The 144179-nt window shown below is 31.5% G+C and overlaps 1 protein-coding gene and 2 long non-coding RNA genes across 4 annotated transcripts; 2 read left to right on the top strand and 1 right to left on the bottom strand.

Annotated features, from left to right (window-relative positions):
* The first annotated feature begins 639 nt into the window (after positions 1-639).
* LOC123662203 (protein doublesex) lies at positions 640-71548 on the top strand. The gene is made up of 4 exons (XM_045597083.1): positions 640-1222; positions 62162-62305; positions 66563-66644; positions 71402-71548. Exons 1-4 carry the CDS (start codon positions 715-717, stop codon positions 71469-71471), a joined length of 804 nt encoding a protein of 267 aa, XP_045453039.1. The 5' UTR covers positions 640-714; the 3' UTR covers positions 71472-71548.
* LOC123662208 lies at positions 65345-80039 on the bottom strand. The gene is made up of 3 exons (XR_006744453.1): positions 79973-80039; positions 78836-78838; positions 65345-65356 (listed from the first exon to the last, which is right to left on the bottom strand). It is a non-coding gene; the product is annotated as an uncharacterized LOC123662208 (long non-coding RNA).
* A 35732-nt stretch (positions 80040-115771) lies between these two features.
* On the top strand, positions 115772-118417 carry LOC123662206. Of its 2 annotated transcripts, XR_006744451.1 has the most exons (4): positions 115772-116226; positions 116384-116485; positions 117276-117405; positions 117522-118417. It is a non-coding gene; the product is annotated as an uncharacterized LOC123662206 (long non-coding RNA). The 2 variants fall into 2 exon arrangements; XR_006744450.1 differs by having other exon boundaries at positions 117276-117533.
* Positions 118418-144179: the final 25762 nt, after the last annotated feature.

A 144179-nucleotide genomic window follows, 5' to 3' on the forward strand; every position in this document is an offset into this window, starting at 1 on the left:
GATTGACTAAATTAAATGATTGACTAAAAGTTTAGTTTTAAAACAACAGAGTAACTGTTATTTGCTGAGTAATTAAAAAAGTAATGTATAAATTATATTAATTTTATCAATATTTAACCGTTTTAACAAGTGATTTGTTTTTTATTGATTGAATTATAATTTTTTATTCTTTTATGATTTTTAAAACTTGTCGATATTATAAGTATGATAATATCATCCACTTATTTTTTTGTATAGAAACTGAAAAACTAACTCTCATTCTAACAAAGATATAGAGTGTTTAAATGTGACAAAAGAGAATAATGAATACGTAACAAGTTAATTTATGGACATATTTTACAATATACAAGAAGACGGACTACGTAATTAATTTTAAATGCTCGCTGTCCCACGACCTTGCCAACGCATGCATCGGTAAAACGCAATCCATTGACACCAAATCAAGGTCGAAGCGAATCTTTTATACACGCGATAAGATAGCGAAAGATATACAGTAAGTAAGTAAGAAGCTAGATTGAGTTCAACCTAAATGCGATGTCACATCCAGAATTTCCTAGATCGAGAACACTCGCATCCTGCACACCAATAAATGCATCGCGAGGTGAGCGGGGCGGGGCGGTGCAGTCGGCAGTCAGTCGCATCGTGACCGCGCGCCGCGCTGCGTGTGCGTCTGGCTGCACCGCACACTCCGCGAACACGGACGACACCGGCGATATGGTCTCCGTGGGCGCATGGAGGCGCCGCACGCCCGACGAGTGCGAGGAGCGCTCCGAACCCGGCGCGTCCAGCTCCGGAGTCCCGCGCGCCCCTCCCAACTGTGCCCGCTGCCGCAACCACCGGCTCAAGATCGAGCTGAAGGGCCACAAGCGCTATTGCAAGTACCGATATTGTACCTGCGAAAAATGTCGCCTGACGGCTGACAGGCAGAGGGTGATGGCATTACAGACGGCGCTGAGGCGTGCCCAGGCGCAGGATGAGGCGAGGGCACGCGCTTTGGAATCAGGAATACAGCCTCCGGGGGTAGAGCTTGACCGACCGGAGCCACCCTCCGTGAAGGCGCCGAGGAGCCCTGTTGTGCCTCCACCCGCGCCGCGCTCTCTCGGCTCGGCTAGCTGTGACTCCGTGCCTGGCTCTCCAGGAGTGTCACCGTACGCACCGCCGCCACCTTCCTCTGTGCCCCCGCAACCGACTATACCACCGCTACTGCCGCCGCAACAGCCCGGTTAGTGCAACACATCAAAACGATAAGATAATGATAACGTTATTTAATATAGGATCGCTACAATGTCACACATATCGGCGGCTATTATGCGTTTGCGTTCTTACGTCAAAGTTTATCACACATTCGGCCAAACGTCTGTGGAAATAAAAAAAAATATTGAGGTAGGTAGGGGCCGTGATAACTCTAGTGTTGCGAAATTATCAGTAGTGTAGTTATCTTGTGTGAAATACAAAATTAAATGTGATACAAAAAGTTTAAAATTAGCGTATATCGTATGAAGTTTTAAATACAAACGGTAAAATTGAAAATAATTTGTATCAGAGTCGTGAGACACGCGTTGCAAAGAAAGTTAAATTAATCATTCTGACATGGACATCATAATCATTGATAACAAAGTTGTGATTATAATGCATCGTTTGTAACGAAAATACATTAACATTGCTTATCATTTAATCACTAAATTCTTCTACAGAAAAAAAACACCCCTTCTTATGTATATATAAAATATTATATTTATAAAAGTGAATGTAAGTTTGTTTGTTACGCTTTCACGCTAAAATTACTTAACCGATCGTCATGAAACTTTGTATACATATTCTTGGAAGTATTAGAAGTAACATAGGATACTTTTTTTAGAAGCAGCGGGTAAAAGCTAGTTTAAAATAAAACAACATCGTCTTATGACACAAAGTGCTCAATTAACAAGTTTTTATATCTAAATAGGTAAAAAAACCTTGTAAGTGCATCTGTCTCTATTAACATAGCATTTGCAACTTCCATTAATAATCGTATCTAATAAAAAAAAAAAAAAAACGAAGTACAAGAACTACATACATATCAAATTAAATCAATAGCGAAGCAGTATCTTTAATAGTCTGTATATATTCGTAACTTAAAGAAATGATAAATATAAATTAAATATTATAAAATGTCACTACATAAGTAATTAAATTATATTTATTTATTCATAAGTCTATAACGGAGGGCTTAATCAGTATTTAAACAGGAATATTTACAAGTCACTGCAATTTGTTTGAAAATTTAATACAAACAATAAACCTAGATATAACTGTTTTTTATAAAAAGAAGTAGTAATAAATTATTGTATAAATGAGTAGGGTAATATTGCTAATGCTCGACTTCTTTTGATTATGATAATACAGTATTCCATTTCGATAGATTTAAAAAACAAAAAGGTAAATTTAGTAGTTAGTAAGAATAGTTATTAGAGATAACACGTACAACCAAACTGCCAAAACAAATTAATATAAAACAGTCCAACCGTGTGGTTTGATATATATGTGGATGATGATAGTGACTTCACGAGTATTTATTCACCAATGCTGAATGTTATCTAGTCTAAGCTGACCAAGGTATAATTACGCTAAACTAGCTGATCCAAAAAATTTCGTACAGCAACATTAACGTTAAAATAACGTTTTTTTTCTAGTTATTTTTTTACAAAACTCATTCTATAATAAAGAAAAAAACAAAAAAAAAAACAAAATTGGCGTAGGCGTTCGGAAGTTATGCGCATTCATTTTGGCATTAAATTTTTATCTATATAGACTTCTTTAAAATATATAGTAGGTAATCTATAAATCATTCCAAATCTATAAAAATACTAATATACATTTTTTTTTAAATCGATATTAAAAAAATCTAATGTCTAGATGTCGAGGTCATCGTTGCTTATACTGCATCAGAGTTATGACTTAGTCAAATAGACCTTGCTACGATTCTATTATATGTACATACATTTTCATCTTGATACATAAACGGTATTATAATCTAAAATTCATACATTATTCCGCATTAGATAAGTTATGGTTGGAAATATTCAATTCCCAAGGTCTAAGTGGTCTATCTAAAAAACACTTTTTGCTGGATTTGAAAATAGAAAAATATTTCAAACGTCTAAATATCTTTTTCTTCTTAAAGTGCTTCTCACGAAGTTCGGCGATCATTTTGGCAACTTGTAGCTTTTATACCGCGACCCTGAATAACGAAAGGGTGATTTTCCCAAACCAATGGCGGAGATTTTTTAGCCAAGATGTTCTTCTACGACCCACACAGCGCTTGCCTTGGATCTTGCCCTGGATAATAAGTCGAAGCATTTCGTATATAGTATAGAAATATAATTATATTTTGAGAAAGTTTTAATCTATCACTGTGTTAGTTTTCAAAGAAAAATAAAACCGAATTCAATTTTCATCTACAAGTAATATTATTGTGTTTGCGGGCAAACGAAGGAAAACCGACTTCAATTATATCGACAAGTAATACAACGTAGGTAGACGAAACATTAGTCAAGTAAATTATCAAATATCAAAGATTACTACAAAAGCTGTGATCAGATCTCGATGAAATTTAAATGTGACCACATGATAAACATCGGCTTTCGATTAAATTAAAAATCATTAAAATCGGTACACCCAGTAAAAAGCTATGCAGATTTTCGAGAGTTTCCCTCGATTTCTCTGGGATCCCATCATCAGATCCTGGTTTCCTTATCATGGTACCAAACTAGGGATATCTCTTTTCCAGAAAAAAAGAATTATCAAAATCGAATCATAAATGACGGAGTAATCCCCAAACATACATAAAAATATAAATATAATTATATTCGACATTATATATACGGTCGAATTGAATAACTTCGAAGTCAAATAAATACGCAATATTAGAGATAACTCAAAAATTACTTTTCAGACCTCGCTCAAATTTATACAGCATTATACTATAAGTTGGTACTTATATACTACTTACTTTCGAATATAAAAATAATTATCAAAATCGGTGCATCCAATAAAAAGCATTGAGGTAATACATGAATGAAAAAAGATTCAGTAGAATTGAGGACTCCCTTTTTTGAAGTCGAAAAAAGTAATTTTAACGGGGTATTTGTAAAGACTAGGTAATAAAATTGTGTTACTATACTCCAAGTTAATACGTAAAAATTTAATCTATGTCTATGTTGCAATCATTTCATTATAATTATTTATCACAATGATACAAAGATTGTGGAAAACAAATTTAAAGCTGTCAAGTACTTCTGGTTGTATAAAACATTTATTATTTTATGTTTGCAAGGAAAAGAAAAAACTTTTTGCACATAAATATAGCTCTATAGATATTTCAATTATTTTTTTTTTTGTAGAAACTTTCTTTAATGTCCAGCTGAATTTATCATAAAGATAAAGAATTTATAGTTCCTTTCCCTTACAAATAAAAAGAAAAAATTTGAAGGTAATTATTAATTGCAGGTACTATTTTATAATACAAATGACTCGTTGATATTAATTAGCTTTCAAGATGATGAAAATAATTATAGCGTTTTCCTTTACTTATCTATTCAGTTGCACCTTGCTTTTAACATTTATAGCCCAATAAATTTTTACACAAAGGTTAAGATTTAAAATTAAAAATACTACCAGTTTTCCTTGACTACGTTCACGTGATAGTCTAGAAGATGATAACATTTTGGCTATTTAAGAATATACAATATCTATGCGCCAAATTTCATCCAGATAGTTTGGCGATGGGAAATAATTTTGGCTATTATATATTAGTATAGACATATATACTATAGAACTATAGTCTAGACATTTTTGCTAAAGTTCCTTTCTGGAATATTTCATTAACAAACATAAGTCCAAACTTTCTTATTACTATAATATTAGTAACTTAATATGGTTAAAAAGTAAATGTTACGTTAAAAACATTGCCCATTTTCATAGAAATAGGTTATTCGCCGACCTGACAATGTAGACCCTAGATGGATCTCGTCGCGTTACCCCACTTTTTAATATGTATAGGGTGAATGATTGATGTGTTATGCGTGGCAGACGTCACGTTATAACGTTTTTATATCTGTTTTATTACATTTTAATATGTGATTTGTTATTTAGGGATTATTTCTATGGCTTATCTAAAACTAGTGTATAGTTTTTTTTATTAGTAAATACGTTAAAATAGAGTTTCTTAGTCTAGCCTTATTATTTAAGCTTTTGTGACATTTAAATATCTTCAACGATCTAAATATAATTCAATAATAAAAATTAATCGCAAGTTAATATACTAAAGATATTTAATTGAAAAAATAACCTTCAAAAAATTTCAATCACTGCCACTGTTGCTATGAGCTGTTATTTTAATATATTTACGATATTTGTACGTGAGATAACAACATTTTACCCAATCCGCTTTCAAATTGTTTTAAAAGTACTCTGAAATGAGCCGTAACGTTTTGTACGAGTGTAAACATTCGTTTTGTTTTATATTAATTATCTTTTTTATTATTACAAAATATATTGACCTTATTTTAATGTATATAAGAAATATATCTTTGAATAATAATAATAATTGAAGTAAAGATGATCTCCTACATGGAAAAAGAGGTTTATGCCCAGCATGTCATGCCTCCTACATGGGAAAAAAGACCTATGCCCAGCAGTGGGATATTACAGGCTGAAGCGTAAAGATGATCTTCTTTTATGTTTCACCACCTTTTCACCTTTAGCGTTGAATAAATTTGTGTAAAGATCTTCTCAACCTTTTGAAAGTAAAATAACACTGGTCTTAATATACAAATGTAGCCAGAGCTTTTAGAGAGGGTCGGGAATATGTTGGCAACGTACTAGCAACGCTTGTAGTGTTGCAGGCGTCCATAGGACGCGGTATCTGGTCGACATCAGGAGGACAAAATAGGCCTCAATCGATGGATGGTCTAATTTTGCTTTCAATTACGACGAATTCATTTTTAACGATTTTATTACCAACTTTTAGTGTTGTAAAAGAAAATCAGGATATCTATTTATAATGATTTTAAAAAATTACATGGCTAAATATAATTTCACAAAAGAAATCGAACCTTTGCTGATTTTGATATCTAGCAAATATCTAGGAAATTAATGTTGCATTTTTCCTACAAATTAATTAAATAAAAAATCTAGACTAAAGGTCTTGTATCATATCTTTTTACACATTGGTGGAACTGTATCATGTAGCGTCTGAAATGTGGGTCACTGGTGTTATCATTATGCGCCGTTTTTAAAAAAAGATTGCATTCATTTAAATAAGATTTTAGATTTTAATTACAATATTCACATAAAGAAGGATTATAAAGTAGCAGAATCAATTTCTCAGAATCAAATTATCAGAAACACAACACAGTTTAAGGTTTTTTACAAAACGTAATCTAGTAAAATCTTTTATTTAATCACAAATGAGTATAAATAAATAAATATCTACACAATACACACACGGTCGTCTGTTCCTAAAGTAAGCAACTTAATGCTTGTGTTATAAGTAACAGCCGACTGGTATAGCTACATATTTTTTTTATAAACATACTTATAAATAATACATATATAAATATAAATAAATATGACTTGAGGACGACTATTTAAATGTTGTTATCGTTATAGATATATCGGTAATTTATATAATTATAGATTATTTAATCCAGGAATAAAACATCAAATTCATAGATAGGTGCTTACTTTTAAAATGTAGTCAATCCTTGTCGATATGTTAAAGAACTTGATTGCTAAAACACAAGAGAATATTTGAACAGCAATGACCTCCAGAGAAATCGGACTGACTCAAAAATCTTTTGATCTTAGTTAGTTTCTTGTTACGAGTTCCAACTCAAAGCACGAGAATAAAAATCATAAATGTCAGTGAATCTAATGAATTAATACAAAGCGGACAACGACATCTAAGCAATGTATAGGAAATAATTTTTAAAATGGTTTTGAAGAAGTAAAGCTATTTATATTTATAAATAGCTATGCATAGGACTGAAACTAGCGTCCCTAGGTTATCGTGGCTCGGTGATCTGTCAATTAAACTGGTAAGGAGTACCCTCAGTGGCGAAATTGATCATTTATACTATCTGAAGCTAGCGTGCCTGCTATCTATTGAAAAAATCTCTGTATTGCTGTATCTTTTAAACCATTTTACCATTAAAATTTTTTACTACACATATATTTTTAATTTTGTTTCCTATAGAATTTGAATTGAATGAAAAACACATTATTACACATAATAATTATATCTTCATTACATAGTTATCCACAAAATATAAAAAGGAATTTAAGATACATATATGGTGCTAGAGCGGCCTTATCATTAAGTGATCTCTTCCAGACAACCTTGATAAACGGATCGAATGAAAATTAAACCGATAGAATTCTTAATATGTATCTACTTGAATAGACTTTAAAAATCAAATTAAAAATAACCAAAAATGATGATGATAAAAAATAATAATTAGACGTCAAAGTATAGGTACTATGGGATTTTTTTAATACTCAATACAGTGTAAGAAGTGCTTTTTATAATAAGTAATACGCGCTTAGCTAATTGTAAGAGAAGAAAAAAAGTTTTCATTATACCCAATATACAGTAACAATTTTTATGGAAGTCTAAACGAAAACGGAAGAAAAAACTTAGTTTCATGAAATATACTACTTTATGGTTTTAAATATTTTTTAAAATGAGTCGTTGTAAGTATATAAAGTAAAAATATAACACAAATAAAAGAATTTTTTACAGACAATAAGCGTCAAAGAAGATAACGTTAATAATAATTGTTTAAAATGATTCGATTCACTTCTTTGTCTTATCTCTAAATTACTCTGAACGAAATTGACAGAAGGTAAATTAAATTTAAAACAAAATTGTTGTTTAGTAAATTGCGAGACATTTTTTGAAATTTTGTGAATTTAAAAATGGTCCCACTTTAAGTTGTTGTAGTATATTGCATATGGTATACATTTTTTATGTCAACTTCAAGTATCTTGTGAGAGGTACTTCAATTTTAACCATTTTAAATTATCAATTTAAAGGAGATTATATATGTTTTGAAATATTTTATTTATTTATATAAATTTGTACATCCACTGCTTTTTAAGTAGCTTTTTAAGTACATACTTAATATAAAATATAAAACTATTTGTATTAACTACGAAACTAAGATACTTTCATCATCTTTAAATTATACATATTCTTAAAAACTCCCAAAATAATTAAAAATTATAATATTAAATCTATGTAAACTTAAAAGTAATCACTAAACATTAAAGAAGGAAACTTTTTATATCTAAAAAAAGAATGAAAAAAAACTGGTCTGTACTGTATCGGTGATCCTTTTTTTGTACCTATAATGTCGTCTTGCTCCCTCCTTAAGAGCGTTTTGACGCCATTCCAAGGGGTGGATCGCTATAGATCGGCCAGGGGTGGAGAGGGGTGGACAATAAAGGTTAAGCCTATAGGGGCGGCCGCAAGTTATGTAAACATAATGGGGTAGTAACATTATTAACCAAATGTCCAATTGTGTTCAACCTTTTTAGTGGTTAAAGTATTTTTTTGTGTGTTTGGGTTTAGTTTTTGTTATGTTTGTCCCGCCGGATATAGTACCGCCATATATAAGTTTAAATTTAGATGGTTTTTTATGATTTTATTTATTTCTTTCTTTTAAACTAAATCAAGATTTATGTTTGTGATTGTTCTAAAATTAGTCGACTGTTTTTGTACGAAGGTATATCGATTTTATTTTATTTTATACAAAGCGTGTTCTGAAAGTAACAAAAACAAAAAAAAGAATTCTCCTATTTGAAGTTATGGGCGTACTTTTTGGTGATTCGTTTTTATTTATATAAAAACACAACTATAACATTTTTTTTATTCAAAAAAATTAAATTGTGTAAAATAAGTTTAATATTGTGGTGATAAAGTTTCATTATCTTCAATAATCGCGAATCTGTTTCCAACCAGACTAGATAATTTAAAATTGTTTAATTTGTTTTCGGTTTGATCGTTTGTCCTTATGGATTTACCAACCACGCCTCGTTGAGCACGTCAAGCCGTCGGTCCCGGTTATTGTCATAAACGATTGATAACGATCTCTGCTCTTGATAGGGAAAGTATCCGTAAAGCAGATATGAAACAGACTATACTATAGGCTATGAATAAAAAGGCTTTTGCCCAGTACTGGGATATAATCTACTGGGATAAAACAAGTCAATCTATACTAATATTATAAAGCTGAAGAGTTTGTTTGTTTGTTTGAACGCGCTAATCTCAGGAACTACTGGTTCGATTTGAAAATTTTGTTCAGTGTTAGATAGGCCATTTATCGAGGAAGGCTAGGCTATATATCATCCGCTAAGATCAATAGGAGTGGAGTTCACGCGGATGAAGTCGCGTGCAGAAGCTAGTATTACATATATTTTTTAAATTATTTCAATATTAAAATGAAATTATTAAATAAATAAAATAAAAGACTTAAGTTAATCAAATGTGAAGTAAAAATAATGTAACGTAAGCCGTCGTTTTATTTTTTTAGTTATATTAATAGGCTTGATCAAGATAAAAGATAACGCAGTGCACATTATGATGTCGCTACACACAAAGATACATTTGTTTGTACAAGTAGTTGACGCGTGTGTAACAATTGTTTCGTATTAAGGTATTTGTAGTTACAAGGATGTTTAAATCAAGTTGTATGTATGTGAAGTAGAGATATTATGGATTTATTAATATATCCAAATTAAAAATCTATCGGTAATCGTAATCGAATCTTGTATATATGTTTCAAATAATTTGTTTTTTTTTTCGGTCAATTTGACAGTAAAAGCTCTTTCTACACTGTCACTGTCATTGCTTATACTGTTTATTGTATCTATTACCCACATGCCAGTTTCTGAATACTAATATCGGTAACTGAAACTATTGGAAACTATGGTATTATTTCTGATATAGCCGTCCATATCCGACAGTTCATGTCTATAAAATCTGTCATTTAAACAATACAATTACCTACTTTAGTATTTCATTAATTAATAGCGTTTTGAGTTTTAAAACTTGTGAAACTGATTTAGCTTTGTAAAAGAAAAAAAAGTACGATAAAAAAGTGGAATGAGAATTCCTTTCCTTAAGCATACGGGTACCCAAACTTAAGAATACTATAATTCTATATAATTTAAAGAAAAATACCATCTATTAGAACATACCCACTGAAAATTTCTTTTTGTTATTATTTATACTAAGAACTAGCGTTAAACCCGCGTTAATTTGAGGTAAAGTGGCTTATAGTCTATATCGTGCTTCACAGCCTCCTTTTTCTTCTGTGAAAATCCCATAAAAATCAGTTCAGGCGTTTCTAAAATTAGCCTGGACAAACAGAAAGACAAATAGACATACAGACAAAAAAAAAATTCTAAAATCGTTTGTGTTTTAGTATCGTGTAAATAACCGCACTTGAGAAAACAAAGTTATTTTGAAATCGTAGAAACACACTTAAATTATATTTACATGTATATAAGTATCATATCATCAGTTAGGTACAGATAATTTCGGTTCTATCAGTGCAATATTTACCCAATAGTATTGAAACTTGGCCTTTCATGCGGTTTCGATCTCTCGTTTATGTGAGACTAAAGTGTTAGAAATGTGTTTTGATTGTAAATTAAATTGAATGTATTGATGACGGTTTGATGCCGTGGTTACTGTGACTGGCTTTTGTGTGAGCGGTAGCGGTTACGATCTCCACTTATGGCAAATATTTGAATAAGTCATACAGAGCTTTTCTTAGCCGAGGTTTTTTATGTGTAATTTTGAGGCCTAGACATTCTATAGATTCTAGGATTGTGAGATGAAATTAAAGAATGTAATGATAAGTATATAAAAAAAAGTCGTTTAAAACCTTGCACTTAGCAACAAGTCATGCACATATAATCCGAAAAAAAAAAGATAAGACTGGCAATTTTATTAGACGTGATTGTCATGTGTAAGTAATCATGACAAAAAACTTTTATTTTATAACGAAAACACTATTAAAAATCAAAATATTTTAGTTTAGATCCTTAGAATCAGCTTTGAGATCAATACAGCATCTAGGCCTAAGGGTAGTTACAGATTATCCTCTGATTATAATCTGACAAAGTATAAAATTTCATCATGGGTTTGGAAACATACCTACCAGTACCAATATCCGGACTATTACAAATATCATTCATTTAGATCAGTGGCTTCTAACAGTCTCAAATTAGAACAGACGATTTCGCCAATGTCACGTAGAATGGAGAAGACTATTACAAATATCTGCATGGCCACTACAATCAATCAAATTCGAAGTTGAGACAATTATTGACACTAATGATATTAGGTCAAATTCATGAGGACATGCCATTGAAAATTAATCATTGAAGTAAAACTTCTTTACGCACGCTTGACTTGGGGAGTAAGCTGGTGAGTGCGTGACGAGAGTGTTACAAAAATTGTGATCGGGCAAGACGAACGGAGCAATAGAGAGAGGTGCGAGCACACATTTTCTTTCAATCTTTCTCTCATAGCCAGCTACGTTTCGTATATCTAAGATACAGTGCAGGCTTATTGTACAGGCATATTTTTAAAGAAGTTTTATTTTAGTTGTGAGATCTACAGCATACATTTTTATGATTTTTATTATATCTTAAGTTCGTTTACTATGGTATGGTAGAGCAGGAAATAGCTTGTTGAACCAGAAGCAGCTTATCGGGCTCACAACGAAGAGTTAACCTTACATAAAGATCACGCATTCTAATAATTTTGCATTTAAGTAGCATTGTTCTCACAAGATGTGTTCTGCGATGAGTGAGGTGCAGGGCTCCTAGTCGGGGGTAGAGTCGCTTATGTTACAGAGTCTTGCGGTTGTCTGTAGGCTACGTTAACCTCTTACCACCAAACGGTTAACCTCCAGTCAGAAAAATCGTATCATGTATAAAACTCAACACAATATAAAATTCAAATAATATCAAATATTATCGCCAGACCTAAATGATAAAGCAAATAACGCGTGAATACATGTGTACAGTCTAGATTTCCTAGTCAGTAACATAGTATTACGTATAGTTTGAACAGCGATCGCTTTGATAAGTTGATATAATCTCTATAAACACCGATTGTATGTATTTGTATGTCGTAAATAATGGGTACGTTTCCACGTTGAACATGTCATTTGAAAATTTATTTATATCATCAGGTAAATACGAGTCACAAGAATGCCAATTAAATTAAACGTTATTCGAACGATTCGCCATCTAGATTAAATTTAATTTCATATTTTCACCATCTAATAACATGAAAACTTTCTGACTTTCATTTTACCTTAAAATATATTATGCCGATTTTTTTATTATTCTATTAGATGTTTAGAGAGAGCCGAGCCAGTACACGGCTGGAAATAAAAATTTTAGCTCGATTTGGGAAGTTCCTCAACTGATTAGAAGATTATAAGAAGATACAGCCTAATAATATTGCATTCAACTGGTATTATGTTCTTGTGAGTGAGGCAGTAAGAGGTGCTAAGAATGATTAAAAGAAGAGTTGCTAAGGGGCCTGTAATGCCCCAGGCGTTGCAGACCTTTTTAGACAATCCGCTTACTATCAGGTGGAATGTACGCTATTAGAGACCATAGTGCTATAAAAATATATATATGTATATATATTTGAATTCAAGCATGTTAATTTAGTTGCTGAACTAAATAAGGATTTTTACTGTTGCTTAAATATAAATTAAATTTGGGTACGAAACATAAAGGCTAATTCATTTTAACTTCCATAAGATCAAACGAAAATTCACCTTGGTTTTATTTCGATTTTGTTTAGTTTAGAAAACTTTCGAAACCTTTGTCCGTAAGAGTTGAAGTATTGACGTAAAGTAGATAGAATGATGCAAGTTTTTGATTGGAAAGTAATGCGGGGATAATAAAATCGCTGTTTCTCATTCTGTTTCCCCGGAAACCTAGATAACAGTGTTTTGAGAGCTACACGGTCAAGGTTGCCAAACAATATAGTAATAAAATAAATATTAAATGTAATTATATACAACGTGTTATTAAAGTGACGTTCTCCCATTTAACTGCGATATCAGAATCGATATTATTACCTAAATGTGTAACTTACTTGCCCTAACGCTTTAAAACACATTCTAAAATATAAATAAATAATTATTATTCATAAAATTATACCCATATATTCTTTTTTTTTCAAATGAGCAGATTTTAAAGTAACGTAGTAATGAGCTGTACTCACTATCCCTTCCTTTATATCACATATAATTTCGGCTATGATCTGCCTCCATGTATCTCTACATGGATATAAACGGAAGGATGAAAGATTAATAACACATCGTATACGAAACTAAAGTTAATAATTGCTTATTAAGATCATCCAATTTTAAAAGGAAAAGTCTTTCGCTTACATGTAAATAAGTGATAATACTAATAATAATGAACATCTCACACTCGACGAGATCCTCAATACCTTTTATAAACAAAATCCTTTTGATGACGATAGATACAAGTTGAAAATGTGTTTTTTTGTATTTAATCAAATATCTATTTCAACTAAAATCTTACTTTTATATTTAGAATTACTAAAATATAAATTTCGGAGTAATTATCCTTTCTGTTTATGTATAATTTAATTTAAAAAAAATACTGCAAGATTGTGTTTATAAAATATCTTCTTAAATATTTAAGAAATATTTGGAGAAGTGTCAGCCCTAACAGAGATTTGATGTTTTACGATCGCGCCACTTGTCATTAAACCTTCCAAGTTCGACGAATTCTTAGGGTTGTCATGTATAAATTTATTTAATTTAATTTGTATTATACTTTTATTTTATAATAATCACTTGATTTCGGGGTTTCGCCTCCTACCCCGAGGTTGGGTGTAATATATACGTTTATAAGTAAGTAAGTTTATCAAAAAAATATGTTGCTATTATCTTTCAGTTTTTATCTAGGTATAATATAAGTATTGAGTTGCTTATACCTTAGAAACAGACGACCGTGTATGTATAAAAAAATATCATTACTAATTACCTGCGAGTATTTCAAAATACGCGCACATAACTGGTATAGGTAGGTACTTTGATGTATTTCTTTTTAAAGAAATTTGTTAATCATTTGCAGCTTAAAGTCAGGTTTTTATATTTAAAAAACTATTTGTTTTCCTTACGAACAGCTTATTGGGCGAACTGTCAGCTGTGAGTTGAACGAAACGTTTTTGTATATAGGAACATGGATTTATTGGATAATTAACCACCATATTTCATAAAGAGAAAGCTATGGGAAAATTTACAACGAGGAAATTATTCTTAATCAAGAGATCATTATGAAAGGACATAAAAGTGAAACGAGTTCGAGGAACTTATTTAAAAAATTCGATTAAGTAAACTTTCGTAATTTGGCGTCGTTAAATGTTATGTATGTCTTTTATGAGTGATGTCGCCATGCTGTCTGGATCAACGGTCAAACATGACAATCAAATGCCGTATTTAAATTTATTTTTACAAGTTAAAATAGTCTCATATTTACTACAGAATCTACTATTTAAAACCCTTCAAAAACTATACTACACTATACTACTTCAGATACTAATGGAGTTTAAGAGTTTATTTATTTCAATAAAGATTGTATGTTACAGAACTTTAATTTAATTATTAGGGATGTTGAGTTAATTTCAAGGTATATGTGGTTGCATTTATAGGAATAGCAATGAAATAAAAAATATAAACGAAATTCCATCCAGTGTCAAACCAAGCTGGTAGCTTTTACGTAAATTAGAGCAGCGCCAGTGTGTGACTCTGAATATATTCAGTGACAAACCTAATAAATCGTCATACATGCATCATTATCATACATAAATCGTGATATTCTTAATGCAAATTAGTGTTTATCAGTATTTTTTTATATAGGTAATTTGATGTAAAATAAAGTCACATGATGTCAACCCTAGCGGGAGGGAGCGTTTTACAGGCGACTGTATTTCGGGCACTAGTTTTAGCGGACAAGGTCGCTAGAACCAGTCGGTGCGAGACGAAACGATTTCTGTGAAAAGTACTTGTATTTAGCACTAGCTACCCGGATAGACTTCGTTCTGTCAAAAGTTAATAGTAAAAATTTTTTTTAATTTTTTTTTTAGTATTAAAACCTTCCGTGGGCTTTAGAGAACACAAAAAAATAAATTAGCCGAAGTAGTCGAGCCTCTCTCGAGTTATGCGCTTAGCAACATTCATTTTTATTTATATACATAGATGTATGTTTAAAGTGTGATAAAAAAATTACTGTTTGGCGCATCAATTACAATACAAAATATTTGTTCCCATTACGTATTCTGTTGCCCATTACATACCCCATACGTGTCCCATTACGTATTGTGTGAAAGCATAGACTAAAAAAAAATAAATTACACAGTTTTTCTGAACATAACGAATACATAATAAAAGAATTGTTCTATTTGTTACAGACGTTCGACAGATTACTAAATAGTTACTACGTAATGTCTTAACCGTGACATAACCGTTAAGATACAGGTTTTTTAAACTATTAAATATACATACACCGTGTAGTTAAAAATAATATTAACAAATAAATTGACGAATAAAGTTTTTGGTACTATGTACAATTAAATATATATATTATATGTATTTATATATTTTCTTTTATAATTTAAATTGATATTATAATTATGATACAACACAAAGCATGCCTACATGATTTATATTTTATTAATTTTGAGGAACTTTAACTAATTACATATATGTAATATAGGTTATAAAGCATTTTTGTTAGAAATTCTTTTAATGTAGAAAATATCTTTCTACGGAGGAATGTTGTAGGCTATGAAACATAACACTGCGTTTCATTAGAGCGGAACAATAACCATAAACAATAACTGCAAGTATGACATAAGTTACCTCAGTTCTGTGTCTGTAATTACATTAACTCACCGTAATGAAACAACGTAATAAAAATTACTGCTATTTGTTTAATTAGTTCATGAACAAATTATTCATGTTCCTAACAACCGCTCTGGTGTAGTGGTGTGTGTTGTCACTTAAAACACCGATGGTATGCGGGGTCAATTCCCACTCGGGATGGATATTTGTATTTGTACAAATATTTAATTCCGGTATGGATGTCTCTCCTTGCGGGTCTCCCCACCGTGTCCCGGAGAGCAGTTAAGCTGTTGGTCCCGGTTCTTATGATTAGTACCTGACAGTGATCTTACTCATAGTAGCGAATATAACCATCAAGCCACAGTGGAGCAATGTGGTGGATTAAGTTCCGATCCTCTTCTACATGGAGAAAGAGACATTTGCCCAGCATTGACTACTTGCTAGCATAGACTGGAAAGTAACTGTAGGTCCAGCAGTTACGCATAAAGCCTTATATATGGCGTACCCAGTTTAAATTTATATAATGCTTTATTTCTAGATTTACAGCGTTATAGTTTATTTTAATAGATTATTGTTTTAATATGGATTCAAACTGAAAAATGATTTGTGTTTAACTTTTAATTGTACACATAATAATAATTAGATAAATACGTATATACAATGAAAATATTGTTCCATTAGTGAATAACAAAAATAAATAAATAATTTATACATAATTATACTGCGGTCACCAACCCGCCTGCCCAGCGTGGTGACTATGGGCAAAACACATGAGTTCACGTTATTTTTGGCGTAAACTTGTGGAGGCCTATGTCCAGCAGTGGACTGTATAGGCTGTAATGATGATGATGATGACATAATTATACAAGACATTATTTATGTTTATTTTTATTACTAATATTTAAATCTTTCATGTAATATAAAGTATATGTAATGTAATTGTTTTGTACAAGGTATTCAGTTTATTCCTTCAATTTATTATGATTGATTTAAAAGACATAATATGGTTTACTTTAGTTTAAAAATTATTTTGATCCTTGAGAAAACAAGACATTTCTCGAAATTGGACATTAGCCAAACGAAACAGCGTTTTACTAAAAGGGTATAAATTTGTGTTATTTTTTTCTTTATTCATATATTAATCTGAAGAGAAGGAATAATCCAAAAATTTTAATAGTTGAGTTGACTTGTATAAATATTATTTTAAATCATAAAATTACTAATTCTTGAAAATTGAAATAAAAAATAAATAAATAAATATTTTAATTAAATGCATATGCATTTTATTTAAATTTGAATGCAGCCATTGAGATTTATTTAACAAATGTTTGTATGTTTGTACTGTATGCGTGCTGAAAGTACCTATTGATAAAACTTTAATGTCTCAACTCAAGAATCGGGGATTAAAAATTATTTCCAATCGATGACAACAGTAATATGATTGTGACAAATACTTAAGATGACATTTGTCTCGGGTAAAATGTTATTAATAATGTGATAATATTATCTGTAACACGCCTTACAAGGAGTGTTGTACATTTTCACGAAACGCGTTTGAGTCGCTGTTAATCCAATCAGGAAGTCTACATCCAGCTGCCGATGTTTAGCGGCTGCAGACAAAGAAACGAGTAATATACAGGTACTTGAATCCAAAGGTACTAAAATTTTTGAATGGTAGAAATCATTAAATTAACTACGCAGCTATATTAAAATCAACACACACCTTGCGCTTTTTATTACCTAAAATAACAGTTATAATATTTTTATAATCACTATTAAATACTGTAAGAAATTGCAATTTTTTTTAAATATTAATATCAGATAACCTTTGATAGCTTATCTGCACGTTTAAGTTTGACCGTTCTTAATTTTGAAAGGTTATTTGACAAACGATAGGCAAATGACAAGTGACAAGGAGCAATGCCTGTGCAAAAATGCGTTTATTGTAGCATTTTTTTGATATGAAAATACCTCAGATTAATAAACAAAAGGAAAATACAATTTAGTACGCTGAACTAAACTTTAAACTTTTTTAGCGTTTGTTTCAAACAATTTAACAATAATATTTTATTAAATAACACGTCTTAAACACAAACCCATATACAAATAAACATTTACAACTTTAAATTTAGAACTTATTAATAAATAACCAAACAAATTAGTTATAAAAAAATTGTAGAAGTAGAGATTGAAAGTTAAATGTCTATTCATTATAATAACTGTAAAATATGTAGCATTGGATGAACCTCAAGTACAACTCTGTAATTCCATACACTATTCTACTGTTCGGTACATATCTCACGCACAGTCTTATCTCCATCTGTCGCTACCTATATAATAACTAAAATGATAATGATAATACCCGTTTCATATAACGTTGTCGACCGATTAGCGTAGAGGTCACTGAATTAGAAAAAATTTCGTGCTTTTTAGATTTTTTTTTTTTTTGACTAAAACTGGCTGACACGCCGAACTTCGTTCCATACTTTTATAGTAAATATTTCGATTTTTTTTTTAATTTTATTTTATACAAATCTTATCAATCAAAAACCACAACAACAAAAAAAAAAAACAATAATTATCCAATTAGGTGCAATCATAGCCAGTTAGTATTAATGCATAAAATATGGTATGGTATATATAGATATAAAAAATCTAAGGGCACCAAATTGTCTTTGTTTTTAGTGAAACGTCATGCATCTATCATGATTTGTTATGATTATATACAGGTTCACATTACTGACTTTAGGTCGGCAGTCCTGTATAACAACTGCCAAGGAGTTTTTTTTTAGGTTCATAATGTAGGTGAACCTTTCTATAATACAAAACGATTTATACAGTTAAACTGTTACAATTGACAGTTATAGCCATTCTTTCGCTGGCGTTATGTTTCAGCTTACTTGCGTTTTTTACTTCTGAGTTTATATTAGCTTTGTAATTTTAAATATTTAAATCGATTCTGTATTTTTGGAATTTATCGTTCCCATTTCTACAAATTCTAGCTATTTATTATGATACTACATCAAATAGGTTAAGTTTTGTGTTATCGAATGGGAAATTCTTTTTAATTGTACGAATGGTCAAGTGCGTTTGCTAGTGTTCAAAAAATATAATATATAGAAAAAATATTGAAGTAGATGTTTACTAAACATTGACACGAAATTATAAATATAAAAGATTAAAGCTTCATGGTTCATAATGCGGGATTTAGAAGTTTTATTTTAAAACCTATAGATGATGATGATGAACTGAAATAAATATGTTTTTGGGGATTATTATTATTATCTTTAATTATTTCAACATCATCAGATGTCTATAATGTATGTAATTGAAATAAAAATAGTTAAAGGCTCAGTTTGATTCTTACGTAGATAGGTAGGATAAGTCTAGATATAAGAACGAGTGTTTATTTAATCTAGGTTAATATATTAACAAACTAATAGTTAAAAAAAACAGGCACTCGTGAACCAATGGACCTAACATTTAAAAAGTGCATGTGTATTTAAGTTCCTATATGAATAAGTTACTCGTTTCGCTCTTATATAGTTCAGTAAGTATAAATAGTGCAGAGACGTAAATGTGTCTAGTTTGACCAAACAAAGCAAATATTCGTTCCATTTCGCGTCGTCCAGGAGTTACAAATCAAAGAAAATTTATTAGTTATAAAAACGCAACAAGTACGAATAAAACATATATCGAATGCTAAAATTTCGCTCTTATAAAACACGCCTTAAGGATTATAATCCGGCAAAATTTAATATAATGGACAGTGGATCGCCGTACACTGGGTGGATGTGTATCTCCACTTGGTTTTATAGGCTATAAAGGGTTTTTACGACTACCAGGATAATACTCATCCGGCTAAAAGGTTATGGGCTCTATCGATGCGTAAGTATAGAGCGGCAATAATTAAAAATGTCAAAACAATAGAGTTCTGAGTAAAACGAAATACAATTATATTTGCGAAACTTATTTGTCTTGATAACTACAAACTTTAAAATTATTTCGACCATTTTATTTTTCTAGCTTGTGTTCTCAAATTAGTAGCTTATTAACGAATTTTATTTGTTTGTTGGTAATAAAGATTTAAATAATACGATGCTGTCCTAGCGGTCGTGAGTTAGATCTTCACTCATGGCATAGATTTGTATAATTATACTATACATATGTAATGGTGTAGGTGTTTCTGTGTGTGTTTTGTATTTCCAAACATTAGATTTCATTGTTCTAGCAACAGATGAATATGAGGCGTATGTATAATATTATCCATGTATTTAATGTGTGTAATATGATTTATTGTCATATTTGTTACAAAATGCGACAAAATTAATGCGACGAAATGGACTGATCCATGGGATGTTATTGAAGAGTAATAAAACAGTTTGTGTGTTTCCATTTGTTTATTATCGGAATTACGAAAACGAACTAAAATAAAGTTTTAACATATTATAATAGCTCGTTTGCTTAGGTTATACACTAAAAAGCTAGCAGCACATGGGACAAAAATAGTTAAAATAAATAAAAACCCACATGTTTTTTACTCACTTTTATTACCTAACTAGTAAGAATATTTAAATTGAATTAAATTCACAGAAATATCCATTATTATAGAGAAAATCTTGAAGAGTATGTATGTACAGATAAATATGGTATAAATCTAGATCGCATGGAATGGTAGCAAGAATGCTGGACGCACTGTTGAATCTTAATTCAGATTCTCTGTGGAAAAAATTAACCAGCTTTCTTGTAACCGGTAACTACTCCACTCCAGTTACCTATTTGATATTTTTTGATATACGTGTGAAACAGGGTGGGTTCTGTATGGTAATATAAAAGCCTGTAATACTATATAATAACGTACGTCTGTATATCCTTCTGTGTCTGACAGCGTGACACGATTCGTGTGTCATTCCTTTGTCTCTCAGTATTTTCCCCTCTACTATAAATCAATCAATAATTCGGCGATATTTATACTGAACGTACAAATCTTTTATGGTAAACGTCATTCATCATATTGAAATGTATTGCGGAATTTACACAAAAAAAGTTTGGAGAAAAAAGTAATAATTACATTAGTTTAATTCAAAATGCTGAAAAATAAAAAAATGAATTTAAAAAAAAAAGTTAATTTTAAGTTTTGTTAAAATAATTTGGTTTGTTTATTTTTATAATTGTCTAATTTGAACTGTTACCGGTAAGTTTAGAGTAGAGAAGAGTACAGAGACTAAGCATTTGTAGCTTAGCTAAACGCTATTATTATATGCGTATTTCTTAACGTAAATGAGAGTTAATAAAAACTGATACAGAGGGAAATTACGAATGTTTTTAAAAGTACTGATTTACTTAGTTTTTTAACCGACTTCACAAAAAGGAGGAGGTTTTCAATTCGACTGTTTTATTATTATTTTTTAATGTATGTTACTTCAGAACTTTTGACTACCGATTTTTTTTAATCGGAAGGTGGTGTGTGTTATTTCATCCCACTTAAATTTAGTTGAGATCTGACAACTACTTTTCGAGTTATAACTAATAATATATTTTTACTTGACTATTTTTTCGTCGTCCTACGTTGTATTACACCGCATAACTTTTTATTGGGTGTATCGATTTTGATGATTTTTAATTTAATCGAAAACTGATGTTATCGAGATCTGATAGCAGCTTTTTGAGTAATCTTTGATAACGCGTATTTAATTGACTATTTTTTCGTCTACTTACGTTGTATTACTTGTCGATGTAAGTGAAGTTGGATTTTCTTTCGTTTGCAAACGTCGAGCAAATACAATAATTTTTTTCATTATTTTTAAACATATCAAAATTGTAATAGATCTAAAGTATCAGTTTGCATCGTTGAACATTTTTTCCTTGTTATCGTGTATTTTGTCGCACTGCAATGTCAGTGTCACACTAAGGCATTTTGTAAACAAGTATAAAGTAAGGATACCGCTGATACAATTTCCTCATATCTACAATAAAGTTTTATTAACCGCGGGCCGAGTTTGCCTTTGTGCAACAGTTCAAAACATTAAGTTCATCGCCGCCACTCTCTGGCACAATAATCAGCACTACGAAGTTTGTATAGGAGTTATTCTTAGCTAGCTTATATGGTATGATCTCAGAACCTCTGCGACTAACGTCCTTTAAACGCTCGTAAACGTAAGGCATGACAAAAAACCCTTTACCTATATATTAAATACGTATAGGACATAAAACAAACATTTATGGCCAGGTTTATACGTTTTATGACCTCCCAGGGTCGCCCCGGATAGAAGTCAGTCGGACACCTAGACATCGTAAATATGTATGAAATATGATAATTGCAAAATTCTTCAATATATTACGATTTAAACATTGATGATTCGTCTGATGTTTTGTGAGGCTATAACTCGAGGCTTTCGCGGAATCTTCTGTCTCGCTCGCACGGTCCGCGTCTGCACGCAGGTTGTTTTACGCATTATTGTTGTTAGCGGAGCTTTTTAAGTGATTATTATGATTTAAAAATATAGTAGGGTTAATTTCTAGGCTTTTGACGTGTAATATTTTTTCTTTTTCTTTAAATTAAAATATATGTTGGTAAGTTTATTTAATATGGTTCCATAATAAAAGGGTTTCAATAGCAGGATACTAGGATATAGATTTTCTGTTCGTCTATCCCTGTCTAAAATAAAAACATTCTATTATAGTATGTAATAGTATGTCTTTATAGAATATAGGTACTAATACGCACTAAACTATGGATGCCATAAAGTAAAACGAAAAAAATAATATAAAAAATATTATTTAAGGCGTTTTAGCCCTTTCTCAAAAAAAAAAGAATTCAATTTTGTTAGACAGTGACATTCCTTGACACATTTCGTGCGTGATTTTGACTCAAAAACTGGTCCAAGTATTTTTTAGTTTTTTTTTTTTTGAGTTTCGCATGAAAATAACACGCTTCAATGAAGCAGAGCCAAATTTCCAATAAGGCGAAGTACTTGACGTGCCTTTTGCGTAATTGTATATTTTAGTAGAGAATAAGGTTCAAAATTACAAAAGCATCTTAATTGCAAGAGTAACATATGTTCATAATTTTCAAACAATTTGTTAAGAGTTAACATGTGAACGTAATTTCAAACAATTTGCAAACCTGATACCGCGCGAGTGAAACGTCATTGTTTTCTCAAGTATTTCAATTAAAACTAGCTCGCCGTGTTTAATTAAACAGCTTCTAAGTTCGTAGTAAGTAGTTCATTTGCAACATTAAGTCACAGCAACGATAAAGCATACTAATTAATTTTTTTATCGCCCATTCGCAATTAGTACGAGACACGGTGATTATGTAGACCACAGTGAGTTTACAGCGATCAATAAAAATTACAATTGATATCACGGCAAAGCCTTTTTATTTTACTTCATACGTTTATTCTAGCTGATTTGGCACAATTCTTACCGCTACACTTTTTCCTCTTAGTTACAATTTCATTTCTCATAAGTTAACTTTTTTTTAATAAATAATATACATAAGCTGTAAGTTTGCCATACCCGTGCTTACGAATGTCTTGCCTGGAACATGACAAATAATTTTTAACTTGTTAAGTAACGAAAAATACATATCATCACAAGAAGTAATGAAAAAAGATTACTTGGTTTTATCAAAGTAATGGAATAAAATATATTTTAGAAACAAGTTGTAATTTGATAAGCATCATTGGATATAAATGTTTTTTATTATGTAAGTAAGATTACTAAACCTATATAGGTATGTAAGTAAGATGTATCAAATCGTTGCAGGAAACGTCAACTAACATAAAATATTGAAGTTTAGTTTGAGCTTTCAGAGATATAGATTTGAATAATGCAACTAATAAACTAAAATTTACATATAGATGAGAATCAATGTAAATAACTTTATTGACATGTTTTCTACCGTGGCAAAAATTGGAAAACATTATATTTAGTTTTTTATGTACAAATTTTACAATTATATTGAAATAGACAAATTTAATTTTCAGTAATTATTTTTTTAAACTGTCCGATATTTGGTAAACATTATGCTATAGTTACACAAATGAAATGTCAAAGATTCTGTTTAGTCAAGTTAAAAATATATAGCACAATCCTAAAATGTCCTGCAATAAAAATATTAATGTGTTTCAACAATATTAATTAAATTGTCGGTCCGTACACAACAACGTACATCACGAGCGGACGAATCTTAATGATCTTGAAGAACGTTGATAGCTTATACCCCGAGTAATTATTATCTTCATTGACTTGACAATTTATTGCAAAATTTTATCACGAACACAATGTTGTGTATTGGACACTGTTCTTATTATCCTATTAATATTATAAATACGAAAATTTGTGAAGATGTTTGTTACTCTTTCACATAAAAACTGGTGATCGTAATGAAACTCGGTACGTAGAACGCTGAATCCGGAATAATACATAGGCTATATCTACGGCATCCGAAATAACGCGGGGAAAAATGTGTGCCGCAGCTAGTATAGAACAAAGAGCACTGAGCAAATATTTTTGCTTACTAATATAGTAATATTGAAACTCTACTGTTGAATTATTTATGTGTTTATTCATACGTTTAGTTAAAGAAGTTATTTCCTAACGATTTCACTTGTTATTTCAATTATTGTAATTATTTTTCCCCCTCGCGGTTTTGCCTACGCGGATTATAAAATTTGTCTGTTCCGTTTTCTCTCATTAAAATATAGCCATTTTTTGAAAATCGGTCCAATTGTTTTTGAGTTTATCTATTATTGTACTACATACACAATATGAAGGTAAATGTAGTTAGGTGTGTAGGTGTGTAGTAGGCTTAGTTTAGAATATTGTACCTTTTTATTTTGATAAGTCGTACTCAGAAACATTTAAGAAAAGTTTAAACGTGGATTTATTTTCTCTAATACAACAGACGCTAAACTCATACTTTGATTACATATAACCCAAAAAAACTTTCATTATTCAGGCTTCCAAAATGCTAGACTTGCCAAAAAATTTGTCATTTCCCATTTCGATCTTTTAAAATTAGGATTTCTAAAATGGCTGAAAATGTTAGCCATTTATTTTTAGGCATAATTTCAATGTAGTTAATTGTTGTACTATAGTAAAGTTTGTAAATAATTGAATTGTGAGAAATTCAAACAATTCGGCTTTAGTTCAGGCAAACAATTTAAAGATCTTGAAAAAATCTTATCTTTAGTTTGTCAAAGGCTATAAGCCATCTGTTTTGAACCGTATTTTTATTAGTACGAATTTCAACTGTTTCTGATAATTTGAAATTACGTTGCCCATAAGTTATAGAATATCAGAGAAAACATATAAGCTGACTTAAATAATGTGCCCTCAGACTCTAATAAACTAAAACTTTAAATTAAATGTTGTAAATAGAAAAATATCAGCAGGGTGTAGTTTCATATCACAATTTTTATTTGTTGAATACCGTTATATCAAGACATGACTGACAATACCGGTCCACTTAGCTTCTATCTATTAAATAATAATGTGGGATACTTATGTAATAACATTTTGCACTCTGACGTTACGTAAATCGCTCTAATTTCAGTGACACGAGACTCAATATAACAAAATGCACCGATAACCCACTTTACATTGTATATAAAACATAATGTTGTCGTTATTCTAATGTTATCTTGTTCCTAATCAGTTATCAAGTCGCTTTTCAGACATTAAACGTAAACACAAGATAAATGTGAACTAAGCGAGTTATTGACAAAGTAGCTATTGAAAATCAAATTAAATTTATTGAAGTAAGGCGTAGTACGAAATCAATCAAAACTTGACTGGGGTAAGACCACAACTTACGGAAGATCGCAACTAAATAAAACTACTCTCAAGTAGATTTGTATTCGTGTGGTGAGTAGGGTAGTCATAGCTTCTGGGGAGGGTTGCGGTTAGGGTCGGTAACGCGCTTGCAGTGCTACTATTATTGCAGGCGTCCGGCTACGTACTATAGTATAGGCTACGGTATCGGCTTACCTTCAGGCGGACTTTACGCTTGTTTGCTACCCTTGTAATTTAAAAAAAAAAACAATGTTTTATAATAAGATTACAAGTGATAATGAAACTGTTGTACGTTTAAACGCAGTGTATGTTGCGGTACAGCTTGGAAATTTAAGCCCTTCTATAGTTCTTCTTGCAACAAGTTCTACGAGCTATCTCAATTATATAATATCCATCATTTATCTCAGATTTTATAGATTCCTGATATGCATATAAAATTTAACCGTCAAAATTCTATCTCTCAAATAAATGAAAGATTGTTGCAGTAAATTTATGTACCACAATCATTTTTAAATGCGTGATTTTTTATCTTCGATTCACAAATATGATTTTCGTGGAACATTTCAAAATCAAATAGAACTTTATTCAAATAGGCCCCATGAGCACCTTAGAATTAGAGTCATTTTACAAGTTAAAACTTTAAAAATGATTGTTATTTTTGTTAAAGTAAAGCCACCACCGATTCTGAAAATAGATTCTGCAGAGAAGAATCGGCAAGAACCTCCGCAGTTAAAATTAGTAATATCTTGCATGAAATACAGCGCCACTAAGTCCACACATTTTTATCAACTATGTAATCCTACACCGAAAAATACACTTCATCTATTTTTTTTACACTTTTAATTTGTGTAGAGACAATTCCAAAATTGTTTGTGGGATTTTATTATATATGCAAATACCATAATTCAGAAAGGAGACATTTAATTTGCGCAGTCGCAAACTTGGTGTTACAATTTTGTTATTCCTTCTCTTCGATTATTACTATTTATTTCAAAACAATGAATATTCTGGTGAATATATATAATATCCCGTAGGGAGACTTGAGCTCCAAGATCGTAAATGCCGCGAACAGCCCTTTTTTGTAAGATAAATACAGTCTCAATATCTGTAGCATTATCCCACAGTAACAGGCCGTAAGACTACTACTAGACACTATGGAAATAGCTAAAATATACTTTAAGCGCGCAGTAGCAACGTCGGTCAGTTGTCGTACTTTTCTAACTGTGAATGCTGGGGAGCTGAGTCAATCATTAAAGGATGACAAATGGGAATTCCACTGAAGTTTTGAGTCCAAAAGTATCCCTAAGAAAACTGTAGTATCATTGACAATAAGCGTTTCGTTATTTATTATAAAATTATAATTTGGATGCTTAACATCAGGTAATGAAAGCACGCAACGTACTTGTTTTTTTTTGCGTTCAAAGCCAAGTTGTTTGTTTTAAGCCAATCTCGAATTCACGATAAAGAACTGTTCACGTCATCATAATTTACTTTTTTCCTATCAACTTTAAATATAAGAGATGTGTTATCTGCAAATAGCACTATATGACAAATATTCTTAACATATAATGGCAGATCATTTATATATATTAAAAAAAGAAATGGATCTAAAATCGATCCCTGTGGCACGCCCATTTTTAGCATATATCCAGAAGACTTCGTTCCGTTTATTGATACGTGTTGAATTCTATAAGATAGGTATGAAGCAATGAGATTAACAGCTTTATTATTAATGCCGTAATACTCAAGTTTACTTAATAAAATACCATGGTCTACGCAGTCAAATGTCTCTGATAAGTCCCGAAATACACCATTAGCATTTTGTGACCTCTACCAAGCATCATATGTATTCTAGCATCAATGATGTCCAATGTCAGTTCAACCTTGACTAAGAATACTTTTTCTTTGAGAAAATAAAAAATTAATTAAACTAACGTCAAAATAAACACAATTAAAGTTCTTAATACAATAAAGTATTACATAATTGCCGTAAATATTTCGGTTCCTTTGTAACTTAATTTATTGCCAAAAAAGTTGTAGATACCAATCAAATGCTGTCGCATCTCGGAGTTTCATTTGGTTTTATTAAACGAACTAAAATTCTAACTTTTTATTACATTTAAAGATGTTTGTTTAGATATTATACAATTTGATTAAATTTGATAGAAATTCATAAGATTTGATTGTAGTACATAAATCAAAATAAATCTTGATTCAAGTAGTCTTATTACCTCAGAATCTATAATATATATAAAAGCGAGAGGTCACTCACTCATCACGAAATCTCCGAAACTATAACACCTACAAACTTGAAATTTGGCAGATAGGCTCCTTATAAGACGTAGACATCCGCTAAGAACGGATTTTACGAAACTCGACCCCTAAGGGGGTAAAACGGGGGTTGGAAGTTTGTATGAAAGTCCTATGTTTTTGAAGTAAGAGACTTGAAATTTAAAATGTATACTCTATAGATGGTGAAAAGGTGTTCAAATAATGTATCTTTAGAAATCAACTCCCTTTTCGGGTTAAAACGGGGTATGGTAGGGTGACTCACTCATCACAAAATCTCCGAAACTATAACACCCACAAACTTGAAATTTAGCAAGTAGACTCCTTATAGGGCGTAGACATTCGCTAAGAACAGATTTTACAAAACATGACCCCTAAGGGGATAAAACGGGGGTTGCAAGTTTGTATGAAAGTCCTATGTTTTTTAAGTAAAAGACTTGAAATTTAAAATCTATGCTCTATAGATGGTGAGGAGGTGTCCAAATAATGCATCGTAATCTATATATATAAAAGAGAAAGGTCACTGACTCACTCATCACGAGAACTCAAAAACTGCTGGAGGGTCCATCCATCCAGGATGGATAAAGATGTTTGGCAGAGAGGTAGATTATAGTTAGTAGACGTCCGCTAAGAATGGATTTTGCGATATTCCACCGCTAAGGGGGTTTAATTGGGGTTGATAGTTTGTATGAAACATATACAGCAGTTATAAGTTCCTCGATAGGTTATTTATACTGCAGCCTGAAAATAAAACTAAGAATGTGGTGTATAGAGAGGTTTTATAAAAACAACTATTAAATTATATTAAATTGTGCCTTTTAAAAAGTTACTCAGTGTAATAAGCATTTCAAGTGACTGAAATAAAAAAATAGTTTGCGTTAAACATCTTAGTAGTAATGCATATCTTCATAACCAAGCGGATGTAGTCGCGGGCAACAGTTGGTGTATTATAAAACAATGCCCCCAAAAGTGTATGTGATCGATTTCCTCAAAATCTACTGAACGGATTTTCATGCGGTTCAAGATGAAGGTTTACGGAACGGCTAAGACAATTTTAATGAGAGTTTCACTGGAAGTTTGCCGGGAAAACGTTGTGAAACACTGATTTCAACGCGGGCGAAGCCGCGGGCACAGCTAGTAACTCTATAAGATTTTATGAGACTATGTAAGGTGAAGAATCGGGAAAAAGCTCTCTGTACTTACTCTTTTTAACCGACTTCAATTATATGTATTTTTTATGTATATTCGGCGATAACTTTGTCGTTTATAAGCCGATTTTGATAATTCTTTTTTTTTGGAAAGGATATATGCTAAGAGTAGTACCATGATAAAGGAACCAGAATCTGATGATGGAATCCCAGAGAAGTCGAGGGGAACCCTCGAAAATCATAGTGACGACTTGTGCGTTTGTTAATTTTTTTCGTCTACTTACGTTGTAATACTTGTCGATGTAATTGAAGTCGGTTTTTTTCGTTTGCTAGCAAACACAATTATTAGATTGACAATATACAATTTTAATTTGATCGTATGTTTATATGTCTATTTATAAACGCGGCACGCACGAATGCAGCCTACTTTACAATGCAAGAGTAGACATCGAATTTTGATGGAATTTGCCAAACTCAATTTCCTTTCAAATGGGTTACTGGTGACTGGGTCAGGCAGTAATTGTGGCGTGTCCAGTCAAATCCCTACGCAGGCTTTGTTTATACAAATTTCACTTTAAGATAGAGGAGTAAAGTTTAATTTTGAATGGAATATTATCTTCTTGTTTATGATGAGATCTAATGATGAATTCTAGATTTTTGGTACGCTTATTATGTGTATTAAAACAACGTATCCGATTCGAACCTCGATTAATCTATTTAATTTATGTGTCGAAGTATGAAATTAATAGTACATTAAGTTTACTACCAATAAGTTTGGCGAATAAAAAAAAAATAGATTGTCTTTTTTAAATATTTTTTATCTCTTCTCTTTGGTTGCATAAAGCAGTTTTGCTTGAGTGGTAGTTAATACTTTTGAAGATTGACAAAGTAGTGAGAAAGAAGCGGTATTTTAACGATTAATTTATTACAAAATTAAATAATTAAAGATATGCAAAAACATTGTTATTGTGACATTCTCTACGAAATAGGTCACAATTTAGTCTTATCTTCTGAATACTGGTATTCTGTAACAGACACTACCTGTGACCTCTGACTAACGGTACAAGATAACCATGTTAAACCGCCTCACGACCTCCACCATTGTCAAGTTCGGGAGAAACTGTAGTTGTAATGTAATAATTTGCTTAATATTCGTATCCCGCTCTCGGTGCAATGGAATATTTTATTCTAGAAAGAAATACGCAATGTAATATATATTATATGGTTAAGAATTTATTATCATTGTTATTATTATTTTACTATTTTTATTTTATTAATTCGATTAATTTCAATCACATCACTTTTGTTAAAAAAAAATTATTACCAGTATTTATACTGTAAATTTGTATATGTAGGTATATAAACTATACAGAGTCCAATTCTGTAAGTAAGGTCTTTGAATTTTTTTCGCTTAACTTTAACCAGTGTTCTGAATACTTTCTCTACGCGTCTAAATCAGAATTGTTTATAAATAATTATTTGTTTAGAAGAAATATTTTTTAATTTTAAACCTATTTATAAACTGGTGCTATATCTAGACACACTCAGTCTTCGTCTAGAAAGCCTAAGTACTGACATGCTATCGATATATCTAGACATTAATGTTTAAAGTTATTACAAATCTGGTAGCGGCCATATTAAACTAGTATTGACTAGTTAAATAGGTTAGAATAAGTAGCTAATTGTTATTATGGCAAGTAGTAACTCGAGTAAATGTAATTGTTAAGTGTAATAAAAAATTTTAAATATTAGTAACACTAAAAAATAATAGGTAATATATATGATATAGCTGACCCCGCAAACGTTGTTTTGCAATATATGTTATTAACCCCCTTAATACCCCCCCCCCCCCCTTATAACTTAGGGGTATGAAAAACAGATGTTAGCCGATTCTCAGACCTACCCGATATGCACACAAAATTTTATAAAAATCGGTCGAGCCGTTTCGGAGGAGTTTGTTATTTTGTTACATTGTGACACGAGAATTTTATATATAAGACAAACATTTGACAGAACGAAGTCTGTCTGAGCAGCTAGTTTATAAATAGTTTTCTTCTCAAGTTTTAATTTTTATTTTATTTTATCATAAACGAAACATACCAAATTTTGTTATTTGGAAAATAAGGGATATATTTCATCTATTTCCAAATAACGTACCTTAAAATAATAAGTAAATTCAACATTAATTAATCTGTTATACAGTTAGTCAGTTCAGCCTATCGCAGTCCACTGCTGGACATAAAGCTCCCCAGGTTCATGTCAGACATCCCATAGTTCGGTTATTTTATCTGTTATATCATTTATTCGTATCCTTATTTTTTTTTTATTTTATAAAAATATATCGCCTTCATTATAGAACGATATTGGTGTTCGTTACATATACCTACTAATTAAATTTTAGAACATAATTCCGATAACGATCAGCGACGTCCACGCATTAAAAAAAAGCATGAAAAATATTACACTCGATCGCGCACCCGCAATTTTCGATCCAGTTTCGGTTGCTACCACTGTCATGTGTCCATGTAAGTGTGGACACCACATAAAAAAGACGACAAACAACTTTTAAAATTAATTTTTTAGAATATCTATAATCGGATTAGCGCTTGTCACATTAAATACGATCGTTAAATAGCTTAATTTCAAACCAAACAACAAAAAAAGGCCGCGAGTCGACTGACCAAGCTCGGTTGTCACCGCCTGTTTTCCCCGTACACATTATTTAATTTTACTGTCGCCTGACGAACGACTTTTATGTGACATTTACATATTTTTATAGTTTTCTGGCGGTGAAATTAAAGTATTATAAAACCGATGCGACTCGTTGCGATACAGTCGTGAGTCGTAAAATATTGTTTGCGATCGTAAAATCTGAGTCGAATAAAAGCTGTTCGGGCGAAAAAATTGCCAGCCCATTTAACGTAATCAATAAATCGTACAACCCTAGTCTCGATTTGAATAATATAGTGCGTCATTAAAACTAGAGACGAGGTTTCGTTGAACGTTGTTAATAGTAAATTATTTGTTCAAATAACGACGATAAATATACCGGTATGAAGGTAACAAGTATATTACATCAGGAATAGCGATCGATGTAAGAAAGATTGCGACTCATCCGTAGAATAAAGTCCGATCTGTAGATTTGTAAGTTTTCAGTAGAGGCTAAAGAAGTTGTTGACTTTTGTAACTCTTAAACGGTAAGACTTGACATTTTGATTTTTTGGTATGTTGTTACATTGCCTCTGTCTTGTAAAATGCTTTGTAGCGTATATTTTTAAACCGTTTATTACACGAGATAGTGAGTTCTATGTTACCATATGACGTTTTACTGTGGAATAACTTGGGTCCGTAGTGTATATTATACATTGTTTTACGGAAATGTCTAAAATAAGTGACGTCCCATATTAAAATGGTTCGTTTTTTGTTGGACTTACCCATAACTTTAAGAGTCCATTGTGAATAATAACATTGAAATTTAAAACATAATTTAAGCCTAATTATAACTAAACTCTAATGTAACTAAATAAAAGACGAAAATGTTATTTTAATTGTTTTTTAATTTAAAAAAATCACAAAATAGGTAACAAAACCATTAAATGGCATCACTTTGAATAGCAATCACATCACAGTTAGATTCGGTTAGAAGTTTCAGATCTATGCTCCTGATAAAACAAAATAAATGCTTTAATTATAAAATAAACAATAACATAGTTTTTTCAATAACATTGAGTCTTTATCATTTTATAATTAGAAGCACCTAGACGAGGCTCTATACTTTACAATTAAACTGTATCTATACTATAACCTGGTGAATTCCTGGTGACGTAACAGTTAAAACTTAAAATAGTAATTAAATGGCATATCGTATCATATTATTTATTGTATGGTAGGTAACTAGTAAATAGGCCTAGAAGAATTACAGTAAGGACTTAAATATCAGTCTTAAACTTATAAAGGTACGTGGTATGTATTATAGAAAAAGATAACAACAGATAAAACGCATTTTTAATATCATATCCAAAATTGACCGTTCCAGCGGGGATCGAACCTGCACCTCCAGCTAACTGTGTCAACGTGTTGCCATACAATAAATAATGTGATACGATATGCCATTTAATTACTATTTTAAGTTTTGACTGTTACGTCACCAGTTTATAGTATACATACAGTTTAATTGTAAAGTATAGCATAAGATATTAAAAATGTTTAGAGTTCCCTAATGTGCGGGTAATACAAAAATAAATAATACGGATAAAACGTACTTTTAAATATTTCACTAGTGACTGAACTCAAAATAAGTCACTTAATAATCAGCCTCATTAATTTATCAATCACTCTTACATCGTAGCCTAGACGTGTGTAGGTAGGTACACATACTTAATAGCAAGGAAATATTACGTAGACAAACAATAAACTACTCTGTTGAGTGCTTCTATAATTACTTATTAAATGCCTTGCAACCTGCTTATCAGTGTGGTGTTTTTCAAAGATTCTTTTTTCTGGACATTCATCGCACGGATCCTTTTTGGGAATATGAAAAGCTAGATTGAAGTTTTAGTTGTCAATTTCACGATACTGGCGTTCTTTTATAGCCTTAGATGCGTATTTCTCTAAATCGAACCATTAAAGATATAATTTGAACATTTTCGCAATACTAAGTCCCCTTGTACGTAAAGTTTTTAGCTGTTCTTACGGATATAATGCGATTCAATGGGTACAAATGCCCGAACATTGTCACAAACACTTTGTTTCATTGCATAATTTATACCAATGTTGTGCTTTTCGTGGCGAACCCGTCTGTCCTCTTCTAATATAGCACTTCCATCGTACTTCTTCCACGCAGTCTTAGAGTTGAAACTGCAAGACTATAAATGAACATAATTTGTTATACTTCAATTTTTTCGCAGTGAGATGCGTGGGATTACCTGTAATCAGCGGGAGATAATACTTAAAACTATGTTTTCTATTATTAACAGTGTCATTGTTTAGACATCTTTTTTTCTTTATTTTATCGGAATATTTGAAAGAACGTTTGTAACAGTATTTACACGATGGTCCTATTGTTTTTACGTCTACGTACTACGTACGGCTTTACCGTTTTTTGTTACGTATGTTTTACTAAAGTTCTCAAAGGATTTGCGTTTAAGGTCTGTTCATTCTTTTGAGTGCCTCTGCCGTTTTCTAGTCGTTGTAGTAGGTGAAGTGTAATTGCTTTAGTACGAAAGAGCAGGCGTATTCGTAGTGCTAAATGAGGACGAAGAAATCAAAGAGTCTACAGCAGTCAGATTCGCGCAGAATATGTTATCGCAGGACTTATTGACATTAGTAGGAAACGGAATGGGATTTGGCACTGATAGTCTCAAATTTATCGGAGTAAACCTATTGTCAGAAACTTCTAAGTCTTCAACCTGGCTATTGGCGAATTTTTGAAACTAGAAGGTCCAAAGAAAGTGTACTAGGTTGATTGCTGTAGACTCTCTCGGTAGACAGATCAGACGTGGCATTCTGCATTAAGCTGTCACAGGTAATTTCTTTGGTTCCATTATCTTCATGCAGGATTTTTTCCCATACGTCAGCTAGTTCCTGACAAATTTCTTTTGCACCAGGAGGCAATGATGACGTTTGATGTGTCATAGTGGTTTCGTTATCATACACAACTAAAATTAAAAGAAAAAACTGTATTTATTGTAGGTATTCATAAAATACTATTAATATAATATGTTAGCAATTAATTGAACAAATGTTGAATTAAAAATATTTATAAATAACAATATTTTCAAACGAACAACGTCCTAACTGATTCAATTTTCCCTGTAACAACGTCCCATCTTAATATCGAACCGATGAATCGAATCACCGATTCCGTAGAAAAACGTTTGATAGTCACATATAATGCTTCAAAGTTCAATTTTGTTCGTATAAAATTGTCCTAATATTACATAGGACTTCTACTTTTTACTATTTGTTATTACATTAATAATGGCTACTAAGTGAATATGTATTACGACAAACGCATTTTCGTACTCAAAATGCTATTTCACTACCCCCCCGTCAAAAAACGTCTTATGTAAAAATCGATCGCCCACAACTAGTAATTGCGATAAAAAATACATATAAATAATATTTATTAATTTAAGACCTAAATGTTATATCACGAAATAATGTAACAAAAAATCGTCAACTTACCAGTATTTACGCTGTTCTTCGTATAAACAGCATCATATTCTGTAAATTTTGAATTAAGATTAAGCTCTTCTGCGTCATCTTTGAGCATATCCAACATTTTCCGAGATCGTAACATCTCTAAAAATATGTTTTTTTTATGCAAAGTACCGATTAATTACACTTTTATATCAAAGGGAAATAAAGCTAAGCGCATGCCACAAAAATACCCGTTTTCCAACGAACAACGGCCAGAGTGACGAACGGACGGTGCGCTCGCGCCGCTCCTGGTGCCCGCGCGCCGTCGCTTGATCACTTCGTGCGTTATTACGCGGAGCAAATGTCAGATAGAACGTTATTCGATTCTATATTTCCGAAACTAAATAAAATACGAAAATTCTAAAAACGTACGTCTGTAGAGCTCGAATTGCTTATCTCGTCTAGCTATTTAGTCTGTTTTTGCTTTATGATCACATAGGACTCTGTTCTACGGATAAGTCGATTGATTTCTTGATTTCCCGCTCTCCTCAAAATTAAAAAAACAAAATGACATTTTAAAATATACAGAATAGTTTTTTATACTTGATAAAATTAAAGAGATGTACAAACCTAATTAACTTTAATGAGACGCCATAGTCAAATTTATTTTTTATTTGTATAGATTTGCGTTTTAAATTCCTCATAAATATATATAAACTTTTTGAATGTATCATATTTTCTAGGGCTATTATTATAAGAAGTTTTATAATACTATTTATAGATAAACTGGTATCGTAAAATATTCCAATCGCAGCATGGCTTAAATCATGGGTATCCCATTTCGTGGGAGCGTCAAGATAATTAATTTTTAACCAATTTTAACTTTAATAATTGTGTAGCGTTTAACTATAACTTGACTACGTGCTATTAACTTTATACCTACGTAAATATTTTATTCGTAGACTTATGTGTTGTCTTTGTCAGTTTCTATATTGATGTTTGTATCTTCTTCTTTGTATCGTAACCGACAAGTCATCATTTTAAGCCGATTTTGAATATTTATTTTTAACCGACTTCAAAAAGGAGGAGGTTACTCAATTCGACCGTATTTATCATCAATTTTATCGTCGTTTATGAACTGATTTTGATAATTCTTTTTTTGTTGATAAGAAGATATCCCAAGGGTAGTACCATGAAGAAAGAAACCAGGATCTAATGATGGAATCCCAAAGAAATCGAGAGGAACTCCCGAAAACCGTAGTGACGACTAGTGCGTTTGATAATTTTTTTCGTCTAATTAAGTTAAGTAATACTACTTGTCGATGTAATTGAAGTCGGTTTTTTTCATTTGCTAGCAAACACAATTATTATTCTTTAAATAACCCCAGCTTCTATATATTCCTTTGGTGAGCTTAAACATATTAGATTTTTAAGGTTTTTTGACTGCTGCTTGTTATTATTTCTTTAGGGCTTATTAGGCTTTAGAGGGTCTATTACATCCAGCAAAAATATTATTTCATACGCTGAAATTTTTAAAGTCAATTTTACATTCTTAAAATCGATAAACATTTGAATAATATAGAGACGTGCGAAATAAATGATCAATTATTACCGATTACAATCGATTTAAATTCGAATCGTGAGCGAACATCTAACAAATGGAGCGGACGCATCCTCGCACCGATACTCGGATGTTACAAATGAAGTATTGTTCTTGAATTAATTATATATTATATTGTGTATTTCAAATGATCGTCACTTATCTTTCCGTCCGGTATCAAATTTGCTATTTATTTTAGTAAATCGTGATTCGATTTTTAAATAATTAATTTGAATTAATTTTTTAAATGGATTCATTATCTATAAACATTATAAATAAAAAAGTACACATTAAAAGTTAATAAATACAATAATAACTTATCATTTCTGATGAGAATTATTACGATATTCAAAATGAAATAGATGAAAATCAATGCAATTGTGTATAAGGATATTTTTATTTTATTTTACCCAGACCTATGGTTCCATTTAGAGGAATGAATCTTTCTAGGAGTGTAACTAAAATCGCCAGACTGTATTAACACGTCTAGTTTTAATATATGCGTTTCGCGTTTCATTGTGCGGGAAGTTACAAGAAGTAATTCTTGCAAAGGAAATGCCATACAACCCGACCAGGTGCTCTTCGAAAAGTGTCTGAGAATCATTTACTATAGTAATATGTGCTACTTGATTTAAATAATTTAATCATATTTCATCATTACAGCCTATACAGTCCACTGCTGGACATAGGCCTCCACAAGTTCACACCAAAGATGGCGTGTACTCATGTGTGTTGCCCATAGTCACCACGCTGGGCAGGAGGGTTGGTGACCGCAGGGCTGACTTTGTCGCGCCGAAGATGCTGCTGCCCGTCTTGGGCCTATGTATTTCAAAGTCAGCAGATGGATGGTTATCCCGCCATCGGTCGGCTTTATAAGTTTAAAGGTGGTAGTGGAACTGTGTTATCCCTTATTCGCCTCTTACGACACCAACGGGAAGAGACGGGGTGGTTATATTCTTTAATGACGTAACCACACAGCTTCATCAATAGTATTCTCTTTTAATTTGGAAAGGCCAATGAGAAGATTAGTAACAAAAACACTATTTAATTATATTGAAATTAATCTGACAACGTGAAACAAGACGAGACAACTTGTCTCACTTAATATTATGAATGCAAAAGTTTTTTGAGTCACGCAAAACCTGCTCAACATGATTGTAATGAAACTTAGTACGTATGTAGATATCTGGAGACCAAGAATAATATATAGACTACTTTTTGCCCCAAAAATCCCCGGGGCCGGGAATTACTCGGGCGAAACTGTAGGCTGTTAATAATATAATTATCCTTTTACACAAAAATTACTCGATTGATTTTAATGAAATTTGGTACGTAGGTAGCTGGGTACCTTGAATAATACATGAGCTATATTTTAATCCAGATACTCCAACGGGAACGGAAATTACTTAGATGAAATCGCGAGTCGGAGCTAGTCTAATATATGCTTGTCGTTGTGTAAATATTGTTAGCAAGAAGCAATTGGTCATAGGAAATGGTACACAATTGAGCAGGTGTTCGCTCATCGAAAACTTTCTGGGAATCGTTTAGTATGCTAATGTGAATGTACTTGGAATAGTGTGTGATCGGAATATGTTTTGTACGATGTGGTAGGTCGGTGTTGATAGTGTCAGGTCTTAAGCCTGGCAGTATTAATACACTTTATATTCAAGTTGTTAGTGATATTAAGTGGTTTATTGTGGGTTTTTTTACAGAATAGGTATTAAACGAGAACATTTTGTAAGAAATGATGCTAATCATCACTGTTACGGTACCAGTGAAGGTATAATGAGGTTTTGATTAAACAAATGTGGGGAGTAGTGTGTATAGTAAGTACGAATAAGATAGCATTAGTTGTACTTTCAGAAACACGAGTGAACTGTATACTGTATGTAATAATATGCTAGTCCTCTCGTCACTTTACTGAAGAGAAAGCTGCTTGGAGATTTAAACTTAATTCATCATAGTTTGTATATCTGCGCCTAGAATTGTTAGTGGGAAACTACCTGGCACATTTGAGTCGTTCATGTCCGATATAGCAGTATTGAGAAATTTGTTGTAGAAAAAGATATTCTTCTAAAAAAATATGTCATTCAACTATACTCACAACTCTAGACGAAAGAATATAAATAATTTATTTACAGTTGATTGTATCATAAGTACTACCCCCGTGAAATGGTTGCAAGAATTAGGTACTTCTACTAACGAAATTATTTACATGTGTTATCAGATACAATACACAACATTTTTGTTATCAACATTTTAATAATAAAAAAAACTATTGAACTGAAATATCTAAATCTGTTCAATGTACAGGAAAATAGCTGTATTAAATCTCACATTATTAACACACACTAACACAATATAGTTAATTACGCTATAACTACTTAGACGACTTATACGACTTATAAGACTTATACGATATATATAAGTGACTTAGGAAATACTTCACACATCATTTCACGTAATATAATAGTAATATTTCATATTAGTCGGCTGAGAATGCAAGACATATTTAGCGTCCATAATTATGTTGATTTAATGACTGTGTCATTTTCGAGAGTCATAATAAATTGAGCTATAAAATAAGCAAAGTGTACGTCATTTTCATCTGATACAAGTTTCGTTGTTAGATTTTCTTAGAAACAAAGTGATCAATATAATATTCCGAGACTTACGGACAGTTTGAAGACAATATTTTGTTTATTAGTTTTTTAAAGTATTTTTACATTATAATGTTTCTTTTTCGTACTAAATTATATTTTCATAATTTTTCTTAACTTTGATGTCATTCTTTTATATATACAAATAAATAAAATTGGTGTGTCTGCTTGTAATATTAGCTGTCTGTTTGTTCCGGCTAATCTCTGAAACGGCTGGGCCGATTTTGACGGGAATTTCACTGGCAGATAGCTGATATAGTGAGGAGTAGCTTAGGCTACTTTTATTTTAGGAATTTATTTACTTTATAACTCTGCAAACAGAACAATAACTTTTTTGTTAAATTCCATGCGAACGAAGTTGTTGGCACAGCTAGTAAAACTCTAAAGTCCATGTCATTGTTATATGACAAAAAATAAAAACCAAATAACTATTTAAAAAAACTCCCTTCTCTAGTTTACACATAAAAGTATATAACAAACACCCAGCTTATTACACGTATCGATTAAATTATCTTACAAAACAAACCATCTTATTGGCTATAAATAGAGATTAACGATTCTCTAGTTAAAGTAATGAGCAGGCAATAAGAAAGGCGAAGAGTACATGTTTAAATTAGAAAAACTTAAGCTTTAGCAGTAAATTCCCGACAAAAGCCAATTACAAATGTTATATAATCTATAATTTGTTAATTAAAACTATTTTAGGTCTAGCTAAATTCCTTAGTGTCTGAAGTTGAAGAACGGATAATGATTACGAGTTTGATTTACAGTTTCAAATATTCGTAACTAATTAAGGGTACTCACTATAAGAAGAAATCAGGATCACTCAGTGGATTTCACTTATTATCGTATTGCATTCAACGGTCTACAACGATGAGATTCTTTGCGGGGGATCTATAAACATCTAACAGATAAAAACATTCAAATAACGCATCACATCTGTATGTCCAATACAAATATCTATCAATAACAGGAAATTACAGTTCAATTTTCAATTTTATACCAATACTAGCTTACCCCGGAAACGTTGTTTTGGCATATATGTTATTAACCCCTCCCCCCTTTTAACTTAGGGATGTGAAAAATAGATGTTGTTTGATTTTCAGACCTATCCAATATGCACATAAAATTTCATGACAATCGGTCAAGCCGTTTCGGAGGAGTTTAACTACAAACACCGCGACACGAGAATTTTATATATTAGATATTGTCAATAAAACCAATAGCTTTATTATTAAAAATTAATGTTAATACAGTTGAAATATCTTTGATATTTATTTTTAAACTTTCTATCGTAATCAACTTTACACAATAATCTTTATAATGCGTAAAATATACTCTTGTAGGGTATTAAAACAACAACATTAGATGTTTATAACGTTTCCCTTTAAATAATAATTATTAATTAAATCTATTTATGATAATTTTCGCTACAAAGTGCTTATATACCAGTTGAATTCAATTTAATTTTTAACGTATATGTATGTTACGAATAGTCGTTTTAATTAAAATTTTATTGCCGTGTCGTAAACGTGTCGTACTATAGGACTGTATTAAATTTGTAATCGCAATAAGCTGTTATTTACAAAAACATTACGAGTACAATACTATAAAGTTTTATAAATAAAATAATTATATGTCATATCCTTGAATAAACGTTTACGACCGGTCACCATGAGTTCCATACAAATTAAGCTCTACCAATGTGTACCTAAGTAGTACATGTTTAAAAGTTTGAACTAATAATATTGACGGTCTATTGCAACAGCCTGCAATTATTGCAAAAGCCTGCATTTGTCAGCAAAGGTTTTAACTTAAATTTGGAAGAAAAATTGTGGTAGACAAACTTCACAACTTCTTTAAGTCTAGTATTGTCAATATGGGAGTCAATTTTTTTTTGCTTTAAATAAATGTGATCTGATATTACTTTGATTGGATTTCCAAAAGTTTCTGGTAAACATTGACATGTTCTGTTTACTATATATCGATAGGTAATTCATCAAATAAATACCTGTGATAAGGGCGTTATAACAGTGTTATACTTTAAAAAATTAAATGTAAGATATTGATTTCAATTGTTGATTTAATAACGTTGGTTGTCATATCGCATTTCATTTCCTTTTAAATAGTAGAGTCTTTCCATACCATTTGTAACGACACCAAAACATCGGGAGTCTCAAAATGACAGTCGTAGTGAGTCCCGTATACGTAAAACTTTAAATATAAGCTTAAACTTACAAACAATAATGCTTATTACATATAATAATAAACAATTTAAAATCAAGAAGCTTTCAAAATATTATACACAATAGAACGAAATATCTATTTATATTTTTTCTTTCATTGTAGTAATTTCACAATAATGCTTCGATTAGGTAATAGCTGACATCATTGTTTATCTAAAATATATATTGAATTAAAACAATACGCAGTACCTGACGGTGATATCACTTTCCTATTATTTGTAAACATTGTCCATCGCGAGTACGATACCTTTGTTATACTAAAAATAAATAATTATACCTTACGCTTAATAGTTTAGTGTCGTATCGATATGTGTGAAGAAATTTAAGAATAATATTTAATTTATTTATTTCATATACATTATTTTTGACGCAAACTAAGCACATATGGATCTAATCGTGCCTGCAACTGCATCATATACAATTATAATGCGGGAAAAACGTTACAAAATATTCTTAATCAAGTAGATAATTGAAGATTTTATCAATTTTTAATCCACCGATTTTTAAGCTACCACCGCCGCCTTGCTATATAAATTTGTTAAAACGGTAAAATAAAAAGGAGCAAAAAGTAAACTATAAACATTTTTATCGACTTATGCTCAGTGTAAAGCTAAACTTATCAATCTGACAAAACCAAAAATCCAAACTTGTCACCTGTGAAAGAGTTCAGTTCCTATATTTAAAAACGATTAGTGTTTAACGAACCGTTTAATTTTGAATACGACTTGTTTGAATTTGAACAGTCCGTTGGTAAAACCTTAGCGTTAACTCTACAAGTATCATTTAAGGCTAAGGGGGAAATATACTTTTCGTTCAATAACAGCATTATATGCATGGAGCTCTATCATTAAGTAATTTACTGTTAATGGCTGCTAATATTTCTGAATTCATTTATCGACTACTTTAATATAAATAGAAGTAATAAACGTGCTAGTAATTGCAATTACTAGAGGCCCGTACAGTCTGGAAATTTTATATTATTCTTGTTTTATATATTATCGGTTGGTAGTATTAGGTTTTGCTAATAATAATGTAATCACAGAATTTTTTTATTCTAATGTTTTTGAAATTACTAAGTTTCTCTTAAAGTTTGTCACGTGTCTATTCGGTAGTTTAGTTTAGTAATAGATATATTTATCAAAAACTTAGGAGGACTAATCAGTCACCCTCAGTTTTTTTTCAAATATCAATTTAAACACTTTTATCTTTGTCTTTCTGTCTTTTGTGCTGTTTACTGTATCTGTACACTCAAATAAAAAATATATACACTCTGTACACTCAAATATAAATATATAAAGTAAATTATTTTACGTTATTGTAGTTTATATATTGGAATTTGAAGCACTAAAAGCATTTCCTCGTTAAGCTTTAACAACATTTATAGTAGTTGAAAGTTAAATAAACTCAAAATTGCTTACAGTAAAAATACTAAAAATACGAATAAATATAAATAGTAAAATATTTTAGTACTTCTAATAGAAAACATTAGCAGAATTACTTATTTCGTGCCCAAAAATTTTATAACAATCGAAATATTATTTCTGTTCGCGTGGTACAAACGTGAACAATTTAATTAAAAGGTAGGTGAGATGAGGTGATATATACATAAGATTATGTGAAAACTTCTTGTTTGCAAACTGAGACGGTTACGAGGAACACGTATTCAGGAAACCGCATCGACTACCGGACCGCTACTATGATAACTCGACAGCACTAAGATCTCACTTTTTTATGTAGGTAGGTATGTGTACTTTTACCCCAAAGCAAACGGTTCGTTCACCTGATAGTGAGTTAATTTTGTAATGTATAGACACTTGCAACATCAGGCGCATTGTAAAGGCCTTAACTTTATTATAGATTAAGTTGTTTAGTATCTCTTTGTAATATTAAATTAAAACGCGTTCGTTTGTAGACTAGTCGATTAAAAAAAAAAATAAAAAAAAAATTGCGATTATTAAATGATTCAAGCAATACAGAAACTAAAGTTATAAAACGTTAACCATTTATACTTTGGCATCTAAAATAATAAAATACGAAAAAATAATAGTAGGGGTTGTTGCGATACAGCTTTCGTGGCTGCAATAAAAAGTTTACATTGGCCTCGTCAACTTCAGCAGGTTTAACTCTAAGTTAAGTTTATATCTCCTTTATGACTGCCGTATCTACGTTCTACCACATATTTTATTTATTTATTATGGCGGAATATCTTAAAGATGCTCTACTTGTTTATTATTGCTGACGAAAATTTTGTGGTCTTATCGTTTGATTTTATTCCGAAGATCGTACGTCATTCTTCTGTCTTATATTATGTAACATTAAAAACTATCGGAATCGCAAACAATAGGCACCAGGACTCTGATACATTAAGATATATGACTGTCAAACCTACATTTGCAAAAGTACCAACGACAAGCGTGGGAGAAATTTCTTTAATCACTTCAGCCTATCGCAGTCCACTGCTGGACATAGGCATCACCAAGTTCGCACTAAAAATGGCATGTGTTTTGCCCATAGTCACCACGCTGGGGAGATGGGTTGGTGACCTTATGGCTGGTTTTGTTGCATCGAAGACGCTGCTGCCCGTCTACGACCTGTGTATTTCAAAGCCAGCAGTTGGATACTTATCCCGCCATCCGTCGGCTTTTTAAATTCCAAGGTGGTAGTGGAACTGTGTTTTCCCATAGTCGCCTCTTTCAACACCCACGGAAAGAGAGGGTGGCTATATTCTTTACTGCCGTAACCACACAGCAGCATATATGTATATAGTAGTATTTCTTTAATACCCTCCCTAACATATCGAGGAAGGTTTTTTTTTAAATATTTATTTATAATTTAGAAAACAAGTTTTGGTTCGTCTTTTTTATCTTGTATACCGGTTGGCGCTGATACTTTGTTTACGCTATAGCGATAAGAATGAAACTAGACACCGAATCCACACTATAAGACTGAGTATCAAGTTGTAACAAGTGCCCGAAATCAAAATGATTATGATAATTATTTATCTGACAGGTTGTGAGTAACGATGCGTAGAAAATTCGAGACTATTTTTTTTTAAGTATTTCATAGACTTTTTGTTTTGTGCAAACTCTTTTGGAAAAAGTGAGTAGCTTATTTTTATGCTAGTCATACAGTTTATCTTCAGTATATTACTTTTGTTATTAGTTAGGTACTAGCTGTGCCCGCGATTTCGTCCGCAGAGTACTAAAATAAATAAATCTCTGAAATAAAAGTAGCCTAAGTTACTCCTTTTTCTATCAACTATCTGCCAGTGAAAGTCCCGTCAAAATCGGTCCAGCCGTTTCAGAGATTAGCCGGAACAAACCGACAGACAAAAGTTGTAAAAAATGTTATTCTGGTATAGGTAGCGTGTATACATGCATTTAGTAAAAAGCGGTTATATTAATATTATAAATAGACACTCCAATTTAATTTATTTGTATAGAGTTATTCTTTGTTTAATATTTAATTGCACACTTAAGAAGAACATAAAAATATGTACGTACTAAAGACAGTACAAAGGTGATCTTACAGACAACTTCTATCTACATAGCATGAAGATTTGATCATTTTTAGTTCTTTAAATAAGTCTCCTTAAACATTTTTTTTTGCCTATTTTTATATAGATAGCTTCGGTTATCTTCGCATAGATACCTCTTTTTTGCTCAGGACTAACAAATCAAATTCATATTGGACCAAAAAATTAATTTAATTAGTCACTTACATGGAGTTTTTTTTTCTCGTTATTATTTTTTTTTTATCTTTAATTGCGTATCTATCTATATATAATAAAATTTCTTAAGATAAATATTGCGCTATAAATGAAGAAATAATTAGTATTCATAGCGTCTTGCATCTCGATCGAATATTAATGGCGTGTGATATTTCGCTGAATAACGTCAATTTATTATAATAATAGTCTTGATACTGCTCAGGGGTGTCTCACGTGCACAAAAAATGGCGATTCTATAATGTTTTTGTGTTATAGACTTCGCTTTACGATTACGATTACGATGACGCTACTAAAGTTTTTTTTTTTTTTTTAACTTTATTAAACCCTATTAAATTTTTTTTGAAGCAGCACCTTTAATTTTTTTTTGTAGATATAGCTAATATATAATAATAGTTTTTGCTATCTGTATTTTTAAAGTAACAACACTAGAAATGCAATAATAAAAATTTTTGCATAAACATTAAACTATAAATAACTGTCTGATCACACAGACATTTTTCTGTTTGACAAACACGTGAATTTTAAATAATAATCCTTGAGTTTTCGACAATTTTTGAAGTAAAACTTTTTTACGCACGCTTGACTTGGGGAGTAAGCTAGTGAACGCGTGCCCAGAGCGTTACGAAAAGTGTGATCGGGCGAGGCGAACGGAAATTGAGAGAGATATAAGTTAGTGAAGATTGAAAGAGATAGAGTTACGTTTTGTAAGTTCTTTAATTTTCTGTGTAATGGTCTTAACTTGTGTAAGAACCTTCTATATTTTGTTAGAAAACTTAAATAAAGAGATATATATGTTGCTATCGATAAGACCAATTACTCACTAAATAATTTACTACAAAAACACTAGTGTTGTTACATAAAAAAAAAACTGCACTTTCAACAATGAAAACATTTAGTTACGAATATTTTATTATACGCTCAAGGTTGTCAAGCGTTAGTTCCATTATCTCTTGCACCATTTATCATTCCTTCGCCCAAGGCGTGGCTGGTTGGTCTTCAGGGTTAATCGGAGCTCTTATGTAGTCGTGATAGAGTTTAGTTTATAATTTTGAAGTGGCGTAATGTATCTGCGCAATGGGCGGGGCGTTGGTATTGACAATTATTAATGATTCCTAGCGATGCTCCGTACATTATGTACTCGCTGGTAACGTCTCATTGTTTGTTTGAATGTGCCCGGTTGTAAATGTGCAGGTTTGTAGGAAATCATTATGGTCTTCTATGTTTTCCAGGGTTTGAAGGTTGAAATTATTTACGAGCTGTAAATGTATGGAGGATTTATTTATTAGTATTTACAGTTAAAGGAGGTGTGGCTGTTTGGATGGTTTATGGTCATTGCTATTCGATACCTGTTTAACCTGTGACCCTTAAGCAACACTTTTGGACTCACATCGATCACGATCAGGTTACATCCTGTAACAACCCACTGCTGGCCTAAGATCTCTTCTTCCACGTCGACGACGACGAGCTTAATCTACCACGCTGCTCCATTGCAGGTTGGCGGATATGTTCCCTACTTATTAGTAACGATCGCTATCAGATATTAATGATAACAACCGGGATCGACGCCTTAAAGTGCATGATGTGGAGAATCACTAGGACAGACAGGCAAACCGAAAATAAATATTTGCACAAATACAATATCCATCCGGCGCGGGAATCGACCCGCAAACCGTCGCATCGGTGTTTAAGGCGACTAAACGCAACACTACACCAGAGCTGTCGCGATTTGAGCCGATTTACTATTTTATCTTATTTTGTTTACCTATTTTTTTTAGTTCAGAGAAAATGTATAAAATAAATAATAAATAAATATCTACACAATACAAACACGGTCGTCTGTTCCTAAAGTAAGCAACTTAATGCGTGTGTTTATAGGTAACCGCCGACTGGTATATAGCTACATTTTTTTTCGATAAACATACTAATAAATAATACATATATAAATATATAAATGAATATTTATATTACACCCAGACTCGGGGTGGGAATCGAACCCACAACCCCCGGAGCAGAAAACGGTGTCACTACAAACTGCGCCAACGGGCTAGTCAATAAAAATAAACCAAATCAAGTAATTTTATTACGTTTTTATCAGGATCAATTAAAAAAAATGTTTTTATATTTAAGAATAAGTAAACCTATTATTATGGACAAAGTCACGACTCAAGCGATATATCTTTGAGAACGTGAACTTAATTAGCAAAGCTAACGTTTGTAAATTGCGTGCTAAGGAAACTTTCCACTGTCTCTACCTTTTTAATTGTTATACATTTGTGAGAAAAAGATGATGAATTAGATTAATTGTTACAAAAGACATTCAAAGTCGGACAATAATTTAACTTAATATGTGTATTTTTAATTCAAGGCCCGTTTTACTATTTATCTCTATGTAGCAGATATTATAGTTGAAATTGTTAATCTAAAAGCTTAAAGCTTAAAGTTGTTAGAGGCTATCAGCTAGTATATAGTAGATAGACCTTATTAGCAACTAACGAAATTGGACCATGCTCTAGATCAAAACTACCCTCTTGTTAATGAGAAAACGTCATAATTCTGGCGTGTTGGCTATATTCTCTACATTTTTTTTTTAATTGTTTGCTGAACCATAATTTTAGGTAGATTTTTGTTTAATCTAAGTAAATTTTTGTATATCGTGCAAATTTCTTAACATTTTATTGTTTTGGTTGTAGAATATAAAAGTGTGTGTAACATTGCAGCTCTTTGTTAGTTTTTTTTATGCAATCAAAGTCTTTATATATTGTTCAAACTATTTTAAGTGTGCGTTGTGACTATGGATAAAACACATGAGTTCACGCCGTTTTTGCCATGAACTTGTGGAGGCCTTTGTGCAGCAGTGAACTACGATAGGCTGAAGTGATGATGAGTGATGATTTAAAGTGAAAATTTTCTTTATTTCAAAATGTGTAAACTTTTTTTTAAAATAATGGTACATTATTAACTTACGTAAAAAACTACTTATAATAAACATAAGCGCTACATCACTTACTTGTATGTGTTTGTTGCGACGCCATTTTGAATAAGTCACACCTATTTCACGACCGCTATTATATTGTTGCTTATCACTGCACAGAGGCCAAGCGGATCAATGTCGGGTTTTAGTTTTTAACTTTATTTCTTGTTTAGATATAACGTTATTGTTCATAACATAAAATGAGGTATCGTTATTAACATATCTTGGATATTAAACAATATCTATATAAATAATAATGAACAGCTAAATGTGTTGCTACTCGTAGAATTCGAGAGCGGTTGGACCATCTCAGCTATTTTTTAGTGTTCTTGTACTTTATAGAGGACTTTTACGGAATTAAAAATGAAGAAAGTTGCGTAAAAAGTTGGTAAATTTCCGGAACGTGACTATTGTTTCAACTGCATGCTTGACATGTCGCAAGACAGGACGTCTAGTTGGCATTTTTTAGATAAATATCTGTTTTGTCATAATAAAACGCAATTGAAAGGAGATTATTATTGTTTTCTACTTTAAAAATATTTATACAGATTTGCTACAGTGTAAACCCCATCAGTCATCATTTTACTATCACATATTTGTGTTACATGATCCTGTATGATAAGTGAACTTAATATGGTAGACAACCAGATACACACATACGTACGCCAGACAGATAGCACGGAATGGGGACGTATTACATTCAAACGGTTACACCGATAAACCACTAATTAATACATACCTACAGCTGAGTATTATGTATGGTAGGATTCGTCACACATGCTTGAATCGCTTAGTTGGCATTATCGAAGTGTGACTTGATATGCGGCTAATGAATGTTGATGATATATAATCTTGCAGGTAATGAATGAATCCGCCATGTGAAAGAAATAATGAAATAATTTAAAAATGTTGTGATAGCGAAATTTTAAGTAGAGCTGGCAACAATGTTGATCTGTGTTGAATATAAAACTACTAGGTGTTATGTACATATGTGAAAAATCCGTTACTTTTTTATTGTTTAGAGTAATTTATTCGCAAAATAAATCTTTCTTGTTGTTTCTATTTAACTGAAATATTGCAGATAATAAATTATTACCTAAAGTAAAAAAAAAAACTGTATTACGATCTATTTAATGACGTACAGAACATCAAAAAATACAGAAATAGTTCATACATAACATACTGTCTATGTTGAAATCCTTAAAATCATGTCATTCACTGGGTCACAGGTGGATTAATAAAAGGATTAAATAGTTTTTAAAAAATTTAAACGAATTATACATACATGTAAACTAAATGTGCGAATTAAAAAAATTACTTATTAGTTTGTCAAAGAAAGTCATTACAAATAGTAGGGCTATTTCAGATGTGAATGAAATACGATTTCCCGTCCACAATAGTGGCTGTGTTCGTTATCGGACTTCCTCCGGACCGCGCGACAAGTCACGTAGGGCGCACAATGTTGGCTAATGTGGTCCATTGTTCACAAAGAGGTCTTGTGGCCTATATCGGACCGGACGTGCGAAATACTGCTACTGTTTACTGTAATTCTAATGTATATAGTAGACGCGACACGCGTTTTTACTCGTTTTATTCTTACGTTATTTGAGAAAATGTTTAGCGTTTATAAGTTTTCAAGTAAAAAATCCTCAAGATATAGTAGTTAAAGTAAAAAAGGTAATGACAAATGTTAGTTTAATATTCACAGCCATTATTAGTAATCACATCAATATTAGTAATCATCAATCAATCAAAGGACGTCACCTCAGTAACGCCAAATTAACGTCGAGTAATAACGCAACAAAGAATGAAAGAACCATAGCGGCAATATTTGAGTAACTGTTCTGTTTTTATCTGAAACATTTAGGTCATTATTTTCTTATACTACATATTTAAACATAACGTAAATATTCTTTTTCCTAATTTACTATTAAACTTATTTAATATCTCTGGATTTATTGTTTAGGTTGCGTTTTCAGATACGAAGACCTTTTTAGGGAAAGGCTGTGAAATTTTTAGTAGGTGCTAACGATAAGAACTAAGAAGTTATCATAAAGTATTGATCAAGTTCTTAATTTTAGACACTATCCTAGTTCATACCTAAGATCGAAACTTAATATGTGTTAACCATAATATCATCTTTTTAAGTTCATCGCTTCAGCCTATAATATCCCACTGTTGGGCATAGGCTTCTTTCTCCATGTAGGAGAGGGATCATAGCTTAATTTACCACACTGCTCAATGCGGGTTGGCGGATATATTCCCTACTATGAGTAACGATTGCTATCAGGTGTATATGATAAAAACCGGGACCGACGGCTCAACGTGTTCTGTGTGATCCACAAAGACTGTAAGAAGTATGGCCACTACAAATGTTTGTCATGTGCGGGGATCGAACCCACGACCGCCAGGGCAACAACTACAAATCAGTGCTGTGACCGTTGCGCCAACGCGTCATCGTAAGTCAATCTTTACATCTAAATATCGTATGTTTTTACTCTTTTTTGCAGACTTTATTCTTTAGTATTATTATTTTTTAACTTTATTTAGTAAAATTCAAACTCATAAAAATATGCCTTTGTTCAGGTGCCTTTGTTTACTTTTGTGCATAATGAAATATATTTTAGGTACCTATTGTACTAGTTTTATATCTAAAGTTAGTACTAAAACATGACTAAGACGTTTTTAGACGACTTAACTACGCTGTACCCAATAGTTATAAACATTCGGCCTTGTGTAGTTATAGCAAATTTATGACTTTTTCATGACTACCATAATTCTGTCGTTAATTGTACCTACAATGTATCAAGATTTATTGACTTAGGTATAGATACACGTGTAAGTAAAAAGTTTTTTATGTTTAAATTAATAACTTAACACGGGCTTTTTGTATTGAATATGTGTGTTTTAATGAAGTAATAAATAGATGAAGTTAGATACAGTATACATTGTTTTTTTTTTCGCTATTACTTTTGCCATAAATGTTAAGTTATATATTCTTAATAAAAAATCACAAAATAACAGTTTTATTATTCACTGCTATTCTTACATACGAGTATGATGTGCTAGTGCAGTTGTTTGGTTGGTAAGTATTCAAAAGTATGATGATTCGAAACTGCTTTGGAATCCTACTTAAAAAATATATATATTTTGTTTTAAACATTCTACAAATAGTATGTGATGTGAATGTTATCTGATGTTCATGATGAAAATCGTGACTGGCACAACAACAGTTTGCGTGTTCTCTGAGGAACGGTGAAAAGAGAAGTAGAGAGGAAATCTATTTTATTTTTATTTTATTTTTATTTATTTATTTATTTAGAAAACCAACAGCTTTAATCAATGTATCTTACAGCTAGGTATATGCTATAGAATATAGCCAATAACAGGTTTCCCTTAGAATATTTAAATTATGGAATGTCCGCTTGCAACATCAAAACGAGATCTAGAGAACAAAAACACCGAGACAACAAAAAAAAGAGAAGGCTTTCTTCGTTAAAACAACTATCGACCACTTTAATTTATTTAAAACGTTAGAGGAATCATCGCGTGACTGGGACGGGACGTATGCAGTCGCCGAAATAACAGAAATCTCAAAGTAATTTTGAATCCCTCTATAAAGAAATTTTTTAAAAATCTTTCAATCCCCACTAAAACAAAACGAAATCCACTAATAACCATCTACCACCACTACAACAGAATGAAATCCACACTAACTAATAGTCTACATATAATGAAAAGATCTACTTTACAGATAAAGCTGTTAGTATGTTACTATCTCATTTTACAACAGTTTTATAGCTATGGGAAAGAAAACGTACATACATACACTCACTATAATAAAAATTTTAAGTATACACGTATCATTACAATATTATTAAACAAAGATATGTGGTCGTTATGTTTTTATATGCCATTGTTGTAATTGATGTAAAAATGCTTTTATTACGACAATTTGTGTATCATGATTATTATTATATGACTTTCTTCTTTTAATGGAAATTATAATTATAATTCTGTGTTTATCAAATAACTTAATAGATTTTCTTTAACCAAGTCGAGTTTCTTGTCGATTCTTTTCAGCGAGATCTTCGTTCCGAATCGATAGTGACATTACAATTAATAATAGGTACCTAATTGTGTAAAAAAACACGGGTACCAGATTTATTAAAAAAATTGCCCATATGTAAATTTTATTGATTCTCTTTTAATTAACATAGATAATTCTTTTTATTAGGTACTTTACGATACCTAGATTTTTTTATGCATTCTGAAAGGTAATGCGGGTTTTTCCCCAACCCTTAAAGTGCTTAAGCGCTAGGCAAAGACCTCATCTTCTTTAAGAAGTTGGTACAATTCGATCTAAATTTACTTCATTTCTCCACTAGTAATCTTTATTTCCCATAAAATATGTCACACCTATTTGATCCCTATTAAGATAATGTCCTACGCCGATGATCGGGAAACACACCCACAAAGCTCATTTACATCCATTTAGATAATGATTTGATTTAAAAAAAAGGTATGATTAGAACAAAAATAATCACTATACCTACCAAAAGTCTTCAATTATTTATACAAATAACTAATAATAATTAATCAACTAACGCACAACATTAAGTATTGTTGTAAGGCCTTAAAATTAGGTAGGTAGGTATATTAAAAATTGTATCTACTTATTCAAAATCCAAAGGATTCCTATTCATAAAAGTAACTAATATTAAATATAATGTAAGGCTTTTCCATACAATCCAAACCTTTCTATGTGCGAGGTGCGTATGTCGGAACGAATTTCCTTTCGCTTTTTGATAGACGTTTGCTGTAGGTAGGTACCTACAGTCATAATTGATATTGTAAAATATTAAGTTAAAAGAGATAAATTGAATTTTTTTAGCAAAATCTATTTATTTCTATATAATCTACAGAGTACCTAAAGGGTATATTTAAAAATCACAAAGCTGTAACTAGTAAATAAATAAAATAATATTAAAAACAATGATAAATTAAACACTGAATAATGGAGGATAATTAAGTTTATAACAAATAAATATTTAGGAACTGTATAAATTTTATTTTAGTAACTATAATTTTTTAAATTTTAAAACAAACAATAATTATTATTTATTATAAAAAATAAACAAAAGTTAAATATTTAATCACAATTTTTAATAGATATTACAGTAATAATTGGTTTGTGGTAACTAAAATATGACACGTAGGTATGTTCGAGATTTAATTTCTATACAAGAAATGTCGAGAAAAAGTCCTATAACTCTGTTTTCGATCTCGTTCCCATACCGTTCAGTGCGCGTACCGCAGATAAGGAATTTCGTTCCAAAAATTTTGTACGTACATAATTATATCCTTAATCATAATACAATATACAAAATTAAAGTAACTTCTTTCAATTCAATCCAAAAACGTCTATACCGATATAAAATTCAAATTTCGAACGCATATCCTTCATCATAACACAACATAAAAACTCATGTAACTAGCTCCCTTCAATACAATCCAAAATCTTCCATACCAATATTAAATTCAAATTTCGAACGGATATCCTAGAACGTACGCGAGTAGAAAAATATTTACGTGCCAGTACGGGCTTACGTGGTAGGCGTTAGAGAAAAAAAAGCGGTTCTATATTCAAAGTTGGCGGTTCGCCCAATGGCGAGCGCTGTAGGCGTGTCGCTGGTTTCTCATTGGCTAGTCGCTGTGATGCACTGGCTTATAAAGTTACAACGGTGAACGTAATACACGAGTTTTATTACGTTTTCGGATACTCGTCTAAGCGATGCTCCTGATTTATGATGGCCTGTTTGATGTTTTTGTATATAGATGATATATGAATATGTTGATTGATAATGGAGGATTTATATAAAATTAAGTAATAAGCATGTTTACGACAAAATCGCTTAGAATTAAAGTATTGTGTAAGTTTGATGTAAAACTTCTTGACGCACGCTTGACTTGGGGAGTAAGTTGTTGAATACGTGACGAGAGCGTTATGAAAAGCGTGATCGTGTGATGCAAACGGAAGTTGAGTGGGAAATATAGGTTAGTGAAGATAGAAAGAGAGAGAGAGAGAGAGAGTTACCTGCGTTTCGTAAGTTTTACTTCGGTCGTGTGGTCTTAAGCACGCTCGTTTTTTGCTTTAGGAATTATTTTTATGTATGCTAGTTATGTGTTATATAATACAACGTACACATGGAACATTACCTATCGGTTGTTAAAAATAAAATATACTTTATATTATAATTATACTAACCTAATAGTTTTTGACTATTCGTAGTTAAGTGAATGGTTATTTATATCTTTTTATCTAAGATATAAATAATTCAGTGAATAAACATAATCTGGATATGTTTGTTCTAGTCAATTTTTTTTTAATTTATTTATTTTATTATGGCAAGGTATGTCACAATAAAAGATTTTAGAATCAATTAATTTTAGTGTTTTTTTAATAAATAAAAATCGATTTAAAACTTATTATTCTTTTTAATTTTTATTTTTTGTTTTAATGTGTATGCTTATAATGCAAGTAGTATATGAATATATTTTAGTTGCTTATCTGGTTTTCTTACATTTGTTGATAATAATTTATTATTCTAAAAAAATCTTTTTTTTTTCTTTTATTAAATTTTTTTACATAAATTAAAAATTATAAGCCGTAGTGAAGTATCGACATAAAATAAGCCGTCGTTTTTTAAATTAGAAACGGCTTTTGCCCATCAATAAAACATGGATGCTTTATGACAATTAAAAATCCAACATTTAAATTGTCTTTAAAAATTTACTTAAACCATTTAAAAAACCATCATTTATCAATGAATTACACTAGGAACAAAGCAATTTAAAACGTCCACACATAAAAAAAGGAGCAAAGAACAACAAGAAATTTTGTAAGACGTCGTTTATAAATCTCACACATACAAATCCTTTTAAGACTATTAACCAGATCATTTAAAAAGACACCATTTAGTACTTATTTACACTGTAATTAAAAACACCTTTAACGTTTTACTAAGCCGACTAAGTTAATAATAAAATCTCTTTCACTTAGAAGTCTTTATGACTGTGACGAACACCTAGTACAGTCATAAATATATCACGTAGGTACCTACAACATACCGTACCTATAATATTATTTCTTCAGTTGCTGATAATGCTATCTGATAGATAACGCTATTCGATAGGTAAAATTTTACGGTATACTCTTCGTTTTCACCATCAACCTCCACTTCATTTTTCAGATATTCCTATTCGGTAATAATGTACCTATAGCACAGATTACTAAATATTTACTACATACCTATTATAGCTTTTGAATTTAGAGGATTGATGGCGATGATAGGCTGTATTTAATACACCCTTAGCTTAATACCTTAAAGATACCGGCTTACCTTATACCGGTAAAGCCTCTCAATTACTTATGTACAAAATAAACTTTATTGCTTCAGGCTATAGCATCCCACTGCTGGGAATAGGCCTTTTTCCCCACGTAGGAGAAGGTTCAGACCTTAATCCACCACGCTGCTCCAATGCGGGTTGGCGGATAGGTATATTCCCTTCTATGAGTAACGATCGCTATCAGTTGTATATGACAATCACCGGATCGACAGCTTAACGATAGACTAACAACCAGACCGGAAACAAATATTTGTATAAATACAAGTATTCACTCCGAGCGGGAATCGAACTCGCGACCCTTGGTTTTTAGACGCCGCCAACACGGGACACACACCATTACCCCAGAGTAACCTTTAAAAAAGGCCCTTAACCTAAAATTCTATTACTGTTGTAAATAAAACCATTTTGATGGACACGTGTCACACACTAGATGAAATTCGGCACAGAGACTAGGCTTTTTATCCCAGAAAATTTAAGATACGGTTTCCTTTTCCGAAAAGATTTCATTTGATTTTCACAAACTGAATATTTATATGACATAAATTTTTTTCATAAATTTATGAAAATTTATTAATCTATGACGTAAGTGACAATTGTATCCTAGAGAATGAGGTTAATTAAAATTTCGGTAAAATAATGTATTTACATATTACTAATGGTCGCCCAGAGGTCGAAATTCGACCACAATTAAAAATTTAAATTAAAGAAAACCAAAAAATTATGAAAATAAAGAACCTTTTTTTTATTTGACTACAGACTGACAATCAACAAAAGAGTGTAATATGTGTGTGTGTGTCAAACACATTGTAGTGTGTGTAATGTTTTTTAATTGATTTAATATATTTTTATGCATTTAAAAAAAAACTAAAAGTGTGCGAAATTTCATACTCCTCTGTCCGCGCAATTTTCGTAAAAAGGGGTACAAAGTTTTTGCTTCACGTATTAATAATATTTCCACGCGTACGAAACCGCGTAAAAAATGTTACAGTCATAAATACATAACATACAATATGACAGACACCATTAAAATAGTTCACACAAAAATGACATAAAATTAAGAAGCAAAAGACGCCATTTTGTAAAACAATAAAACCTCTTTCACACACTCGAGTCCCATCAAAGACTATTAACCTAACAATTTGAAAAGGCACCGTTTATTACTGACCTCTCGCGGTAAGGACAGCTATTATCTTTAATAGCTTAACTTAACCGCCATCTTTGTAAGCGCTTGTAGGCTGTAAACTATCACTCAATATACTATTGTTTTTCTTTAGGAAAGGTTTATAAAGCCTTGTGAAATAAGTGTGTTTTAATCGCATAACTCGAGAATGGCTCGACCAATTCGGCTAATTTATTTTTTTGTATGTCTCTTATGGCCCACGGAAGGTTTTAATACAAAAAACTAAAAACAAATCTATTAACTTTAGACAGAACGAAGTCTGTTTCTTTATTTCTTAATTTTATGAATATAACTTTTTAATAAAAATAATGTGTTAACGACTACCTACTATACTTCGGTTAGTATTTTTATTAAAACCTGGATGATAGGAAAAATAATGCAAAATACGTTAATATGACTATACACACCAATATACAAAGGAAGCAAATGATCTGATTTTAACGAAATAAGAACTCGTTACAACTGCATAAGCAATTATATATATAATTTATGGTTTAGTCAATGAGATTTTTTAAACATTTCCGGATATTTAGAGAGATTTTTTAAATTTACATGGAGTTTTTTGTCTATGATGCGTGTTTAAACAAACAGAGACACAAAGACATTTATAAAATTAATAGAAATGTATATATTAGCGTTTTTAGGCTCATAAGCATCTTCATGAAAAATTTCTAAGAGAAACGCAAAATTCTCAAAATAAAACATTAATATATTATGTTCATTTATTTATTATATATGTCGAAGAACCAGAACATTATTCAAACTACGTCACGTGGGTGAAACCATGGGATAATCGAGCAAATAAACTATGCTGTAAATGCCATAATCTTGATTTTAATGACTTTCACAAATTTCTTCTTATTAGTACGACGCGTCGACGTCTTGTTCTCTTGACAGCTTAGCGCGACAGTCTTACGAGAGTGTTGCCAAACTCTGGACGTCGCGTCAAACTTCCTTTCCATTCTGAAATTAATGACTGTAACCGACTTATATATTATACTTTAAAAATATCTATCTAATATATTTAATACTATCTTACTTAGATATGTTTTTGCATTAATGAAGTTTTAAAAGGACTTAGTTTTCAATGTATAGAGAATGTACAGAAAGATGATTATTCCATTCTCGAGTTTTATGTTAAGTGGCACATTTAGCGATTCATTTTATTTATATATAACATTTCTACGGAAACTTTTATTTACACAATAAATGTGCAAATTGTTAATAACGTGAACTCCAAACGAGATAACTTTTGATCAAACCTGTTACAGTAACACGTCAAAATACCGTTATCCTGAAACGGTAGTCGTAAAATGTAGAGTCTAGGGTTGTCTGGGTCATGCTATATTATTTTACAAATAAAAAATAGTGAAATAATTTTCCTACTTGTATCAAAAGAAAGTTACTGCAATAGAGGCAAAGATTTTTTGACTTTAATAAAATATTCTATTTTTACGTTGTCGTGTTTGTTATTGTTATGTCTATATATACCTAAAAATGTTTCGTATAATTCTTAGGCGACGTACCATTTTGAAACTTATTAAGTAATGCTATATTACATTACATTTTTTTTTTCTAAGAAATTTGAGCTCTCTTAAAATAGCATCTTTTAAATATACTTCCTTAATACAATATTTCTGTAATAAATATTATAAACAAAATACAATTTTGGAATTATAAATAAAAATAGGTTTTTTTTATTGTTATAATTGTCAAAATTATTTAGCATTTAAAAAAGTTTGATATAATTTCTCCGTTTGACAACCCTATCCGAACACTAAAACGACTGCAGTGAAACGTAAGTAAAATAAAGGAAATAGTGCATTGCGTCGTTTTTCACAGTTTTATATAGGTATGTGGGTACAGTACCTACAGTCAAGTTTAGTACAAATAAAAATATAAATATAATCGTGTTTACTCGCTCGCAAATGAAAAAAACCCTCTACAATTACATCGAATAATACAACGTAAGTAGACGAAAAAATAGTAAAGTAAATTCGCGTTACAAAGATCACTCGGAAAGTTGTCATCAGATCTTGAACAAAATAAATGGGCCTATAATACAAGCACCAGCTTTCGATTAAAACAAGAATAATAAAAATCGGTACATCCAGTGAAAGGTTACGCGGTAATACAAGGTAGGTCGACGAAAAAATAGTCAAGTAAAGTTCGTATTATTAGGTATATTTCGAAAAGTGCTTGTTAGATCTCAATTAAATTTAAATAGGACCACATGACACATAGTAGGTACGTTTCGATTACAAATAAACTATCGAAATCGGTAACCCAGTCAAAAGTTCTGAGGTAACATACATTAAAAATACAATCGAATTGACAACCACTTCCTTTTTTAACCGACTTCAAAAAAGGAGGAGGTTACTGTATATGTATGTTCGGGAACATACTTTGTCGTTTGTGAACCGATTTCGATAAATCTTTTTTTGTTAGAAAGGAGATATCCCAAGGGTGGTACCATGATAAGGAAACCAGGCATGATGGAATCCCAGAGAAATCGAGGGAAAATCTCTAAAATCGTAATGAGGACTAGTTTTTTTTTTTTATATATCACTAGTTCGGCAAACAAGCGTACGACTCACCTGATGGTAAGAGATTACCGTAGCTTATAGACGCCTGCAACACCAGAAGCATCGCAAGCGCGTTGCCGACCCTATACCCAATCCCCCCCCCAGGAGCTCTGGTCACCTTAATCACCAACAGGAACACAAAAACAGTATTATTTAGCTGTGGTCTTCTGTAAGGTCGAGGTACTACCCCAGTCGGGCTGCTCTATATTTTGAGCAGGAAATTCCTGCAGTGCCCTACCTCAGTTAACTAGTGCGTTTGTTAATTTTTTTTGTCTACTTATATTGTCTTGTGTCTCATACTTGTCGATGTATTGAACCGACGTTTTCTTCGAGCAAACACAATTATTTAGAAGATAGTATTACTAATATAAACAAATACTGACAAAATATATCTATTTTTACTTTAAACTCATACAAGACATGAATGATCTTATAATAAGTGACAGTTGACTGAGTCTACATTTTGAAACGATGGTGTCTCCCCATTAACTACAATAATTTTGAAACTTATATATTTTTAATTATTACAATAAAATAATTTTTCATTTTGATTTTGAATATTTCTTGCACACATAAAAACATACAATTTAAAAGAAATATAAATTTGTATAACTCAAACTTCAATGGCGATCTAAATACTCGTAGTTCAAATAGAACAAAATAGTAAAAAAGTATTTTATACTATAAAATTAATACATACACTTTCGTACTTAGGTACATAGCCCGTATCCATAACTTTATGTACTCGATAACAATATGTACGTATGTATATATACCTAACACATGTATCAACTGTTGGTACCCGTATAATAAAAGAAAACTTATACCAAATAGGAAAATGGGTTGTGGTTTAGATAGCCAATTGGTGGCTTTAGGCTTGTGTACTTTCATTTGTTGTGTGTAGTCGTAGTTATTAGGCTAGCTGGTACCCGCGAATTTGTCTGCGCAGGATTAGTAGGGTAGGTAGGTACAGGTTTCTCAATATCTATCTGTATGCCAAAATTCATCAAAATTAGTTCTGCGACATAAAAATCAATTTGTTACTATCAAACGTGCATTAGAAATATATATATATATATATATATATATATATATATATATATATATATATATATATATATATATATATATATATATTTTTTTTTTTTTTTTTTTTTTTTTTAATTGTATTTATGGTTTACTGTTTTTTGATAATGGCTTACCCAAAAGATAGATATATGCTGTCGCGGACTTTTTTGTAGGACTAATTAAGATAAACATTTCTCATATACATTAAATAGTGTAAACTCTACAGTTTTGCAGCGCACGCCAGAATAGCTCGCAGATGGCAGATTTTTTTTCCGACTTACTTGACAATTATCGTTATATTTTGGACAATTTGTGAATTGTATTATTTTACTACACATCAAACTATCCTTAAAAGTTATAGCAATGTGTTATTCTAATATATAAGCTATATATTTGTAAACTTTCATTAAAATCCATTCGGCATTTTTTGCCTGAAAGAGGAACAAACATCCATACACACAAACTTGCGCGTTTATAATATTAGTAGGATTTATTATATCATGTAGATGTAGATAGTGCAGCAAAAACTTTTTATGAAAATTGCGCAGAAGAAGGAGGATGGAATTTCGCACACTTATAATTTATATAGAGAAGGAGTGCGAATGCTAATATTTTTTTAAAAGTATGCATAAAAAATATATTAATACAATTTATGTTCTTTATTCTAATGTTTGTATAAAAAATCAATATATTCATAAAAAAAGCGGTGTTACGATGTTCGTCCTTATAATTATAAGTATGTAAAGTTTTACATGCTTATAATTATTATAAGGACGAACAAATAACAATAAAAGTAACAAGAATTGTTTAGTAATTTAGTCGAATCACAAGTATCTCTATAAATATTTACAAAATGTATCAAATGTCTTTATAAAGAGGCCGAGTGGCACTTAAATATGCCATTTTACATTTGTTATTATTTAACTTCATAATTACAAACAAAGTAGCCTAATGAAACTTGAGTACCTTCTTAGAATAAAACAAAAAGTTAAACACTTAATTCTCGGTAGTACTTAACGGATACCAAGATTTGTATATCTGTAAAAGTCATTCCCCTTGCGGCAAACAAGCGTACGACCCACCTGATGGTGAGCGATTACCGTACTCCATGAACGCCCGTAATACCAGAAGCATTGCAAGCGAGTTGCCGACCCTATCCCCAACTGTCACCGGGAGCTATGGCCACCTAACTAACCACAACACCACTTGAGATCACTTTTATTTATATGTGATCTTCTAAAAAGTAAGGTCGAGGTACTTTCGCAGACCGGAGGCTCCAGATTTTGAGCAGGATATCACCTGCTGTATATACCTGTTAGTAAAAATATAAAGTTCTAGACTTCTAGCGCTAACAATAACTCTTTCTTTTGTTACAGCGGTGTCGCTTGAATCTTTAGTGGAAAATTGTCATAAGCTGTTAGAAAAATTTCATTATTCGTGGGAGATGATGCCCTTGGTGCTGGTCATCCTCAACTACGCGGGCAGTGACCTCGAGGAGGCGTCGCGGAAAATAGATGAAGGTAAGAGCTCTACATTACCTATTTCTATTACATAAGGCAATGAAGCCCTAATATAATTATTAAACGAGTTGATTTATAAAATGAATTAAGATCAAAATCAATTTAGAAAACTATGATTTTGAACTTAATTACGTTTTTTAAATATCTATTACGAAGGCATATGTACCTACTACTTAATATTTTTTAATGATTTGTCATTTTTTTTGTTTTTTGTTCTTTACGCAATGAGATGATAATGAAGCTTATAAAGAATAGAGAATTTTTCTATCATAATGACATTTATTCCATTACAATCTAAGTCATTATTTTAAGGAGAAAAAGAGAGAAGTAATGTATTAACCAGAATAATTTGTTCTATTTTAAATTGTGTAATAATTAAACAAAAACACAACATTTTTGTTATATAATTATTATGACTTTAATTAAATTATTGAATGGCGCAATAATAGATTTGTAATTTTTTATATTCTAGGAAATTTTCTGAAGACGACAAAACTTAAATTAAATTATTAATTGATTAGTTAGTTAACTAAGATCTATTTATTAATAAAAGTTGTTATTTTCGTAGTAAAATGTTGGTATATTCCCCAATTTTTAAACATTCCGCATCCAGATTAAAAATACTGTATCCTCATCAACATATTTTGACATATAATACGATTTAAATCCATCAAATAGGTATATCATACTTGATATGAGTAATAAACCATTTTAATCTGTCTAATACAGTTTTATACTTAGTGGAGTAGTATAGTAATAAAAACCCCAGAAAAACTATGTAAAGCTTCATTTGAACAAGATTGCTCGTGTTCAATAAATTCTCTGCATATTTAATCAACAAGATGTTTCCAAGAATTTTTGCAAGTAATATACACAACACGAGTATTACAGTAATATAACGAGCAAATAAAAGGCAAAGTTTTTTGTTACTTTGAAATTATATTATAGTGTAACTGTAACAGCTTCATTTCATCTCATTGCGTTCGGCGACGCTTGCGTTTTGCGCTGTGTTGTTAAGTAAGATGGTGTTTTATTCGCGTAGGCGTGTAACTTAACGGCGGGTACCTTTTATTTTTGCACTAAACGTGCAAATTAACATAACACCTGGTGGGTTGATTATTTGAAACTGTCGCTATTAAATTGAAAAGGATAGGGATTCATATTTTTCTCGATTTCTAACTGCGTTCCTTTGTATGAATGATCCTGTATGTGTTATAGATTACGTCCTACATGAAAAAAATCCTAAAACTGTATTAAATTTTACTTTGTCTTGATATGCGAGCTGCTCTGGCAACGTACTGCATAAACGTCCAATGCTCATTATCTTAATCTTAAAAAATGTCCATAAGGTGAAATATTAATACTAATTGCCGCATACAACTAAAGAACCGTACATGGAAATGAATTCTTTTTCTTGTAGAATGTTTTTGTTATACATTATAGCCGTGCTTACGCACTCACGAAAGGTATCATGCGGAACGAGTCTATCATAGCAGCTCGTCTATTTACACGAAGTCAAATTTGAAAATGCGCTACGAATTTTTTTCACGTGGAACGTGATCTATAATCCCTACAGAACCCATTTCAAGGAACGCAGTTAAGAGTCGAACGCTCTGTAAATAATATTATAAAGTTATTTTTTCAAATCAAGTCTATTTATTGTAATGTAAATTCTTAAAAGTAATTTTGTGTAATTATTAAAATTATTTATTTAAAAATACCTATTAAAAAAAAATCTAGCCTATTACATGTGAGTCTACATTAAATTAAATTTAAATTGTTGATAAGTGGAATTGTTTTTAAAATAGCTTCCAAAATTGTGAGCATTGGACTACAACGAAGCTAAGAAATCGTGAAGCGACTATTAAACGCTCCTACGATTAAGCGTGTATGTAGCTTCTCTACCATATAGATATGTGTATATAAAATAAATACGTTTGTACTTTGGCTAATAAAATACTAGAACTAATGGGTCTGTGTGGAGCTCGGTTCGTGAGCCCAATTACTATCTCGTTTAAACTTTAATAACTACACACATTTGCATAAAACTGCCGCCTTTTGAGTTTAAAAATAGAACTATCACGTTGTTTCAAAAGATATTAAATAAGTATATTATAACTTTATGGTATTTTTACTTGAAACGTATAATATATCTAGACTATTGTCTAGTGTTAATATTTATCCGTTTATAATCCACATTTTAGAACCACTTATTAGCAAAAAAAAAATGCAAAGTATATTTTATATTATATATAAGTAAGCTAAAGTACATTCAATATTATTTTTAAATAAGTTTTTATGTAAATTATTATGCTATGAAGTTATTTATCTACTTTCGTGGACTAGTTAAGTAAAAAAATTGATAGACAAAAAAAAATAATAGTTAACATTCGACCAATACTTTACTTCATATTCTTAATCCCTATCGTTTTTTCCATAATCAAGTATATGTTTTTCTCTTTTTTTTTCCTCTTTTAATATTACACCTTTGAATGTAAATTTCATATATTTTAATAGCGACAGTTACTTGCAATCAACCTGCTGCACCTACTAGCCATCTACTTCCTTTATGCTCGGAAACCGCTATAACACTATAATAATAATTTTAATTTATAATTTGCTAGAAAACAGATATATTACTAAAATTAATGGTATAAAAAATTATGATTCAAATTTTAATTTTAACTAAAACACCATCTCGTAAACTTTTTTATTGCTCAGCGAACGAAAGCGATTAAAAATTATTTATATTTTTGTTCATCTACTGAAATGAATATAGTTGCAACAATGTTATATAACATTTTAGTTAACAAGTTATGTTACACGTTATATAACATTGGGAGTTTCTTTTATAGTATTTACTATTTACTATATGTTGAAAATGGAGAGATTGTTTGTTAAAGGCGCAAATGTTACTTCTTTTGGAGTTACCCGTCCAATGGTATGTTTAGATAATAGGTTATATATAATCTGTATATTCGTATATTGTATAATATAGAGATATATTCTTTCACATACAATGATTATGAATATTTACTGTCAAGTTCGCAACTCGGAAAGCTTTTCAAATATTCACTCAATAAGCCACTAATTTAAATATTAAATAGTTTGTAATCTTTTTCAACAAGCTACCGAGCGAAATTTTTGTTTCCGGTAACACCTGAGTAAAGCGCGCTGTAACAAATAAACTATTCTACTTTTCATATTATTGTAAACATTTTGCGAGTGTATGTTTTAAAAAATTTTGCAATGATAATAAATTAAGAATAAAAGTCTTATTTTTAAATTTGTGTGAAAATTTATTACTTTAGTTTATATTTTTTCATCATGATTTTCAACTCAACAATTTGATGTATTATTCTATACTGCTTATTGCATTTATTAATTATATCAAAAATACTGGGAATGGTGTTAAAAATAAAGAAATAAATGGGATTTAAGATATAAATTTAAATTGGAAGGTTATTGATAAATTTATAATTATTTTTTCATATTTATCGAACTTTTTTACTTTGATATACTTGTCTGTGTTATGTAGTTAAATAAATATGAGTTCCCATATTTTGAATATTAAATCACCAAAAAACCAAAAAATCAAATTAAAAAATTCTTATCCAAGTAAGCTTTGTAATTAAGAGCCTTCGAATAGTTATTTTACAGATTGTAATTATATTAGTCTTTAATAAATTTAAAGTTAGCAGATACTCAATCAAAAAACTGATTTTTTAATATTGTTCTTACAAAATAATCTGTCAATACATATTGGCAGGTATTGTCGCGTTCAACGTCCTTAAGGTACATTTAAATAATCCGCACACCTTCCCCGCTACCTGACATTTTGCATAATTTATCAATTTGTCGTAAACGCCAGCTGTCCGGTATTTTAATAGTGATGTTCCACACACGGTACCGGTTTGAGTGATTGAATCAAACTTTTATAAATTGTGTTGTGCAGTTGACATTCTGTACCGTAAAAGTTAATTTACATTTCGTACCGTAAACAAATTTACTTTTATGTTTCGATAAGTTTCTGTATTTTTACTTTTTATTACTTATTATTATTATAAAGTTTAAGTTTTTTTTTGATAGTATAAGAAAAAGAAGATTGATATAATTAATCTTTTTTACAATTACAGTTAAAGCGCAAAAGACTTTTATTCTTATTTATATTACTGATGTATTTCTAAGGCTCTGTCTTTGCCTTGCGCCCGCCCTGCGAATGTTAACAATACAACGATACGAGACTTTTGTCCACAGGGAAGATGATCATCAACGAGTACGCGAGGAAACACAATTTGAACATCTTTGATGGTCACGAGCTACGGAACTCGACTCGCCAGTACGGACTTTAATACAGTAATATAGTTGTTCAATAACAACAATCACACAAACACACGCAGATACATACATACACACACATACATATACACACATACATAACTTTAGAGAAAAATGACTTCATAATAAAACATCATAAACATAACATAAATGTATACACGTACATATCACGCAAATACGAGTAGATACACATATATACATTTATTAATTTAACTTTGAAATAAAAAATAAATAAAATACTTGCAATAACAGATCTTTTATATAGTTATACAGTGTTTTTAAAAACGCAAAATCAATTTTTCATTCAAAACTTTTAAATATTTCCCGTTATAATAATTTCTACAATAAATGACAACAGATAAATAATATTATTATTTAAATATAAAATATGTAAATTACGTAATTATTACAAAATATCAGTGTGAGCATAACATTAATGAATATTTAAATAAAATTATTCATACACATTAATATTAATGTATAAAAATAACGCATATTAAATGTTTCATTCAACCATACAATACTGTGAAAATTATACATTTTTAAGCCGAACACTTGTTCTTATAAACACATTTCTTTCTTTCCATCTTATTATAATTTTTTATTTAGTTTTCAATTTTGATCCTCAATAATCCTTTTTTGTATTTACCTTATACGTGTATGAGTCTCAGGACTTTATTTCTATGGTATTATATCGTGTGATATAATTTGCTCAAATGTAGAGCCGTACCATAAGAAATACCTATACAGAGCTCCTAAAAATGCCCTGTGCTAGCAGTAGGGATAGGTTATCAAACACGTTTATGGCAATCGTTTACCACTAGGCGGACTGTACAATAGGTTGTCACCCTAGTGGTATAACATAAATGTATCCAAGATTTTCAAGTGACTTTATCACAGACGTAACTAAATGTTATCCTTTAAGAGTTCTTCTTACCATATTTGGTGCAGAATAGTAAATAACTATACAGCTTGTTTGTTAATGGTAGCAAAGAATGTAAATCCCTATTATCCCATAAAAGTGTATGAATATTCCATCCATCGATTTTACTGCATAAATCATTTTTCAAAAAAACATCTGCTTGTTACAGTTGCAAGCAGCATCTGAAGACTTATTTTTACGAAGCTCTGACTCAGAACAATCTGTTCTGGGGTCACTGGGTTTGTTCTGTGCGTTTACAGACTTATCCTTCTGAAGCTCGAGTTTGAGGCATTTATAAGTCATTATGTCAGCTGTCATCTGTGACTCCATTCCCACTTTTTTGTTCTCTCTCTATTCCTAATCCTATCTTTAGCACCATACCCATCCGTATTCACAGGTATGACGTAACCATCTTTGCCGTTTGACATCCTTATATTTCCATACTGCAATAACTTCTTGCTTCTTAGGTTCCATTTATGGCGGACTTTTCAGACAGCTACTGATATATTAATTTTACTTAAATTCATTCAATTCAAATTTTTTTAATTTTTTTTTTCATATCACACACACACATACACACCAAAAATGGTGTGAACTAACTATAAGACAAAAAATACTAAATAAAAAGTGTGTTCACTAATTGTGCATATAATTTGCAATATTCCAAATTGACTACACGGTCACCAACCCGCCTGCCCAGCGTGGTGACTATTTTTTTTTTTTTTTTTTTTTTTATAGAAGAGGGGGCAAACGGACAGTTGTCTCACCTGATGGTAAGTGAAAAACAACATCCACAGACACCCGCTACATAAAATATTAGCAGGCGCGTTGCCGGCCTTTCAAAAAGGAATATGCTCTTCTTTTGAAGGTCCCTAGGTCGTATTGTTTCGGAAATACCGTAGGTGGCAGCTGGTTCCACAGAGGGGTCGTGCGTGGCAGAAAATGGCGCAAGAATCGAGCTGTCGTAGACTTCCAGACATCGAGGTGATGTGGGTGAAATTTTGAATTTCGACGCGATGTCCGGTGGTGGAATTCTGCTGCAGGCATAAGTCCGAACAATTCCTCAGAACACTCCCCGTGGTAAATACGGTAGAAGATGCAGAGTGACCCGACATCTCTACGCAGTGCCAAAGAATCGAGCCGATCGGAGAGAATCTTGTCGCCAACGATTCGAGCCGCTCGGCGTTGAACACGGTCAAATGGAAGGAGCTGGTACTGGGGCGCTCCAGCCCATAGGTGAGAGCAGTATTCCATGTGGGGCCGGATCTGTGCCTTATATAATTGTAGGCGGTGGCAAGGCATGAAATACTGCTTCGCCCTACTGAGCACACTAAGTTTCTTCGAGGCTAGTTTAGCCTTTCCTTCCAGATGACCACGAAATTGCACATTGCTCGATATGTCGACGCCAAGTATCCCAATACTGGCCGAGGCTGTTAAGGGAGTGCCTTCAAACTTAAGAGGAACGACGAAGGGTGATTTTTTTTGCGGTAAACGCGCAAACTTGTGTCTTATTAGGGTTAAACTGGACTAGATTATGTCGTCCCCATTGCGAGACTTTGGCTAAAAGAGACTCGATTTCAGACACAAGTTTGTTCCGACACTCATCGACTCGTTCCCGAGAAATATTAGGACGGCCTGTGTATAAGGCGTCCCCGGTGCTGTCGTCCGCATAACAATGAATGCCACTTGTTTGTAACAGGTCATTGATGTGCAGAAGGAACAAGGTAGGTGATAGTACACAGCCTTGGGGAACGCCAGCATTGACAGACTTGAGGTCCGAGCATGCACCATCAACAACGACCTTGATGTTCCTGTCTGCCAAAAAACTGGTGATCCATTTACATAATTTCTCGGGAAGCCCATAGGATGGTAGCTTTGTTAGAAGTGCCCTATGCCACACCCGATCAAAGGCCTTCGCTATGTCCAAACTGACCGCCAGCGCTTCTCCCTTGCTCTCGACTGCCTCCGCCCATCGCTGAGTTAAGAATATTAGAAGATCACCAGCCGAGCGACTCCGTTGAAAGCCATATTGGCGATCGCTAATCAGCTGGTGATCCTCCAAATACCGCCGGAGCTGGCAGTTGATTATGGATTCCATAATCTTTGAAAACAAGGAAGTTATAGCAATTGGTCTATAATTGGACGGATCTGAGCGGTCCCCTTTCTTAGGGATCGGGTGCACCAAGGCCATCTTCCACGAACGTGGGACAACGCCTAACGAATAAGAGTGCCGGAAAAGACGCGTAAGGACGGGTGCCAACTCAGGAGCACAAGTTCGTAGCACTAACGGAGGGATGCCATCGGCCCCACTCGACTTATTGACGTCCAACGAAAAAAGGGCTTTGCGTACGGAGCTCTGTTGGAAAACTATTTCCGGCATTATAGTATCACACCGAGGGATCGTCGGTGGTATTTTTCCCCTATCATCCAAAGTCGAGTTGGAAGCAAAAAGAGAGCCTAAAAGATCGGCTTTTTCCTTCGCGTTGTGGGCCAACGAGCCGTCCCTCATGTGCAATGATGGTAGGGATGGCTTACAAAAATTCCCTTGGACAGCTTTGGCGAGTGACCAGAATGCACGAGTTCCCGAAGGAAGTCGAACCAATCTCTCCCCAATTCTGCCCACGTACTCCGCTTTTGCCTCAGCGATGACTCTTTTGAAGGACTATGGGCAACACACATGAGTTCACGCATTTTTGGCGCGAACTTATGGAGGCCTATGTCCAGCAGTGGACTGCAATAGGCTGAAATGATGATAAAACGATGAAATTGACTACACATGCCATAATACCAAACTGGTAATAAACCTTACCTAACCTTAAAATGCTGTGATGCTTAAACAAAAATACTAGTATCTTAAAGTACGTTTTTTTTTCATATGTCTTTTATAACCAGTACATTTAAATTACAGACTACTTAATAAATCAAACAGGAAAAATATATACTTTTTAAATTTAAATTATGTTCACCAGCTTTTATTAATGTATTGTTACGATAAATATAAAACACAATTACACTTTTAGTGCGCAGGTGGTCACAAATCATTTGTTATTTACCGATATATAATTACCGTATTATAATTGCGATAGGTACTATTTCATCATAAATTATGTTGAAATCGATTTCAAATATATTTATGTAAGGGTTTGTAATTAGACTTTAAAGTTTAATGTTTGCTTTGAAAAGTGACCAACTTTAAGTTTTAAAAATAGAACTTCCTTTGGGTTCCGATACTCATATTTTTGATAAAAAATATAATATAATTGACATAAAATTTCTAAATTTTACCTCTTATGCGTTTGATTTTTGTTTCTAAACTAAAATTTTACTTGACATAAAAAAAACTATACTAAATGATTTGTATTATATAACAATCAGGTAAAGTAATAATTTTGCCAGTTGTAATTATTTCTTATTTTTTTTTTCATTAAAATTAATATATAGAACCTCTTTTGCGAAATTAACAACAATGAGAGATAATACATATTTGTTAATGTTTAACGTAATTGCATCAATAAATATTCATAAATCATGTACAACGAAAACATTAATTCACACAGTTTCCTCTGCTCTTATACACCAATCATTGTCACAATAAACATACATTGTTACACATACAACAATATTGCTTACACATGTCGATAAAAGAAATGTTTAACTCAGCTAATTCAGTAAACATACTAACCAGTAGTGATTTCCACTTTGCAGTGACCGGACGAAGGTGGAAAAGTTTGAAATTTAATAAAAAGTTAAAAGATCTCAGTGACAAGCGTTCGATACGCGGGTGTTGTGCTAGTGTTGTCGATGTATTTATACAGTGTTGTTTTCTTTTTTCGTAGGAAAATGCTGAGCGAAATAAATAATATAAGTGGTGTACTTTCGTCGTCGATGAAGTTGTTTTGCGAATGATACTTAGTAATACAAGTGCGGTTATTATGTGGACGCGTGCTGTGCTATGCGAATGTCGAACGATATGTTTTCACCGCCGGGACAAAGTCGGGTGAGTTTTCTTAGTAGGGGAACACCGGGCAAGATGGGGTAGTTAAGGTTTAAAGCTCCAGAAATCGTAGGGGTTCATGGTTTCATAATCATATTTATTCTTAATCAGGCTTGTAGTTATCAATCTTACATATTAAATTTAAATCAGGAACACAGCACCATAGAATTGTTAATAATATAACAAAATGTCAAATATGACATATCACCCCATCATGCCCGATAGGTCGGGTAAGATGGGGTGGGCCTAATGGGCAAGATGGGGTATAGCCATTCTCTCGACTATTCAGGAGTGCAGAACTCGCAAATGAATGTTGCTTCGGCATCATTATCATCCACTCCTGCGCAGCCATAATGTAACCATTTACCACAAGAAGAATAAGCAATCCAACCTTTCTTGGAGTCGAAAAATAACCCTGTAGAATATAGGCATGGAGTGTTTTCGGTTTCAACATCACTCTTTTCAGAAGACGACTTGTCTAATACGTTTCTTTGGATTATATTTATTTGTGGCTTTAGTCTTGAAATAGGTTTTGTTTCTCTTCCTTTTTTCTCTGTCTGATTTCCTTGTTTTGCTTTTTTAAACTTTTCTGTCACATTTTTTTTTTAATAAATTCTTCTAACTTAACTCTTAACAACTTCTGTTTATAGGGTGAAGAGGTTATGATAGTAGTTTTACCGCGTTTTTTCGTCACTTTTAATGTCTTCTTGATCACTGGAGGCAATAGTTGCTTTGGGCTGGCTAATGCACTAAATTATGCCAATAATAAAATCTAGGGGAAGGACTCAAATTTAAATATGTGTTAATTTCAGTTGTACTAGTTGTCACAACTGTTGAAGTAGCAGGATCTGTAACAACAACTGCAGTGCTCGTTGCTGTTGTTGTAAGAGGTGCTGCCACAGTATCTACAGTTTAAAAAAAAAACCCGATTTCTATGTCTAGTAAATAATCCATCAAGCTCATCCTCTTCTTCTTTTTGCGAAAATACTGGTACCCAAAGGTATCTTTACATTCTTTTTTAGCCTTTTTTAGCTTTCATTCCAGTGTAGTTTGTGAGACTAAGAAAATTTTTGCAGCCAACATATATCCCATTTCTCGCTTCAAAACAACTTCTATCGCCTTATTCAGTGCTTCCCTTGACCGTTCATCGTTCCTCTTCCTGAGTTTCTTTTATAAACATATATGACTTTTTTTAAATATAAACCATCCTAAAACAATATATAAAAAAAATATAAATAATCAAAATCGTGTCAGGCAATATGGGGTATCAGATACCCCATCTTGCCCGTTGATTCGTTTCAAAATTAATATTCAAACAAAAAAAAATTGAATAATGTTTCACAACAAAACAAGTTATTACCTGTTACTGCAATGTACTGTAGATAGGATTAACCGAGGTGCCGCTTAAAATTCACCAAATACAAGTTTCATGCACTATGAAACGTACATATAAGAAATTTTAATACGAACAAACGAAATCTACTTTTCGACGATAACTAAAACAAATGAATAGCTGCCGTGTTAGTACTCGTGTGACTAAGAGCTGTCGTGGCGGCAAGTAGCGAGATGGCAGAGCGAATGAGATTGATCAATTTAAATCACCTAAAAAGCCCGATGCCCCGTCTTGCCCACCACCCCGTCTTGCCCGGTGTTCCCCTATATAAATTACGTCACCATTTAAAAGCCTTTAAATATGTTTATATAAAACTAGAGTTAATTACGCCGTGTCGAAGCGTTGTTAGGTCTTTTGAATGGTGATGAATGTCTTGCATGCTGTTATAAATTGTATCATTTATATCTCTATTCACTTACAAGGTATATACCTTAATGTTCTTATGAAAACTTTTTAAGGCAATTTTTAAGTTTATATACTACCTCTTCTATTAAATTTTACGAAGGAGGTTTTATACGATATAATAACGTAGAAATCTACGTCTCTTAACAGGAGAATAACAACTCTATAAATTTTACAAATGTTAATAAAAACAAACCAAAAGAAATATATTAGCAATCTGACCGCCTTACGTTTCAGCGGACTATAACCTGGATCTTTTACTGCTTATAATATATAATTATAGATTGTAAAAATGCAAAGGAATCCTCGTAATGGCATGCGCTGTAAAAAGTCAATAATGTGTAGGCAAATTGTATTTTATACGTCGATTCGCAGAAGTAATAAAAATTGCAATTATGTTGGTTGTAACATATATTCTTTTCTAAAGTATATTTCATTGTGCGTCGTACTAAATTCTTGGAAATAATAAAAATCATTAATTTGGAAACGATTTCAGTTTGACCATTTCATTTGTAATAGAAATGCTTTACAATATGCCAAGTTAATAAAAAAATAAAAATATATTTATAACTCAAATATTTTGAACTAATGCCATTTAAACTTTAATGCCATTAGGAAGTACAAAAGCCTAAAATAATTGTGAAAATAAGAACAAAAATTTATAAATGTGTTAACTAACGTATTGTGAATTTTGTTATTGTCCAAATAATTTATTATCAATTAATTTTACAATTTTTTAAATAATAAAAATATGTTAATTTTATTGTAATCGGGATATAGGTAGTAGTAGTAGTAGTTATAATTTAATGAACGATCATAGTTTAGGTTGAATGAACGCTCGTTTAAAATGACGGTTAAAGGTAACCATTATTTAATTAACGTCAAAACATACGACCGTTAACTACAAAAAAATACACACACATAAATTTTTAATTGACATTTGATGCACACATTTTATTAATTAGAAATAAAAAATTAAATGCCAAAGGTATGGCTATATAAGGAGTCACTTTTTTTCATAACAAAAATAAGCACTTTTAATGCTACGAGATTTATCGCGATATTTCGGCGACGTTGCAGGCGCCACGGTCGCGGGTGACTCAATATCAATTGTTTCAAAATAAAAATCACGTTAACCCCATAGAATCAAAAGAGTCGTAGAGACCGGGAAGCTCTAAAGACTTATATTTTAAGATAAAGTAATTTTCTCTCTCTCGTATGTATAAAATCAGTCCATGAATATATATATCTAATATGTTGTTATTTATTTTTAGCGAGCTGTCGTTACAATGTCTTTATGTCAACGTCGGTTATCGCATTTATATTCTATTTTGCCAATTAAATTTTGCCAATTAATTGAATAACAAATAAATTATCTGAATTTATTATTGAAAGTATATCAATGAGAATAGGTCAACATTTTTATATCTATGTATATAGATATGCGAGGTGTCAATAGAATATACACTACTGTTTGAATTTTCTTTTGTGTCTTAGAACTAAAGACAGACCGTTTACTATTTGTGTATTCAAAAGGTTGTATGACATTGTTAAGTTTGGTAATGTTGACCAAACTTGACCGTGAAAACCGTATCTCGGAGAGCACCCCGAGTAGAAATTTTTTTGTGTTCCTTAGAAACACCAGACCGGGCAAGCCTGATCTGGACCGGATAAGGTATGTAACGCAGAAGATATTTCTGGACCTGATCAGGATGAGATGAGATTTCCTGATCGGGTGCAGATCGGGAAATCTCATCTCATCCTGATCAGCCGGTTCGATCCAGTCCTTTTAAAAAACACGAATGTATATTCTTGAAGAAATTGTTTAATAAAAAAAGCGAATTGATATTATAAATATGTTACTTAACATTATTTATTGCCGTTTATTTTTGCCAAAGTATTATTATTTATGTTTTTACTTTAAATATCAATTATTTTTATTTATTTTTATATTATTAATTAACTATTGTTATTAATTAAATTTTATTTATTAACTTCTAATAATTAACTACTAATTAACTGCTTCTTACTACTTTCGACTGCTCCACTGTGTCGAAATGGACTCCCTGCTAGACTGTCCTGATAACTGTATATATACTAAGTGCGCTTAAGAACATTGATAGCGCAATTCAGGCTCAGTTCGCGTAATTTCTTTCAGGCTATTCTGATCTGGACCGGACCGGGTCCTGATCCAGTATGCCTTACCATACTTGATAATCTTTTACATTAGGCTATCCTGATCTGGACCGGATTGGATCCTGATTCGGTATGCCTTACCATACTCGATTATATTTTGCATCAGGCTATCCTTATCTGGACCAGACTGGGTCCTGATCCAGTATGCCTTACCATACTCGATTATATGTTATATCAGGCTATCCTTGTCTGTACCAGACCTGGTCCTGATAGAGTTTGTCGGATCTGGCATGCCTCATTCTATCCTGATCTGGTCCAGATACATGATCTGGTTGAGCCTGACCTTTTTTCTAGTCGGGACGTTAAGCGCTTGGTCCCGGTTGTTATCATGTACAACTGATAGCGATCGTTACTCAAAGCAGGGTTTAATATATCCTCCAATCCGCATTGGAGCAGCGTGTTGGATTAGGCTCTGATCCTTTTCCTACATGGGGAAAGAGGCCTATGCCCAGCTGTGGGATATTATAGGCTAAAGCGTAAGGTACATAGTGAAGTGACCAAACTTAACTTGTTATTTCGGTCTTATGAAACTATTCGTTTTGTATTTTCTACTTTAGAAAAGAAAATAAACGTAGGAAAATAATTAAAAAAAAATTTGAAATTAAAAGAAGTTTCTTGAACGCCTCTAAAAAACATTAGTATTTTTAAAAATACATCGTCTAGCCTATATCTAATCTAATATAAGCTAATTATTCTTTTTTCCTGTAAGTCGCGCCATGATGTCTAGGATAGCAAGCACTTAAAGCTGTCATCTTAGCTTGTCATAATCATCTGGTAGTTATTAGAGTACTTCAATATTACTAGACGTCTTTGTGAAATAAAAAAGTAGTCGCCCAGAGGTCGAAATTCGACCATAATTACAAATTTAAATTAAAGAAAACCAAAAAATAATGAAAATAAAGAACCATTTTTAAAAAATAAAAAATCAATTTGACTACAGACTTTGACAATTAACAAAAAAGTATAATTATAAGCGTGTGTGTGTCAAATACATGGTAATATGTGTAATTTTTTTTTATTGATCTGATGTACTTATATGCTTAATTAAAAAAAAAGAGCATCTGCACTTCTTCTCTATATATGTAAACTAAGTATAAGTGTGCAAAATTTCATACTCATCATATTTTCGTAAAAAGGGGTACAAAGTTTTTGCTTCACGTATTAATGTATAGATATATTTATTATATAAACTGTCAGTTTCAAGCAAGTTTATTCAGTTTCGTCCTCAAATCTTATGCAGCCAAACGTTTCATTAGCATAAGTGAGCAATTCATTACATTTCACCAAAGCTGAAAATTTAGTCATACCAATAAACTCTGCTCTACTAAGTCGCTCCTCATATTCATTTACATTATTGTATAAATTGAAAAATGAATCGTCGTTCCTTATAATAAGGTTTATTTTTGCCTATACTCCAATCGTAAAGGGTTTATTTTCAATTACGTTCCGTGGTATCGTAAAAGTTGCAATATCTACCAATAGACAAAGAATGGTACCGATAATTTTAGTTATTTTGCTTGTTTTAAACCACAAAACTGATTACCCGTAGCCCCCATAATCTAGAAACGTTTGTTAGACCATTAAAACGACTTTGTAGACAATATTCGTTTTATAGGGTCGACTAGGGAGGTCTGTCACATAAAATAGCATAATATGATGGGTGGTCCATAAGCACATACGTATATATAAACAAATAAAAGAATGTTATTATGTATCAATACTAAAACTCACGGTGAAATTAATAGGTTCAAGACTTATAAGTCAAACTAATTTGTCACTATAATATTAATTAATTTTATGAAAAAGGGTCCATTCTGAAATTTTTTGAAACAACGGATTAAATATTGCACTTAATTTTAATCAATTTTAAATTTCTTTTATAAATTGCGTCGGTCTAATAGTTAAAGCTCGATGTAATTAAAATTCATCATGTGCTGCGTGTAAACGATATAATTTTGGGATATGTGAAAGTATATGCTTGATATATTTATCAATTTCACAACACCATTTATTCCAATATGAAGACATTTACAACACTAGGGTTAACAAATAATTACATTAAAATTTAACATAATTAAAATTTCCTTGAAATTGTTAGTTACAAAAAAAAATATATTAAAAGATTTCTGAAAACAGTACCCGACATTAATCGCGTTCAGGGCGATCAAAACATTGTCTCTGTCTTGTCGCATTAAGGTCGTTAATCGGCTTGAAGCCCTAAGCGTACTACACCGTTCTGTTATTACTAGATAACTTTAAAGGGATCGCTTACAAAACCTGTATAAACAATTTTTCAAAAGAAAATACAGGAAATTGTTACATCATTTAACTGAGAATGGTACAACAGTAAATATCATGCTTAAAATCTGTACCTGAACCTTACATAAGATCACAACTAAATAACACTGCTTTTAAGCAGTTTTGTGTTCCTGTAGTGAGTAAGGTGATCAGAGCTCCTGGGGAATCCCCCTAGGAGTACGGTCACGCTGAAGGTACGGTTGGCTATGCGTTTGCGATTCTTTAAACTACGTCGCAGGAATTTTACGATTTTTTGAACTTTCCCCCGTTCTTGTCACAGATGGTCACATTTATAGCTAGTGTGATTTATTTTATTAATGAAATAAAAACATCACTGTCGACACTATTTTATTACCTTTTAAATTGTTTTTCAATAAAATGATCATCATGCCAACATCAGTATGAAAAATAAAATTATCTTAATACTAACAATTATGTATAATATGTAACAAAAATTTGGACCCCGTCGCACCTCGATACGTAATATCATACTTCATGGACGCACTTCCGCCCCCCCCCCCCCAAAGTGTGACGTAATTTATGGATGACCCCCAAAGTAAGATAGAAAATGTATTTATCATTTGTCTACGTCTATAATATAATGAAATTTATTTATTATATTATAGCTGATTCTTTGAAATACACAGGCCGAAGACGGGCAGCAGCGTCTTCGATATGACAAAGCCAGCCCTGCGGTCACCAACCCGCCTGCCCAGCGTGGTGACTATTGGCAAAACACATGAGTCCACGCCATTTTTGGCGTGAACTTGTGGAGGCATATGTCCAGTAGTGGACTGCGAAAGGCTGCTGTGATAGCTGATGCAAAGGCTTGTTATTATATGAGGTTTTCACCATTGGTTAGTCTGGAAGAGGTTGCACATTGCACCCTATATATATATATAACTATGCTTAATTTCAAAACATTAAGCTTTATTTTATACAAAATATATAGTGCTATAGTGTTATGTATTATAATATTAAAAAGACCATCTTTTAAAAATAAAAGTAATAATTATTTCCTTTTAATACATAAAAATAACAAAATCAATAAAAATAATAAAATAATGACGCTAAAATAAATCTTTTAAAAAACATTCAATAGTGGGAAGTATTTCGCGTAAAGCACGCCACATTACGATTTTATTCCGGTATTGACATGGGTTGTTCGGTTACAATGTTGCGACCGATCTTACATCTCTTTCCTACGTCCATTACGAAAGGGACAGATAACGTTTTACGACTGTAGTCGGTGAATAGCTCGAAGGGCTTTAGCGCTTCCATTGCTTATTTTGCTGTGACTAATTTTATGCGAACGGCTCAGAAGTAGCATAGGTGTTCCCAGAAAACTGTATAGCTTGAGATATTTTACAACTTTTATACGACTGTTTTATGTTAATGATCAAAGTTTAATATAAATAGCGAAGAGAATTGACCGTATAAAGGGCTATTTAGTGATAGGTAATTAATAAACTTATTAAGATACGTTTTACCGACAAATAACGTTTATTTATGCGTTATTATTTATTCCAGTCCTCCCGTGACCATAGTTGCTGTAAAGTATTCGAAACGTCGGGCATTAAAAAAACTTATTAAACCGCGATTAAATCCGATTTTTTTTTTTTCAATATTATTTATTGTTAAAAAACTGCTTTTAATTACTTGTTTTGTTTTGGTTAGTTAGGACGTATGATGGAATAAATTATATGTTTTTTATTTATTTATAAAACTTAAAAGCCTATCACAGTTTTAATGTTCAGTACGATGATATTTAAATACTTAGGTGTTCTATCATATTACTGTTTTAACTAAATCATACTTTAACTTTGATACTCATTCTTTCCTACCGCTAAGATGCTGCAAAACGTTAATTTTAAATTATGCAGATTAATTAATTTGGTAATCCATAAATGGTAGATACCATAATTACAAGTAGCACTATAATAATTAAAGTTTATTTTATAATAATAAGGTATTATCGCCCTAATGGTTTTAAAATGCCAAACAAAGTTAAAAGTCAAACACGTCAATGTAATATTTACTCAAGTCAAAGTATTAATTTTGCGCAAGCCTCTGTTTAGCCGTGCACACGTGCATGTAGTGGTCGAACCTGACAGAGTTTAACACTTACGCCCGGTTTCTGAAACGTTTGTCAAAGTATAGGTCTACTAAACGGCTGTTAGATTTAAAACGGATGTCAAATCAATTGGAGTTGCTGATACGTCATTCACAGCAAAATTAGCTAGTCCTCGATTAGTTTGATTTGACATTCGTTTTGTAACATGTGGTCATGTAACATAATTAAATATTATTTTATATATTTGTGATGTATCAAAACCTACAGAAATTGTTAGTTGTGATGTTATTTAATACATATGATAATACTCAAACATCTAATAAAGCACCATATAAACATCTAAGGAAGATACAATAAAAGGAAATAGTTCCTAAAAACAATAACTGACTAGCCCGTTGGCACAGTTTGTAGTGGCCCTGCTTTCTGTTCCGCGGGTTGCGGGTTCGATTCCCGTCTGAGTCTGGGTGTAATATTTGTATTTATATATTTATATATCTATTATTTCTTTGTATATTTATAAAAAATGTATGTTATAAGATATTTATTTATTTATTATTATTTAAAAAAAAAAAACAATATCATGAAAATAAGACGAAGAGCATCTTTAGAAAAAAAAAAAAAAATTATCAGAATATTGTAGACTGATTTAAAAAAAAAAACATTAGTAGAAAATAGTAAGATGAAAATATGATAAAGTAATTATAATTATAATAGCTTGTTTCAAATTTTAGTTATTAAGTAATTATAAGTATTTTTTTAATAGTTCCTATAAATGTATATTTAGATATATATTTTTATGACCTTTTCTTTTAAATTCCCTATTATTTATATATTGTTAGTAATCAAATTTAAAACTTAACGATTAAAATGTGTCAATAATAGAGATGACCGAACTGAAGTGTTTTTATTTATTATTGAACTTTGAGCAGTATCTTCTTCGTAATAATAATAGACATCTGTGTAAGCTACAACAAAGAACAAAAAATTTTAGTTTATCAAGACCAAAATGTAGACTATTATAAGATAAAACATACATTACATATATAAAACTTGGTTATAAATATGTTTTATATACCTTTAAAGAACCAAAATGTAGTTTCACGTAGAAAATAATTGTTTTCCTTAAGTTAATTCGCCGATATACACCGATTAGTGGACCGAGTATTTGACAGACGTCTGATCAATGATTATAGCTTAATTCGCGTTTCAGAAACCCAAAATGGCGGTTAACATACGATTCCAGAGTCAAATTTGACAGTTATGTCAACTGACAGTATGATTAAATTAAGTAGTTAACCATGCTTTTAGCAACTCATTTCATGCTTAACAAGAAATTTGACAGATGTTTTGTTAATTTCTGCATTGATCAGCCTTTCGGAAACCGGGCGATAGTCATTTCTTGTTAAATGTGAATATCGTCATATGATATGGACGTCTGTATTTTATTACAAATTTTACTAAAGTTATAAAGCTTTTTTAAACAGTGAATTGGATTTTTTTTTCAATACATTAATTTTTTTCTTGTGGGTATAAGCCTGCTACACGGGTTCCTTAGTCTGTAAATTATAATGTTCTGTAACCGTAAAATTTTCAAGTGTTCAATAGTAAAAATAGAAGTGATTCAAAAGATAATATTTACTTTAATGTTATTTTCTTGAATAGAATAATAATAGTAAACTGCATTAAAATGAAATAATGATGATTAAACAATTATAAGTAAATGTCAATAATCGGAGAGGTTTTAAATGTTAATGAGCGTAAAACCGGGCGTTTAGTCTTGTTTAATTGTAAATGTACGAATTATTATTGGTCATGATTGCATTGATAAATGATGAGCCATAAAATGACAAGACGACCTTGTAGTGCAGCTACAATTACATTTATTCCATTGATTATGGAAAATGAATTTTTATATGGATGAAATTATATAATTGTTGAAAAATGTTGATTATGAAAAAAAAGACAATGACAACTGACTTATACGATATAGGTACATATTCATTTTATTTTTAAAGAATTTCTTGTTAATGAAAAAAAAAATAAAAAAAAATTGTAAAACCAAATAAATGTACAAATATTTTATATCCACTGATTTTTTTACAGGTTCATGAATTATTATCTAGTTGTTTAAATTAACCAGAACTTTAAAATAATTTCATTTGAAATGTACAGTGCATATTTTATTTGTATGGGCCGATTTGTAACTATCATACAACAACAAATTATTATTATTATTTATAATAAATACACAAACCTACCTACTCTCTGGGTCTCCTCACCGTGCCTCGGAGAGCACGTTCAGCCTTCGGTCCCTGTTATTTTCATAAATTTCTGATAGCGATTCTTACTCATAGTAGGGAACATATCCGTCAAGTCACAGTAGAGCAGCGTGGTGGATTAAGGTTAACAGTTTCTTTTACATGGCGAAAGAGGTCTATGCCCAGCAATGGGATGTTATAGGCTGAGGCGTGAGCGTGAGCGATAAAATAACTACATAAATAACATAAACATATATTTTTTATTTTATATGTAGTCTACAATTAAAAGCATGCATAATCATATAACATTATAAAATCAAATATAATCAATAATATATCTTGAATATGCATATTACGTCTAAAGTTTGATAATTGTAAGTTTAATAAACTTAACAGATGAACTCTTTGTCAGGACGATAAACATAATGTAAATTCTATGTAGTTTTGTGTCAAACAGGCATTATTAAGGAATTGATTATAACTACAAACTGTATTATTTAAGCGTAAATTTCTTTAACAATGTGGTTTCTGACATTTAAATGAATCGATGGAATGCTGTTAGGCCTATAGTAGTATTTACACTGTACTGCATTGTAATATTTTTTTTATGGAAGTATTTCTAATGGGAACTATTTGAAAACTTAGAATAAATATTTTAATTTAATGCAATTACTTCATACTTAAAAAATGTAACGCTTAAATTTTTAATGATAGTTTTCTATTAAAATATTTTAATAATAATAAATTACGTAAAATATTGAAACCGGTTACCACCATTGTACTCGAAAACCCCATTCGCTAAACGGGATTATTATTTCGACGAAGTTGCAGACCCCATGGTCGCAGGTAATAAATAAAAGCGCCGCGTTGGCGCAACGGTCACAGCCATGGATTGTACCAGTTGCGCTGGCGGTTGCGGGTTTGATCCCGGCACATGATAAACATTTGTACTGGCCAAATAGGTGTTTGCCGTGGTCTGGGTGCTTGTGCAGTCCTAGTGGGTCTCCCCACCGTGCCTCGGAGAGCACGTTAAACCGTCGGTCCCGTTTGTTATCATGTACACCTGATAGCAATCGTTACTCATAGTAGGGAATATATCCGCCAATCCGCATTGGAGCAGCGTGGTGGATTAAGCTCTGATCCTTCTCCTACACGGGGAAAGAGGCCTATGCCCAGTAGTGGGATATTACAGGCTGAAGCGATTATTAATAAAAGTGCCCCGTCGAAAAGCTCAAAAAATCCAAAACAACTTTCCATAAGGTTATGGAAAGTTATTCAGCAACTATTTATATTATACTATCTAATGTCTTTGATATAATCGTGTAATAAAAAATCATATAATAAATTAACAAACACAGAACAGAGCTAACAAATAACACTAGATGATTAAAAAAAAATACACTTAAATTTTATATAAAAAATTATACAGTTTGGACTATTTTATTTTCAATATTTAATCTTCCTTCCACCTGTGTCAGTTTGTAATTGGTTACGTTATTTTTCATGTGTCTATTCTAAGTATGATAAATTGTACATTCACCCAAGAAATAAAAATAAATAAATAAAAATAATGTTAGGTTTTAAGATGGTTAGTACTTCATAACTTAAAATTAGCATTCGAATTAAAATGCCACGCACCACTCGTATGATACAGCATCTCAATCTGAACCAACTGATTTCAAAATATAACCAATAATGATATTGAAAAAGGCAACCTATATACGAGTATGTATATGTTTGTAAAGTGCTCGTTCAAAAAGATTGCAAATTTAGAACATTATATTTAAATCTACTTTTTTTTTAATCTATATTTTATATTAGAAAACTTTTTGTAGACAAAGTGAATTAATATTATCTGATAGACTGAAGAAACCGAATTGGAATCGTGATTTTACAAAGCACACATACATTTTTCAATAGTTTAAATATAGTTAAATTAACATAAGATTAACCGTATTCCTATTTAAAAAAAATCATTTTACTACAAATAAGTAAAATTTGTGAACTTGAGGATTTTATTCCTCAGACAATTTATTAACAATTTACCAAAAATCATATGACAATTAATATGTGTATGTAATTGGTCATGGTCTTTCATAGCTCTAACAACCGTTAAATGCGTCGTGAATAATTCATTCATACACAATAATTTATACATAATAGGTCTGAGTAAACAATTAAAAGGTGTTTGATTAAGCGTGGTCTGTCCTCTCGTTTATAAATCCCTTGCCGGACGTTACCGGACTCATTAATTTGTGTCAAACGCAATGTCCGTGACGAAGAAATAGAAACGGTAGAAGCGACTTGTTTAATTATGTTAAATACTAGCTGACCCATCGATATCTGCTATATATTGAACCAGCTAGACTCGGATAGCTATAATATATGTCTTTTTGTGAATATATATTCATATATATTTTAACCAACTGACTCGGCAAACGTTCTCTTGCCGCTAAACGCTATTTAAAAATAGGGGTTGGTGGTAGAAGGGTGAAAATTTAGGGTTGTATGTATTTTTCAACGCCAAATCATAATGAAATAAAAAAATAAATAATTTATCTAAATATGAAAAAAAATAGGGGTACCTTTAACATTTAGGGAGATGAAAAATAGATGTTCTTCGATTCTCCAATATGCACACAAAATTTCATGAGAATCGGTCAAGCTGTTTTGGAGGAATTTAAATACAAACACCGCGACACGAGAATTTTAAATATTAGATTTTCTTAGTCTTTCATTACATTGTCTTGTAATTTTTTTGTAGTCGTTTAAAAAAATCTCTTTTATCTTCTTTTTTGGTTCAATATTTTTGATATAACACTTCAGCCTCTAATATCCCACAGGTTGCATAGGCCTCTTTTCTCATGTAGAAGAAGGATCGGACCTTAATCCACCAAGCTGCTCCAATGCGGTCGTTATCAGGTGTACATGATAAAGACCAGGATCGTCGGCTTAACGTGCTCTCCGAGACACGGTGGGGAGACCCACAAGGACAACACCCAGACTACAGCAAATATCTGAATGGCCAATACAAATGTTTGTCACGTGTGGGGATCAAACTCGCAACCGCCAGCGAAACAGCCACAAACCAGTGCTGTGACCGTTGCACCAACGCTTTGCTTTTGATATTACTTCTATTTTAATTTATTATTTTACTATGTAAAGTTATATATTATGATGAATTTCACCATTTTGAATACGTATCGTAATTTAAATTATTGATTACAAATTAACATCAATCTAACATTTGATTAACACAAAAATAGGTGTTGGCTTAAATTTAAATAACAAAAAAGATTTTATACCATTTATTGAAATGGTCTTTACGTTTAATTTCAAGTCACTATTTAATCATTCTTTGTCCGTTCCAGTATCGATGTGTCGTAAGTAAACAAGTCGTTAAACACAAATTGAAAATTCAATTTGAATTAATCAACTTTTCAATACGTTTTATTCATTGCTTATTTTAATTACACTTAATAGAGGCTCTTCAATTCTCATTAAAACTGCGTATCATTTGTAACAAATTAAAATAAAGTTAATCAAATTAATACATGTACTAAAATATAGAGAACATTTTGTTTTGTAAAATATAATAACAAAGTAACAGTCATACCCATGTATGATTAAATTTTTAATAGTTTGAATTTAAATATTGAATACAAGTATAAAACTTGAACTCAAAGTTAATAGAAGTTTCTGAAGTTACTGCGGTTCCCTTTCACGACGATTTCAGTGTCCATTCGTGTGAATTTCCCGAAACAAACGTGCAAATTAAATTAGACTTTAACTTATACGCGGTAATATTGTATTTCGTTTGACAGCTCGTTTAATTTCGGTCCCGACGAAAAGTCCGTGCGGCTACACAAATTGACCGCAGTTCGGAAAACAATCAACGCACAAACTTGTATTTGTTTTGTGGTTTAAAGTTTACCGTCGTATTATGGGAACTTGACAAGAAAATTAATTGATAAAACGGAACAACCAGTTGAGTTTCCATTAAATAGTTGTTTACAGTCGAGAGCCTTATTACCCTATTTATAATATACCATGATGTATGAAGAAGTATTTCGAGTTGTTAATATTCTCATTTTTTGATACATACATGGAGTAAAGATACAAAGTTTATAACTAAATTTGGTAGTATGAGTTGCTGCCCCTGACCTAAGATCTAGTTAAACTTGAAAACAGCAAAGTACATAGAGAGTCATATAATTTTAAATAACTTTTTTCCTGTTTATCAATGTTTAATGTCAAGAAGAATCTATATTATCATTCTGAAATATAATTTTCTCCAAACAGTTGTGTTACTGGATACTATGATGAGCCACTTTTACCTTCCATTTTCATTTAATTTATTTATTTATTTTATTTATTTTATACTTTATTGTACACCACAAATATATTACAAACAAAGCATAAAGATAGTTACAGACAGTGAAGTACAATGGGCGGACTTATGGCTAATTAGCCATTTCTTCCAGACAACCCATTATATAATTTAATAAGTTTTAAATATAAAATTTTTGCGGGAGCATTATTAGCGATAAAACTACTTCAGTAACTAATAAATTAACTTACGTAGTTCCGCAGCAGACGTAACCGTTGCAATAAAAATGTAAAATTTCATCCAGCTACGTTATCCATTTCCGCATAAAAGGGAAATGCGATAAAATCTTTAAAATTTTAGAACTCGCATAAAACCGAGACGATACACGGTCCTTCGCCAGTAAAAGCGGACTATACCCGATACCGTGGATTCTCTCGGATCCTATCAAAACTTTTATTACCGAGCCTTTTGTCCCGCTCTAGCGCGGTTGTAAAGAGCGAGATATAATCTTTTTCAGGAATTCATTGTCGTTGCGAGTTTTATGTGTCTTGTGGAGCATGGCATATTTTTATTGCGTCTCGTAGATTGAAAAGCTCCTTTGAGCTTCACAGTCTAGATTACCGATATGGAATAAGAAAGCCAGCCTTTTTTGTTATTTGATTTTTATATTCGCCTTCTCAATGCGTCTCCACGTTTGATTGTGTAATGGATAATGTAATGGACGTTTTTGGTTTAATATAACGTTTTGAATGGTTTTATAGTAAGTCGTGTAAGTGATCTTAATTTATTCATATCACCAATCCTATATAATTGAACATCGACTATGGAACTTCCCGCCCATAACTTTGAACGATATTTTATAGAAATATCGGGATTACGTACAAACACAAGTTCGTGAATGCACACATAAAACTGATACACAACCAAACGCTGATCTAACACCTACACCACGCACTAACTCCTCTGAGTATTTTACCTTGACGCACGGTAAATGTTCCAACTTTAATAAATTGTATACATGCATATTATTACGATACGTACGGCTACAACACATCATGTTTTAACTAGTCACAGAAGTAGCCATAAATCAATAAAAATCAAATCGTGTGACCTTAAGTAAAACGAATTTATATGAATATTACATATGAATTAATCTAATTGATGGTTTCAGAAGAATTTATGTTCAATTCTAGCAAGCGAGTCGCGACTCGCAGTAAATTTTCAATGCATAAAAGTTCAGTAGCTTATAAGGTTTTATTCCGTCGTAACTTGCAACCTCCGCGAACTATTTTACTATCGAACATCGTTTGATCTAACTACTATTTAATTTTATAATTAAAAAGCAGTTTTATGTAAAAAGCTAAATACATTATATATTAATTAAGCTTTTTTTATATTTTAGAACTATAAGTCGTAAAGAGAAAATGTTCTTATGATTCTAACGAAAAGAATCTAAAAAAATCTGAAAGTTTGTTTGTTTATACAGATTAAAACTTATAAATTTTATAATTGAACCTAATATTTTTTGTAACTCAGTACCCTATAGAATTCTATCGGCAGTAGCTAATTCCTGGCGTGTAAGAAAACTAACAAACTATCTTTATCCGTATTCAAGAACACGTGTCAGCAACAATTTTATCAACTGGTCCATATAATGCCGGAGATCACTTGGACGGACGCCAGGTTATTACTTGCGGAACGCGGGATCACACCTAAGTCACGAACGTTTTCTGACAAACATCGTAGTAAATATTTATTTAAACTATGATTTTTGCGTAAACTCTTTATAGGTTATGTCTATGTGGGTTATAGATAATATTAAATCCTTTGTATTTATTAATTTTCATGTTATTTGCCTAAACTTAGTAAGGGTAAAATAAAATATACATATCTGTAGTGTTCTGAACTGTTATGTAAAACCCTGCTAAAAAGATAATCAATCGTAATAGTTAATTCAGGTTTTTAATAAGTACGACTAAAGCTATTTGATGTGAATTTAAAATTTTACATGCAAACCGTCAACGAATTTCGTGCGTCAAGTTAGTACCTAAACGACTAATCACGCTCGTCAATAATTGTCAATCAAAATAGTTCAGTGTCGTAAATTTCAACAACAATCGTAAATTGCACGCATTGTAATTGTATTGCAGACGATTGATTGCAATTATTAATTACGTAGTTTTGTCAATTGCAATAAATCATACTAGGTAAGTAAATTGTTAGTTCAAAATTTAATATAGGTACAGTTAAAACAGCTTTTCATGATGTAAGAATATCGATTTATAATAGAAATGTATTTTAACGTAAAAATAAAAATGTCTATGTTTTAACACGTGTGAACGGTTCACAGTTTTATGATATTTCTGAGAGTTATCATTTTCACAGAACTATATTTTGTTATTTAATGTTGCCATAACAAGGATATGTTTATTCGAATCGTAAAAAATCATATTAGATGGTAAATAGTATTTGAAATAGAAATAGACATTTCTACTGTAGGTTTTAATAAAAAGTCATGATTTGATCCAGTTAATACGAAATTATAGTTTTCTTAAAAAAATAGCTTTTTGAATTTAAAAGAATAATTGAATCAGAATCGTCAAAAATAAAATAAAATAAAAACTTACGCGAAATACATCTTATATGTTGTCGCTTTAAAAAACAAATTAAAACATTAATTATGCGCCTGTCTATCTGTTCACAATTAACAAAAAAACTGTTGAACCAATTCTTATGCAGATTGCACTAACTGATGATTGATTAATGTGGAAGGTTCAGGTGTATAAAACATAGTTTTAAGGTAGTAAATTAATATGCAAACTCAAGGAAATAATTTGCTACGATACCGTCAATTCAAAACAGACGCAACTCGAATGTTCGCCAGAGTACACTTTAATTAAACTAAGGTGAACGTGACGAACGTTAAATTTAGACCATTGTAAATTCCACCAACGTTTCAGTTTCATGACTTTAGTTGGAAAACGCCGTCGGACTTTTATGAGCAATTTCGGTTCAGACGTTTTGTTATATTACCAATGCTTTTAAGGTGCTGCACCTCGCTCCGGTAAACATATGTGCAATTTTATGGGCCACTAGTTTATGGAATATGTGTAATAATGTCCGCGGGAGCGTTAACGTTGTATGAAATACGCTATACATCATCCTTGACAGATGTGCCTATTGAAAAACCGCAATTACAGCGAAGTGCAATTACAGCAGTGAAGTATGACTTCGTAGGAAATATACGGAAAGTTGTGTTTCTAATTTTATGTGAGAACTCTAGGCTTTTTGTGTTTGAGAGCAAGAAGTACGTTGAATGTACATTCAAGGATTGAGAAGAAGAAAGTACATTTAAAGGCTTGTCTGTAATAATATCTATAGTTAATATAATCAAATATGCAGAGTGATTTTTTATTTCGATGTCAGAAGTTAAGAGTTTGATTTTGGAAAATTAACGTACTATTTTATTCAGAAAGTTACTAACAACAGATACTTACGCCGGCCCTGTTGACCTGTATAAGGGATAAATATAGTGACGCATGAAGGGTGTCTCAAAATTTACATTAAATTTGTAGTACTTTCAAACCATCCTTCGCTGTCAGTTAAGATCACTCGGGTTGATTCGCAACATTTCGCGTCGAGTCGCACTTTGCAGTGACTGTTTTGTGTTTAAGGGTTGTGGGATTGATTCCCACCCCGAATTTGGGCGCTTTATTAATTTATTTATATGTGTATATTAATATAATCTTAAAATATTTATTACAAAAAAAAAACAACACAACTTTATCAGTTGGCTGTTACCTATAACGCGCATTGAGTTTGTACATGTGTTTGTCATTCGGAATTACATTTATGTACACATATGAATAAAATTTAATAGTATTTTGATAATCATTGAAATTTAACGATAATTGAACCTCTTGACTCATCTAGAGAGTACTATACTCGTAAATGCCCAATTAAAAGTGTTACTATACTTCAACGAAATTGTCAAATATTATAATCGACGGCCAATCAATACTATTAAACACTTACAGTGTTAAAAACCAACCGAGTGTGAGATCGACACGCACACGAGGAGTAAAATGTATACAACATACGCACTTGATATTTTGCAATGCTACCCGGCATAATTTACGAAAAAAAATAATACAATTCTTTCATGAGAATGCCTTAACTATACTATTTTTGTATACTATAATACGAACAGATTGGATAACATTTTTAGGTTTTAAATATTTGTAGATAAACCCAAAAAACTACTCGGACTAAATGTTGCGTTATCAGTGAGTGACGTAGGGTATAATTTTAACGGGTAAAAACGGTACAGGCAAAATGTCGCATGAAGCCGCGAGCGAACCACTAGTATTCATTAAATTGACGGCACTAACTAAACATCGATTGATGATTATATTAAAATTAAGTTTGAATTTCGAAATGGGTAATATAATTATGTATTTAATCACTAGACATTATATATCAATTTATTGCTACCTAAAACCGTAAAAATGTTATAAAAGTGAGAATTTGTAAGGATGGTTCGAAGGTTGAATGAAATTTTATTAATCGATTTCGTTTGAATAGTGAAACCCTTATAAGGCCGATTAAAAGGAAAGTTGGCTATTTTATGTACAACGACAAGGCTATTAAGGCTTTTAGGCTAGTAGGCTATATAATGGTGCAAATGAGATGCATAAGGAAACTCAATAACCGACTAGTGTGTCAACATAACGTGATAGGAACACATTAGAAACAATTGAAATATTTAGCTTATTTTCATTTAGAATTTATATAACATATATATATATTATATAAATAGAGAACAAAAAAACTTGTCACATTAGTCAGAAAAGCCTAAAATCCTAATTAATAAAACATGGCAGATTAGGGTACACAAACAAGTGTGTGTAAAATCAATTCGTACAACTCCGACTAATCGCACAAAACACCAATAAACCGTACCAGCTCTTAGAAACTATGTAGCCATCACACAAAACCTAAAGAATATAGCCGTAAAATTTACGATTACTCGGGAAATTTTAACTATTTCCACACTGTTGTATAGCTCCCAATTAGAGCTTGAGCACACTACGTTGAAAACATCATAAATAGAGCTTTACGAGTGCCTCGGATAGTTCTAATAAAGTCGGTGTTTAGTGATGACTTCGCAGTTTAAGAGAGCCGGGACAATTAACTGACGATATATACAAGCAGTTCGCGTCGAGCGCTCATAGGCATCACTCGAAAGTATCGATTCGTTAGCTAGTCTCTTTTTTTATATTGTGCTCCTTAAGTATTAACAACTATAATTATGCAAACCAAGTGCGATCATTGCAATCGTAATATAACTAAATCTAGACCGGGTCTAGAATGCAATCGTTGTGAAAAAATTGTGCATCTAAGCAACCAATGTACTGCCCTTACCAACAAGCAACTCGCTGCTGTTCGAGCGACAGAAAATCTGGAATGGACTTGTCAAGATTGTCAAAATACATCAAGACGACGCTCCATTATCATTCCGGAGGACGATGAAGCGGACGAAGACGAAAACCATTCACCTGCAGCAGTACAGTTGGATGTTAAAAAACTCCTTGATGACATCTCGAAAGAAATGGAGAAAACTATAAAGAGAGAACTAAAAGATGTCACTGAGTCTCTTCAATATCATTCAGATAAAATGGATGATCTAATAAATACAATCGAGACTATGAAAACTAATATTATTGTTCTAACTAATCGGAACAATAATTTAGAAACGAGGGTAGGCGCTCTTGAACAACGTATTCAAGACATGGAACAAAAGCAATTGCGCAAATGCATTGAAATTCATAATCTTCCAATAACTGAAGGCGAAAATGTACTTGAAATTACAGGTAATGTGGCAAAAGTGCTTAATCAAAACGTAGAGGACGTTAAACAGGTAAAACGCCTACCTGGAAAAAATGACAAGCCTGGTCCGCTACTAATAAAGTTTAAAAATGAACGAACACAGGAGTCTTGGTTATCAACTAAATCACAGAACCATGGACTCACAATTGCTAATATATTACCTAAAAGTCACTCTCTGGAAGTAAACAAAAGTATATTTATATGCGAAGCCCTAACACCCTACAATAAGCAACTGCTGTGGTATACTAAACAAGAACTGAAGAATACGTTCAAATACATATGGATAAAAAAAGGAATACTTCGTGTGCGGAAAGAAGGAGATAAGCAGAAGACTTACATTATTCGTTCTCAGGAAGATGTAAAAAATCTAATTTCAAAAAATCATTCCAAGTAAAAAGCTTATGCCTGGTATTAAAAAAAAAAATAAAAAAAAAAAAATTAAGCAAAAAAAAAATAATAATAATAAATTAATTTAAAAAAAAAGGCTAAAATTATCATAATCATTTGTTATAAAATGGACACGGTATCGGATGATATAGTGGAAATAAAAAACTGCACAAATCTTAAATCATTCTTAGAAAATATTACAGAAACTGTAGAATTATTATGTATTCATATGAATATTCGCTCAATTATTAAAAACTTCGAGGCGCTTGAACAGTTTTCTAACTCCTCGGCGAGAGCTATTGACGTTATAATGCTAACTGAAGTTAATGTTTCCCATACTGCATGTAATCTTTATCAGCTTCGCGGATATAGAATGCACAGACAGTTACGGGCGGACCGAAGGGGTGGCGGTATAATAATGTATATAAAAAATGAACACAAATTTTATATCCACGAGTATAATATAAAACACAGTGAAGTCGTAATGGGATGTATAACTACACCTTCTGGCTATACGGCATCTTTGTGCTGTATATATCGCCCACCAAGTAATAGTAAACACCTGTTTTTAAAAGAACTAAACTCATTGTTGTCCGGTATGAATCGTCATCACGATCTGTATGTGTTGGGAGATATTAACATTAATCTTCGCAATGATTGTCCTGTAAAACATACGTATAACACCGTTATGTACAATTACGGCTTAGCTTGCGGGATAACTGAATATACACGCATTGAACTGACAAAAAATGGACTTAGTTGTACTTGTATAGATCACATATATGCGCGATCCCGCTCACTAGGCCTGTACACGGCGGCGCTTGGAACTGCACTGGCCGACCACCGCTCGATCGCTCTCGCAGTGACTGGTGTACTAGGTCGGAACACACGGGTGAAAAATGAATACATTACGAGATATGACTACAACATACTTAATACAAACCTTAAAAATATAGATTGGCAACCGGTAAAACAAATGATATGTCCTTTAAAAATTTATAAAATTATAATAAATAATATTCATAATTGTTATGATAAAGCAGCAATAAAATTAAAAATCCGTGCGAATAAAAATAGGCTTAGCAATCACTGGATAAATAACAGTATCATAAAAGCATGTGAAAATAGGGATAAATTGTTCAAAAAATGGCTCTCAGATCCAACCAATAAAATATTAAAACAAAAGTACAACTTATCTAGAAACTATGCAAATAAATTAATAACTAAAACTAAAAATCAAAAAATTCACAACGATATAAATAATAATAAAAATAATCCACGAACACTATGGAAAATACTAAACGAAATCGCTGGTAGATCAAAAAGTCTTGCCGATACAATAATTTTAAACGCGTTTCTAAATAACAATTGCACAACTGATAACATTGCCAATAAATTTGCAGACACTTTTGCCAATAGTGTAAATAACATTGTTCCAAAGTGTAATATTAGATTACTAGATAAAAAATCGTATGTCTTTTCTAAAAATGTATGCCATAGATACCAAAAAGTAGCAGCTGAATCAGTTATGAAAGAAATAAAATCATTAAACAACCACAAAGCACCAGGTATAGATAAAATCAGAGCACAAGATCTAAAAATTATAAACGCTGAAATTGCAGAACCACTGTCACATTTTATTAACACAACTGTTAAACAAGGTATCTATCCTCATGAACTAAAAACTGGAATAGTAAGGCCTATACACAAAAAAGGAAGCCAGGGTATCTATGACAACTATCGCCCAATTACTATACTTTCTACAATAGATAAAATAGTTGAAAAAGTTATTTCAAAACAAATTCACTCCTTCTATAAAGATCACGATATAATAACAAATAAACAATTTGGATTTCAATCAGGGAAGAGCTCAACCAAATTACTCTCAAATTTTACGGATAATATTTATAAATACCTCAACGCTAAAAAACATGTTCTGGTAGTATTTATCGACTATAGTAAAGCCTTCGACACGCTTAAACATGACATTCTTATCGAGAAACTTAACGACTGTGGTATACAGGGCCCCTTAAATAATTGGTGTCGAGACTATCTTAATAATAGATCATATGTAGTGAAGATTGGCAATGTTACCAGCAAAAACGTGCGAGTACTAGACGGAACAGCGCAGGGATCCGTACTTGGCCCATTACATTATATAACCTATGTAAATGATGTCGTCAACCTAATATCTAACTGTGAAATTTACCAGTTTGCTGACGACACCTGTCTCATAGCAGCAAATAGCGATCTCGATGCAGCTCTGAGAGACTTACAAACAGATTTCACCTTGTTGTTAAAGTGGTCTCATGATGTAGGACTTGTTCTAAATGCCGATAAAACGAAACTAATGTACATCAGTTCTACCCAAAATAGGAAATCACTTAATAATTTAAAATTAATAGCGCACAGTCACCAATGTCTACATGCTAATCTTCACAATTGTTCTTGTAAGGCGGTTGAAATAGTCACTAAACAAAAATATCTAGGACTTATAATTGACGATCGACTAAAATGGACTGAACATATTAATCACGTATGTGATAAGTTGCGTACTATATTGGCTAAAATAACTTTAATTAAAAGAAAAATCCCATATAAAATTCTATTAAACCTATATAAAGCTTTAGGCGAAACAATTATATTTTACGGTCTGAGTAGCTATGGTAGAACATGTAAATCAAACCTCGATACAATATATAATTTGCAAATAAGAATTATGAAAGCTATAATACCTAAAAAAATTAAAACCTATCACGAAAACGATTATCACGAGCTCTTTTATTATTGTAACATAATACCAATACATGATCAGGTTAAATACATATTACTGCTCGAGCAGTTTCATAATGGTGAACACCAACACGTCATTAGGCGTACCTACCAAACACGTAGTGCGTCTCAAGTTGAATTAAAAGTGCCGAGTTACAATAATCTATATGGCAAACAACTACTACAATATCAAATACCAAAATTAATAAACGCCCTACCAGCTTCACTAAAAAATGAAATTACAAAAACAAATATAAAATATAAATTAAAACAATATTTCTTATCATTAATAAAAAATAAACATTAAATAATATCATCAAAGTATTTCACCCCGTGTGTATCCTGCTACTGCGACTGTATTATTTTGTGACTGATTAATTGTAAAACTTGGAGGGTAGATGTGTAAAAATGTTGATCGTGTGTTACTGTTAAGTTGTTATAATTGTGCTACGACTTATTTTTTTTTTGATATTGTGAGCGTACGATGTCGAATGCCGGTGTGCGGATAAATCAACGATGATTTATGTCACACCGTTAAATGCTAACTCTTTATTTTTGTAAGATTCTTTGTATTTTAAATAAAATAAAAATAAAAAGCGGGAGGCGTTAAAATTTGTCATTTCAACTTACGTTAAATTTCGACTCGTGTTTTTGGGGAGTGTCATATTTATTATGTGTCATGTTATTTATTTATGTATGTGTGTTACACGTAGTACGTAAATACCAATTAGCTTATCTATATAAATGAATGTTTGTCTGTATGTCCTCTATAAAATCGTAAACTATGCATTTGATCATGTCATGATCTTCAGCAAATTGTTTTGCATGAACCCACAAAGGTTTCTGAGTTATCAGGAAGATAAAAAAAAAGCGTAGGAACGCGCGCAGGGTAGGTACAGCTAGTAATATAATAAAAATTTTATTTATTCGGACATCTTTGGGACGACTATATTTCTTTACTCTTATCCTATTACTTACACGCTATAATAATGTATTTTTAGAAGCGTTTACATACATTTAATTTAATTTCCTATACTTATCATAATAAATATTCTATATTTTTTATTATATTTAATGTATATAGGGTTTTAATTCGATTTATTTTTAATAACAACAATATAAAATATGAGAATTCAATAATTCAATCAATTTAGCTCAAATATATTTGTTTAAAATATATATTTTGTTACCATTAAAAAAAAATATTGGATTTTCAAATTGCATAATGACTAATTACAAACGCGGCTATTCTAACTACAAAATAAATGCATTTTTATATAAGCATACTACGAGTATATTGCAAAATGTAAAATACATCGCTATTGTTAATTTTATTATAAGTAATTAAAACCAAGTGTCTTTTGTTTTATTGTCACTGCAACTAGCGCTGATGTTATAGAAAAACAATAGTATAATAATTGACTTGATTTGTTGTCATGTCATCTCATCGTACAATAAAACATTAAGGGACTGTTTTACCTTACCAGTTGTGGATAAAATTTATCCTGCAAATAAGTTACGAATAAACTTAAACAGCAGGAGGTCGAATAGGCCATCGATAGGTCGAATAGGGCATGTTTCGCCTCAATTAAATAACTACAATTTTAAGACTTTTAACATAAACGAATTTGATGGTAATAAAGAAGTCAGTCTCATTTCTAATCCTGTCTTTGAGAGAGACCACAAGCATAGCCCGTTCCATTGCACGTTGAGCGACTTTAAACTTGTGGACCAGTCCCTACGTCAGTGTCTACATCTCGGCTCCGTATGTTAACACAGGCAGGACGCCTTGCTCGAAAACTTTTGTCTTCAAGCATTGCGGAATCTTCGAAGTGAAGACTCGACGGAGTCTGACAAACGCCGTCCAGCCCAACCGAATCCTCCTATCGGCCTCCTTCTCGAAGTTGTTGCGGCCTAGTTGGGTAGTATGGCCTAGGTAAATATAATCCTGAACAACTTCGAGAAGGGTACCATCGACCGATACCGTTATCGGTATGACTTGGTTGTTAAACATAACTTTCGTCTTATCCAAGTTCATACAGAGACCGACACGTCGGGAGGACTCGTTTAGGCCGGCCAGCATTTGGCCTAACTCATCCAACGTCTCCGCAAAGATGACAATATCGTCGGCGAAACGAAGGTAACCGACATAGCCCACAGAATTAGCAAGTTGAAGTGGCAGTGGGCTGGTCATCTGTGTCGCAGGACCGATGGCCGTTGGAGTAGACGGGTCCTAGAGTGGAGACCGCGTCTTGGCAAACGCAGTGTGGGACGTCCTCCGGCCCGTTGGACCGACGATCTACGTAAGATTGTCGGTGTAGGCTGGATGAGGATTGCGGAAGACCGGGATGTGTGGCGCGAACTTGAGGAGACCTATGTCCAGCAGTGAACTGCGGTAGGCTGAAGTGTAAAGAAGTCAGTCAAATAGCGTCATACACAACTGGTACAAGAGGCACTAAGTTACGATTTTTATCTGATATGAAACTATTCAACTATGCAACATTCTTTTTAATCGATTTCAAAAAAGAAGGAAATTCTCAATTATCGAATTGAGAATCTCCTCAGTAGGTAGGCATTTTTTTCTGTGTCACCTCATAAGTTTTTACTGGGTGAAATGTTTTTTATGATTCGTTTTTTAATCGAAGGCTGGTGCTTGTCACGTTGTCCCATTTAAATTTGATCAAGATCTGATAAATACTTTTTTAAATTACCCCTAATAATGCTATGATTTATCGATTACTTACCTCCGTCGTGTTACTTATCTATGAAATTTAAGTCGATTTTTTCCGCTTTCAAACATAATTATTAAAAATTATATACTAAAAATTTAATGAAACCTAATAATCAATAATCGAATTTATTAGTAACCAACCAAATGTATAAAAAATTCATAATTATTTGACTACCCTAAATTTTATGACGTTGACAAATAAATTTGTCAATCACCACGTCGTTTTGATTGAGGGGTTGCAAAAATTATGTGATAAGTGATACGAAGGGGAAACCGCAAACAAGTTCTCAGGTTGTCTGATGCCCTACAACTTTACAAGAAAGGTAATTGAGTAATGTTTTACTTACACTATTTGCATACAATATAATTTTGTATTATAATTATTTTAACTAGCTTTTACCCGCTGCTTCGCTTGCACTGAATTTTTTCAAAGAAAATCTCCAAGAATATGTGTATAAAGTTTCATGTTGATCGACTAAGTGGTTTTCGCGTGACCAAACAAACTTACATTTACATTTATAATACTACTAGCTGTGCCTGCGGCTTCGCCCGCGTTGAAATCAGTGTGTCACAAAGTTTTCCCGGCAAACTTCCAGTAAAACTCTCATCAAAATCGTCTTAGCCGTTCCGTAAACCTTCCTCTTGAACCGCATGAAAATCCGTTCGGTAGATTTTGAGGAAATCGATCACATACACTTTTGGGGGCATTGTTTTATAATACACTAACTGTTGCCCGCGACTAAATCCGCGTGGTTATGAAGATATGCATTACTATTAAGATGTTTAACGCACTTTTTTTTATTTCAGTCACTTGAAATGCTTATTACACTGAGTAACTTTTTAAAAGGCACAATTTAGTATAATTTAATAGTTGTTTTTATAAAATCTCTCTATACACCACATTCTTAGTTTTATTTGCAGGCTGCAGTATAAATAACCTATCGACGAACTTATAGCTGCTGTATATGTTTCATACAAACTATCAACCCCAATCAAACCCCCTTAGCGGTGGAATATCGCAAAATCCGTTCTTAGCGGACGACTACTAACTATAATCTACCTCTCTGCCAAATTTCATCTTTACCCATCCTGGATGAATGGACCCTCCAGCAGTTTTTGGGTTCTCGTGATGAGTGAGTCAGTGACCTTTCTCTTTTATATATATAGATTACAATGCATTATTTGGATACCTCCTCACCATCTATAGAGCATACGTTTTAAATTTCAAGTCTCTTACTTAAAAAACATATACATATAAACTTCCAACCCCCGTTTTATCCCCTTAGGGGTCAAGTTGACACCTCCTCACCATATAATTATAGAGCATACATTTTAAATTTCAAGTCTCTCACTTCAAAAATATAGGACTTTCATACAAACTTCCAACCCCATTTTATCCCCTTAGGGATCGAGTTTCGTAAAATCCATTCTTAGCGGATATTTACGCCCTATAAGAAACCTATCTGCCAAATTTCGAATTTGTAGCTGGTTTAGTTTCGGAGATTTCGTAATGAATGAGTCAACCTATTATCCCCTGTTTTAACCCCAAAAGGGATTTGATTTCTAAAAATACATTATTTGGACACCTTTTCACCATCTATAGAGTATATATTTTAAATTTCAAGTCTCTTACTTTAAAAACATAGGATTTTTATACAAACTTGCAACCCCCGTTTTACCCCTTTAGGGGTCGAGTTTCGTAAAATCCGTTCTTAGCGGATGTCTACGTCTTATAAGGAGTCTACCTGCCAAATTTCAAGTTTGTAGGTGTTATAGTTTCGGAGATTTCGTGATGAGTGAGTGACCTTTCGCTTTTATATACGAGTATATTATAGATTATTAGGGATAGTGTCTCGCGGTTTCTTCCCCGTATCTAAAATAGAAATACACATGTGTTTATCTGGATCTTAAGCTTTGTACGTACCAAGTTTTATTACATTTAAGTTTTTGCGTAAAAGATTAACAAATATCCACCTATGCTGATAAAACTACATTTATAATATTGGTAGGACAGGATAACTATTTTTATAGCATTCGACGAGAACAGAAAATGAATATACGGTAGCTACCGTGTGTTTGATTCCCGTATGTGGCAAATATTTGTATAAGCCATGTAGGCCGACGCAATATTATCTATGATCATTTATATACATAATCTGTAATGTGGTACAAATTTGTGTGTTGGTAAAATGTTAATATGGTGTAAGGTATATTATAAGTCCTTATAGTAGTCGTCCAGTAACCGTCGCTGCGATCGGCACGTTTTAATTAAGTCCTTTGTAAAAGCTTCCATCTATCCTCAATAAATATATCTCCTCACACAAGTGTTTTCTATCCGTCCAAGATCGACCTTCTACCATACAAATGTATGTTGTGGTCTGAACGTTTTGTTCGTGTTTTACTTGTTTCCGGACACGAGGTGAGGCGTTATATGTAAGGCGTGAAGTCTTCATAATCAAAAACGTATGTATAAATAATTGCGATTGTTTTCAAAGAAAAAAAATCGACTTTATTGTACATCGACATGTAATAAAATGAGAAATTAGATACGCTTTATACGGGAACATTTAAAAGCTACCTACTCATTAGAACTCGCTAAAATTTAAATGGGACCACATTAGAAGTGTGCATTACAAGTGCGAATGCAAAAAGAATCATCAAAATCGGTACACCGGAAAGTAATTAAGAACCTCGTCCTTTTTTCGAAGTCAGTAGATTAATAATTTAAAATGATGTATCTTGTCGTTTATCAAATTATTGTTTAATCATTGAATTAGAAAAATATCAAGTCTATCCATTGATCTTTGTTCTGAAATCAACATTTTTATCTTTGATTAATTATTTTTTGTCCATCATTTTTTGTACCTTAGATAATATAATTATACTACACAGCTATACTAAAAACAAACTGTTATAAAATGTAAATGGTTTATTTATAACGAAATATTCTTATTATATTTGTTAGAGTAATGTGCGTACTGTAAACAATAGTGCTGCGTACCAGTTGCAAGTCGCAGTTAAATTACTTTTTTTTATTTATTTTTTGTTTCCTATTTTTATAAATTATTAAATAAATGCTTTTTTGTCTTGTTGATAATTTAATTGCCAATTCATATGTTAAATATATATACTAAAATAACATTTTTTTACAATTTTTGTCTGTCTGTCTGTTTGTTCAGATATTATACTGAAACATCTCGACCGATTTTGGCAAAAGTTTCACTGGCTGATAGCTGATGTAATTAGAAGAGTAACTTGGGCTACTTATATTTTAGAAATTTATTTATTTTGTATTTTTGCGAAATGAACAATAATTTTATTTTTAATTCTACGAGGACGAAATCGCAGGCACAGCTAGTAGCAAATAAAACTGTGTGAAACGCGGCTCCTAACAAAATTTTGAAGGAAATTTTCTTAAAAAAACTCGAAAGTTATTCGCGTTGTCAATCCATTGAGCCATTTTCGCTCAACTCAAAATAGTCAGAGTAGCAAACTCCTCAGCTACTTTAAGTATTTTACGTCCGGTATTATAAAATTCGCCTTATAAACGTATTGCGCGAAAGATTGCATTTTTCGCAAAATAAAGCGTATGTTTGAGTAAAAAGTCACGCGCTTGCGCCGGCACGCTCGTAAAACCGACTCGTTTTTACGACCATCGAATTTCGAAGCGAGAAAACTTTATTTTTAAGGGTTTTAAAGGAAAACTTATTTTACTATCGCAAGTTTGCGCTAGGTGCTTATTTTACGAGCACTCTAATTATAGAGTTAGTTTAATTATTAAAATTCAACCGTGTTCCGATAGTGTGTTAGTGTTCGGTTTTGGTTTAATATAGTTCTATGAAATTTTTATGAGTTTTAATTTTAAAGATTGCCAAGTTTTAAAAATAATAATTTACAGACGCGATTTTAGTCGAAATTTTTACAGTTAACTAAACAACTAAACAGCGAAGCTATAATTGGAAAGGGTGCCTATTTCTAAATGTTATAGATATTTAATATATTACTTATATTTATTAATATATTAAATTACTTATCAAAAAATAAAAGACCTTATTACTTCTTCCTATTGTTTTAATGCCTCTTTTAATGATTGAAATGAAATGATAAACAAGGAAATAAAAAATTTATAGCTAGAATTTTTTCTTCATTGGATTAGTAAATAATTAATCTTAAGTCTTTAAGAGAATAAATAATCTTTAAACCTAAACCTACAGAAATATTTACACACGTATACTAACCGTTATATAACAATGTGAAAATCTTCCACATCTATTAATTGTTTTATATAATTAATAGCTTACCGCCTGCAGCCTCGTCCACGTGTATACAATTATGGCTAATACGTTTTTTCAATACTTTATTTATTTATTCAATACATAGTATTCTACCGATGAAAGAATTTTTAAAATCGGTCTAATAGTGTTATATACGTATAGAAACGAAAAAAAATATCTTTTTTCCTTCATAATAGTAGTAATCAGCATAAACGATAGAACACAACATGATCTTTTTTACCCGACTCCAAAGGAAGGTTTATCTTTTTCGCGCGTATCATGTATGTATGTATGTAATATTCTTTATCACCTCATATCTCCAGAACCGCTGAACGAATATTTTATTTGGTATCAAACTAAAGGACTTAGTAAAAGAATTTCAAAAAAGTATATCATGATTATTATTACCGCAATACTTATAAAAAACTACAATAAAAAGTTTAAAGAATGTGGACTTTGCTCTTTCCCATTCCTATGCCAAACAATCTGTGAGCTGCGCTTTTTACTTGCCTCCTAAGTGACGATCAACTTTGCGTTGTAGCCTTTCCAATAAAAAAAGAATTATCAAATACAGACTACGTCTCTGTAAAAAGTTATGCATGGCCAAACATTAAAAAAAATATACCTACGTGGCGACTTTAGAACCTCCTCTGGTGTTTTTTTGTCGGTTGAAAAAAAAAGAAGTCATTTTTCTCTGCATTAGAATTAAGTATGTTAGATGAAAAGTTTTCTTAAAAAAAAACTTAAGACTTATCTATAAGAAAAACAATGCTTCATTACAAACCTTGGCTCACTAATTTCTTATTGTTATAATGTATTTTGTGTTATTTAAATAAACGTTAAAGTTTGTATACATCACGAAAAGTTTAAATTATACTATCAACAATAATGTCCGTGTATTGAATTCGAAGTACACAATAACCACTTTACTCATTTACATTGAAAAATGAGAAAAAGAATAAAATGTATTATAATTTGAACGGACCTCTACGAAACGGACAGATAATAAATATTTTAAAAACAAATTACGGGTTTCAAGTTAAAAAAAAAGACTTTTCAACAGTAAAAATATTCAGATATTGTTTTTTTACTTGAGGTTATATGTCATTTCAATGATTTTTTGTAATTTTTATCACAATTATGCAATCGTTATTTAACGCAAGGCTGGCAACGTCTGTAAGTTCGTTCGTTCTTTGTTGGTGAACGAACTGTTTTTTTTTTTTTTTTGTTTTCTTTCATGCAAATCTTGTTCTGACAACAACGGAAAAAAATAAAAGAATTGTCCAAATTGGTGCTGTCCTTCGGAAGTAATATGCGTACATACATTTGGCTATTCATTTTTACTCATATGAAATTGTGCGCTTAAATATCAAAACATTAATTATGTAGGTCGACTGACCTCGTTATAGTTTCCTATCATACGTACTAATTTGGCCGCTAAAGATGGTTATTATAATTATAATTATAATAAAGTATGCAAAAGAGGTTTAGTACTTAGTGTAAGGATGATTTGTGCTTGTAAATATTAATTCAGAAATGCCAAATTAATTATTTATTTAAACTTTAACCTTTTTCTTCTTGTTCAGGTTAAAATGGCTTTCAATAGTGCCAAGTCGCACAGATGATTTCGCCAATGTCACGTAGAAAAACTTTAACATATTTTATCCAGAAATAGTTACAATTTTTCAATGAAGAGGGTAAATCTTAAATGTATCAACGCAAACATATAATTTTGAGGGAAAAAAAAAACGTAATCACTAATCAACCAATCTCTTTTGTAAGACTCAGAGACCAGATGCCAGAATTTTTTGAGATAGTCGCGTTCAATCAAATAAACTGTATAATATTAGTATAGATTTAGTGTAACAAAAAATATAATACGAGCCCGAAGAGAATAATACAAAATAGTTTACAATATAGATAATTGTTTCCATAAATAATAATAAAACGTCTTTCAGTGTTATCAGTTAATTGCGGTATCAGCAAATATGTCACCGCTTAACCCCGCTACAATGTCAGATAAATAATATACTTTATGTAATAAATATCGCATTATTCAATACACGAGTGCACTAGGTACGTAGAGAATCTTTTAGATTATGTTTTAAGTGTAAATGTGTGTTTCTTTGTCTTATATATTTTGAGGCACTTTTGAAGTAAAACTTCTTTATGCACGCTTGACTTGGAGAATAAAGTGGTGAATGCGTGACGACAGTGTTAAGAAAAGTGTGATAGGGCGACGCGAATGTAACAAGAGAGAGATGTTCGAACACACATTTTCTTTCTCTATTTCTCTCAAAGCCTAGTTACGTTTCGTATATCTAAGATACAGTGCAAGTCTATTGTGTAGGCCTATCGCTAAAGAAGTTTTACTTCAGTCACGTGGCCTAAAGCACACTCGTTTTTTTATGTACTCATATTTGTGAGAATTGTCACGTAAGCGCCGTAGGTATTTTTATTTGTACAAATATTTTGCTATTGCGGAGTGTATGTCCTTATGGGTCCTTTAAGTTAGACACCTGACAACAATAGTCGCTTATAGTAATTCTACCATAAAAGACGAAGACGTGTTTGAGTTTACTCTGATTCAATTTAATGATGTGTGGATCAAGACAATTGATTCATAAGCGACGGACGTAGAGTAAAGTTCAATTAACATTCTGCGCTCATAGGTGTTGGAGTGTTACAAAACCTCAATTTATCAAATTACTATCATATTCTCAAAACATTTAGTTCTTAACTTTTATTAGAGTTTGCTTCTTACGAAACGAAAACAGGCGCGTGGTTTGAACCAATATGGGGAGTGAAATCACGGGGAACAACGAAACAGCAGTGACGTTGAGAGTTACGCTAAGAATGAGGCTTTTACAGACTATTCAAAGCGGGATATTTACCATGTTTTTTATTTTCATTTTGCGGAGCTCGATATTTCGACATTAACTTACTGCGAATTTCTTGTTCAAGTATTAATAGTCTTAGTAATAGAAGCAACCATGTCAATCTAAAATCTCATAAAAATGTACCAGCATTTAGTATTTTTTTATTAATACGAATACCAAGCGTCGTTTAATGTTTTGATCTGTGTGTCATATTCTTTCACTTAATTATAATTTGATTAATTTAATAGAATATTTTTATCCGCCAACTCGCATGGAGCAGCGTGGTGGATTAAGCTCTGATCCTTCTCCTACATGGGGAAAGAGGCCTATGCCCAGTAGTGGGATATTACAGGCTGACGCGTAATAGAATATTTAAAGCATCATTCATATTTTACTATAAATCGTAAATAAAAATTTACTATTTTTAACATGTAACACGAGTTATTACGTAAAAAGTGCGGACGTACTTTTCTCTCTCCCTGTGACCTACATACAAACAAAGCAACACCTATGTAGGTTATATTTTTAAAGGTAGGGTTTAGATACACCAACAGAAGTCGTAATTTATAATTACTATTTTAAAACAATTATTTTGAGTCTTAGGTATCTTAAATCGACCCATATTATAACGCCTTAATAGAGATCTGGGGACATACTAATTTAATAAATTAATCCTAATTTTCTAAAGTATCATTTTTTTTTAAATAAATAAAACTATGCAAAGGAAAAAGTTTAAAAGAAAATGAAGTTCAAATATCTTTAAAAAAATTCTACACTTCGTTTGTTTAATCAGAGCTAAAAAGATGGCAGGGGAGATCGCTGTATATTAGCTTATAATATTAGTAATAAGACGGATACGAAACCGTTTTAAATTCTACGTCACTTTGACACTGTTTTGTGTCAGTGTACAGATGTGTAAAATAAATATCTTCTTGAACAAAATATGTGTTAAAACCGGTTAAGGCTTTGCAGGAGAGGTAAAGAAATGGCATAAATTTTTAAATAATATGTCCTCGATCACATTGTAGTCTGACCGCCCAGTTTTAATATAATAAAAACGGATTCCATCAGACTAACGACAGACGAAGAGACGTTTTAAATATTGATACTAATTGACTTTAAATAATTTGGATGTTTATATGCAGAAGAGATTTTCTCGCAATGCGCTCAGTGAAATAAAATAAATCAAATTAGTGACTATAAGTATTACAATATCTATGTAGTAATGTAATTGTTTTAATTTCGATAAGTAATGATCTTGATTGCGGTTTTAGTAAGACAAGTAAGTGACAAAAACGTTTAAAACAACGCAATAAAAAAAAAGTACGTAATACCATAATGTCTATGATTGTGTTTTCTAAAAAACGAAAAAACCGACTTCAAAATTACATTGACAAGTAATACGACGTAAAAAGACGAAAAAAATTAACAAACGCACTAGTCGCCACTACGGTTTTCGAAAGTTCCCCTCGATTTCTCTGGAATACCATCATCAGATCTTCGATCTTCCTTATCTTACCTTTACTACCTTTGAGATATCTTCTTTTCAACAAAAAAAGAATTATCAAAATCGGTTCATAAACGACAAAGCTATCCCCGAACATACATATATATATATATATATATAGGTTGAATTGAGTAACCTCCTCCTTATTTAAAGTCGGTTAAAACAATATCAAATCTTCTCGTCAGGTTCTTTCAAATAAATCCGGGCACGAAAGAAAAAAACACTTTAAACCTTCACTTCTCTGACGTGGAATCATTAATATTTTAGTGTGACACCGGTTTGTAACAAGAATAAGAACTTGTGACTTCATCGTTTTGCCTTGTCGGAACAGCGACGGCGAAATATGCGAACCTCCACTACGCGCTTAGGTAAAAGACAGTAAGCTCCATACTACTTTTTAATTTTATTGCCATAACATTTATTTTATGGTTGCAATTATATGAAACTAAAATGTATTATTTATTTATAATAGCTCAAACAAACCAAAACTGATCTAGATTTTCCAAGCTTGAGATTTTTAAATTCACTGCCTTTTATCTAGAGTTTATATCAAGATCCTAAATCATCATCGCCTTTTCAGATTTAATTTATAAAGTTTTTTATTATACTTTCTACGTAGCATTTTTTTTATTTAAAAAAAGTCTCAAAAAAGTCCTAGCAATAAACACTAAAGTTTTTCTACTAGAATTTTCTTCATTTTCAATCATTATTTCTTGTTTTTTAAATATTACATTATTGTTTTACACCAAAAATATATTCAAATCTTTTCACTTACAATAAAGTATCATCATTGAGACCGCTTGTCTGTTAATTCATAACAATTTAGTTCTTCAATGAAGTACTGTCTAGCGATTTGACCCTACTTAAGAGACATTTACTTGTCCATCAACGAAGGGATTGCAGCTTGACTAGACAATGATAACAACAGCGTCTCATGTCACATAATCACAAGTGCTAAAAATTGGAATGACACAGTAAAACGTAAAAAAAAAATGTCTATTACTTTACACACACTAAGTTCAGTATTGGCAAATCATTAATTAAGTAAACTAAGTAAAAAACTACAAATAACACTAACATAGGTTTATATATATTTGATCATATAGGTTGAACTTTTTGGTTTAAAATCACTCTGTAGGTAGAAAACATATCTACATAAACAATACGTATAAATATCTTTTCTATTTTTATTAGTCATGTGAAGTATATTAAATATCGTTTTAACGGCGGTATATAACTGGAAGACATGCACATTAAACTCATAACATACTGTACCTGACAATTGCAGATTGCCTTAAGTTTTTTAAGAATAAAAGTACTATTTATTACCTTTCCTAGAACATAATTTTTTATCGTATTATTATTATTTAAAAAAAATTTAATTACATTTTTTTTTTAAGTTAAGATAAATGTTGATTATATGGTATAGTTACGTACTGTATTTTGTTTGTTTTATTTTCTTTATTTTGGTTATATGCGTTTATTCTACAAACATATACAAACTGACAACAAGACTTTTAGAAAAATAATAACAATTTAGGTTAATTACATTTATTTACATTTTGTCATTATTTGCAAATTAATTACAATTATTAATTGTTTTTAAAAACGAGAGGTTTTGGCAGATGCAGATTCGATATGACACACTTCTCTAGAATCTCGAAGACGAACAATTGCATCTGTCAGTTGCGTTACGTTATTGTCAATTGCGATTTAAATGCCATCGACGCTATTTCAATTGTTACATAAACATTTTTTCTCAGTAGTGTTTTTTTATGTATCGTTCATGTATTGTCAATCAGGTAATGAATCAGCGTAAATAAACAACACCTGGATCTTTTAAACGCTTACATTTCTGTCAATGAGTATCAATTAAAGTTTTCTTCAATGTATCTAAAGCTGTCAGTCATGGTTTTTATTATAAGCATCAGATGGCAATCTTCACTTGTTGCAAGTTATCTGCCGTGAAGTTGTGTTCGCAGTGAAGAAGTGTAATGAATTAAGTCCCAAACTTTTCCTATATGAACAAGAGGCGAAGGCTTGTGAACGCTTGTCCAGTAATGGCACATTATAAACTCAATCAACCAATCAATCATAAAAAAAATGGTGTGTAAAATTACATTATTTCGGCGTTGTTAATATTTACATAGCGCTGTTTACGTATCTGCACCGCGCCTGTAATTTCTCGTGTCATACGAAATCAGGGCAGTTATTTGTTAAAAATTTATCGAACCGTCGGACCAACATAACGGAACAAACAAATAAGATGTATTACCCTTCTCTCGGTGTCAGATAAAAACGAAACGTATCTTTTTAAATTAAATTGGTCAATTAATTTCGTAAAGGTTTCGTTGAATAAATATTTAAACCATTTAAAAATATTTAATGAGAAATAGTGTGACAGCATGTACAGATAAATGTGCGTATAGTTTATACACACTAAGAAATGTAATTAAATAACTGGCTGTGCCTCGCGATTGCAGCCGCGTAATTTCTAATCCTAAAAAAAAAAAAGTATAAAAAGTAGTTTAAAAGAAGTATAAAAAGTTAGTATCATTTATAGTACAGGCTATTTTTATAATATTTGACGAAGCATTGGTTCTATGGTCGTGGATTCGATCCCCATGGCAACATTGTATAAGCCATACAAATGTAAATATCCTAATAAGGACAAATAATAATGCCTTAAAATTTTCGCATCTTTATCTGTCAAGATCTGTAAATTCTGATTACTCAGTAGTCGGAACCGTATTGCTGCTTGAGATCTAGTCCAGCGTTACCTGTTTGACGACATCATTACTTATTCGTAGTAATACATACTATGTATTTAATTTTTTATTTATTTAATGACGTACATGCGACAGAGTAGAAATTAACCCATTTACAACATCGGTAGTCGTCAGTTAGATTCCGGCTCAGCTAAATTATATTTATTTATTGTATAATATATACATACATATTTGAATATAATATGACAGTTTACGTTCATTTAGTTTGTTAATACATATGGTTTCACTTTACATTGTGTATAAAATATTGTACGATAATAATCAAATATAAAATAAAGATTATTAACGTGTGTTCACAAAATAAAGCACTAGGTACGACTAAGTCTTAAGCCTAGACAATATTAATATTCAAGTTGACAGCTGTAGTATTAGAGGATAATTCTATATCAGTTAATTTAGTTCTATGAAATAAGTAATAAATAAATTATGAACCATATAATGTATATATAATTCTCATAATATAATTGTGAAATCCTTTATATCAAACTTTCTCATATTTCGCAAAAACGACCTCTACCGAGTAAAAGTAGATTCCTATCTCGCACTTCGCTTCCGATTTGTGAGAAATGTCCTTCTCAAAAGATGTGTGAACGTGCATTATGTCGTTCATAAAGGCTTTTAAATTTACGGGCAGATGTATTTTGGGCTCCATTTTGTCTTTGTTTTAAAACGTCGCATATCGAATTACGTATTTTTTTTATTTAAAATATATTCATGTAGTGTAAGGAGGCCCTTAGTTGTGTTACTTTGTAAGCAAGCGTTGACCTCACGCTGTGTGACCAATATATGTAATATTTCTCGTTCGCTTAGTTTATATATTAGTAATATATGTTATGTAGATATTTCAAGGTTTTATTGATATAATTTACGTTGAATATATGTTAAACGTTTATAAAATATTCACTAAATTTTTGACATGATATCAATAATCCCTTCAGGTTCTTTGACGTTGTTCTATCTCTTCTATCTTTTGCAATAAGTCATAGCGCGATTTTATATTTTTATCAATCTACGCGAACATAGTATTATACAAAAAAATCACTATATGTATATTTCCTTTTTGAGGGATCTTATCGCAAAATAGCCATTTATTCCAGACAACTACCGTAGAGGGGATAATATGAAAATATGAGGTTGTATGTATGTACAGTTCTACCTATATAGATTTTAAAAAATGTATGGGACAAAAAATATACTATAATAATAATAGGTATTTGCAGGTAATAAGTGTTTTATTTTAAAACTACATACAAAATCAATTAATTATACTTATTAAAATAACTCAAATGTAAATTAGACTTATACAAATATATACACAGAGTTGTTGATATTAATTTAAAAATAAATAAAAATGATAACAAATTATTCGATTGTTTCAAGAAGGAAAATCATTAATTTTGTCATTGAAATTATAAAATCGAGATTAGAATGCGACAGAACTGCATTAATTAACGCTTGCTAATATTAATAAATTGTGTTATTTATTGCTTTCTAACCGACACAAGTTCAGATAGCATTTTATGTGCTTTGTGTTAATTTCCATTTTGAATACTAAACGTGGAATAAAATTAACATATTATCTGAGAGCATTTCGTATCACATAAAGAGATTATCGTTTTTATTACATATTTATAATGATTTTGTATTAATATTATACCTTTGAAAAGCTATAAGTATTTATACGTTATATTTTACTTGACATTTGGTAAAAAAAAAAAAAAACTAATCATATTACGAAACTTTAGAAACTTAGACTATAGAATTATTCTAATCAACTTACTATAACTGTTTTTAATCGAAAATAAATTCAGCTTTATAAAGTTATAAATAAAGGGGAATATCAATTAATAAATATAACGCGGAAGTAACTTCCTGCTTCTTAGAATTTTAGACCGAAACTGATAAACACAGTTGAAGAATTACAGTGAGAAGGACATCTTTATTGCAAATTACCACTTTTTTCTACATAGACACAACTAACCATAGCTAGTAGGTATACATTATTATTATTATACAAAACGAGTCTCAATGAAAATAATCTAACATAACTTGTATAGGAATGTTAGTTATAATGAAGAGAATGTTATTTATAAATAAATCATACAAAAGTAGAACAAGATATGTACTTGAATATCGTTTCAATGTCACGAATGCATCAAACACGTGTTACTTCTCGTACTTTTTACAGAATTGCGATGTTTCAACCGACAAGATCAAGGCCGCTAATAATGTTGCAGTTTGTTGGCCGGCTGACGTAAGAAACAGCTCAAATGCGGCTGAACCAGCTACGTTTTTGTTACGTACCGTTTTCGATACGTCACATTGTCAAGTTCTTTAACAATGTAAACGTGTAGTCAATGATAGCGTACGTCTAGCGTATTTGAGACTCACAGTACACTCGCATCTTGTGCCTTTCCAAATATTTAGTTAAAATGTAAGTATACTCAAACATTTGTATCACTTTTAGCAAACAATTTACACGCGAAAACTATTTAATTGCGAAATTAAGATGATTATAATGTGTTCTTTTTCTGTATGAAAATGGAACAAAACAAAAATGGAAGACATTTTAAATATAACAAAAAAAAAATTATGGAAACAGATCATCCTTTACAAACTACTTCGTAACGTCTAGAAAAATCATTATCATTTTAATGATGCTTAACTATTATTCAATTTATATTACAATTTACAATGATTTAAAATAATGGTCGTTGCCAATACCACTGACTTGGCTCAGGGTAGCTCTAGATATTACGTTAATACTGTATACATGTATAAGTAATATAAGCATAGTTAGTCTCTTTCGCTATAGATAACTGTATACAAATATACATACGAGTATATACGGAACTAAGAAACACGTGCAAAACGCATTAAATCAATATCAAGGTCGACACACAATGTTGCAATTAATTGGCACGCATTACTTCTTATAAATTACTTCTACATTTTTTGTTAAATAATAATAAACTACACGTATACATATAAATATATAAATAAAAATAAATACAGTAATAAAAATTCACATAAATAAAATCTAATTCTAAATATAGTATATACGCATCTATATGGCACAAACACGTTTGTTCATTTGGTTATCGCCTTTTTAAATATTCACGAATGTAAATTAATGTAAGTAAAGATCACTGTTAAGTAGTTAGATAAAAAAGATTTTGCTTATATATAAGGAGCGTAACACTTTTGTTTTTAATAAATACACGCACGTCTGGTTTGACTTACATGATCTTATGTAATTTCAAGGCCGTTAAACATTGTTGCAGTTTATTGGCCTACTTGCGACGCTCGTTGAATGAAGGTTTCATTTCGTATACAAATCTCGGGTCTTGTGTGTTAGATTTTTGTACACACTTGACTGATTATATGTTATTGACATATAGATATCGTTCCGTGTTTCCGTGTTTTCCGTGATTCCGTGTTTTTTACATTTTAAATAAGAATACTTACAAGATAAATTAGTATTTTTTTTTTTAATTTTTGCATATATCTTATCTGCCAAGACAAGACCTTGAGTGATTAATGACATTATTTGCAGCTTCCTATGACCGTTCCACTCTTGTGAGTTATCGTATTATGTTTTATAGCCTATCCTTTATAACCAGACTAGATATCTAACTCATATTTTACAATTAAAAATTTAAATTGAAAAATATGACAAAAACAATATTTTCTGTTTATTTTATCATAGTAAAAATATATCTCTATAGTTATTATTTACTATAAGAGGTGAGGTACTGGTGGAAATATCTTTCTAAAAATCTAAAGGTAGGTAGGCCCGATTAGTGAATAATTGTATTTGCTTGCAAACGAAAAGAAACCGACTTCAATTACATCAACAAGTAAGACAACGTCAGTAGACGAAAAAATAGTCAAGTAAATACGCGTTATTAAAGATTACTCAAAAAGTTGGTATCAGATCTCGATGAAATTTAAATGTGACCACACGATAAAAATCAGCTTTCGATTAAATTAAAAAATATACAGCGTAGGTCAACGAAAAAATTGTCAAGTAAAAACGCATTATTAGATATAACTCGAAAAGAAGTTGTTAAATCTCAAATAAATTTAAGTGGGACCAAATGAAAAACACCACATTTCGAAAAAAAAATTTCGTCGAAATCGCCACCCAGTCAAAATTTCTGAAGTAACATACATAAAAAAAGTACAGTCGAATTGAGAACCTCCTTCTTTTTTGGAAGCCGGTTAAAAATCAGTACCACACAGTAGACTACAACCAAATAATGCTGTGATTAATAAGACCCTAAGAACGACTGCAACACCAGAAATTATTGCAAGGTGATTTTCCATAATGAACCGAGTTTGCTGATTCTTTTTTTGTTGGAAAGAAGATAATTCAAGGGTGGTACCATGATAAGGAAACCAGAATCTGATGATGGCATCCCAGAGAAATCGAGGGGAATTTTCGAAAATTGTAGTGGTGACTGAGTGGTTTTTTTTTCGTCTACTTACTGCTTTTATTACTTTTTTATTGCTTGTCGATGTAATTTTAATAGGTTTTTTTCGTTTGCGAGAAAACACAATTATTTTATATTAAGTATATAAGTAATAAAAAACTAGAAATAGAATTATTCTCTATAACTATTTATTGACAGAATTTGTAACAAATGTTTTTTCAACGACAGCGAAAAGTGTTTTTTTTTTTTATATTTAATTTGTAATAATTATGTTCATGTACGGCCGCCTACTTTAAGCGGTTTTGTGCGGCTTTATACACGTGTAACGGTCTAATTGATTTAATATTGCCTTCGTAGAAGATTAAAAAGGAATACCTGCACGAATGAAAGAAAATAAGTCTGTTACGTACACGTACAGTAAACTAATTACTTGTCTTCTATAAATGTAATAAAGTTGTAACCAACCGATCCTTGTATGTTACGGAAATTAGAGAAAGAAGTAGTAATTCTTTAATTTTTACGAAACATGTTATTTTAAAACACTGGATATATCGGCGACATTGCAACGCTACGGACATGGATGACCGTTAAGCTAAAAGTGTTCATAATGGCCGGACAGTGAAAGTTTAAAAAGTTATAACGTAGAAGTTATAAGAGTATTTATAAGAGAAATATAAACAAACTAATTTTTTTTTTTAGCTTTTGTTCTCTCTGTGTCTGTTTTTTCAGTTTCTGCAGCATGAATTTAAATACGGTATTCACAATAGTAATCTTGGAGGTATGGCTAACGACGCGTATATAGGCGCAGATCGAACCCCGCTCACAACAGGCATTGTATTGGCCATATATGTAGATGTTTGTCTTGGTCTGGGCGATTTCGCTTGTGTATTGTGTGTTTCCGGCCCCCACAGGAGAAAATCCTACTGGGGCCGTTGAGTGCAAAGCGTTTATATGTTTATTTATTTATTTACAATTTTATATCTGTGTAGACTTTACCTTACTATTTATTTTTTGTAAAGTGAAAATTATACGTTCATAACCTAAAGCGATACAGTATTGCTGTTGGATTACAAATCGATAGGAAAGCTTTTTTATCTTTCTCATTTAGAATGAATTGACCCCGCAGTATCATGCGGTAAAGTAACTTATAATAATAAATTTATTTTATAAAAAATGGTTCATCTATCAAATTATAATAATTATTATAAACCTATACCTAACCTAACCTAGCCTAAGAATCGCTTTGGTGTAGCGGTGCCAGTTGTCAATTAAAACACCTACGGTATTTATACAAATAAATCTTTCCGGTTTGGATGGCTATCATTGTGGGTCTCCCTATCTCGCCTCGGATAACAAGTTAAGGGGCTACCCGGCCGAATTTACTGTTTTTACATTCCTTATAGTATGCTTGAACGTTGAATAAACAATAAAGTTCTAAAGACAATATTTTAGCTTGATAATTGATCTGTAATTGTGTCTACTGATATATTGAAAAATTTACCTTATCACGAGAAAATGAATTTTTCGTGAACGCTTTTCTCGGTCTAAAATCCGTATAAACTCGCTAATTATGCAACGCATAGACATGAAACTTTAACCAGTAGTGAACAATGCATTACTCTTCAATACTGTCTGCCAATTTTTCAATTAAATAGATAATTTTTGAGAAATCTGTAATATTGAATTTCGTAAGTAAACCGGGCAAGCGGGTGTCTGCGCGGGCGACGAGGAGCATTCGCCTCTCGGCCGTTGTATGAGGAGCTTGTGTCGTTTGATGCGACGCGCGCGCATTTATTGTTTATTATTTTATTTTTATTGACCCTACAATTTTGACATTTGTGTGATAGGACACTGTAGACACTTTAGTTTTACAAGTGAACGAAAGGACGCATTTACTTATTTGCTTGTGCAAATACTGTTTATTTAGTTTTATAAGCGAGCGAAAGGACGAAATAACTACCTATTTGTTTACTTGTGTAAATTGAATATGCCGAAAGTATCAAAAGTGAAATGATATCAGCAACAAAGGCTCACGGAAATAAAAATCGCAGTGTAAGTACTTAATTACGTACTGATTTTTTATCGTAATTTTATATTGTATTGTAAGTTTATTACAATACAATAGAACGTATTAATAAAATTAATATAATATCAATTAAATTTACTAAAATTTACAATATAAATAATCATCTTATTATTTTATTTACAGAGCTCAAAGAAAAAGACAGGTACTACAACAACTCGATGGAAATATAGAAAACCAAGATTTAACTTCAGAAAATTGTCAACTTCGAACTTGCGATGTCACACAGTAAGTAAAATATGCTAAGAGTCACACCGCATTATTATACACTTCCTGACTGGGCTTTGCGGACTTGGTGCGGTTATAAAAAAAGTAAATCGGTATGTGAACCCGACTGCTTAAATCGCTGTGAGTGATTTAAAATCAAGTCCAGTACTTAGTATAGGAATCTAGATTGAGTACTGGACTTGTTTATCTTTCTTTTCAGTTTTTATGCAGTCGGTTTTTATTTATTTCTTTTAATTTCCTTTTTTTACTTAGGATTAGTTTAAATGAAAAATGAGTACCTAGCCAGGAAGTGACATTTTAATCGTAGGCATCGATTACGTAATAGTATAAGTTTTGTGTGTTATATGTATGTGTGTATGTAATTAATTATGTATGTATGTATGTTATATTGTGTATTCTTTTTGTCTTTATTCATACTATCTAATGAAATGACAGACCTACTTATAATCGACGAATAAAGTATTTGTATATGTATATTATTTATGAATGTATGTTTTAGTGTGTCAAACATACCTATATAGTACCAAAAAAAAATGCAGCAATAAGTGTACTAGTATTTGTTTGCGTGGATGTGTGTGTAGATATGTGTCTTTGTGTTATCTTCTTCTTCTTCTTCTTCTTCTTGATTAATGGCTTTCAATGTGCCAAATGAGCACAGATGATTTCGCCAATGTCACGTAGAATGGAGAATACACGAAGGAGATTGATCGGTGCGATTGTGTTATCTTAATTCAATGTGTACAAAATGTAAAATATGTTATTATCTTAGTAAATGTATATTTTTTTCTAGGACTACCTTCAAAAAAGTGCCACAAGGTCTAGATTTAACTACGCCTATGGCACATAAGAATAAGTTTGCAGAGTCAACTAATGGGTTTAATTCAACCTATTGTCAGGGATTAGAAAGTGAAGAAAAAGAGGTATTTCCATTTTAGTTATCACTGTATTATTTTACCTTTCACATTTTCTTTCTGGTAAACAAATAAAATATGTGTTCAACTTTTTGTTCTCGATTCAGTTATTTTTTTAATTTCAGTATACTGTTACTACGGAACCGGAAGAAATTATATCCGATAAATACGTCGGAAGGAAGATTGTGGCCATATCTCAATTCAAAAATTACTCAACTTTTGTAAACATGGCCATCTAGCGTATTCATCGAATGATATAATACTAACAGGAGAAAATCAAAATAGTCTGATATCATTATTTACTTTTCAGTGTAAAATGTATAACGTAACTCTTACAATCGAAAATGATATCTGTGAAGACAATTATTTAAATTTGAATGCATGTGCAGTAGCTGGTACCATCGCAATAGGATGTGGCCGGTCACAACTTGAAGAAGTGTTGTCAGCTATAAATTTGCCTAGTTTCACTGAAAATACATACGACCACAATCACAAGGTTATTGGCAAACATCGTCATCTCATTGAGGTGAAATGTCCCATTACAGCGCATAGAATCGGCATAGACGAAGCTATTAGGAAGAAAAAAATAACCGTCTGGAAAATAAATAAGAATGGTCAATACCACATTAACAAAAATTGGTATTACCAAATTCAAGGTCAATTACATGTAACACAAAGCAAAAAATGTATATGTATATGCGGTATGGGGCAGTGAAAATGAATCGCTTAGAATCGAAATTATTAATAAAGACGATAATTTTTGGCAGAAGGAAATAAAACAAAAGTTGACAAAATTCTATATTGACTGCATACTTCAAAAACTGATTGATCCGAACACATTATTTAAGAAATATACTCAAATAAAAGCAAAAATGTAACCGATTCATATTTAAAAATAAAAATCACAATTTTAAATCAATGAGTGTATGTTTAATCATGTGTACTCAATATAATAATTGTGTTTGCAGGCAAACGAAAAAAAACCGACTTCAGTTATATCGACAAGTAATAAAACGCAGGTAGACAAAAAATTAGTCAAGTAAATACGCATTATCAAAGATTACTCCAAAAGTTGTAATCAGATCTCGATGAAATTTAAATGTGACCACATGATAAACATCGGTTTTCGACTAAATCAAAAATTGTCAAAATCGGTACATTAAAAAGTTATGCGGATTTTCGAGTTTTCCTCGATTTCTCTGGGATCCCATCATCAGATCCTAGTTTACTTATCATGGTACCACACCTAAGATATCTCCTTTCCAACAAAAAAAAGAATTATCAAAATCGGTCGATAAACGACGAAGTTATCCCCGAACATACATAAAAAATATATACGGTCCTCCTCCTTTTTTGAAGTCGGTTAAAAAGAGTAGGATTTTTTTTTATTTATTCGGCCCGCTGACTAGTGGTCTCTTTACAATCGACTATTTGGCTAGTCGGCCAAAGCTATAATCAGCACATCTATACTAATTAAATTACTTACCAACAAATAGATATCCAGGTATTTCTTTTTAGTCCATCCCTAATTGCAAATTAACTCTGTAGCGTATTTAAATAATTTGCAAAGTTAGTATTCACATATATTTAGAAGTGAATTATAAATAAAATATATTTAGGTATTTTAATCTGTTTGCGTTATCAACTCTCGGCCTATAAAATCGATTGATGACTGCGCGTTGTAATAATACGCAACAAATCCGCTAGATGTCTTATTTTACCTCACGCGCTTAAATACGTAAAAGTTGTCAGGTGAAGAGCGGGAAGGGGGCGGTCAAGCGAGTTGAAACGCGCGAGGTCATTCAGATAGGGTACGCCCTTAAGTAGTCGGCCTCGGTTGGTATCATAAATACATGATAGCGATCGGTCCTCATAGTAGGAAATATATCTGCCAACCCACAATGGACCAGCGTGGTGGATTAAGCTCCAATTTTCCCCTAAATGGAGAAAGAGGCCTATGCCCAGCAGTGAGATGTTATAAGGGTAAATCGTATAAACACATACTGAAGCATAAGTGCATAACAAAACAGGTGTTTCTTCTTAAAGACCGTTTAATGACTAGCATAATATACAGCTTTTGAAAACATATAAATCGTGATACCTATAACGCATTCTTTTGTTTTTAACTCACCGAGCTGCCTGTAAGCACATCGGACCTAACCTCACCTGTTTTTTGAACGACATACATTTCTGAAGACCGGCCATCCATCTTGTCGATGAAAATAAAGGAATAACCGCTCTAAATCGCATTAGGGTATTTACAGACTAAAGACTAAGCGATATATTATTTATTTATTCGATTATAAGACTTATTTTTGAAAATTAGTAGTGAATAGTTGCTGTTCATTGCTGACATTTTGATTTCTGCAATGTTAATCATATAATGATAAATAAAAATTGTGTTCAAATAAAATTTTATACACGCATAACACCTAAGAATATTATATCAAAAACCAAAAAAAGAAATGTAAAGCTTTATTGTATAAGTACTGTGAATACATTATAATATTTTTAAATTCAACAACTATTCATAAAATACATAAATATCCGTGAATATAATATACCATGAACTTAAAATTAGTTTTAAGAATTTTTAGTCTCGTATTTTATTAATAGGTTTTCAATTTATGTAAACGCGCACTAACAAAGATGCGAATAAAAATGGATCACATCACTCCTTGTCTTATAATATGCTTTTTTTTTACACTAAAATTTAAAAGAATAAAAATTAAACTGGATTTGTGCAGGTAAATCAAGAGGACGAGAAAGTGCAAAGTGCAAACAATCATACCATGCAAAGCAAGCTAATACGCTTCACTAAATAATGTATAAAATAGGCCAACTACACTGCTACGTTCACAAATATGCTGAAGACGGTACTTACTAGTAAAAATTCAAGCTCAACTCTTTAATAGATAAGACCACTTATAAAAGATAATAGGTTTATTTTAATTAAAGCATACATATTAAACAACAAAATATCTCACTATACTAGAAAAACTGTAATTTTCCAGATTGATGTGGAAATCATTAATATTCACACCACGTCCACATAAACACACACACACATACACACACATACACACACACACACACACACACACATACACACATACACACACATGCACGTACACACACACCCACACATAAATACACAAACACACCCATACATACACAAACACACCCATACATACACAAACAACCCGATACATACACAAACAAACCCACCCACGCATTGTTTCTAATCTACTCAGTATAAAAAATAATATCAATAATATTACACAAATATTATCTTATTTTATAAACAAATACATAATAATTTAAAATTTAAAATGATCTATTATTATTATTTCATCTATTTATACATTTTTCAGTAAAAATTATATATTTAATATCACGCATCAAAATAGCATAACTAACATTATTACCTCATTCTAAATTTATTAAATTATACCACAAAGTAGTTATAAGCATCTACTTCAGGATAACCAAAGTAATTACTGTTAACTAGCTGTTTCCGTGACTTCGCCCCCGTGGAATTTAACCAAAAAGTTATTGTTCACTTTGCAGAGTTATAAAATAAATAAATTTCTAAAATAAAAGCCTAAGTTACTCCTTATTACATCAGCTATCTGCCAGTGCAAGTCCTATTAAAATCGGTCCAGCCGTTTCAATGATTAGCCGGAACAAACAAACAGACAGACAGACAAAAATTGTAAAAAATGTTATTTTGGTATATGTACCGTGTATACATCCAGATGCATTTATTAAAAAGCTTTTATTTTAATATAACAAACAGATACTCCAATTTTATTTATTTGTAATAGAAGTTGTATATATTTAATTTTTTCAATCTATCTTTTAATAGGTAGTTAATATGTAACGTGTGTTATAGGCCTTAGAGCGTTCGTAATTATTGAAAAAATTGATGACTCAAAATCATACGTTTCATTACATGAAATTTCGAGAGCCGGAACACAAATTCAATTAGAAACATTTTGAAAGAACTTTCGATAAAAAATTATAATTACTAAAACATTAACGTTAAATGTTGTACAGTATATATATAAATTGTTTTACAAGTGTATTTGTGTTGCAATGTAATAAAAGATATAATTATTTTTTTACTTCCGGTGACTTGACATGTTAAATGTAGGCAATTTGCAGTTGTACCCACATGATTTATTTAACTTATAGTTGTTATTATTTAGTTAAACCAATAAAACTAATGTAACTGGATCTATTTTTACCATAAAATGAATTTCGAAAACAAAAGAAAAGATAATTGTGTTTGCTCGGAAACGAAAGAAAAAAAAAACTGGCTTCAATTAATAACATCAAAAAGTAGAAAATGGACAAGTAAATCATTCACTAGAGATGCTTCAGAAAGTACTCGCCAGATTTTGATCAAATTTAAATGAAACCACATGACAAGCACCAGATTTTGATTAAAAAAAGAATAATCGAAATCGGAAGGTATACTCAGTAAACAGTTACGAGATATCACATATAAAAATACAGTCGAATTAAGAATCTTCTCCTTAAGTCTGTAAAAATGGAAGGTATTATACATTCAATAGTAAAGCTAACACTGTAATTTTTTAGATTTTATTCTGTGTGTCTAACTGTCTTGATCTTGGACTCACATTACTGAAACAACATGCTTAAATATTGTGTTAACGTTAAGTCAAGGGCATAGCTTGTCTTACAAATAAAATTGGTTGATAGAGGTTTTTATTCAATAATTCAGTTAAAGACGGTTCGTTAACGGACATTATACGTACGCTAGATTCAGTATTGTTTTTTTTCTTTTTTTTTAAATCTTTTATTTAATGGGAATAATTCAGTATTGTAAATAAACAAAATTAATCACAATTATTATTAATCTTTCACTTTTGTTTATGAAGAGAAAAAGTCTGACATAAAGTTATAGTTTGTGGTTCGTCAGACTTCTGTATTCGTATAGTAAAACCAGAGATGGATAGATTATTGACATGACAATCCGTGTGTAATCCGTTCAGTCGTTAAAGCGGGCCTCAGTTAGATAAGACAGGTAATATTTACATGAATTATTTATTTAGATTACGGATTTTTTGCATATGAAAGTTATAGAAAAATATAATTGTATATTATAGTGATTCGCGATATGAAAATAATGGATCAAAATTATTGCTTAGTCACGCGTCTTGATCTATTATATCGTAGTAAATTAAAACGCCGTGTTCAAATTGGCCAGTTGAACGTTTCATTGAGATACAGTATAGCAGAACATAGACAGGACAGGATGTGATGATGATGAATGTATTCTATCTCATTCTATCCTAAACATTTTTACGTGTTCTTTATTGCAACAAATTTTCGTTTCATCGAGTTTCAAATCACAACAAATCTAAAGAAGTTTTACTTCAAAAATTCACACTTTTATTAATCGTAGTTTTAATATAACAAGTTTAATATGTTTTTAGAGATCGTGTAAAAACACGAAACACTCTGCGGTTATATTCCGTGTAATTGGAGTTAAGTTACTTATTGCTAAATCGATCGAGTTACATAGTTCGCACCTACCATGTTACATTATTAAAATGTTATCAAATCAATAATATCGGGTTCGCTTATCGCAATTCACTTGTACACAACGAACCCTAACGAGAATTAAGGGAAGAAATCCTACGTTTAAGTTGATGTATGTATTCGTGTTAGTGTTTAAAAGACTAATTGATTTTTAATGTGTTGAAATTGTTATCTGTACTAATAATATAAAAAAAAATCTCCGTTCTGCTGTATTTTTTGTGTATTTGTTTTTTACCTCGTAACTTTTTAGTGGGTTTACCGATTTAGATTCACTTCAGCTTATCGTAGTTCACTGCTGGACATAGGCCTCCCCAAGTTCGCGCCAGACATCCCGGTCTTCCGCAATCCTCATCCAGTCTACACCGGCAATCTTACGTAGATCGTCGGTCCAACGGGCCGGAGGACGTCCCACACTGCGTTTGCCAAGACGCGGTCTCCACTCTAGGATCCGTCTACTCGTCCTGCGACACAGATGGCCAACCCACTGCCACTTCAACTTGCTAATTCTGGTGGCTATGTCGGTTACTTTCGTTCTCTCGCGGATAGTCTCATTTCTAATCCTATCTTTGAGAGAGACCCCAAGCATAGCCCGTTCCATTGCACGTTGAGCGACTTTAAACTTGTGGACCAGTCCCTTCGTCTGTGTCCACGTCTCGGCTCCGTATGTTAACACAGGCAGGACGCATTGCTCGAAAACTTTTGTCTTCAAGCATTGCGGAATCTTCGAAGTAAAGACTCGACGGAGTCTGCCAAACGCCGATTATACGATTTAGATTATTTATTTTTTATTCGGAAGCTGGTGTTTGTCACGTGGTCACGTTTAAATATGAGCGAGATAGAGAATTAAATTGTTATTGTTTTATTCTTATTTTCAATTTCATTTTTCAATTTCTATAGGTACTAGCTGACCCGGCAAACATTTTTACTGGATTTTTTTATAAAGATTTCCATTTTTAAATTTAATTTGATAAAAACCTCTTCCTGAAAATAACGAACTTAACCATGAAATAATTATTATCTAATTTGGTGTATTAGTTTAGAAGCTATGCGTGAACATATACATTTCGACTATTCATTTTCATTTATATGTATTTGTAATAACATTTGTTGATTTGTAGTAAATTGCAAATAAGTAAATATTCAAATTGGAAGGAAATATTCCAGCCTTTTTGCTAAGATCAAAGTATAGTATTATATTTTCATCGTCATACTTTATAAATATTCCAAAATTGCCCCGTTTTAACAAACTCATCATCTCTTGCAATATATTGTCGCGAAAGCCTAATAAATTAAATATCTCTTAAAACAATCGGTAGCAGCACGTTACAAAGGACAATATGTGTAATAAATTGAGTAATGTCGGCCAAGTGCATGAGCGGATTACTATCAGCCTACTCTTTTATGTATAGCCTAGCTATTACTTGACGCTTTATTTTATCTTTAGCGCTAGTGAAGTATCACGGGAGTTTTTAATCATTTACTTATAAAGGATTTCATTGATCTTTGAAGATATCTTGTTTACGTTGAGACGTTTAGAGGTGACATGTTGTTATTATATATATACTATATGGCGCGTTTTGTAAAAAAAGTATTACCTTTTACCTTCCTTAATATATATGTTCCCGTCATTAATCTTGTTTAAAATTTTACATACTTCTCATTCGTCCGCTCAAGTTGTAATGTTGACTTTTGTTGTTATAGTTTTTTTTTTTTATATATTTATTCATTACATAAATTTTATCATTTAAATTTAGTTCTTTCTACATAGGAGAAAAAAAATTGAGCAATGATTATAGATATTATTAGTTAGGTATGAAAATATGTAATAAAAAGTAAAGTTTAAAAATGTAGGTAAAGTAGGAATTTAATCAAATGAAAATCGTGCAGCTTATTTAATGTACATTATTGTGTATATAACAAGTTAAAGGCATCGTTATCTTTTTTTAAGACATAACATAAACATCCATGGGTTCTTAAGTGCGCATGCCTTTTTTTACATTTTAATTATCAAACATTCGGGCGTATTGGTTTCAACATTGTATGCTTCAAATTACGAACTAAAGCTTAGTAATCTCTAATTTGATGGTGAATCCAGAACTGACCCTGATATATATATATCAGGGTCAGTATCTGTATGTAGGCTAACGATTAGAGGCATTTTTATCTTATTGTAAATGACCTTCTAGAATATCAATTAAAATTAAAATGTGGAGAGTACTTAAACAAGAACCGAAATCGAAGAACCGAATCGGAACCAGATAGCTAAAGAGGTAATTATACTAATTTAAGACTTATTTCATTGTAATAAAACATAATTTTGTTACTTTATGGACATGTACATATGACAAAGTTTGTTTATTAATTGTCTATTATACATATTAAAATTGTATGAAATTATTTGAAAGATTGTAAATTGGAAAAGTTTATTTTTACTTTCAAAATTCAAGAAACGCGTTTCGATCATTATAAAGAAGACTTCTCAATCCGTTATAAATTTATAAGATGAATTATATTTTTATATAGCAAGCAACTAGCTGCCCGGACAGACTTCGTTCTGTCAAAAGTTAATAGTGAAAATTGTTTTATTTTTTATTTATTTTTTTTAGCATTAAAACCTTCTGTAACCTTCTGGGCCTTAAGGAATATACAAAAAAAAATGCCGAATTGTTCGAACCATTCTCGTGTTATGCGCTTAGCAACATTCATTTTTATTTATATATAAGATAGGATAGATAATGAAGAAAATAAGATCATTGTGTTAGAAGACATACACGCTAATGGAACGTAACAAATGATTCGTGACTGATGTGAGTTCTAAGTGGTTGAGACCGTAGTAACTAATTGAGAGCAGTTAAAGCCGAATAAATCTATTTAAAACAGTAGTTATACTCACTTTACAAATCTCTGACCAAGTTTTAGTATTTAAATGTTACGTTCAACTATTTGTTATCCTCTACAATATAATGAATTTCAGTTATATAGTGTGATGGTAATAAAATAATTAGAGCGAAAAAGCTTACATTTATTTGTATTTTATTTTACATATAACAAAAAATAATACTTTACAATATTGAACCTATACTAGTCTATGTGAAACCATTATGCTTGCATAGTTCTAGTATTTCTCGAGATACCAATGTCGTAAGAATTGTTATTTGTAATTTTATACAATTCTTGTGTACAATTTTTATCGTAATTACTGTTTGCAAGTGCATTGTAACTGAGTAGCATAGATATTTAATTTCAAGTTCCAGTTGTAGTAATAATCAAGCATTAATTACAAAAAAAGGACCACGTAGTTCTTTGGGCATTATTTAATTTTACATAAAGTAAAATACACATTACCTACATTAACTTCCGTTCCTTTCGAAGGAAAATGTATATCTGTAATTAACTAATTACGATGATATATTAAAATTGCGCTCATTATTTAAATCAAAGTTTAACCCTTGTTGATATAACAAAGAAAGCCTCGTGTTGGAGCGTCATATAATATATATATGCACATCTCGCTTATCATAGCGCGGCCTTGACCGCCAATACACGTGGCTGCGTGCGCTGCAACGGTACGGTCACTATGGACATAATAAATAAATGTTTATTTATTTAGGACTATCAGTATTTGTAACACAAAAAGACATTCAATAAAGCATAAAAAACGCATAAATTAAATTCTATATGAAAAAAAAGAGTGTGTGTACTTATTTATTTATTTATTTATTTATTTATTTATTTATTTTATAGGTACATCCACAGAATACATACAAAACATTATATATGAATCATTATTACATTATTATCTAATATGTATCCCATTACGGAGTACACAACATTTCACCATATATTAATGTCATGAAGCAAGTATAATTAAGATAACATCACATAAAAAAATTTAAAGTAAAAATTAAAAATCCTACTCATTAACAATAAAATTCAATTTAAAAGATCTTTAATCAACTTATGTCCGGACGTAAGAAGTTATACTTCATTAACTAGCTAACTTCACGTTGCTAACTTCTTCTTATCCACTAGCTATTTCAGGGTGTTGGTTTTTTTTTTGTGACGGAGTGCGCGCGCATCGTAAAAATTTACTCTCATCATTTTTCTCTACCGCGCCAATACAATTAAAATGTTTATCTTTTAAACTAATATAATTTAAAAGTTATCATTTAAGGATACTGTAGAAGGTTGTAGGCTTTAAAACTTACTTTTACAACATTTTCTAAAAAACCGCATTATTGTCACTAAGAAACAAACTAACTCAACGTGAGACACTGTATAAAACTGTGTAGGACATGTAGTTTAAAATAACGAACTGTTACAGAACGATACTTATAAGCTGTGGTTAGAATCATGTTATATTATATATTATAATTTTAGTTACAGTCTTAAATACTTTCGCATTAGTAAATATATAGGTTTCAGTACTTTAATCTACAAAATTTTAGTCCCGTTATTGGTGTAAGAGTCATTTGAGTGTTCCATTAATTCAATGAGAAAATATTAATTTCATAATATTTAAAAAGCTAGACTTCAATAGTTCGCAGTTTGATCCATAAATAGATAAAATAAACAATAAACTTTGTTTCTTGTAACTATATTTGGTATATAGCAAAGGTTCACTCGTAATTAACTCTTAGAATGACCTAACACGTGCGTATACCTATAAGCATGCTTGGAAATTACGTTTCAAAATAAAAATATTTAGATATAACACATAGATAGATATATTTGCTTTAAAAATAGACAAATTTTGTATCGCATTGAGCGGGATGGGAGCAAGAACAAAAAAAAAAAGCGTAACAAGACTTTTTCTTGAAACTTCTAGAGCTATTTAGTTACCATAAACCAGTTATTTCTGTGATTAACAATGATGATTAAATATATGATAATTAATGTTTGATCTAAAATTTAAAAAAAAAAAAATAGTTTATATCATTCTTGAATTTTATTTGTTATTAACTTAATTATCCTCTATCATTCGTGTGCTTAATTTATCATTGTTATTTTTTTTTAAATTTATTCCATGTACAGCTTTGTGCTTTTTAATTATACCCATTACTCTTTAAATTAAACCATTATGCAGAAATAAATAAATTTTATTACAATTTTTTTTTTATTGAACTCTGTTAACTTTATATTTTACAATATAAATAATGACCGTACAGCAAACGTCTATAAAAAAGCGAAAGGAACTTCTTACCCACCGGGATTCCATAGACCTATCACGCTATTATTATTTTTTAATTTTGTTATTTTGACTTAAGCACGAAAGATTTATTTGAAGTTTGAGTTTGTGCATACATTTAACAAATACTATAAATTTGACAAACTGCCAATATCAGTTTGTCAATCAAACATGGTCACCACGATTTGATCATTTCATGCCGCAATAATCAGCCGTGACCTTCTCGTTCTAATGCGACAAACATCTACTGCAATGCAAGTATTTGCATTGATTACTGCTGGCCTGTCTGAACTTTGCCACGAGATCATTCAACGCGACCTTGTTACACGCTATAATTTACATACAAATGTATTTTAATAGATTAACTTAATGAGGTAAAATGTGTACTAAGTATATTAAGTTATCTTAAGTATCCTTCCATGTTTGCAAGTGGCTTTAAAACAGGATTTTTTTGACTTAGACCAACTGAAAACGAATTTTTGAGTAGAAGACTGTCTCTCATATACCATTAAATTTTCATCTATCCAAATAAATTTTCTAAGAATAAAAAAAGAAAATATTTTGTAGTAATATCTTTTATATCACTGTTATTATATATTACATTACTATGTGAGTTAATCTACCGAGTACCTCCGTCCATGTATCTGGAGAAAATTCGAGATGAGGTGGCGTTTATTAAGCTAATATAGCCTAAATTAAGTTTCGATTCATCTGATCTATTTTCATCATTTGTTTAACTTTTACGGATACTACACCATTCTTACAAGTCATAACTTTAAAACAAAATAAATCTATGACGTTGATATATATTTTTATGGCTACAGTATTATCGATGCAACGTAGCAACAATACAATTTATAAACAATTAAATTGCTGTAAATAGATAATTATGTTAACACAATTAAACTGATTTGCAATAAAATGTATGTTTGAATATTTACCGATTGCACAACTGACCTCTGTTAAGAGTCACCCTTATACAAATCATGTACAAGGATGTGACATTCAATATGTAAAACTGCTTTATTTGTTACTTGTCATTTGATTTGTATGTTTATTGTAATAATACAATTTTTATTCAGCCTTTGAAATACTTTGATTCGAAATGGAGACGTATGTATGTTTAAAATTGGAACAATTTCTAATTGCGTCGTTATGTTATAAAAATAAGCGATCTATACAAATAAATAAATTGGAGTGTCTGTTTGGTACATATTATACCAAAATAACATTTTTTACAATTTTAGTCTGTCCGTCCGTCTGTTTGTTTTGGCTAATCTCTGAAACGGCTGGATCGATTTTGATGGCACTTTCACTGGCAGATAGCTGAGATAATAAAGAGTAACTTAGGCTACTTTTACTTTAGAAATTTATTTATTTATTAACGCTCAGAGAACTGAGCAATAACTTTTTCGTTAAATTCCAAGCGTACGAACTTGCAGGCACAGCTGGTAATTGAATAAATTCATATGTCTTTTACGTTGAAAAATACCTACACTATCTGAAATGTCTCCAATATTTAACTGAGATTGGAATCTCGACCAATTCACCTTTCACCTTTTCAATCCCACATCACATTGGCGAAATTATTTGTGTCTAGTTGACATAGCTGAGTAACACATCACCAAAATAAGTTGAAGGAAATAATAACATCACGAAGTCGTTCACTTGTTATATAAAATCGCCTTCACAGTCACAATGTGACATCCCACTATTGGGCATAAGTCTTAATAAGGTGTATAGCTATTTTAAAATTATAAGTGTAAGACATTGTCATAAAATAACTGCATTAAAAATTAAAATCAAGAGTTTCTACCCGATGTTGCGCACATACTACAATTATGAAGCTATCATGGTATTGCATAATATAAGGCTGACACACACAGACACACTCCCCCACACATGAAGATTCTATTAAACCTGTGGCTCTTATTTCAAATTTATATTTTTGGTGTCATATTTAATTAAGATTTTTACTTAAGCAACTTGTAAAATCTAAAACAGTATCGTCACAATTAAACATAAAACGTACGTTTTTATGATATTTTCTTTTTCTTGTTTTCTCATCTTTAGAACGTTCTAAAGACCTTCGTAGCGTCTAAGTATTAATGTGTCTTTAAAGTTCATGTAATACACGTGTCTACGCTTTAAATAGAGCTGAAACAATGCATTCTCTTAGGAGAACTGCAAACGATAGACGTAGCTGCCCTTTTTTCGATATCACTAATTTAGTGTAGTACATATATAATCTGAATCTCGAAAACGGCTCCTACGATTTTACGACGAGTATACATGGGATTTCGGCAGCAATAAATCGATACCTATAGCTAGGATTCATTTTCATAAAATGTCGTTTTAGCCCTATTTTTTTCTGCAAAAATGGCTACAATATCGTTAGAATACGGAGGTAAATTTCGCAATTGTCAATAAAGTTGTAATAGCTTAGGTGGGAAATCGGCCGGTCGAGATCGACTGAGAAGACCACTGTTCAAATCCCCATGTCTCCAAATTGTTTTTTCCCCCTTTTTTTCTAATTACACTCATGAGTGCACTATGTCCGGCAGTGGACAATAGGCTGAACAGTTTTAAATTGAGAGTAATAAATTTCCCTTATTGATTAATAAATTTATATATATATTTATATTTTTTTGACTAGCCCGTTGGCGCAGTTTGTAGTGACCCTGCTTTCTGCTCCGAGGGTTGTGGGTTCGATTCCCACCACGAGTCTGGGTGTAATATAAATATGTATTTATATATTTATATATGTATTATTTATAAGTATGTTTATCGAAAAAAAAAAAAATGTAGCTATATACCAGTCGGCTGTTACTTATAACACAAGCATTAAGTTGCTTACTTTAGGAACAGACGATCGTGTGTGTATTGTGTAAATATTTATTTATTATTATTTATTATATCAAAAATTGACCGCTCCAGTGGGGATCGAACCCGCTTCTCCGACTGACCGTGTCGGCGCTCTAGCCAATTAAGCTATGGAACGATGTGTCCCTTATAATAATTAAAATAATTACTTACTAAAATATAAATAATTATGACCAATAAATGGAAAATATAAATTGTTTACAACTATCAAAAATTGCATATTTTTTTTTAAATTATATCAAAAAATTAAATGAAACATTCAAGTATATGCTCACGTGATGGCATACGTGTCTTAGCGTTAGGGTTAGCCTTATGTTGTCTAGCAACGTATAAATCTAGTCTAAAGAGCCGTGCTCATTATCTGAATAATTGTAGACGATTGGACGCGTTCCAACATATATGTTAAGTTAGTATTCTTATCTATTATTAGTATTTGTTGTACCTACGTGGACGAAGCTTAGATTTATCGATTAGTAAGAAAAGGTTTTTTTGCAGGTTTAATTTAATTTATTAATTCGGCATGCAATAAATGAATGAATGTAATGAAAGTAATAACTTTATCTAAATATGAGTGGGACAACATAGTATTTAAGAAGGTATAACATACTAAAAAAATAGTTGCACAAACAAAAGTTTCTTGTTTTATAAGTTTTTAACGATTAAATGATTTTTATTTAATTTTCTATTGTTTTTTATTAAAATAATTTTCGCAATACGCATGCACTAACATTCAGAACACGACGACCATCTATATGGCCAACACAAATATCTGTCGTGAGCGGGGATCGAACCCGCGGCAGCCAGTCGAACAGTCAATGCTGTAGCCGCTGCGCCAATGTGTCGTTTATCTAGTTGTTACACTTTATTTTCTATAACATGAAACTGTACACCCACACCATCTATATATTATCTCCTTTTCCCTAAGGTTGCTTGGAAAAGTTTTATATTTAGCCATAAGGCCACGTTTTGGTAATATTTCTACTGATTATTGTTAATATTACTTGTTTTTCTTGTTGTAAAATAAAGTGTCATTATTGTTTTAATTAACAATCAAAAAGTATCCAACTATTATATTCGTGTCACAAAGGATATTCGGCTTCGTTACTATTTGACGTTGTTTTATTGACACACATGACGTTCAACATTCTTCATTGTTTCATCATCAAGTTCGCACCAAAATGTCGCAAACATGTGACATCTTGTATACTGACAAATAAATCGTCACTTCAGCCTATAGCAGTCTACTGCTGGACATAGGTCTCCACAAAATCGCGCCAAAAATGGCGTGAACTCATGTGTGCTGCTCATAGTCACCACGTTGGGCAGGCGGGTTAGTGCCCACAGAACTGGCTTTGTCGCACCGAAGACACTGCTGCCCGTCTTCGGCCTGTGTATTTCCAAACCAGCAGTTGGATGGTTATCCCGCCACCGGTCGGCTTTTTAGGTTCCAAGGTGGTAGTACAATTGTGTTATCCCTTAGTCGCCTCTTACGACACACACGGGAAGAGATGGTGTGGCTATATTCTTCACTTTCGAAACCACACAGCAAATATATAGGTAGATAATAGACCACATAGTCACAGTTAAATGTGGTGTATAATTTAGTAATATTGTCTTTCTAAAATATTATTTATAGTTTTGTCAGCGTATTACGTTCATTATTATTTTTATTTCATTTTATTTTAATTTTATGCTTATTATATTTTTATTCGGGAAACAAAAAATTTTACAACACTCATTCATTAAAAAAATATTGGAATAACATTAATCAATCAAGAGCCCACATAAAATTAACACAAATATTTGACAACATAAAACAAAATCAGAAATAAAAATTGACAGTAAAATTAAAATATTATATAGGTATATTTACAAAAATCAGAAAAAGACACCTTTTTCTGGTTTGTTTACATTCTCACAACTCTTTGCATACGGTAAATTTAATTATGCAAACTCAGTATGCAAAATGAATATTTTAGTATTTATTTTTAATATTTATGTGGACTTTTTATAGGTTATATAGGTTACAACATACAGTTAAACTAGATTACACAAATTTTAATACAATTATCTCCCATATCTAACATACGTACGTATTTCCTAAAAAAATATTCGGATGTGTGGTCTATAAATATTGATAGTATATGGGCACAAAGTTTTTTCGAAATTTAGAGTAAGACTGTAAAGTTTTTACGAAAATACGTGACCATCATTATCTGTGGTCAAAACAAAGTAATATGGTAATATTGCTTGGCCTTACTGCTCTCATTCATAAAAAACATGTACGTAATGTTAGCATTTAAATTTATAATTCTGACAATTACTAAAATATTGGATTTTGTGTCTATATTACTCTTATTGTTTATTCGCTTAGTACCGAAACAGTACAAAGATGGTGACGCCATCTACCGAATGGTTTATACCTATTAATTTACGATTAGCCAGTCCCTATCTTTGTTATCTGTTTTGCAGGGTAGTTAAAGAATAAATACTGTTATTATTTAAATGTTCTTATTCTGATTATTATTTGGACTAGGTTATAGACAATCGGGCGCCGATTTATGGGGTTTTGGTTTTTAGTGGGTTACGCTCTGCTACCACTCCCACCGTCTGAAACTCCATGACTACGGAGATATCGTGGTTAAAGTTTTGAGGTTAGAATTTTGTTATTTAGAGCTATCACAATACCTTAGACCTCCGCGTCTGACTCCACCTAATCAAAACCAAAACCCCATAAATCGGCGCCAGATTGTTTATAGCATTACCGGTCAGTCGCCATCTTTGTCATGTATTGGCGGGATTATTGTCTTATAAATATGATAATTTGTAAGTGAAGCAGCAGTTATTATTTAATTATTGTGCGGCTAGCGTTGCTGCTTGTATTAAATGTAGTTAAAAGTGTGTATTTTAATGAATAGCTATAGATGTGAAGTGAGAAATAAATGTTTCGTTGAGTGGTCTCAGACTTGTTCTACAGTAATAGTTAAATTAAAAACATTAAAACTTATACTCAGATTTCTGCTTTATTTACAGACACAAGTTTTCAAACACATACATACGTTTGAATAGGTAGCACTGATGTGTATTGTTGTGAGGATATTATGTTCATGTAATGTGTTCCGAGGGTTTCGACAAAGAATATCCCAGAATAATAATTTTTAAAGTTTTCATACGAGTGCTTTCTCGACTTCGAAAAAACAGACACAATAACATAATATTACTATAATTTACTTTGCTCGCAAACATAAAAGGTCTTCTTTAATATACATCCACAAGTAACATGAGTACAAGGTAAGTAGTCGAAAAATTGTTATTTTTATAAATACGAATTATTAGACATACGTCAAAAAGTATTCGTCAAATCGAATCACTCGAATTGGGTCACACGACAAGCACTAGCTTCCTATTAAAACACGAGTAAACAAAATCAAAATTAAAAGAAATGCATTCGAATTGAGAACCTCCTTCTTTTTTAAATAGGTTAAAATACTTATATTAGTCGTTGATATGACATTGTAGTTTAAAATGATTATTTGTTATCAGCAGGCAACAGAGGTCATATTATTTATTAAAATTAATTTGTCTCATGGCAACTTATCGTTACTTGATAGCGGAACAGACTGTCCTTGTGCTTACAAATTAACCGACAAAGGCTTGTTCTTGAAAGAAATAAACGCCTAATACAATTTAGTAATGAAAAATTGACATTTTGATAATTTTTATAAAGTTATCTTTTAATCGTATTTATTTCATAAACAAAGTCGTTTTACAGTTTGCTGATAAATAAAATAATTTCGGTGGCTATTTAAACAACTAAACGTGTTTTGTAAAAAAATGTGCGTAAATTGAAATTCAATTAATTAACACATATTGCACTTCTCCGAAGGTGGTTTAATAAAACGTTATTCAATTTATTTATAATGAAAAAAAAAATATTTAATTGATTTAATCTACTTAAATTCTATAGATTTTACTCAAATTCTTTAAAAAAATCTTTGTTCTTCTGAGGAGGAATTGAATTTTTTTATTGCATGTTTTAATACGGAATTCTAAAAATAAGAGTGTTCAACATGGTGACGTCTTGAGGGCTCTCAGACAACAAACACCAGTGCGTTTAACGACGCTAATTTACGAAGCTTGATGCTACCATTTGTTCCTGTAGTACTAGTATAAAATAGAACACAAGAAAATATAAATATTATGTAAAAATAATAAAATTACACTTGTTTGTTATAATCACTCTAATATTTTTAAAAACAAATTATAATATTTACGTTTCAAATGTTTTAACTTACTGTTTAAATAAAAAATATATATATTTGAAATTTTTATCTAGGTAAAAAATCCAAATAAACATTTTTTTTTTCTACTTCATTACATTTATTTATTTAATGTAATTTGTAGAGTATGTAATGTATAACAAAAAAAAAATAAAAATTAAATATCTGAAAAAATCATAAAATAACATCGTCTAGAACGATCTATATACCAAACATTTTTCTCCTGTCTTTTCTTAGTTTATTTTTTCTCTTTCTTTTCCATTTCTATCCGTGAAATAAATTACGAAATCGAGTCGTAAATATAACTTAACCATACATTTCAACAGATTATAAATAATCATACAGAAGCTGGCGTCGGTCGATAAAAGATCGCTTTCTTTATTTTTTCCCATAAATTTGAAATTCGCATTAACAACGAACCATCACGAACGCACCGCTTAATGATTTTAATGATGTATGGAATAATAAAAATCTCTCATGACGTTGTAGCGTGTGATTACAGCACTATTATATAAGTAACTTATCCTTAATTTTGTGCTAGAAGATACAAATCGGGTTATATTTACTTGTTTAACTTGAAGATATCTTTATTTTTGTAATAAAGGCAGAAAATTCGGTTTGTGTTAATATTTTAAATTATTCTTACTGCTTTGAATTCATTCTAAAAAAGGAGGAGGTTCTCAATTCGACTGTATTTATTTTTTATTTTTTTTATGTATGTTACATCAGAAATTTTGACTGGGTGGAGAGATTTCAACAAATTTTCTTTTGATCGAAAGGCGGTATGTGTCATTTGATCCCATTAAAATTTATTTGAGATCTAACAACTACTTTTCGAGTTATATCTAATAATGCGTTTTTACTTGACGCTTATTTCGTCGACCTACGTTGTAATTATACCAAATAACTTTCTACTGGATGTACTGATTTTTATAATTCTTATTTATTTTTTTCTTGGAAAGAGGATATCCCTAGTTTGGTACCATGATAAGGAAACCAGAATCTGATGATGGGATCCTAGAGAAATCGAGGGAAACTCTCGAAAATTTGCAATAACTTTTTACTGGGTGTAACGATTTTGATGATTTTTAATTTAATCGAAAGCTGATGTTTATCATGTGGTCATATATAAATTTTATCGAGATCTGATAACTTTTAACTACTTTTTGAGTAATCTTTGAAAATGCGTATTTACTTGACTATTTTTTCGTCGATCTACGTTGTATTACTCGTCGATGTAATTGAAGTCGGTTTTTTTTTCGTTTGCGAGCAAACACAATTATTAGGTATTTAGTAACTATAAATACTAATAATTGTTAGTCAAGCTGTCAAACAAGTATTTATTTTTTATTAATTTAAACTTTATAATTATACAATTTAAAATAACATGTTGTGCAAAAGGCGGACTTAAAAGCATACGGCTTTAAGACGTACAAAAAAAAAACAACGTTGAGGTAGATTTATACAATAATAAAAAATAAATAAATAAACATTAGTACCTAATAACAAAAAAAAAACAATTAATTAAAATTTACTATACTGCTAAGTACCTAACTGGAAATAGCACTTAGTTTTAATTCTTTTATTCCGCAATCGTAGGAAATAGCTAAACATTGTAACTACTATACGGATGTCTTATACCAATAAACAATTAATTTTATGAACTACATTTCTTGGCGCATAACGCTTCCTTAATGTCAACTATCCAATAAAACTGACCTTAGATATATTAAAAAAGCTAACTAAATGCAACGTCATAAGAGCGACAAGTAACTATTTCAGAGGTCAAGATAAAATGGTTGATTCGTCTAATACATATCTACACAAAATGCGACACGTGGTATGTATTGCTTATAACTATTCGCGTATCAATGATACAAGTACACGAGCGAATTCGTCTTAATTACGAAAGAACACAAGTGAAATTTTCTATTAATGAAATATCGATCATATCCATCTGTGATAAAATGTCAAATTATGTAACAAAGAATGTGTGAGTGCAGTGATAATAATAGATGCATTTGATATGATGTTAAGATTTAAATATGCCGCTAACTTTGTATCGGGTCTTTGCTTGGTTTATTATACTTTATGGGCAGATTTCCTCATTAGTTTATTAATATTAATATATTTATTTTTAATATTTCTACTCTTTGCTTTGGGATATAGATCGTGTGTGTATGTTATTGGTTAATTTCCATTAACTTGACTACCCGATATTTTTTGTATATTTCCAACAAATAGTATAAAACAAAGTCGCTTCCCGCTATTTGTATGCTTCTGATCTTTAAAACTACACAACGGATTTTGATGCGGTTTTCTTTAGTAAATAGAGTGATTCCAGGGGAAGATTGATATGTGCAATACATACATAATATAGTAGAGGAACACTGATATTTTTGCAACAGTATGAAGCCGGGGCGGGTCGCTAGTTTCTAACAAATGACATGACTGTAGTGACTGATGAATGACAGCAGGCCATAAGTGTATATATAAGGTAACTAGGAAATAAGTGTACATATATGATAACTAGCATATAAGTGTAAATATAAACTTAGATAATAAAAATAACAGTATAAATACAAAAATTTCATGAAATGTACACAGCTTCTACCCCTGGACAATTGTAAGATAAAAGTGAAGAAAAGGAAAAGTAATAATAAATAGTAGTAATTATATATATAAGTAAATTAAGTTAGCATAACTTTAAATTTTGGTCGGTGGACTCACGTAGGATTAGTGATACTAAGCTTAGTTTAATTAGTCTCTAAGTTGCATATGTAGGTGCCAAGGTATCGAGAGTAACAAACAAATAATTGGAATAACAAGAGCACGGGCATTATAAGCCCGTGGATATATATCGTTATAAAAATAAAATAAAAAAACAAATGACACAAAATTGACAACAAATTTTTAACAAAGCTACACGTGTAAGAGTCATCTCAAGCGATCATGACATTTCATTAACCATGCATGTTTGTTATGACATTATTAATTGTTAATAATCTTGACTTTTACGACTATGTTATAATTTTAGCCTTTTATTGCCCATAATATGTTATTACATCGACTTTATGAGAAACACGTGATCAATCCACATCCTGTATCTTATATTAATTGCACTTAAGTTTGAAACCACGGCTCCAATGATTTTGATCATATTTGCAGCATAAAGGTTACAGGGGCGGAAATCCATTTAACTAGGTTTCATTACTGGTAAATTATTTAGGTAAAGCATTAAATATCTTGTTCAAAATTTGGAGCAACCCGACTGAGGTAGTCCTCACTCAACCTTACAAAACATCAGAGCTAAATAATATTGCTAGCCAGTTAGACTAACAATGTAATTTAGCTGGTAGCCAAGCTTTAGTGTAGGGTCGAGGGTAAGCTTATCCTTGCAAGTACTTTGCCGTCATTACGTAATACCCAACACCCTTGCAAGTTTCTCTTTGTTGCAGGCACCCATAGTATACTATCAGATACGCTAGGCATCATGTGTACCATCAGAATTTTTGCCACTCACCTCTAAAGAGCCAGGTTATTCAGCTCTTTATAAAACATAATAAACGCAAAAGATTATTAGGTTCTCTTGAATGATAGTTGTACTAAATCGTTTTTAATTAATATTAACGTGAAGATATTTAAAAACCCGATTGATAAATAATCACATGATTCCGAAGTACCCAAAAATTCAATTCATGCGTAAATGTATAAATCTTATTAAATTGTGTTTTTAATACATGTGTGATCCGAAACCAGATGATCTGAAATTTCCAATGATCTTGATTTCAGACCATGGTGTGTAAGATCGCGCAACTAAAGTAGTAATTTATATGTTTACACTAAAAAATACGAATAGTTTTATTGTGTATAATACGAAGTGCATTTTGTATTTGACTTGATTTCCTATGTTTATTGTTTTTATGTTAAAAAAAATGGGTTCTAGATCAAGTAAGAAATTACTTCATACGAGCCGTACCTACTCAAAGACGTAGCATTTTGTACACAATGTTTTTTTTTAAATGTATGAATTAATAAAGAATAAAAGAAAAGATCCAAACTAAATACCAACCTAGACCTTAACAATCTCTTCAAACGTATCTTACCGTAAGATCACTTCATATTCTATTAAGAGTTCTAGAAAGACAGTGTGTCAAAAATAATAACTCACGCCACTGGTTATGTAGACAATCAACAAAATTGTATTGGCAGAAAGCACCTTATACTTAGCGGTTTGTATGAAAGACGTGCAACGCCACGGGCTAAAACTGATCGTGGGTACTGGCAATAAATTGACACCTGACACAGGGCACGCATCGCCTTCGTCATTATTAGCCCTCAATCGAACGTAAATTATGCCTTATTATGCGCTGGTTTTTATTTATAGGCAACGTTTAATGTAGGCATTCGTTTATGCAATGATTGGGCCTCTGATTTATGGGTAGTGGGTCTGGATAATTTTTTTAATATTCCGCGGATTGATGGTTTCATCTCCCACTAACTACCTCACGTAGGTTTACCTGCACTGAAGCTAAGAGTTGTTGTTCATAAATAATTCCAGGTATATAAATAAATTATTCTACGCTTGACCCGTGGAATCACGATACTAAATATAGGTTAAGGACTTTTTGATCTTCAATATAAGATGAAAACTAGGATTTTAGTTAAATTGTAAGAGAATAATAAACCCATTTTTCAAACAAACACGAGTTTTGCTTACATAACAACAATATCATAATAAAAACAACGGCAAAATTAAAAAAAGTAACAGATATATGGTCAACAATACCATATTGAGCCTTATGTTAAATAATCTATACAGAAGAGCGGGCTTAACAACGAATGAATATCGCACGGAATATTAAACAGCATTCTTTAAGAGCTTGAACGATTTAATTGTTCGTATAGATAAGGTCGCAGACACCTGGTCACCTCGTAGGAGGAAGGCTAACACGTTTTTTCTTCAGAATCAGTCCAGCTACCGAGCTAGCCACAGGCCAATAAATGATTTGTTTTAAATAGAGCGTAGAGTAGTTAGAGCGTCTTGGTTTACGCATTAAGTTTGTTACATTTCTTTTTAAATTTATGGTACTAGTTAAAATCATTAATCGGGACTTTAGAGCGAGTCTGGTGCTTCTTTTAGTTTGATAGATTTTCTTGGTGATTTACTACATGTCATATTTTATAATTCATAGCTATTGTTAAGTTTTCAAGGGTAGACAATTATTTAAAAGACAGAACTCTAGTGCTGCATTGTCCAAATAACATAATTCTTAAGTAAACAAATATTTGGAGCAAGTTAGTTTTATTTGGGAAACAAATTGTATAATAATACATTAAAAAAATTGATTCCAGAAATAAATCATTTAAGTTTCCACACAAAATAGTACGAAAGATAAAAGAAAAAGCAAAGAGATTAAAATCAAACAAAAATAAGGAAATGGTGTCAATGAGTTTAGATTAAACAGTAAAAAATAAATCTAAAAATTGAAATGTATTTTTTTTTTAAGAAAGTAAAGCATTCAACAATTATTTTTAAATTTCGTTGGAAATTTTCATTTTTCTGTATATTCTGTTCTTAAGTGCAATAAAGTATATATAAGAAGACGAAGAAGTGGTAGAATTGTCACACATACAAAGCAATAGGATAATAACACATTTTTCATGTAAAGATTATTGAAAACGAAATTAATAGTACGTATAAAAAATGGATAGTAATAGTGTGTCAACCCACAAAAGTAATTTTTGGAAGTTTTGTTATATTTACAAATTATCATTCAGTACTTTAGTGCACCCTTATTGTCTGCAAATTTGATTTAATTATTTTATTTATAAACTGTTATAGTTACCACTTTTTAAATTTAAAACTTGTTTTATATATATAATATAATCTCTAGTTTTTGTTTTATTTATAGAATGAACAGATGTAAGAGTTTTTTTTTTTTTTAATATGATAAACCACCTACAGGCTATTTATTGATACAATTTACAGAATTATAAAAGTAGTTACTTCTGTGTGTCTTTTAAGCTCTACGAGTAGCAACTCTTAGGTTTTTCTCGTAAGAAATACCATTTCAAAATAGGCGGTAGTTACTTAAAACTAAAATAGCTTGCAAATGATGATTCAAAAGCGCATTGACAAGTCTACTTGATAAAATAATTTTGTTTTTTAATTGGAACATTACTTCTCCACAACGAACGACAGCTTAGCATTTAAAATGTCGGTAAGTTTACAAAGATACGTCGAGCAGCTGGATCGCGTGATGATAACGATCTTAAACACGATATCCGTATTACTTGACACATAATTTTGATAATAAATACAAAAAATGTTATTTGCGATGAAATAATACATCTTCATGGACATAAATGATTAACGAACTGTTCCAGTGGTATATTATGTGCATTTAAAAACATTAATTAAATTAAATGTGTCCATAAGTGTGCAAAAATTAATGCAAATTTGCGATTAAATATCAATTTTCTTTCATTAATTTCGTTTAAACATGAAATAGTTTTCGAATGCGTTTAAAGAGCGCAGATGATTTTGCGTACCTATCACCTAGTATATTAAATATTCATAATTGCACTGCGAATGGAGAATACTTTTTTTACATCCTTATTTTTATTACTTAACTTTCAGTTGTTTTAAAAATTTTTTTTTCAAACTTCATCGTGTTGATCCTTGTTTATTTTTAAGTAGATTTCTAATTGAAAAACGCTGAGATATATTGCATTGTTTCGTAAATTTATTTGAAACGTATATTTATCAAACCGCAGAGATAAAAAACCCCTCTTAAAGAAATTCATTCATAACAAATACATTAAGTTCATAGAAGATGAGATGCGTTCAATAGTTTTATTTAGTTAAGCCACAGCAGGAAATATCTTTCTCAAAATCACGAGCAACCAAACTAGGAAAGTATGTCAACCGTACAGAATTTCACAGCCCAATAACACTGTTCTATATAGTAATGTTATCGTAGCCTATAGACGCTCGCGACACCAGAAGCATCGCAAGTGCGTTGCCTACCCCTGGCCCTTCACAGGAGCTCTGCTACCTTACCACAGAAACACAACACTATTATTTAGCTGTGATCTTCTGTAAGGATATAATTAATAAAAATAAAAGTACGTAACATGACGTGTGTACATTTACAGCACACTGGGTGGTGCACCAGTGGCAGCTGTACGAGCGGTCGCTGTGCTCTCTACTGGAGCTTCAGGCTCGCAAGCGCTCGTACGGCGTGTGTTGCTCGCCGCGGTACGTGCTCGCCCCCGAGTACCCACACCTAATGCCCCTACCGCTCGCCGCGCGCCACTCGCCGCCGCCCGCGCACTTGTAGCGATGCGACACCGCGCCACGACAGGTAAAGCACTTTATATACATTAGAAACTTCTTTATATTCTATAAAATACAGGATTTATTTCTACTGGAAAGACTGTGTAGATAGCCCTAAGCGAGGATGAAACTTATTTATTTGTACTAGGAAATTGATTTTAATCGCTTTCATATGTCCTACTAGATCGTTGACTTTACGTCCCTTTTCAATAATCTATCCCTGATTTTGCTTAATAGCGATAAATGTTCGACACAATTTGTATGAGCTTATGTCAAAATTTTATCTCTAGTAAGCAAATTCAGAGATAGTTAAAATATTGAAACTGGTCGTTGTCAGTACGTCTGAGTTAGAGACGGTAAAACAACAAATGTTTAGTCGTTTTTTTACACTCACAAATACAGTAGTAGGTAATACAAAAAAAGTAACTCATTTTACAACTTCGTCAGTAACCTTAACATTTTTAAACTAATTTCCAACAATTCACGCACTAATTATACAGTACACCGAATCTTAGCCAAATCTCCCCAACATAACTTATTCAAATGAATCTTTAGACTAACTATAACAACTGCAAAATGCACCTGTGACACAAAGGCACAGCCACCGAACCATCTTAACGACATCATCAATTCAACTCCACGATAGCTAATAAAATCTTTTGGTGATAACAATAAAACTAGACGTATACCATAAAGTCTGCACGGAGCACTCCGCGCCAAGTTATTAGTAATAAAATAGTGCAAACAATACTGGACACTTTCAGACTTATAATAGCACTACGGCTGTCTAACACTGGGTCATAACATGTGAGGTGACACTAAAATGTTACAACAATAGTCTTAAGCGAGTGACGCAATTTGAAATTTATTTTAACTGTGACAGTATTTCTTAACTTTTGTGTGTTAATGTTCGTTTCAAAATTAACAGTTAACTAATGTTTCGCTGCAGCCTGACTGTGTCTCTTTTCTCTTACTCTCTTTTTAAAGATAATATTCTCTTTACATTAGAAAGCTAGAAAAAGAAAAAAGAAACGAAAGAAAATTAATAATAATATACATTTTTTAAAGGATTGGTAATCAGTTCATCAACTATTTCCGCTGTCAATTTTTTTCATTTTAACTGTTTGTATAGTTTCTTATTACCCGACTGCCAAGGAAGGGTTATGTTTTTCGCGCGTATCTTGTATGTATGTATGTATGTAATATTCTTTACTACCTCATATTTCCAGAACCACTGAACGGATTTACATAATTGAGGTATCGTTAGGTTCGTCTTAGCTGCCCAAGTGTTCTTAGATAGGTAACATTGAAAAAAAATCAAACATGGCGGCTGCGCGAAGCCATTGTAGTTAATGAAAAAAATTTTTTTTTCTCGATTACTACAATATGGGTATCAAATTGAAGGGCACAATACAAGGATTTTAAAAAGGTATATCATGATTATTATTAGTTATCTATTTCTAAGCACAATATTTGTTACTTCTTTTTGTATTTTTTGATGAAAATAACACAAAAATAT

Source organism: Melitaea cinxia, chromosome 18 (assembly GCF_905220565.1).
Source record: "Melitaea cinxia chromosome 18, ilMelCinx1.1, whole genome shotgun sequence".
NCBI classification, from domain to species: Eukaryota; Metazoa; Arthropoda; class Insecta; order Lepidoptera; family Nymphalidae; genus Melitaea; species Melitaea cinxia.

Bases quoted from the DNA above. Each gene is read 5' to 3' on its own strand.
- LOC123662203 (XM_045597083.1), top strand. From the start codon at position 715: ATGGTCTCCGTGGGCGCATGGAGGCGCCGCACGCCCGACGAGTGCGAG. The intron at 62,306-66,562 runs GTAAGAGCTCTA...TTTTGTCCACAG, and splicing joins GTCGCGGAAAATAGATGAAG to GGAAGATGATCATCAACGAG. The intron at 66,645-71,401 runs GTACGGACTTTA...CTTTTTTCGTAG, and splicing joins CTACGGAACTCGACTCGCCA to GAAAATGCTGAGCGAAATAA.